The following is a 117214-nucleotide window of genomic DNA, read 5'->3' as shown; positions in this document are numbered from 1 at the left end:
CACACAGTTCAGAAGAAAATAGAAAAGTGTTGCCATGGCAATGGTCAGACTTCAGCTGACTTGCAAGGCAGAGAGCACAAAACCGAACATACACCTAGTAAACGGCCCATATAATGAATATATATCAATACCACACTAATGACATGAAACGCGAGGTCGGATGAATACATTCGGCTAGTGAACTCCTGTCATATACCCTCAGCTTCATCGGATATGTGATGTGTTGTGTGTTTTTTTTTTCTTCTTTTCTTTTTTTTTCCCCATTGGTGTCTATACTTGGTTGAAATTCTTAATACTCCGAGAGGTTAGACATCGGCATAGCTGGGACGTCCGAACGTTGAGCGATTTCAATCGCGATGATATCGGTGGGAGAGTTGAACGATATAACTTCTCGTCACTCGCTCGGTGAATCCAAATATGGCTGATGGCCGATGGGATGTAATCGTGTTGCAGCAAGGAGTTTTTAAAGAGAGTGATTGCTAAAATAGCATCCAGGTTCTCTTATATATTTCACAGTACATTCCGATAGTTCATATCGAATACGGTGTCTCTCAATATTCGGTGGAATGAACATGGCTTTACATGCACTCCGGCAAATCGATCAGCGACAATCTGATCGACGATCTGAAATCTCATCCCGATAATATCGGACTGTTTGACCGTTCGTTCGTTTTTCCTCATGTATCATCGCCTTCACTGGTTCGGCCACGCGATTCGATCGAGAGGGTATCGAGTTAAACACACAGATATCGATTCCATGATATAGAGAGAGAGTTGGATAAATAATGGTTCACGTTGACACGTAGTTGGTCGTCTGAGAGGTCATAGGTCGTCAGTCGGTGACATCTAAAGCCCTGGTGCAAAGTTGACACGAGAGAGGACAATAATGCTTGACGTAGTCCGAGTTGCCACACTGACTGGTGGCCCACGTGCAATGGGGGGACCTGTCTTGGCACTTCACTGTATACGAAATATCAAAACAAAACAAAGCACAAAGTAAATACTGTTAATATCGTCTGCTGAGCGAAGGGAGGGTGATGTGGCACAGGAGAGCGAGTCCCCAATAGTGTCCCTGCTCACGAATTTCAAGACTATCTGGCCGGATGACACGTGAGAGTTCGTGCCAATTCGTCGAAAACAAGCCTAAACAGTGGACTCCCGTTATAACGAAGTCCTCGGGGGCGGCAATTTTCTTTCGTTATACTATGGACTCCCGTTATCACAAAGTCCTTGGGACCAGCAATCTTTTTTCATTGTATCGAAATTTCGGTATAACCGAACAAAAACAATACAAAAACATATAGAGAATAATGTCGTGTCTGAATTTTTATTTCGTTGTAACTGGCATTTCGTTACAACCATGTTCGTAATAACGGGAGTGTACTGCATCGAACTTTCATTGTAACCGAACAAAAAACAATACAAAAACATTGAGAGAATAATGTTGCGGCCTGAATTTTTATTTCGTTGTAACCGGAATTTCGTTTTAACCGTGTTCTTAATAACCGGAATGCACTGTACCACGTTTGCTCCCACGGTTGACACGAGTGACAAAATAATGTCCAATCACACCTCAAAAGGTGACACCACATTTTCTCCTGTGACACTTTTATTGCTCCTGTTTTATTTTCTCCAATGACTTAGGGTTAGGGTTTTGGTGGTGATAGGGTTTTAGGTTTAGTTTTAGGTAAGGATTGGGATGAGGGTTATGGCTACGTATGTGGGAAGAATTTATGCTTGGCTTAGAGTGCAGATATTTCATGGGATTTATTGTCGCAGGAGCTAAATAAAATGTCATTGAATCCCTTGGGATGACCAATCGATACAATCAGAACCACAAAGGGAAGGATCGTGTCAGTAAATGATGAAATTGTACTGTTTTCCAAACAAAAATAAACCCCTAATGGCTTTCGATAGATTTTCCATTGTTACCGACGATACTATCATTTCTGTGTTATATGCATAATGAAATAAAAAGGTCTCGTTTTGAAATTCATGATTTTGCATTTTCATGAAAAGGCACGATATCCATCACAGATAAGAGGGAAGCGCATTTTTTCGTAAATAATGTTCAGTATCCTGACAGATTTTTAAATATAGAAAATATGTATTAGATTTACAGGTTATTACGAATAATAAAACAACATTTATATTTTTCCCAGTGTCAGAAATATCACCGTGTATTTCGAATAAGCATGTATTTCATTGAACATTGCTCCACATTTAAAGAATACTGTTATTTGAAGATGTATTTCTACCGCGATGTGGTAGGTTACTTTGGAATTTATCTATCGAAAGGAATGTTTGAAATTATTCGTCATATTTTTCTTCTTTTTTTCATTCGACTTAATCACAGTATCTGGAAAAACCATGGCTTGTATTCCACGTTTGGCTCAGGAAGTATCGAGAGTGTGAAATAGCCTACTATAATCCTAGTTAATTTGGCCTTTCTCTTATAGACCGTTTAAGGATATAAGAGAAATGCCAAATTAACTTTTGAATGAAAAAGTACAAAAAGCTGAAAAAAAATACTGGAACGGACTTACAAGGACTAATTCATTTTTAGGGACGATTGTGCGTCTCTAGAGAATTAGCTTCACTTATTATAGTGTGGAACAGAGCGGATTTGCACTCTCTAGTTGTGTGAACATACATCATCAATGAGAACGGATACTTCTTGTTACGAAAGAATGAAATACATAACATGTCGACGGCAGGACCGTGATTGTAAAGATATCGGTCTAAAAAAAACCCAATCCCGATTCTCTTGTATAATTGAATTATTCATGTTCATAATGTTTTTCTCTTTGCGAAAAAAAGAGCTCACTTATTTCTTCAGCTAATTTTTCAAACTTCATAGAACATGTCAGGCGGAAGAAATGATTGTGTGTGTGTGTGTGTGTGGGGGGGGGGAACTTGCCCACTATTTACCGGGATAGAAAAGACACACGTGACTTGTCCCGCACGTGGAGACGGTGTAAAAACAACCCCTTCCCCCACATCGAGAAGTCCAAGGCAAACGTTGCAAAATCGTATCATTAACTGTCCATAACTAAATTATACCCACCCACTTTTGCGATTGATATCCTATTTTTCTGTCGTGATTCGCTGCTGGAATATGACGCTAATTTGAACGTACACTCTTAAGCCTCACCCCCAACCCCATCGCGATCGATGGAGTGGGGTTTTTTTTAGAAAAGAAGAAAAAAAAAAGGATGGATAAGTGTCCCTGATCTAAACTGATCTGATATGTGCACATTTTCTGCGTTAGATAATCATCAAAATCAGTCAAGTAACAGTACTTCAATCTCGGGTCTTTTTTCGGACTTTTTTTTTCGGGACATTGCCGACTTGTGAGTCGTAAAATCACAGAACTGCCAAACTGCATAACAAATTGGTCACCTGATGGATGTAAATGAACACCCGAAAGACTTGCATATGGGGCAGTGAAGTGTCTGCGGGTATATACAACATATATATATATATTAATTTGGTTCGAAAATATATCCCAACAGTTCGTGACCTCGGTGCAGAACAACGACACAAATTATAGTTAAAGAAAAGTCCACAAACTATTTCTTTTCTTTTCAATGAAAAGTACGTGCCATTGACTTGTCACACGTCAAGGGTAGTATCTTTTCCCCCGGCTTTCCAAAGAGGTAATTCAATTGCTCTTTCATTACGCTGGAAAAGCGTAATTTTGCGGAATTCTTTCTACCCCCATGTTTTATTTTCTTTACATTGTTTTTCTGCCGCGGTGTCACAAACTGCCGCAGGGTTCTCATCCAGCGATATACAGCGGCACAAACACTTTAACAACTTTTTCCAAACTATTGAAAGGATTGTCCGATTTTCCTAAAACTTTCATTGATGTGTTTTATATATTGCTGCATTCACTCAATCCACATGGATATTCGGAAAAAAAAGTTCCCGCCAAAAGCCTCATTATGTCATGTATACTCACAAGAGCAATCGTCCCCGTAGAATCCCGGCGCGCAGTCGCACTCACACTCCATACCCCGGAGCGTGCCGCCATTATTGCACGTTGTCCGACAGTTTCCTGAGCAAAAAAAGCACGGAGAAACCAATATCGTTAACTGAAAATTCTTACACAGTCTAAACATCCACGTTACGAGTCTTTCTCCTCTTGATTATCTACGTTTACATGGCTGACATCTCATACTACAGAAACAAACAAACATACAAACAGATACGGCAAAAACATTAGACAAACTTAACCTAACAAAGAGTGATCCTTGTGCTGTTGAACGGGATCATTACATTGTCACATTGTGGAAATGCTGACATCACAAAAACAGGTCAATTTGACCACAATCAGATGAATCAACAGACTATTTTAATGACATGCCGACGTCCAGTATCTGATACTACATAGTGTATCTGACAAACGCTTTCCTAAATCAATTGTCAACTGTTATTTGCTACATATGTCAACGACCTAGCGGAATGCCTCAATGAATGTAAGGTGTCCCCGTATGCTGACAACACCTCCAATACACTGCACATAAGAATACTGAATCTGTGGCTGATACTCTCAACAAGGATATGGAAGCAGTAAATTACTGGCTTAAAGAGAATAAACTTGTACTTAATGTAAATAAATGTGAGTGTTTATTGCTTGGAACCCAAAAACGTCTATAAAGTGTATATCATTTTAATGTGCATATTGAATCATATGAAATAAAATGAGTAACACATATTACATATCTTGGCGTTGTTATTGACGAACATTTAAATTGGGATCAGCATATTGGAAAAATATCAAAGGAAATAATAAGTAGAATATATTTATTGAAACGGTTTCGACCTTATATAACACAACAGACAGCATTGATATATCATAAGAGTATCATACAAGGAAGATTTGATTACTGTGATGTAGTGTGGTCAAATTGCAATATATAAAATGTTGATTTATAGATTGCAAAGATTACAAAATCGGGCACTGCGTACCGTTCTGAAAGTTAATTGGAGGTATCTAACATAATTAATATATGATCAATCAAGTACATCTACTATTGAAATAAGACAGAGACATAGAATGTTACATGCCATGCATAAAAATTGCTCATGGGGCTTATCCCCAAAGTCTGTGTGAGTTGTTTTCATTTAAATGTACAAATCTTTTTTTTTTTCAGACGCAATATGTTAAAATTTGAGTCATGTAGACTTTCAACTTATTTTAAACGTAGAAGTTTACAATAAGGGGGATGTAAAGTTTGGAATGATCTTCCAGATGATATCAAGATTATGGGTTTTAATAATTTCAGGTTTCATTTGAAACAGCAGCAGTTGTAGTTTGATATCCACTCCATTATATATCATATTATATCATATCAGTATATCATAAAGTTTCCTACTATGTTAAGCAATGAGTATTATTGACATTTGTTTTCTGTCAAAGTCTTGTCAATGTCTGTATTTTTTTTTCATGTGCTGTTATATGAAGATATACTTTTCCTCTTTCTTTCTTTGTTTTTTTTTCTGTTTTGTTCTTATTTTCAGTCATTGTTATACGCTGTTACTGAATCTATGTTTCGTTCTGTTATATTGTATACATGCACGGACTTCCAGAATAACAACCGATGGCAGAGCAAGTTTCCTTTTTATTACCGTGTTGAAATAAAATGAAAATGAAATGAATGAACTAATGAGTCGAAATTGGGTGAGGTTGAAAAAAAAAAAACCATTAGGAATGACTGGTACCATTATTTAGGACTATGAGTTCTGTCGCCAAAATGATGGGACGCTTCATGCTCTCAATCAAATTTCGGAGTAGATAAACTATTTTATGTACTGATTCATCATGCTCGTGGATAATCAATGTCGACACTGGGATGGGAACGTGTTATAATGGGGGTGTTTAATGACACAATAAAGCTGCAGAGATAGAAAGAAGATGGAGAGGGGGAGGGGAGGGAGAGCGTCTCAGCTCGTTACGCCGCCGACAAGACAGAAAAGAGGCATCCGAATTCCATTAAAGCGCTTAATTAATGCGCCTTGATGACTCGTTGAAGAACAGGTGATTTGGACCGTGAGTCTGATTAGGCTACACATCCACCATCATCAAACTGACTGGCCTGTTTCCAGGCTTTACTTTTATCTATAAAATGAGGAAGTTGTATGACGTAATCTGCTCTTCTTTTCTTCTTCTTTTTTTAAGATAAGAATTAAAGGCAAGCTGAAATTCATTGGTTTTTTTAATTTGCACTATTGTATTTTTTTTTAATTCTCCGTTGCCTAATAAGCATATCTCCAGTCAAACCTGGTAATAAGGCCCAACTGTTCTAGGTCAAATCACGGCAACAGGTGTTGCCAAAGAGCAGCTCTTTGCTTATTCCATCAACCTTCAGCTACAACACATCGTGAAATAATGCGCGTATACAAGATCATGTTTTCGCCTTGTTCTCTACAAATTTCATTTGCAGTCTTTTTTTTTTCAGTACAAAATGAAACGTGATCTCCTTTTATAGGAGTCCTCGATATTTATCAATTCAGATGTAGTCAGATTCATATTCATACATATATATATACATATTCATATTCATACATATCACTATTCACATTGTTTGGAAGGTGCATTTTGATATAGGAGACACGAATGGTATTGTAGGAAGATATATAAAGAGAGAGAGAGAGAGAGATTGACAGAACGAAGGACAGAAGAATAAGGAAGGTGGTGGAGGAGAGAAACGAGATGACTGAACGAGCAAAGGATAAAAGGATGCTGATGTGGAGGATGGGACATAAAACAGAAAATCATTTGCACATGCAGCTGTTCAAAATGTCATTCATGCCGAAGAGTGTAGCCATAACTTTGAAAAAGAAAAATACACTCCGAAACGTCTCTAAATAAAAGATTTTCCATCCACTGACGTATAGGATTGCTTGGAAGATATTTACGGCCTACTGTGTGATATGTAAAAGAATAAGGACGCACCCAAGACTTCGTGTTGAAGGTTTTCCCCTCTTTTTGGAATTAACAAAGTTTAAGGTAGAGATAATCTTTACAACTTAGACAATAAACGTGAAAGACAGGCAAAATTTACTGTAACAAAGATTAAAGCATGCCTACTGTTATTGAAAATTGAAGATGCATTACACTTTATCAGAAGTAGACATTATGTTTTACGCAAGAAACGATATATTACTTACTGCTGAATTGAATTGAATTTATTTGTAAAGCATAAAAGCAACAACAACAAGGAAAGACATTGATTAACAATCATGACAAGCACAGAGTGACGACGTAACTTTGGAATACATAAAGCTGAAGGGAAGCAGCCAACGAGGAATTAAAAGTTTCCTTAAAATCTGGCCGAACCAAATAACCAATTAAAAATGCATCGGTGGTAATCACTTTCATATTTATAAAAAACGAGATGAACAACTATACAGATGTTTAAAAAAAATACAGCATGATACACAAAACCCTACATTTACATTACAAAGACAGTACAAACACAAAGTGAGTTATAATCATTAATTGAAATACTGTAATGCCAGCCAAGCACGTCAAGAACTTAGGAATGATAATTTTGTATAAAATTCCCCTTAAGTTTATGTTTAAATACATTAAAAGAGGTAAATTTACGAATATCACCTGGTATTGAATTTCATATAAGCGGACCTTGATAAAAAACAGATTTCTGAAATAACGATGTTCTTACTTTTGGCATGTGAAAATTCTCAGCGTTTCTGCTATGGTATTGATTGCCATATTCATTTATAATAAATGAATATGGCAATTTAAAGTGAAATAATGCAGCGTAGAATTGGGTAAAAGCTTTCTATGCCATAAAAATATAAGATTACCTAAAATATACTTATATCTATCATACAACGTTAAAATCTTTTAGGTATGAAAACTTGGTGAAGTGTGAGCTAAATAAGTAGAATGGTTGATAACCCTTATTGCACGTTTTTTTAGTTTAAAAAGTCTGTCGAAATATATATTTGCAACACAACCCCAAACAGAAAGGCTATATTCTAAAAAGGGCGCAATAACTGCATTATATATCATTTTGAGTACAACGGTGGTAGAGATTTAAGTCGAAAAAGTATTGCAATATCTTTTTGAAATTTTATTGCATATAATATTTATATGATCTCTCCAAATCAATCTATTATCAATTGTGATTCCTAAAAATTGCAAAGACACCTCATGTTTCATTTCAGATCCCGCTAAATATATAGTTATATCCTTGACATCGACATTTCTGCTGGTGAGGATCGTTAAATGTATTTTACTTGTATTCATATCAAGAGTTAAATGTCGGCATGTTAAGGGACTTTAAGTCAAAAGGAACTTGTGTATACGATCTAGGTTCATAACATGCATGCCTTCACCGCGGAAAAGGCGGTTACATATTGACGGTGGCTGATGGGTTTGGCTGAGTGTCAAGAACACTTCAATCTCTCTTTTCTCATCACCGGGTATTTTTTAAGGCAAAATCTAGATCATATCAAAAGCAGGATAAATTAAGGTGCCAAGTCAAAAAGAAAAAAGAAAATGGTCAAAAATGGAAAAGCAACTGATACTAAGCTATAACACAAGGCCAAATGAATACAAAGCCAGAAAAATTCGCAGCTTGAAACTTTCGCAAATCGCCACTGGCATTCAATGCATCGTGTGGGCAAAACCGTTCGTGTGCATCTTTGCTCCTCGCGAAATTCGCGAAAGTTCCATGCGCGCGGAAGATTTCTGATTTACAATAATTTAATGACGATTATTACCTGCTCTGACTACACCGTTGACGCTGACTTCTGCGGGGGGGAAAAAGACAAAACAAAACGAAATGAGGAAAGAATGACAAATAAAAAATGTGCGAGTTTCAGTTAAAGTGTTTCTAAATGTAATGCGACAGCGATAGTTAAGACGTGTCGACATACATTCAAGTAAAAGAGCACAATAAGAATTGCATACAAGAATAAAAATTAAAAGATATAACAGAACAGAAATGGGCAGAATCCGTCTTCCACTCTTGTCTAACGTGACGTCATCTCGGAAGGTGATATCATTCTGAAACCAGGTTCCGTTATTGAACCTTCTATTATACGCGGTCCAGTTGTTTGCCATCATTATCAACTTGTAGGGTTTATCATGACATATTTAACAGCTATGCTTTTTCACAGAAGTTCGATGGCAACTTACTGTTGCCAGAGATATGATATTGATATCGAATGTTTTGAGTTGCCGGGTTTTCGCAATATCAGCATCATAAGGATATAGAAGAAGTTTAAATTCATCGGTATTCAACTCGTACATGACAAAGCTGCTCTCAGGTAAACTGAAGTACATGTATTTCTTCTACTTCTACTAACATTGTAACTACTACTGCTACTATACTACTATTACTTATTCTTTTATGTACAACACAGACTTCCCTGCACATGGAATCTTATTTGCAGATGATATTCGCAACAGAATAATGAAGTCAATAGCATTACCCATCAGCAAAAAGAGCAAGAAATAATGTAATTGCGTTTTAAGCTGTGGTAAGCTACCCCACCTCTTTGTTTGGCAACGCCTACAGTATTCTACATTTAGCGTCAATTTATTGCATTTAACAGCGTGACTAGGCATTGAAAAATTTACATACAGAGCGTAACAGTTTGAAGTCGCAATAATATGAGGTTAATCATTTTCATGGTCTGTTATATAATGGGTAAATGGGCGCAATACGACCCTGCTAATAATTCCCCCTTTTTTTTTTGCATTTGTTCATTTACATATCTGTTCATTTCTTCATATTGCCAATTCCCTATTCGTTAACTTATACCATTGTGAGAAGCTCGTTGTCATGTTTTTAAATTTAGATATATGTGTTCATGTTGTGTGTTTTTAAATTCAGATATTTGTGGTCATTCTTGCAAGAACGCGACTGAACAGACTTTCACTATTATAGACTTTAGCTTATCATGGTGCCATCATCGTAACCAACTTTGATGCAGTGACAGAGGTACATTATCTGTTTGGCAAGTTGGGGTGATGAAGCGTAAAGAAGCTCGACTTAATCAAAAAAGGAAATCCGAGATTACATCTGTGTTTAAGATGGTCTCGGCCGGGATTCCGCCCCCTCTCTCATGCATCGCAGCAGCGGAAACTCTGCGAGGGAAAAACAGCTACGCGCAGGAGGGGAAAAATCAGCGAAGGGAAGGAGGGGCTAAAAGCCAATTTGTCAGTAGATCGCTCGAGTTATAGGTGAAGCTTTGAAGATAATAATCGAAGAAGCCTTTTGACTTTAATTGCAGCTATGGCCTCCAGCCAGAAGGTCATGGAGAAGGCATCCATTCCTTGATGTAACATTTTTGTGCTATTCATTTACAGCCATGCAAATTAAACCAGATACCCCTCTTTAATATAAGTGGGCTACTTTGTTTCTTAATCAGTGTCTCCATGGGCCATGAATATTTGTCTTGGTATTAATAGATGATCTGGGAACTAATCTGGCACTATAACCCACTCAAAAACAAATAAAACAAACTTTGATTAGAATAACAACAACAAAACAACCTTAAAAAATCGATAAATACTCAATCCAATCAGTTCATGAATGGACGTTCTTCTGCTTGACTAGAAAGATGGATGAAAATAAATATGAAGTGACTACTGGTCAGTTGGAATACTGGTCAGTTGGACTTACTGCAGAGTCCACACATGGCTGGGCAGTTGTCCAGGACATACGGGTACTCCTCAGTACACCACGGACTGAACCATCCCTTGTTGCAGAGGTCGTGTTTGTCTTCGCAAGTTTCTGGATGTGACAAAGAAAAACAAAACAGAACAGCGTTCGTCACGATATGAATGGTCTAAAATAGTGATCACCAATCGCTGATACACGATTATTAGGCAGTATGGAAGGGAAAGAATTAACTGTAGATCTTGTCATTTCCTATTCAAGTTTCAATATCAAGTTTCCATTGTATCTTCCCGTGCACGTATCTTCATCAAATACTTTTCATAATATGAAACAGATAAAAGAAATCAATCTGTATTATCTGCATGAAATCATGATAGAGTTGGATAAAAACAAGTATTGACGTGTTTCACAGAATCATATGGATGGGTTGTGGTTGCTTAATCGAACAAGAAGGATGATCTTGATAAAGAGTGTGCACCCCTATAACTTTCCAATGATAATTTTTTGTGTCAATTTAGCACACACAAAAAATGCGTTTTTTATGACAGCGCAAAATGCCACCTCCAATTTGATTAGGAGGGTTTCAGTATCTAGTTTTGATGACAGGCATTGCACGATGATACACGTTGTTGTTGATGATTGTCTTTAAACTTTCTATTTTCCGTCGGAAACACATGTCAGCGATCAGACTTCAATTTGTAACGTTTCCCCGGCCGTCTGGGCGCCATATGACACAAGTCTAAACCCCCAAACTCCAGCTGGGATTTGGCAAGCACGACCCCTATCAGTTTCCACCGCTCTGTAATGTTTGTTTGGAAGCTTTCCATTGGATTCCTGCCGCGAACTGACTAATTCCTTCTTCCACACCACATCAGGGATAACTTTAACTTCGGCATGATGGAGCGACTGAGTTCAGGTTTAATCAGAACGCCCGGAGCTTGTTAGTTCACCACAATGCTAGGGAACGCTACTTCCATTTCAGCATCGGCGGAGCCGATCCTTCCAGATGATTAAAAGGAACGTGGGCCGAGGTCTCAAACGCAAATTAAGGATTACTCGGACTGATTATGTAAGTTCATTTCATTAATTAACGCGGGTGATTTGAAAGATGAGCAACGGAACATCGGGGATTAGCCTTAGACAGATTCCGACAGCATCAGGATATTTATTTAAATGCGATGCCAAATTGATCTAGGAACTGTGTTGAATCCTAGCTATACCTCCCTCCATTCGATGCCAGTTATATAATTAAGACTTGCAATCATTTACCTAGGCACCTGGTTGTCCGTTGTATTAAATTTTGCCTAGGTACCTGGCTGTTCATTTTATTTTCAGTGCTTGTGCTAAACTTGTAGTTAGTAGATTTCATCATGGAAATCTCGAAGACTCGTCATTTAATTTCTCAACGCTATGAATTACGAATCAGCTCGTTTGCTCTTTCTGCTGCTTTCAGTAATCAACATAATTTGAAGATAAGAGAAGGATAACAAGGGATAACAAATACACTATATAAGAGATGAATAACTTCTCATGGCTCCATGCTATACTCACAACCCACTGGCGTCATGCCACGAAGACATGTTAACCTGGCACACATAATATACTTTCTATCTTTGAAGCTGGAGTTTACACAAAACCAGGCTGAATGAAAAACAAAGACCAAAATCAGCGAACGGCCCCCAAATAAAACACTATATAGGGAAAAATAATAGTGGAACCTGTATTTTATAATTATGAGCTAGTAATGTTGATTTATTTCCTATATATTGGTGAAGTTTTCGTGGAATTCCAAATTATCTTGTCAAGGTTCAAGGCGTGCTCCAATCACTCAGCTGATGTTTACTCCAAGATGCGACCAGCCATTTCCCGTCCATCGAGCGATGGAATGGAGAGCTTAAATACACGGCAACAAACTGCATGGTAGTCAGTACCAAGCTAGCCTTTAAACAAGGCGACTCGCTCTGCGTGCCCCCGTATAGCGCGTTTACCCCACAAACCTGTTGGCCGGCGAGTGGAGCGAGCCGCCTTTATCCACTCGTTCAGGGATGTGTACTTTTGTCGTTGTTGTTGCTTTATATTCTGGTGCAGACGTGGGCGTCTGCTCTGCTGCTGGTCGATAAAAGATGCGACCTTATAGCGTGGCTACAAATCACGCAAAGTGTGACAGTTCGAAATCATCAAGATTATTATGTGTACCACTGTTGAGCCGAGGTTCAAGTTCGCTCCGCAGGAATGCGAGATGGGTCCTATCAGTTTAACCCGTGGCGCTACCACGCGTGGCTGGAGGTGTGTGGCAGCACGTCCCTGACCTACATTACACCCGAGTATGGAACAATCATGGAAAAAAAAAAAACGCGCGTAAATAATCATACGGCGACAGAATTATTAAGAGAAAAGGGTAAGGTCTTAGATTGAATGTTTAGCACAACATCCAAATCTAAAACTAATAGATTTCACGGAACATACGTTTTCACTGAATGTGAACTCGGAATATCGATAAACGGAATCACGATTTGCTACACCAACAATGAGCGCGCTTAGATGAATTATTGTTTTCAGTCTCCAACGAAGAAGAATATTTGGCGCTTGTTTTATGCATCGGAGCCCTCATGATTAGCGGCCTTGATGAGCCCTGTATGTCAGGAAATGAGACCTGACAGCTTTGATGACTCCGGTTCTTAACGTTTTCGAGATGAATTGAAACTTGCTGAGAGGTAGAGCGGGGAATCGTCAGTGCAGGTATCAAAATGACACAGTATTCCTTGTCAATGTCTTGGTTGAAGAAAGAAAGGAACTATGAAATAAAAGCGCTGTGTGTTACGCATTTAACAAGAACAATAAGCATGCAACAGGCGGTGACGTTAATAACATCATGCTATTTTGTAATATGAACTCATTTTGTTTGCATTATTAACACAATCACAATAGTTGCCAAGGCGTCCACATGTAAAGGGGATACAGGTAGGTAGCAGGGTGGACGCACGTACATCATTGAGTTTGGTTGAGTGTCGGTAAAAGCTGAGTGTGGTTTTCATTTCTGTTGCTTGCGATTGTTTTATTGACGAAAAAGACAAAGTGTTACTTTGAACACAAAAATCATTGACAGTCGCTTTGAATATATATCTTCACGCCAAAAGATCCATCTCAGATCTCAATAAACTGAGGCCTCTCCCGTATATGTAAATATATAATTCATTAAGCGATTTCTTAAAGGGAAGAACGGCAACATTTAGTCACTACAACTCGATAAGCATCTAGTCAACAGTACCTGACCTCTATCTTTGCAAGTCCTCAACCCATGACTGTTTGGAATTCAGGACTTTTTCTTAACAAGACTTCCCTGTGGATATCAATGCCAGTAACTGTGGATGCCTCCTGCAGATCATGCTGCGTTGAAGAAGGAAAAATGTGCCCTAAAAAGTTCTCCTTTTCTTCGCCAAAAGTAAATGCCAAATTTTGTTTGAAATTCTCACTGGCAGGAGAAGAAATGAAGGACTGTAGGACCCATACGTGCTTAGCCCTTTTCAGGTGGCAAACATACACACACAAACAAACAAATAAACACAGAGACATACAGACAGACGGACAGACAGACAGACAGACATACACACACACACATGATAGAACCATACACATACATTACATACGAGTAATAATAATAAGTAAGGTCTGATCTTTTGAAACTCCTGCATCTGTCCGAGACGATCAGTCCATGTTTTGGAGACAGACTCTAAGTCCTTGACATTTCACCTGCCCAGATTCATTACTGTTTCAAGCCACCTCACAGTGACTCCTATCCTGCTACGTACTTCCTATAGCTTTCCAATCCATCTGCTCGGGTTTCCACGGATGCGCACGCATTTTACGGATTCCGATTATTGGCGTATGTGAAAGGGACATATCTGTCCCGCAGCTACTACAGTGGCAAGTGGTAGTATATTATTATTTTTTTTTGAAAAATACAAAGGCTGCTCTTTCTGGTGAGAAAATCCACGAATCTGGCATCCATGCTTTTAAGCTCTCCGAAGAGGTAAATCTTAAGAGTAATGGTCTGGAATAGAATGCGTATAAGATCTGTAAGCCGTCAAAATGTTGAATCAAAATCAGCACGTTAGAAAAAAAAAATCACTCATATAAACATAAGCATTAGGTCTTGGAATAATTTATTACATTTAATTAGAAAACCCGTTCTTTTTATTCTGTCGATTCTATACTGCGAGTTACCTCACTAACAGACCAGTCAAAGACTTAGGACCTACGACTTTACTTCTTTATGTAAGTGATGGAACATTTTATTCCATTAAGTGCTCTCATCATAACTATATCTTAAATTATTTTGTCAAGCAACTGACGCAGCTAGATAAGCCCCGGCACACCATGTCATAATATGTGTTCAAACGGCGGGTCATCCTACGAGCTCGGCACCCGCGAGTCATACAGCCCACGAGCTTCACACGAGGGAAGGCCCACCAGTTCGACACTAGGCAAAGAAGACACATGAGATCGACACTACGCAAATAAGGCCCACGAGACCGACACTACGTACATTAAGCTTCGTAATGTAATGTCGGTCTCACGGGCCTTTTTTGCCTACTGTATATTGCCTATTTTGCTGTGTGACTCGTGGGTATCGAACACGTGACGTGCATCCGTTCAAGCAAACCCATCTCACTGATAAAGCAGAGGGGTAGATTCCACCTCCATGGATATAGTGTGGCAGTTAACCGTATTTTTTTTTTTTTTTTGTGGTGTGTACGGTTTTCACCACAAGCAAACGTTCCGAGATGCATCAAACATACATTGTCATAGCAAGTAGGCATACACTTTCATTGACATTAAAGGGGCTGTACAGTACTGGTTGAGGTGGGGATTCATGTTTTTTACATTCCTAAGTGAGATAATGACTAACCTCTTATGAAATATGAAAGAGCATGTAATTTTAGGGAGGATTCAACGTTTATTTGATGAAAATTGGTTTTCAAATGGCTGAGATATCCAAAAAAGTGATAATAATAGAAGACTACAGGCCACACCTCTATTAGGATCTCTTTTTTTCACCTTGTTTTTGGATATCTCGGCCACTTCAAAACCGATTTTCATCAAATAAACTTTTGATACCCCTTAGAATTACATGCTCTTTGATATCTCATAGAGTGGTTTCTGAATATCTCGCAAAATGTTAAAAGCTAAATCCTCACCTCGACCAGAACTGTACACACCCTTTAAAGAAAACTTTTTTTTTTCCAGGAGGATGCAATTAAGCGAAAGGGAAAGGGTAGAAATCATCTCACGAGACCGAGACCCATGGTTTCATACAGCCCATGAGTTCGACATTGAAAAGACGGTCCATGAGTCATAAAGCCCACGAGTCATACAACTCATGAGTTCGACACTAGGCAAATAAGGCCCATGAGTTTGACACTATAGGTAGAACAGTCCACGAGTTCGACATCACAGCACGGGGATTCATGTATCGGTCTCGTGGGCCTTCTTTGTTTAGTGTCAAACTCATGACTGTATGACTTGTTGGTTGTATGACTGGTGGGCTGCACGATTCGTGGGTGTCGAACTTGTGACGCGCACCCGAAATCACCACCTCTGAATAACAGCACATTTTACGAGGTATGAAAAGAAAAGAAAAGTCAAAACTTCATCAAATCTGAACAACATAAGAACGAAATCTAACAAAGGGTTAAAATGAAAGGGATTTTCCTCTATATATACCTTATATGAAACTGTAGCAATGAACAAAATATCGTGAGATAGAGCAGCAAACAACAGAAATGAAATTTCTGGCACGTGATAGATTTTGTAACCAATCATCTTACCTGAACATGTCATGCCCGTCCAACCGTCATCACACGTACACGAGCAGGTTTCGTCATCCATCGTGCCATGAACGCATTTAATGCTGCAAGCTAGATGGGGAAGGAAACGAGGCGTTAATCATGACAGCAGTGTCACAAGTGATACCACTCAACGCAAGATACAGACCATAAATCACAACAAATCTCTGAGACTCTAGTTGCAATTCATCATTACGCTCAATAATTTCCTTTGAACATGTTGAATGGCAGCTGACGTTGACATCGGTGCACATCCTGTACTCTGATCAACTGTAGTGACACCACGTAGATGAAATTCTGATCTCTTCTTCGCCTTTTCTTCCAGTGTTACAGTGAGTATAAAACAGTGTTACCATTTTTTTTGTCTTTTTCATTTTAAAACAAAGGACTGAACTAGCGTTCAACTGTAGTGTAAAGCAATAAACAATCTATATTGCATTCATGCAAGATGCGTATAGATTGCGTGTAGCAGGACTCAGTTATACAATCATGTATAATACTGTTCCTTTAAATTGTGAATTGACATCATCGAAACATGAATCTCTCTTCACTTACTACCCATCACTGTGAAAGAAACGTACGTAGAGCACAAAAGCGAAAAAAAAGAATGATGTGGTTTCTTATCATAGAAACACGGGTTGCCAATCTGAAATGACCTCTCGACAGAAATACACTCGTTGTAACTTATGATATCTTATACTGGAAACGCATCGTAACCATGGTAACATTGTATCGATGCTCACCAGGATAACAGAGAAATTTAACAGTCAAACAGAATGTTCGGTCATATTCTTTCAGTAAAAGAAGTTATTGATAAAACTGTGTGATGAATCCTTGACACACGTCTAAAGAGCTCACGACCACGTCCCGTTCGTTACGTTTGGACATATGGACTTCTTCAAAATTGTTTTAACTACATAACCTTTGACACTGTATGGAGACTTGATGTTTATGCGACATCTTAAGCATCTAAGCCCTCGAGACAGCGCAAAGTATGAGCTCTTTCATCGCTTTGATTTCTTTAATCGTCTAGTAATTCATCTTCTTACTGAAACAAACATTTATTTAGTTTTAACACATTTTTCATTTATTCTGTTTACATTTGGGAAGAGACATCTTCGTCTTTAAACAAACATAGGCAGTTTCCATTCATTTCGTTTATATTCGGGTCTAAGGACTGACTCACGGGCAGCAATTTGTCCATGAGCGTTGTCCTCGTCCTTAACCGTCAAATTAAGCTAAATTGCTTCATCTGCCATGTTAGCCTGCCTTCTGTTCTTCACAGATTTATGATTTTTGTCTCGTCGAAGCCTTCTGGCATGGCCAAACTCCGCAGTGTGCGACTCTTCAAGGTATAGCAGAAGTCGGAAATTCACCTCAATCAACCATTTTTTGAGTCATGTTCGCCTACGATGCGCGCGGGATAAATCATAGGCATAATAGCAAGCGGGCAGGACGAACCTCGTCCCGGTTGAAAAGGTTTGAGAACCGGGAACGACTGCCAAGAACAAAACGTCATTCATTGCAGGCCTAGGATGACGATCGAGAACGTAGATATTCACGGGTTCTGTTTCTTCAAAGGTAGCTTGACTTGATGCCAATCGAAAAGACTAGTAACGAGGTTTATGCAGGATGGAACTGACTCTGTACAGAAATTTTTAAAAATTTACAACTTAGCACGATGATGCTATAATTTCGATGAACACCCCAATATCAACTTCATATCGCTCAAGTACAACCTGATCGAACCAAACTTTGCAAGATCCTGTGCATTTAAACTGGGAGCGTCGCTTCTCTGCGAAACCAGCTCGTACGTCCAACAAATACTGTCGGTATCGTGATCGTCGTGACACGTGTGCCTTTGTTTATAAACGGGTTAGGTCTTGTAAAGTGCTTTATTTCAATCTTCCTGGAAGAAGAATGACCCAGATCATAACCTCCTGCGGCCTCGACCACGACAGCTGCAGCTTGTCTGATACTAGGGCTGTCCTCATTACTGGGTATGTGCTTGGGCTTTCCCGACGCTGCAGAGATGAGGAGACATAATGCTATATCAAGGCGGTACAGTAATAAGCGATCATGGAGCTACTAGATCGCAACTATACCTTTAAGTTATCGTAAGTCCTCGCATCTGGGAGGTGGAGGTCAATCACCGCGTAATTGACTAGGAGCTGTCGAGCCGTCGAAAGGGGCGCTTTGTCTTATATCTCGAACGACACCAGACTTGTAAGGCAACGGTTAGACGGCGCTATCGAAGGAAGGAACGCGCGCTATGTGCGTTTGAAGACGGCATCCTGCCGCACGATATGCGCCAGGCATCCGATGAATGTCACATCTTGATTGCAGGGGGGCGGGGTCACTTCGGTCTCCGATAGAGAACGGGGACGCGTAGCGTCGTACAGCTTGACGTGAATCATGCTAAGTCTGTGTTGTCGGCTGTATGATGAAACGATCCGTATGGTTACTGTCCAAACCATAGCGATTAGAGGCAGCTGAAATTAACTATGTTAACATTTTTTAAAGAACATAATTTAAGCCCTTTTTTCAATATGTGATCGCAGCAGAGAACATTGTGAATGAATGAATACTGTACGGGAAACTTTGTTTTTAGGGTCTATAAGCCTAAGTTGGTAAATCACAGGGAATATTCAGAGCGAAAATGAGCAAAAAAACGAGCCCCTCTACTGAGACAATGATTATCAATATGAACCCTCTCGTGGTTAATTAGCATGGTTTTGAAAATGATATCGCTTGATTTGTTTATGGTATCGTTTGATTTGATATCAGCACTGGCTGGGGCAAATATTTTCAATAGCTATAGGGCCCATTTCCCCATTTTCCATTAAAAACAACAACACAGAGTTGGTTAATCAGATCACCCTCTGTGACGTCATGACGAAGAACATGATCGAGGTCGGGTCGTGCGAAGACAGCGACCTCACCGACGGAAGCGGAGGAGAAGGAGTTCGATGGAGATCTCGTAAGGTAGTGTAAGGGCGTCATCGCTGTGGCCTAAAATCATCCCGGAGCCGGAGTAGAACCGTTCCAGAGGTGCACTAAACGAAATGAGTGGATGTGATCGGAAGCCCCCTTGTTGTGCCACGTTTTTTCCCCTTATTTCAACTTATGTCAGAATCATCTATATAGTTGGATCCAAATTAGGGGGATGTGAAAGAAAGTACTCTATCTCATAGGAACAAAGGAAAAAAAAACTGATGCCGTTTAATGTACATTTAACAAACAAGATGTTTTCTTCTTTTCAACACCTTGGTTGTTAAAAAAATGAGTTATTTAATAGGGCAAATGTGTCAGGGTTTTGATTTCTATCATTCAAAAGGCTGTAATTGGCATTTTTAAGATCCGATTTTATCACTTGTCACTAATCCGCAATTTTCTCCTAGTTGGTGTTAATAAAAACCAGTTTAACAGGCAATAAAACACTTAACTTGTTGATGATAACATTGAACATAATACAGCCAGTCAGTGAAACACGATAATACATGGGAGACAAAATCCGTAAAAGAGTGCTCTCTGTATTCGCAGGTAGTTTCGCTGGTGCCGAAGTCATTTGCTTTCAGATCTGATTTCCACGACTATCAATTCCTCGACTGCTAGCTGCGACACCGTCACACTGCGCAAATCGACCCCTCTTCCACATGACCGTGACACCAGCGAAATACGTCATAAATCATGAGTTTCGCTGCTGCGCGTGAACCATCTCCTCACTGTACATTGATGGATCAGACACGAACAAGTTAATAACGATCTCTCGAACCGAGAACCTCTGCTGTTTTGCAATCAAACGTGGATCAGTATCTATCTATGAAGTATGAAATACATAACGCACTGGACGATGCTCTGAGAGAGAAAAAACCCGACAAAACCCCTCCAAATCCCCCAAACCACAAAACAAAGCAAAACAAAATAAAAACGAAAGCAAAAACTGAAGGTTTACCCAATACGATAAGACGCAAGAGTCCCGCCCAAAGTGTTTAACTTTATACAAAATATATCAGTTCAGCCATGCTGTCATAGATGACGATATATCAGAAGAAACCAGCATAACGAATGGCATAGATATAGTCAAGTTCCAATAATAGATAGACTACATGCTGGCTTTCAATCTATGAGTACACCGTAAAGAGAGAAAGAAAAGAATAAGAACAAAGATATAACATAACATGATGATCAGACATGAAGAAGTAAATAAGTAATGAAACATTATGTATAAAACACATAGATAAAAATAAATAAAACGCATTCGGAGATAATGAAAGACGCACGAAATTTTCCCTTAAATGCGGCGCTATCTCTTTCTCTCATTTTTTTTTTCTTTAAGATGAAACGGTTAGATCAATATCCTTTATTCTACTTGGAGGCAAAAAAGTGATCTTTCACTTAAACATACAGAAATTTGCAGGCATTCATTTCGTTACCTCGCTCTCCGGTACAAAGCGTCGTCTGTCTTTGAGTCTGATCATGTGACCATATTTCATCACGTGGTTTATTCGCAGCTGCTATAGCAGACACCCACAGCTATAATGTCATTGCAACAACGCTATATGGGGATCCCTATAGTGCCTCTATTAAATTTTGCCAATTACAAGGTCTAGTTCTTATTTGCGTCTGTGACCGTGGACCATTTGGGCTAACGTAATGTGGCTGGATGCATTATGTATGCAACGAAGAGGGCGGATCAGACTTCTCATTCACTTGTGCATTTCTTGCGCTTTCTTGCGCTCTCTTATATATACACTGTAAAAACATCGGTGTTAGATTTAACACCACGGGTGTTAAATCTAACACCGATCAAACTTCAATAAGGGACCACACCCACAGGTGTTAAAAATGCACTGTGATGGTGTTGAAAAGTGTTCACCTGACACTTCGTGGTGTTAATTTGACACTGTACCTGGTATTATTTTGACACTGTACTGGTGTTAATTCAAAAATGACACCACATGGTGTTGATTTGATATTTGTTGGTGTTAATATCAATGGTTTAACACCCGTCCAGCTTCAATAAGAGACCACACCAGCTGGTGTTACTTTGGTGTAGATTTATTTTCACCTTTTTTCAAAAATCTAGTATTTTAATGTAAAATTCTTGATCGTCTTGTTTAAATCAAAAATCAACAAGAAGTGCAGTTACTAAGAAACTCTTCAAAAAACAGCTTAAAATTTGGTAATGACACCCGGAGGTGTTAATTTAACACCATAAATGAGCACCGAAAATTTAACACCAGCTCGGTGTTCACTATTTAACACCGGACTTTTTGCAGTGTACGTTAATAAGTTCAGTGGGTTTATTTCATTTACACAATGTATCATTTAGATTAATGACACAGTTCATTTTTTATTGATATCGTACTTTGTATATTTCATATTTCTCTAAAATTTCGTGTTTCTCTTTTCTTGGTAATGTATCATACTGTGATTTTTATCTATGTACGCAAGACTCCTTAAAATTGAAAGAAATTGAAATTGAAAGTTGATAAACTCTGAAAGGGCTATCACTTGCTCAAAGAAGACAGAACAGAATAATGAACAAATAGATATAAAATACACACTCAAAAAAATTGTATCCCGTCGCCCTCAGAACAATTCCTTACATAATATAGCGTAATCAATTACAATTTGACCATGGTTTTCCATGAAGACGAAATTGTCGAAAATATACGGACAACGCACAACGTATAGAATGCAATCGCACAGCGCCCTCGAGAACTTGGATCAGGCAAACTATTGCTCATTTGCTTTTCAATGTATACCAGTACTAATTGTATACTCGTATATAAGTAACCTATAGCTGAACGACAGATCGTGCATGCATCAAGTACTGTTAGAGCTGGTCCTATTTATCATGCTTTATACATTCTTGTCGTTCAGAGAAGAGAATAAAACAGGTTGAAAAGTAGGTGCTCATAGTGAATGTCATGCAATTTGATAAACTGTCTCGAACTGTATCGAAAGTGAGTCAGAGAAGGTATTTTCAGAAAAATTGTAGCGGGGGAAGATAATCAGTTACCTGCGGTACTGCGGCTTTGCTTTACTAGAGATCAGGCACAAAAAAGTATGAATTTAATTTACATGGCCACTTTCAGCAGACAAGCAAGAGATCAACGGCATTTGGCACCTTTCGAAAGATTCTTCGATTCTATTCAACTATTATTATTGACATCAAAGACTTTCAGTTTATCAACATAATTCGAGTGACATTCTTCGAACTTGTAATGATGTGCTATACCTTAGCTTATAATTTTTGTCTAATAATATACATAAAATCACATGAAATCCAGAGGAATAATAACAATGATGGGATGAGTAGTTTTAGAGATGACAATTATGACTGCTACTGTTAGTCATGTTAGTATCTGTGTGTGCTTAAGTAGAAAGTTTATCATCGTGTATGGCGAAACGGTCTATCTAGCAGATAAGACAGTTTAATAATTATCTGGCGCAAAGAAAAAAAAATAGATGAAAACTAGCGTGGAAGGGAACATATGGAATGATCCATTCGTTTGCAATATTATTGAGGAAGGTTATACTTCCAGATAGGCGCCAAAGGACTTCAAACCTTTCAGAAATGACATCTCTATACAAACACACAAGGTAATATTCTAGACACTTCTCCAGATGAAAAAATGTAAGTTAAGATAACAGGACAGCAAACGATGGCTAGTATGAAAGCAAGAAAGGCGCTATATACCTGAACAGTCGTCACCTCCCCATGGGGCTGGGCAGTCACACTGGCACGTTATATCGGATTTAGTGCCCCCATTCTGACACGCCGGACCTCCACACTCTGTGGAGAAAGATCAGACATTTACGAGAATTAGAGTTATCCAAGTTGCAATGATTTCTTTGTAACTTGACGTTACACAATGCGTTTTTCATCATCTCTCTCTTCAATTGACCGCTAGATATGCATACAGAGAGACTTGATAATAAATTTGTAAGACAGGCGTCACTCTATCCCGAAATTGAGCAAAGATGGACACACGATAAAGTAAATCTTCAAATTTGGCTCTGAGCGTATTAAAATCGGGATATTCATGAGGGCATCTGTATTCATCGGGCATCGTACTTCCTTCGACTGTTGATTGGCTTTTGGCCATGTTCGGTGCCAACTTCGCCCGAAATGGAAAATTCAATATACATGTACGTACTGCCGTCAATAATGGCCGTCTTGGGTCGATTTCGGGGACAGTGTGACGAAAGAGACAACTTTATGCGATTTATAGATATGCGATTTGTAATTTTCCCTCAAAAACAAAAACAAACACAAACACAAAGAGTCCCTTTAAAGTCAGTTCGGACTTTATGATGTCACGATGACGTCATAATCACGGGGTAGAATACAACAGGGAACGAGCGCTTACCACAAACCCCGCACATCGCTGGGCAGAGGTCTTCGACGGCGTTGGAGTCGCTGTCATCGAAGCACCACGACTTGGGCCAGCCGTTGCCACACCATTCGTGAGTGTTGTTGCACACGCCTATGACCATGACAAGAATGAAACAAGAAGAAATTTAGAAGTAAGCCCTTACATAACTGAAATGATGGGTTGACAATTATAGCGGCATTTCATGAATGATCTCATGGTGGAAGTAAACTTTAAGATTTAACAATGACAGAAAAGGAAAAAGGTCGGTTGGCGTTAGCAAACAACGCTATGAAATGGTCGACGACGATGAAGATATGTTAACACTACTACCACTACTATACTGCTGCTGCTGCTGCTGCTACTATGACTACTACTACTAGCAGTAGTAGTAGGAGGAGGAGTAATGTTTATGATAATGAATAATAATTATGATCATAACAAAAATAATGATAGTAAATATAATAATGATCAATGATGAATGTAATGAAAAGATGATAATTTTAATAATGGCAGTCTTTATCAATAATATCAATCACATTGAAAGTACAAATGATAACAATGGTACTAGAAATGATAATGGCAAAAACGGGTGCTGTTCGATATTCCGAAGGTTCGCTATTCCGAAGGTTCGTTATTCCGAAGGGTCGTTAATCCGAAACACACAAATTCCCTATACCTAGAGGTTCGTTAATCCGAAAATGAAAAAGGGTTCGTTAATCCGAACATTTGTGTCGTTATTCCGAAGGTTCGTTATTCCGGAGATTCGTTAATCCGAAAATGAAATTCGGAATTATGAACCTTCGGAATATCGAATCTTCGGACTAAGGAGACTTTGGAATAACGAGCCTTCGGAATAACGAGCTGTAACCGGCAAAAACTGATGGGAAATTACTACAAATTCTACATGCGAACGTCAATAATGCAACCTCGATGCCTTGAATTACAAAAGCTATAGCGTATAACGTGAACTTGCAAAAGTTTTGCTCAAGACAAATCATGGCATGTTAAAACAACACCGAGAGATTTCACTAGTAACGGACATTTTCATCGATGACAGGCATACGACAAGTTGTATATCATATAAAAAAGACTAAACTAACTTACTTTCACACGACTGTCCCCTCCAACCAGGGGGACAAGTGCACCGACAGTTTGCCTCATCCAGGGTACCGCCATTTTGACAATCCAGAGCGCATTCTGCCAAAAAAAAATTGGATATCATAACGTGTGAGAGAAGAAATGAGAAGAAATAAGAGAGGGAACGTCAAAGGAGAGCATTGAGGAATGGGTGAGGATATACTTAGGCGCCTTTGCATTCTGTGCTAACTCGAATTCAGTTTCCAAATCTTTAGGCTGCTCCGACACTTTTGTTCCACTAGACTTGGCCAAAGCATCAGTTCATGGTGAACGAAGGCCATTAATTAATTAACATCCACTCTACCCAGGTAATCTTTTAATTGGGGCACCAAAAATGTAATCGCTCTCAAAGTATGAATGCATAACCCATTCGAATACACCATGATTTATATCTGATGTGATATGATAATACTTAGATGTGAATTTCCGATTTAATGCAATCCGATAGTTTAAAAAGAATACCGGACAACATAATTTTACAAAGTAGGTATACAGTAGGATACATATCTTAGTATTGTTCGTCACTATGTCAAAAGATTACGAGCGACTGGGTTCCTTCTTCCTGGGCCCTCAAATGAGTCCATAGAAGTCCATACTTTGAGAGGTCATTCCAACACGCATACATTTTTCTCGGTACTTGTATAAATTGTATTTCAGCACGTGATATGTAACGCGTGAACCGACCAAGTTTTCACGGTAGGTGCGATTCCCTTTTCGACGCGGGCTGGCGTATAATTCGCAGGATTTTAATGCTCTCCCAGCTTGACGCTTCTATTGAATTAGACAGGATTTACGTGAGGGGAAACAGCCCACATCTTGGAAAGCAGGCTAAGTCTTCTCTTCCAGTGATGAAAAAGAAATACAACAGCTAGCTTTCAAAGATCGAATAGAGAGAGAAATAGAGTGAGAGATAGATGGAGAGATTTTCATTTTTAAGTGAAATTGAAATTGAAAGGGTATTTTATTGAGTAATGTCCATTGCAGCCCGCAGGCTGGATGGCAGACATTTGACAGAAATAAGCACGATACTATAAAATATGTACACGATTGTATAAAATACATAGAATGAAAAATGAATATCAATCATATTCGTCACACAATATGACATTCAAAACAAAAACACAATTCCCATTATACATATACAATTTCTAACATCACTATTCCCATTACCATAAATAATCACGATTACTTTAAAAATATCTGTAGATTCAACTTCTTTCTCATCTTCTTCTGTTTTCCTTTTTCTCTTCTTTTTGTTCTTCTTATTCTTAATTTTCTCTCTTTTCCTTTTTTTCCGCTTTACATTATCCAACTTTCACTTTTTTATACTTCTACCTCATTTTCTTCACTAACAATATCCAAAATTGATTATCATTATCATAACCACACACTTGATATCATTACAACAAAACCACCGTTTACAAACGTATTACTCTTACAACAATCAATGTCACATTCACCCCCACCCCCCCCCCCAAAAAAAAAAACCTTATATATTATCATTGTTACCTAAAACATTGATTTCAAATTTTAAAACAATTGGTAAAACATAAAAAATAAAAAAAAATCTTCATATATCACAGATCACATAACACAGAACATAAGAAGGCAGGAAAGTGGTGAATATATACCACCATTGTCACCATCATCATGATCATAATGAACGAAAAGAGAGAGAAAATAGACAGGTAGAGATAATTCATGAGCAACTAACTATACATTTCGTTTAAGTTTTATTATCAAGCGTTGTATATTATGCTGCCACCACTGCTATGGATGTTCGTGAAACCGAATTTAGGGTGCCTTCCGAATAGATGAAAAAACTTTTATAGATGCAGACCTTTCTTTTAATCGTGCATAACATTGATGGTGGCCCTCGTCAGTGAAATCATCAGTGGATTTTTTTTTTCATATTTCGATGTATGCCCACCGATAAAGGGGGATACAAAGATGAAATAGAATATTTGTAATTGTCTGGAAAGTATTATATTTTTGCGGCAAGCATAAAATGGACTGTATCTATATACGGTGTAAGTTATTTCCTTTTCTGTTTGTATCAGTTATGTGTTAAGCATGATTGAACGCTCCTTTAAAATGTATAGTGTTGTTAAACCTTGAATATTTACGAATACTACACAAAGGCTGCCGAAGTAACTCTTTAAGTCATATCAACTATCTTTGTGCTACTAAGTGGTAGGGTAAACACATTTGTCAAAGCACACTCCCCGGGCGCTATATGATTTCACCCTGATTAAAAGCAATCGATCCAATCTTGAATGACGTTTCTTTCACGCCATTTAAAACGCCAGAAGTCAGAATGTCAAGGTCAGAGCGGTCGCTTTCAAAATCAAATTAATCGCCTTGTGCAGCTAAGTTCCGTCACGGATCTGCCAAGTGCACTGTACTCAGAGAAAACTGCTGGCGTACCAGACGCATTCCACCTACACCTACTCCTAGAAACTTCATTATACGTAATCACTCCTTTATACGTAAGATCGTGGCCTTGCAATATTATTACGATGTGCTTGTTGACGTCACCTCATACACAACGCTATATATAAATATGAGCTGTGAAAACAAAGTCATTTACACCCACGAAAATATCTTGACTACCAAACAGTGAAATGTAAAATATAAAACACATCACGAATACAGAGACGAAGTGCAAGAAATAAAAGTTATAACCACCTGATTTATACGCAGAAAGTCATTCGCTATAAGAGCCCCAGAGATTGCGTTTGTAATCAAAGTGTTTTTGTCGAAACACTAAATTTGTTTCGTAAACAAAGTATCTACTGATATGATTCTTTTGTAATATATCGGAAGGGATGGACTAGATAGAACGTGTAGAAAAATGTAAGATCCCTGACAAATCATAACTATGTACAGGAAGGAGAGAAGAAGTCAGCTCCTTCCAGAAAACTGCATTTAGATCACAGACGCTGCATGTTCCAAACAAGACAGACACTAAAATGGCATTTTGTGTCACAATATTATCAAGTGGCAATTATATCATGTCAGATACCGCGCCGCGCTCATCCGTTCACGGTTATCAATTTCTTCATTTGAATGTTCTTTTTATTCAGATTCACCATAATTCTTAAAACCCAACTTCCCTGGTAAGCAAATTAATCTTTTAACGTAAGCAGTACATTTCTATAAAAGTCAAAATGGCGATAGTATTATAACGTCTAGGAAAAATGTAAAAGCCATAAAAAAAACTCGGCCACCCTCGTGAACTCACCGCATGTTGATTCGCTGAGGTCACAGTCGCCTGCGGGTAAAACAAAAGAGAAAGGTCAAAGGTCACCAAGACATGTCTCACACGAGTCCAAGGCGCTTGTATTGTACCAATAATCTCAAGACACTTGGCGTATGAACGATAGAAGACTTCCAAAATAAAACGATTCCAGGCCTTCAGAAACATTACACACTACCTTAAACTATCAAGACTTTTATTCTAAAACGATGACTTCAATAAAAGTCTACACGCGGGTGGTACAACAGAGAGAGAGAGAGGGGGGGGGGGGGGAGGGAGGTATATTCATTTCGAGGACAACTAAAAATGATCTTGATTAACGAATGAACAGCTCATCGGGCTAACTTAACGGGAAAAAAAATGTATGAGTTCTAATAAAGTTCTAATAAAAACAGTATCACAGTTCAAAGTTCTAATAAAGACAGTATCACAATAATTTAACCAAAAAAAAAAAAAAAGCAAAGTCCTGTACACATGTCGGAAAAGCTGTTTCGGGAAAGGTCGTAGTAATACAGAACAAACCAACAGATAACACCAAACCAGAGAAGAAAGAAAGAAAGTGGGCAAGGAACAAGTCTTGGTATCAGGTTATACATTCTCCTAATTTCCTGATTCAGTCATTTTTTCCCTTTCATTTTCCGTTGTTTGTTTGTTTATTTGTTTCTTTACTTGTTTATAAAGATTCACACACTCAGCCTATTAATGGGATCTCGAAGAATTATGATAGCACGGAAATAAAAGGAAGGGAGTGCACGGCGGACGGTCAAGTTCGCACGTCGAACCCACGCGCACTCGGCTGGGCGATATGCGTGCATTTTGACCTGTAATTGGTCTGCGCTCTGGGACCGCGAGCTTTATCGTGTGCATCGCCCCGAGGTAGTGCCTGCCATTAAGGGGGTCAGAGTGGGTACAACCGGAGTATGATTGAGGGGAAAAATCGTTTGACTGCATTTCAATTTGAACTTAACACTATCTAGGGGGGGGGGGGGGGGGTGCATGGATAAGGAGAGTTATTAGTAGATTAATGCAATGGGGGAATTGTAGGAAACACAAGTGACCCAGAAGAGGGGGACGCTCGGTTCGTCTGGAAGGTCGCCTCGCCATTTTCCTTTCCTGCCACAGCTATACTTGAACTGCTTTTAACTGCGCGGCTTTAAGTTTTTCAAACGTGCAATCATCAAGTGAGCTTACAATCTTTATACCGCTCGGATGTGAGAGAAATTTTCGGTGACTCTTTGAAGCCGAAATAAGTGTCTGCCCAAATCGCGGTAATATAGATTGGTCAGACTGATCCCAAGCCCTCGTGGATCCTGTCATGCTGTCTCAGAACCAAAGACTGAATAATATCCGAAATCAACTGTTTCTCTAGCAATTACGTATTGTCAGAGCCAATTTCAAGTTTTAGAATACCACCGAAAGAGTTACCAAATAGTATTATCCGCGATCCATACATCAATGACCTTCATCAACCAATCATTATTGTCTTCCACTGTTCGCTGATCCATGACTTATGTGTCTTCTCTCTATTAAAAATATCTTCAGCACTCAATCGAGACGGATCAGCAACTGTCTTGCTAGACTCTTGCCATTCTTGACGCGGCATGAAAAACAAACAAATGAACATACAAACAAACAAACAAACAAACTATCAACGCCAGATTACCGATCCAAACCACTGTGAAAAAGAGCGCTCTCAGAGCCTCATTAGAGATTTGGAAAGCCGCGTTGTAAAACATCTTCTATTTCGATACTGCTGTCTTCATACACGTTTACCCTCACTTTTTTTTTGTTGTTTCTGCTGATAAGCAGCAGATTCACATTTCTTCTTGCTCATGCAAGATCCTTCTCAGGATTAATTCTTCTTCAGTTGTCTCAAATGGAGACGGATTAATTAATTACCCTGACTCATACTCGAGACTTAACGACCAGAATTCAGAAACCGTCACCGTTGACGCCGACTGAAACACCGCGAAGAGTACTATAGTATCCGCGCGCGCCAAATGAACTGCCTCCCCCTATAGCTATTATGATAGAAAATATACCCAAACCCTCTTGGGAAACCACCGAAAGCGTTGAGAAATATCCTCCACTTAAACTTGGTTCATCGTCAGCCTTCACGTGCCCTAATTTCTCCCTCTCTTTCTGAGCCGTAATTTATACCTTTTTCCCCATTTTTTTTTTTTATGTAGGTCTTTCTTCAGGGTCAATTCTCGTTCTGTGGGTGCCAATCGATACAGATTAAGTGGTGAATATAGCTAGTAGCGAGGGGTTGGAGTGAAGATGAGTTTTGATCAGTATTTTTATCGTCGTAGCTTTGGCATCCGTGTGGTTCGAATACCATCAATGTCTCAATGCAGAATGCTTAGTAATGTGTTGATGTTTCTTGAATGTCAGAAGATGTCGAGAAAAAAAAGATGAAGAGTAAAAAGGAATTCGTTAGTTAGCTTGCTTGTTTGTTTTTTGTTCACAGAAGACGACGTGGATTACCCTCGCTAAAAGTACAAGTTCATAGTTGGAAATGTGGCAGGCAACATTTACACTCTCTTAAAAACTTTACTCCTCAGCCAAACGTTTTAGATGTGGTCTAAAATAAAAAAAATGTCTTCAATTCAGAGCTATGGATGGGGTAATCAATGTAGCTTTCCTCGTCAAATCAGGAATACAATGGGGCTGAAGAGAAGGATACGGTGAGTCATTTGCATAATTATGCGCACTTTTGGGGGAAAACATTCCGTTTCGAGGTGTTCTGGAGGGGGGATTATAACAATCTTGATTAGGACAAGCTTGATTTCATGACTATTGATACATTCATCAATGACTTAACCACGACTGATGTGCTTGGTACCCTGAGAGTCACATCAATTTCCTATCCAACTGACTGCTATTTCATTTCTTCGCTCATTATTTCATGACTCTTTTTCTTCATTGTGATATTCAGTGGGTAAGTCCATTTTTTTTTGCACATTGCTTACTGTGTCCTTCACGTTGGTCCCTTCAGTATTCATTACAATGCATCAATACTATCAATTTTTACTTTTGTTGTACATTCTGTTCATTTCACATTGTCTCGATTACCTTATTCATGTTACATAAAGAGAGTGATATGTATGTTTTTGTCTAAAGAAAGAAAATTAATTTCAATTGAATGGAGAAATATAGGGGCAGTCCTTTACATGGATTGTATAGATTTGGTTGAGATTGGGGCTTCAGGTTTCCAACTTTTTTATGAGATAATGAGAAACCTCTTGTGAAATATGAAAGAGCATGTAATTCTAAGAGGAATTTGGTGTTTATTTTATGAAAATTGGTTTTGAAATTGCTGAGATATCCAAAACAAAGAGATCCTGATAAAAAGTGGGGTCCACCTTTGATGAGGATCGCTTTGCTTTACTTTGTTTTTAGATATCTCAGTTGAATCCTCATCTCAACCAATACCATACTATACCATCCCTTTAACGCACTGTCACTCGATGTTGCTACTGACAGCTGCTTCCAAACGAAGACGGTAAAAAAAGTGGAAAGGAGAATTTGAGAAGAGGAGACTCTCTCGCTCATTAGGATTAGATGAGATGAGACATCACCGACCAAACTCTCGGCTTCCTCCGAGGAGTTTCCACGGGAGAAGCACCCCGCTTGGCTAAAGGTCATCCCAGTTTACGTTTGCCGAAACACGTCATAAACAATCGCTTTTTTTCGAGACAGGTAAAAAAAAAAAGAAAACTCTCTAAGATGAAAACTAAAAAAGCACGTGATTGCTCATTTCCATCGGAAGAAAGAAACAAATGTTTTGTTTGACTTCACACACAAGAAAAACCATAAGAGGACCCCAATTACTCTCCTGGATTCCTTCCGTTGACGACTTGGGTATATCCCAGAGAGTGGGTGACGCGTGTTTACAGATGGCTTTTTTTTTGTCACAGTAAAATATGGCGACGAGGTCGCTTTAAGTGACGTATAAAAAATTGCTCACTCTTCTGTTGATTTACAACTGTTTCAAGTCCCGCGCTCATTATTGAGACGATGATCTTCAGCATGTTTTAAAACGACAAAACACAGGCTGCTGGTATGACACAAGAAAGAGAGAACGAGAGCATTATTTGTCAGGCGACGAATTTCAAATGTCAAGAGAATGATTTTTCATGATTGGGGAAAAATACGCTCTGCCTTAAATGAAGTCGTTGGCGTGGTATCAGAAGCAAGTCACGCATATTCTTGTATACCATTTTCTTTACGTGAAATTCATGCCCTTATTAAGCTTATTGGTGTAAATTTTTAGAAACTAAAAGTTAAAACGCGAACTATATCATACCTTTCACGGTAGTATTACGGATTCAGTTACGCCGCCAGACACTGATAACATTTTGTTGTTACAACCTACCAAAGCACCCTGAAAGCCCCGATTGCCGTTTAATTAGCTACGATAGGACTTGCAGTCAATTAAAGTATGTGGTCCTATAAGAATTGGCACTGCAGAGGTGTCTCCTATAAAAGACATGTTCAAATAGTTTTGAACTTTCGCACCCAGACGTGAGCTCCTGCTTGTTCAAGTTCAAGTTCAAGTTCGAATTGTCACCCAAAGGGGTGGGCAACTCGTGGTTCATAATGCTCTGATGGCTAATATTGATGTAGTATCTCTCTACTTCTATCTCTCACTCTAATATGAAAACATGCGTACTCTCATCTATCTGTCTGTCTATCTATCTATCTATCTATCTATGTATGTATCTATCTATCTATCTGTCTCTCAATTTATCTATCTATTCACCTATCCATCGATTTATCTATCAATCTTTCTACCTATCTATCGATTTATCTATTCATCCATCTATCTATCGATTTATCTATCTACCATGTCATGTTGTTGTGTCTCTGTTGTTTGTTCCATTCTGTCTTAATTACTTACGTGTTATGTATTTGTAATTACAGTAAGTATTTTTGAAGAAACTCTTGAGTGGTCCACAATCTACAAGCATTGCTTTTTGGTGGACCCCTAAGTTCTCCTTTTCCCCTATAAACATAACTTAGTATTTTCCGGTATGCATGCATATCATTATTAGTTTGTTGACTATCGTTTATTTTTCGTACTTTGTAATGTATATATGCTTATGAAATGATTTACTTTGTGTTATGTTTTGTTGGAAGAAAAATGAATATTTGAAATTAATAACTTAAATTGAATTGTACTGTTTACTTATATACAATTCTTTCTGTCTATATATAATCTACCTATGTCTGTTTCCATCTGTTATCCTCTCCTTTTCTTTCTTTCACTCTCTTTCTCCCCACCCCCTCCCCCCCCCCTCCACTTCTTTCCCTCTCCATCCCTCTTCTGGAGGACACTAAAGTTGAGGTGCCTGCTACCCCGCAGGGACAATAATGGCAACCTTGGTCACATGATATGACAGGGGTCACGTGTTGGGAGCATCCCAAGATCTATCTATTCTCTCTTCTGCTTCTTTATGATAAACTCCTCTATACGATGAAGAGGACATGGGGTAGAAAAAAAATATGGGAGCCGATTGACCTTAACCATGTTAATGCTCGACACTTTGGCTCCAAAGATATTTTTGTGACAAGTATGTAGAGTCAGACGGTGTCTCGCCCTCGCGCAAAATCAAAACGAAAATGCCTGATACAATAATTTTTGAGATGGAGAACCAAAGTTGTTGTTGTTTTTTTTTACATCTCAGTGCAGAAAGGTTCATGCGCCAGCAGGTATTCATCGTGATGGATGCCGCCAAAATGCGGCGATAAAAATGTTGCGTATAACAACGACAACGAGCTACTAAGTTGTGACAGAAAAACACAACTGTATGGGATCTTCAAGACAGCACATGCAGCCTCTTGAAGGCCTCTCCGTAGCAGCTGATAAATGTCATGAAAGGAAAGTTTATACATCAGAGTTCCTGGAATACTTCGTGAAAGTGTCGTTCTATTACATTTACACGCGTAAATTGGGGTCCCGGTTACGATCCGTTACTCCGAATGTTCGTAATAGTATGCATCTTTTCCACATTTTCGGATTTAACAAACCTTATCTCAATTTCGGATTAACGAACCTTAGGAATAACGCCACAAATGTTCTGACTAACGAACACGTTTTCATTTTCGGATTAACGAACCTCTAGGAATACGGAATTTGTGTGTTTCGGAATAGCGAAGCTTCGGAATAGCGAAACCTGTTTCATTTTAGGGTCAACGAACCTTCGGAATAACGAACATCACCCGTATAATAGACACTGATAGATATAACGCATAATGTCATACATCCTGAGTGGTCCCTGATTGACGTCATTAGTGTTGGACTTCCATTTAGTCGTACACTGTAATTATCAAAAATTCGAACAACAAATATGCACACGCACGCTCACACACACGCTCAAACGTGCGTGAGTGCATAATAATCGTCAGTGTGTGTGGGGGGGGGGGCTGTCGTGCATGTTTAAGAAATGATCAATATTTTCTCCTTGGAAGTTAGTGTAAACACGTATACATCATGTAATTAGTGCTGCTAAATCTTTCACAAAGTTTCGACCAATTTAACCTGCTTTTCGAGAAAAAGTGAAGTTATTGAAAATGGTACATTGTATATTAATGTGTTTAAGAATAGGATAGCAGCGTTAGTGACCCTTCTGAGGTGAGCACAGAGAGACAGATGACTTCCAATAATTATTTTTATCATTATTATTATTACTATTATTTATACTGTGCTTTTCCCACAAGGCCCAAAACGCTTATACAATTATACAAGTGTGGTTCTATTTATCCAGGGTATAGCCTCTTCAGTGTCAACACAGATCTTCCAGTGTGCAGTGCTATTTCTTCTACCCCAGCTTTTTTCCAGATATACCTATTTTTTACACCTGGACAAAACATCTTGTCCAAAGATGAACGCAGTGAGCAGGATTCGAACCCCAGACCTTCTGTTCACAAATCCTCGTTCTCAGCCACTGTGACCATGATGCTCCCATAATATCAATTGGTTGTATATGATAATCTTAATATTCTATCCCAGTTTGATGAAATTTTCATTAATTCTAGCTGTTGCTCCTGTCAGCAGTGAGTATAGTTTTCTTGGAAGAGTGTTTGTTACGGATCGATACAATACTGTTCAACCGAATAGATACTTACTGCACAGTCCATCGTTGCATTTTCCCGATCCCGAAGCGCATCGCGTGCACGGTTTCCCGATTTCGTAGGGCTTGCGACCGACAAAATTCCCGCTGTGAAAACAAGTGGGAGAAAGGAATAATTGTGCACGATTATCACGGCGGTGTTGCAAATAAACAAACAAACAAACACATGGATACGTGTCATGTTCGAGCACTTGATCACAAGCATGCTGCGATCTGACATTTGATTTTCCACCGCATTTGCAGTTCTTGGAAGGGGTGTACGAGGTGCGTGTATCATCATTCTCTTTCACTTTAACTCTAACTTCTAACTAGCATTTTCTGATGACAGAGTGCACCTGGCAGCACAACAGCATAAAACCTTTATTTTCTGCTCATACTTCTGAGTCTGTAGTGTTAAAAATGCCAGTAGTCACTGGATTCTCAGGGTTAGGGTTATGACTGTCGGTAGCTTTTATATCTGGCTTTGCGAGCAGATATTATCAATCATTGCAGCAATTGTCACATTGAAGCATTGGAGCAATTGTCATGAAACCCATTTTTTTTTTTTTTTTTTTTTTAGCTGGAAAACGTAACAGTGGGAACATGACACAAAACAAATCCAGTATAAAGGGAGAACGGTTTATATGTATATTGTATCATCTCAATGTTTTTGTTTTGTTTGTTTGTTTGTTTGTTTTTTTTTGTGTGTGTGTGTGACCGCAAATTCTTACGAAAGCATAACAGACAATCTTAATTACTATTATGAGGGCTCCATTTAATTCTGTTGACATAGCATTCGACGAAAAATTTGTTTAGAATAATGTTCCAAGTAATTACTAACGAACAAACAAACAAACAAGCAAACAACCAAGAGGTTGACAAACAATATGATTGGTTCTTGCTTCTACTTCTTTTTTAAAGAAGAAATTTAATTATTGCGCCAGGGGAATTTGTTTTGAGAAGGGGCGGGCGGGCTTTGCCCTCCAAATGAGTTATTCTTTGACACGTCTCTCGTGGAACGTCACTTTTTTAGTTTTCCAGCGGGATTTTGATTGGAAATAAGCGGTACTAGGAAGTCATTAAGGCACGTGCGCAGGTAATAGCGCTATCCGAGCACACAGGGGAAAATACAGGTATTATTTAGAAACATTGTAATCATTTAAATCATTTCAAAATAGAACACGGGTCACTATAACCAGTTTCTCGAAAGAAAACGCATATATAACGCATTGTAGCATAATCTCATGTTCACATTGTAAAATCATTAGACCATTATTAATTCCATGTTTAGGGAGGCAAGGAAGTATTTACGTTCAAGACTCCCCCCCCCCCCCTCCCCTTAAAAAAAAAGACATCAGGGCAAACGGAGTGTTGGTCATACCAAGGGGGTATACCTCCTTGGTCATACAGCGATGCATTGATACAGAGTTGGAAATGTGAAACATATAATGTTAGTACCTTCATTAAAGGGATGGTATATAGTTCTGGTTGAGACCTTATTTCAGGTTTCTAGCTTCTTCTTCTTTTGTGAGAGATAATGAGAAACTTCATATGAAATGTGAAAGAGGATGTAATTCCAAGGGGAATTCAACGTTTATTTGATGAAAATTGGTTTTTGAAAGTGGCTGAGATATCCAAAAACAGAGCGATTCTAATAAAAAGTGGGAACCACCTTTTATTAGGATCGCTTTGTTTTACTTTGTTTGTTTGTTTGTTTTTTATTGATGTCCCAGCCATTCAAAAACCGATTTTCATCATAATATAAACTTTGAATTCCTTTTACAATGGCTTGCTCCGTACTAAGGATTGATAAGTGGTTTCTGTATACCTTGCAAAAAGTTAAAAGCCCAATCCTCATCTCCACCAATAGTATGTCATCCCTTTAAAGTTCACGTCTGTCTGTTGATGTTTTTTTTTTTCTTTTAAATGACATTGTTTTTTCATTTTTCTTACCCGGGTCCGTAGTTGCAGATGAGGAGGAGTGCGTTTTCAATTGTCATTGTGCTGTGTGGGAGTATGAGCTCGCTGCACATTTGCGTCGCGCATCCGACGCGATTCGTGTCGGACCAAACCATCTGTGATGCGGGGAAGAGAGAAAAAAAATGCAGTGAAAGGAAGGTCGGTCTAATTTCTCAGCAGTACAGAACATATACATATACATATCATATACAATATTGATGTTATTTTGTATTGAAATGTAAGAAAAATACTATTCATGATGTTATTTTGAATCGAAATGATGAAAAACGCTGAAATAACACCAAACAACCAAACAAACAAAATATGAATCCTCATTCCCACCTTACAGTAGTATTTACAGTAATATCAATACAGATATATAGGTTTAAAAAAACCACCTAAATCGTAATTTACGCTCACTAAATAATGATATTGATTATAAAAGGAAACGTGACAGACATATCAATACATCAGGCAGGCGAAAAAGAAATAGAGTCGCAATCACAGTCACATGCTCGATGTCTTATGCTAGAGTCACACACGGCCGGATTTCGTACCGAATCCATAAGGAATTAAAGCCGCATCGACCCGGTTCGAGCCGTAGAGACCCGCATTGACCCGCATCGACCCGCATCGTAACCCGTGTCAATTTCTGATGGATTCCAGGGGCTACGATACGGCGGTGAAAATTTTTTGGTCATGTTCAAAATTTCCTCACGGATTTCAATTCCGTATTGATATCTGAATTGACCCGGTTTGAACCGCGTTGACTCGTGTCGACCCACTGCAACCCGCAGCGTTAAAACCGTATGGACCCTTGCCGTATACCGCATTGCCTTCAATGCAACGGATGACGACATGGTTTACATCCGGGTCGGTACGAGTCGAAGCGGGTTGACACGAGTCGATAGGGGTCGAAATGGATTCAGTTAAGGATTTAAAAAGCGGATTTTTATGCGGTTCGATACGGGTAAATATGGGTTTCTTCGGCTCGAACCGGGTCGATACGATTATAATTCCTTATGGACCCAGTTCGAAATCCGGCCGTGTGTGACTGTAGCATAAATTACCCTCCATTCCGGGACAATTCCGGCTCATTTTCACCCGGATCAAATCCGTTTTGTGACCCGGCCGTGTGTGACTCTATATATAGCATTAATAAAGTATCATATTTGATATCTTTCCATCTGTTGCTCTCTTGCATACGATAACTGAAATCTCAGAACAAAATACTGAAGGTTTTCTTGTACTTTGCTTCCTCTCTTTTCAACTAGCAGCAATTCTCCATTTTACAATACGGATGCAACTGTCTGGATTTGATATTGAATTCAAAGACGGGAAGAATGTACGAACGAAACTTTCGAAAAGTCATAGGGGTGTTGTTATATCATTTTCCGATATGTTTTAGTTGTTCCGATGTGTTTTTCCCCCGATCTTTTTTTCCACATACAACAAGGTTGGCAGGGGGAGCTGCAGCCCCCAGCCCCCCCCCCCCCCCCGTTCTACCACCCTGTGCTTGTTATATTAGTCAAAGTTACATCGAAATTAGACACCTTTACGTTTCTCCGTATCTATTGGCCTTAGAAATCAGAACTTTCTTTTCATTGAAATCTGTACTTTTTTGATATACAGTTACAAACAACTTTGCATGTTTTTAATCATCATATTAATCAGGTATCACGAGCGTGCGGGTTACAGAACACATTGCCTATAACCACACGTGTTGTCATAACCATGTGCTGAACGTAGTCGTTCCTAATTTGAAGATTTTTACTGAAGATCTCTTGAAAAATGAAACCTTTAAAAAACAAAGCACAGAGCAAAACAAAGCAACTCTGTTTCTACACGTTTCAGCATCTCTCATGCCCTCACATAATACTCGATCCGTAAATAACGGGGTGGAACCGAAATTAGCCATGTCGAATTCATTCCCCTCCACTGAAACTGTATTCCCTGAAGTCTACATGCTCTCTCCCCCACACTCAGTCAGACAAAAATCTCAATCACACCTCGTTTCCGCAAATAAAATCCAGGGGAGCTGTGGGACTTAAACTTGAGCAAACACAAATATCTCCTTCCCGCCCACTTCTCTCCCTATCTCTTCCCGTGTATTTCATCGCGACTTTTCTCTATTTCACTTTAATAACAGTGAATCAATTTCTACTTATACCTGTGTGTTTAATAGCGACTTTTCTCTATTTTACTTTAATAGCAGTGTTTCGATTTCTACGTGCTACAAAATGTATAAGATCTATGAATGATCTATATGGCACGCTGTTGATGCAGTCGAGTCGTGTTGCGTTCAGTAACCCGGCAACTCGTCAATGATTTGACTCGTCAAGTAGCTGCAATATTGCTGTTGGTTGTCGTTAATTTCAAGCGATTTAACTTAAAGGGATTGTACAGTTTTTGGCTGAGATGGGAATTCGCGTTTCAAACTTTTATTGTATGACATAATGAGAAACCTCCTATATGAAATATGAAAGAGCGTATTATTCTGCGAGGAATTCAAAGTTTAATTGATGAACATTAGTTTTGAAAAAAAAGGAGGTCCTAATAAAAGGTTTGTAAGGACCCATTTTTTCAGGACCACTTTGTTTTACTTTGCTTTTGAATATCTCAAATTTTATATTCATACACATATGAACAGATAGAGAGAGAGACAATTCGCTAGACAGAAAAGAAAAAGGTAGTATCAATTATTAGAAAGAATGGAAATCAAGAAGGTTCAACAGACTTACACTATGATAAATGATAAAGACATTTGAAGTTCAAGCTTGAAATAAGATATCACTAAACTTCTCTCCAGAAACACTGACGTTGCTGAGGAATGATTTTCGTGGAGTAGGATATATCTTGTTCTGTAACAACCATCTAAACATCCAAATGTTCGGACCGTTTCTATTAAAACTTCAACAATAAAATGAATAACCGCAAACACTTGTACTTTGTAATGATACACAAGTAAACATTTAGATAAAAGCAAAGCGCTATATATAAAACTAGAGTAATGTCAGTGATAAGAAAGAAAAAGAATTCCGGAGGTGAAACAGACTTTATCGACAGGAAAAAGAAGAAAAAAAAAATGTTTTCATTGGGTCCGGTACGTCTTCAATATTGGTTTAAATACGTCATGAATATTCATGCATGTCTATGAATATTCAAGTAAGAAAATCTAAAATCTGAAAACTATTGGAAATTGATAAAAGGCATTAAAATCTGAAGTATTTATGCTGGGTTCAAACTTTCTAACTGTGCTATTGACAATTGTACTTACGGTATTGTTCAGTTATTCACAATTTTAAATTTTGTTATGAAGATGTATTTTCATATTCTTCAGACACGGTCGACTTAATTTTAGTAACCATGTCTTCACGCATAACAACATTTTGCCGGTATATGAAAGAATGTGATGCATACATCACTTGGGAATAGGATGCAGTGGATAAAGGTCAAAGGACATTAGGAATAGGTTAGGATAGAATTATATACACTGTTAAAACATCGGTGTTAGATTTAACACAACGGGTGTTAAATCTAACACCGATCAAACTTCAATAAAGAACCACACCCACAGGTGTTGAAAATGCACTGTGATGGTGTTGAAAAGTGTTCACCTGACACTTCGTGGTGTTAATTTGACACTGTACCTGGTGTTATTTTGACACTGTACTGGTGTTAATTCAAAAATGACACCACATGGTGTTGATTTGATATTTGTTGGTGTTGATATCAATGGTTTAACACTCGTCGAGCTTCAATAAGAGACCACACCAGCTGGTGTTACTGTGGTGTAAATTTATTTTCACATTTTTTCAAAAATCTAGTATTTTAATGTAAAATTCTTGATCGTCTTGTTTAAATTAAAAATCAACAAGAAGTGCAGTTACTAAGAAACTCTTCAAAAAACAGTTTAAAATTTGGAAATGACACCCGGAGGTGTTGATTTAACACCAGAAATGAGCACCGAAAATTTAACACCAGAAATGAGCACCGAAAATTTAACACCAGCTCGGTGTTCACTATTTAACACCGGACTTTTTGCAGTGTAGGATTCGGAGTAGGGTACCTTATTCCCAGGCCCGTAACCATGCTAACGACAATGCCAATGGGTTCATCTCAACCTTACTGTTGTTTACCTGAGTGTAGTGCCCACACATTGTATTTGGTTTGCACTTGTTGGTGGTGATGTTATAGTTCTCGTTCTCCTTGTACCAGAGCGTGGTGAGGTAGAACGGTGTCATGACGGCCCGGGAGTGGGCCCCGAAGGCCATGTTCTGGCCCACATGCTTGAAGGTGGTCGATTCCATGGCCTGGCCGTGCTCCCAGGTACACTTCTTGGCGTACTTCTTGGCCATCAACCTCAGTTCGTCGTCCCAAACCTTCACGTAAAGATGAAAAACACAAGACAAAACATGTATGGAATTAAAAAACAACAGCAAACAGAGCTAGAAAGCCTAGTACATTGTTCTCCATGATCATAATGGTGTTGTAAAAGTTGGTAATGACAAAATGAAACGAAAATTTAACCATTTTTTTCTATCTTTCTATGATATTATTTGATGCTATTGTACATGAAATTTACCATTATTTTGACATCATTTTGTAATATTCATGGATATTGTTTGGAAATTAAAATAACAAAAGGAACTAGTGACTGAAAATCTGCACAATCAAAACGAGAAGATATAAAGTTTGCGTCTTCGCGAACTTGTCAAGCAAATTTGTTTCAAGATACCCAATGAACTCTACAGTTCGACAGAATGTAATCATTAAAATAATGTCAGGTTAAAGTCATTGCCTATCTTGAAGTATACACACCGAGGTCTCCCCTTCATCCTTCATCATAATCAGAATTATATGTATATACAGCTGCACACGTGGTACAAGCACATTATTCTTTGAAAACGGTTCTTATCATGTAACCTATAATGTGTTCAACCACCAGAACATTCTTTCTGTTTCTCCTTTCCAAAATTGAAACCGTCACGTTATTGCCACACTGGTTCATCATCACTGATCATTATGGCGTCAATTTTTACCAATCACGTGACCTACAAATTTATAACAAAAACAAATACAGATAATGAAAAAAATGATGATACTTTAACTACTGATAATAATGATAACAATAATAGCAATAGCACTATAGAAGTGGTATAACGATTGCATATTATACACGACTTCATTGAATATGTGTTTACATGGAGAAGATTCTAAATTTGTGTGGGAATGATCACTGGAATTCGAATAACCAAAACATGCTGTCATAAAAGGGAGCAGTGTCCTTCTAAAAGTTTGTTTGCTTTTCTTGCACAATCACGCATCTTATGATGGTATTTGTAGTTCAGAAAATATATATTTTTATGTCATTGATCATTGTTATTATACGGACCAGTAACTACCGGCAACTAAAAAAATATTGCTATTAAACGAGCATTGAAAAACACGCATGTATCATTAAAGCTAGGAAAGAAAACATTACTTGCACTTAAAATTGCGGTGACTGTGGAGTCTCTTCATAACAAAAGTGGAAGAAAAACGAGTTCTGTATTCGAATAGCGTGCTGTAGCTGACATATATTGTGTTATAATGGATATATGCGGATCACAGGGTAATCTCGGTACACAAAAAGTGGGCGGCTGTTTTTCGCAGGACGCGACAATGTTGTTATACATTACAACAATGGGATAATGAACAAGGTCATTCGCAGATAAACGTAAGCTAATCACGCGCTGTGTAAATTGGCAATGATTTGGCATAAGGGAAGCTTTCACGGTAACCTGAACACACAGTAACTCTTATCCGTAGGGACTGCAATGTACTTTTTTAAAGTCATCATTTCATACGTGCATTGCATCAGTTTAGATGAAATATTCAACTAACAATATATTGGACAATGCATGAGGTCACTCACGGATAAATGCAATCTAATCATGTGGTGTAGGCCTACTTCGTATTATTCATGATAACCTATATACAGCGACACGAACATAGCTAAAGGGTGATGTCGGAGATTTCAATGCACTTTTCAGTGAAAACATCACACGTGCATAGCATCCATGCTAATGATAACATCAGGTGAGGTATGCGTCTTGACGATGGCTCTGTCTCAACGAAAAAAGGAGTTATCAACGAAATGCATTATTTCGGGCTCAAAATAAACACTGCCGCCAGAATTCTCAAAGGATTAGTGCTACGATTTATAGGCAAATCGGTAAATGCGTATGATATTATTACGCAAACACACATCCGATAATGAACGCAGCCTGATCATGTGATTCGCATATTGTCAAGGCACGTGTATTTTGCGATTGTTTTTCGCCTATGATGGACTGCATTTCAACCTGCATGGATTAACTTTACAAGACAGTGAACTACCCATGTGAATTCGGACCTAAGGGTCATTAATGAATATTGCACAGATTTAAGAAAGAAGATGGGGAATCAGTGCATTTACTGTATACTATGCAAGGAACACAAGAATGGTGATTCTTATCAACAATTTGACAAACTGGGTGTCCAATGGCTATGAATTCCAGCATTTGTTTACGACCAACACAAATAGGACTGTTGCAGAAAATTGCAGGTTAAATGAATGTTTGTTACAATTGTATAACAAAATAAAAAAAAAACACACCAAACCCAGTAGCAAATAGGAGAATGAGGCAAAACAGAAACAAACACGCGTTCAATCTGTATAACAGTAGTTAAAAATAAGGCGAAACACTAAGAAATGGCCCTACGTAGGCCATTCCGATTCCTCGGTCTCGCCAATCCTGTCTTTTTATCTTGCCGATCCGAAAGACACGGCGACCAAGAGAGACTAATTTCCGAAATTCTCAATATTTGACGTAATTTGTTTAATGATTTTGTAATCTCTTGTCAACAGGATTACAACCCTAAGGGCAGGGCTACACACTAACCCATTTTTTTCCTACTGGTCCGACCAGTCTGTCAGACCAGTATAGGTACCCAGTTTTTCCATTTTTTGCTAGTTCATTCCTGAAATACTAGTAGTTACTGGTCCGACAGTGATTTTTACTGGTCCTGGACCATCCGACAAATTTTAGTGCGCAGCCTTGCCTAAAGAGATCCTTGTGGGGGGATTCTGTATCATAACAGCAGTTTTATCCGATGAGATGCTCTCTTCAGTAACGGGAACGACCCTGCAGTGTTCCTTCTTTTAAGGGTGACATTGAAGAGACACATCCTGTTTTTACGGCTAAACGCGGATGTAAAGATACAGCTAGACATTCACTGAGATTATTCTCAAATCGGTCTTACCAAGGAGCTATTGCAATAGCTCCTTGGTCTTACATTCAGACGCAATGTTATTAGGATTTTCGAAGGATTGAGGGAGTCTATACCTGTAGACTTAACGGCACAACAACCGACAGACGTGAATCCCTTGGTGACAGCACATACTCCATTGTAACAACTGACGATAACATAGACTACACCAGGACTGTAAGGTGAACTCATTGGCAATTGCTGTGGTAAATTATAGTCTCTGATACGCCATGGCCGATGCTAAGTTAACATTTTGATTCGTCTATAGCATACTGTCTGATAGGGGCCACCAATTCTGTGATTCGAACCCTTGGCCGGAACATTGCAAAATGTTCTGCTTGTAAACATGAACCTGTGCAGGTGTATGTTGAAACCAGGAGACCATTCAGCTGCACTCAATCTGGAGACAGAGGAAGATGAGAAGTAGGAAGACAGTGTTGCCAAGAGACCCTGGCTGCCCTTACGTCCCCTTTAGCTAACCTTCCCAGGTAGGGAGGGAGGAATCTTCACCGGGACGACCTTCTGTCTCAAAACACACCGGGCTGACTCTCCGTTCCCCTGCACCTAAAAATAGACCCTATACCCTGACTCATCGCGTGCCCGCTCTGGATCTCGTACAGAGAGTTATCCATCAACACCCGGCTCGCTATTGGGCTCGTTTCGGTGAAACTGTGCCACTACAAGAGCCAACCAGGACGGATAGAACACACACACACACACACACACACTCACACACACAACACAGAAAATATGAAAAAAAAAATATGGAGAGAGCAATGACGACAGAAAAGAGAGAAAGCAAGCACGTAAATGCTGCATTTGATACACAATCAAAGGAAAACTGCAACCCAGGACTTATGATTCTTCTCTTGCAGGATATTACAAGAATAGCGTTCGTGTTTACAAATGGCTTCCTTCTGGACCATATCTGGACAGACAAGGATAACCATCCTCCGAAGCGACCCTTCCATGGAATGGGGGTCAAACAGTGTCAAGGGATCGTTCGTCCATGGTCAGTAACAGCGCATACGCGTCTCAAGCTTGTATTCAAATCCCAATTGGCGACTCAAAATCAGAAGTTCATTGACTTCTTAATTACTGTTCATACACTGTCTTGTATAATCGCATATCAGTGTGACTTTTAGAATGCTTTGGACCAGTACTTAAAGAGACTGTACAGTATTGGTTGAGGTAGGAATTCATGTTTTGAACATTCCTAAGTGAGATAATGAAAAGCCTCTTATGAAATATGAAAGAGCATGTAATTTTAAGAAGGAATCAATGTTTATTTGATGAAAATTGGTTTTCAAATGGCTGAGATACCCCAAAAAGTGCTAATAATAAAAGGCGACATGCCACAAGTTTATTAGGATCTCTTTGTTTCACCTTGTTTTTGGATATCTCAGCCATTTCGAAACTGATTTTCATCGAATAAACTTTTGATGCCCCTTAGAACTGCATGCTCTTTGACATCTCATAGAGTGGTGTCTGAATATCTCGCAAAATGTTAAAAGCTAAATCTACACCTCGACCAGAACTGTACACACCCTTTAACTCCCTATTCTGTCTCTTCTCTTCACAGAGGCTAACGCTGAAAACTTGCGATGATTTGGAAGAAGGCTCTCAAGAGTTTGAAGATTCGTACTCATCTCTTTCTGGAAGTCAAGACTACATGATAGCATCACACGCCAACCTCCGCCCCGGATTGAGATGAGCGTGACGAAGGTAAGATGGAAATCGCTGTCTCAGGGGATAACACCCAACAGATTACCAAACCACTGCCAATGATACCGAGGCAACAGTGAATCTCTTGTTCTGCAGCTGTATACACAATACATGTACTTCTACGTCGATGGCTTGCGTCTGGGTCTGATCGAAACCTCATGATTATGTCTGTCTTTTCGAATACGTAAGACAAACTTCCACTCAATTTTGTCCTACAAAGAGCTCTCAGAATTTGTCGTTGCCCTAATTCCTTTCAAATTTAGGATGTCTGAAAATACAATCGGAGCTCTTTGTTTTGAATATCCTTTCGAGAGATGGGTCTAAATACATCTCAAATTGGTGTCCATTCTAATTCCACGCGACAACAACTTCGGATCGAAACGGATGCATCAACGCTCTGAGTGAAGATACCGCTGATGTAGTCACATAATGAGAGCGGTCTAAGATGACACTAAAAAGAGATAGGAGCTTGGGAAATGAGACCACACCGATCTCCTGTGCGACAAGTATTGGTGCCACACAGAGCAGTTGGAAAGCAGAGCAGTGCATGAACCCCTCTGCACCCTCACAGACATCGGAAGTAGGTCAACCGTGCAACTCCGGGGCTTAGTATGGCGTCACGATGTACTTGAAATGATGATGGGTGCTATCACAAAGATGCTCATGACAAATGACTGTCATCAGCTGAAGACTTCGTATAAGACTCGGCAATTCCGAGTTTAGGCTTGATAATGGGGCGGTGGGCCTGGTATCAAAGTGCTGATAATGGGACAATGATGTGCACGAAAAGTTAGAGATGTTCGTTCTCATCGCACCCAGATCCTAAATGACGGAGGACATGACTTCTGTTGGGAATTTCTAAAGTATTCTTACCTGAGGGTTTGAAAATGTTTGAAATGCTATTTCTGGGAGGTTATTACAGTCTCGAAACGAGACTTAAATTGTTCTTCAATAGAATTTCGAACCCTTCGGTTACAACATCTATTCATTCCTACCTACATAAAGCTGTTTATTCATCTATTGTTGGAATGTGATAGTCGTACCGTAAGGTGCGTCAACGGACTTCACATGGTTTCTTTTGGTACATTCCTTCCCAGCGGGCAAATCCCTGATGTCTCGGCTGTGATTGAAGGTTGAGGTAGATGCTCGCGGACAATGGATATAATTATGGTAATAGCATGGAGCTATAAGTAGCTCCATGGTTACAGCTTGGCGGGGACACCTGTTCCACAAGTCGCCGCAGTAGCGGCCGCCAATGGCGATACTTTCACCGCAGTGTATGCGAAACATAAGCGACTCTTTCCGCCTCTTGAATCTGGGCTGCGTGGATGTGGTCATACTTGCCAGCCACAAAACCAGGTTCAAAGTGATAGGGATTATTATTTCGTTGACAGCGGGACAAGATGATTTCATGGTCGCAGCAATTTCTCCTGCTTGCCTGTCACATCCTATCTACAGGGGGGTTAATATTAGGGAAGTTTTGCTGTACGTTAAGAGGAAAATATAGGATTAATGGATATGACTAAAATAGCAAATGAATGATCATGATTCCGTGACCTTATATACTCTTAGCAAACAGGGCGGTGAGGTCCAAGTTCAGTTCTCCTTTGAACACATGAAGGACATAAAATACCTTCCCAGGATCATCATTCATGACAGTGATTGTACGATGATGTAAGTTAACCTGTAACCTGTGGCAGACTGTTTTGTATAGTGAAATCACTCCTGTGGATGTAAAGATGGCAGTTGGGGCTATCATTTTATCATCACGCCGCCAAATTAACCGCCAATCGTCTCCACGTAAATTTGAAAAGAGGGCGGCTGGGCTTAATTGCGTCCACGGTTGGAGCTCCGCCCTTCGTCTTCAATATGCGACTAATATAATTTTTCACGATAGCATGATAGAGCTTTAAAATTCCACAACAATCTCATTATTCATTGGTTCGAATTCGATGAAACCTATACCAATTTGATTTATATGATTATTTTCATACAGATCAAAAATTCGGAATCAGCATCAAAATCATGAACATGGTAATGAACTCATAAAATCACTCGGTAACAGGACTTATTTTCATTCCTTGATTTCTATTTCAGGACGTCTTTTGAGACACCTTAAATATCATTCCTCCTTCAATGTATAGCTCTGATGTGCACTTTATAAACAGTTAGCATACATTAATATCTAAGGCATAAATGAGCTTAAAAAATACAAAATATCCTTTCATGGACACGAATGGAGAGGGAGAGGAAAGGACCGAAGGACACTAGAGGACTTGGTCAAGTGAAGGTGTTGAAGCTCAATGGACCTACCTCGTATCCACAAACCCCCGCGCGAAAAAAAAAAATCGGGATATATACTTTCTGAACTTCGAGGAGGATTTTAAAGCACACTTTCACAGCGACAAAAGAGACACCATGCTATTAGAATGTCTATGAAGAATAAACAGATTCCTCGTTGCAGAAATGGGAAGAAATGAATTCACACGAAGTCATACAGAAGCAACAAAGGAAGCGATGAGCAATATGCAGCTAGGCTACGTATCAATTGTTGCTATGGCAGGCCAACAGAGAAACTCACGTACACTATCACACAAACACACACATCCTTCAATGGCCGACAAGCCTCCAAGGTTTTCTTGGTCTTAATCCTTCATTAATGGAAGTGTGCAGAAGAATAGTTGATGACCGTCATGATGGCAATGTCCATGACATGCTTGAGCCCTTTCACAGAATGAACTCTTACTTCCTCCACTGATCATTCCAAACAAACAAAAAAAAAACATCAAGAATATCCTCATTAGAAAATAATCCGTGCCCTTCGTCCTTTTCGCGCCCATACACCGCCTCTTTTATTGTTTGACCTCGTCTGCAGGCTGTTGTAGTCATCTTCGTCTTCTTCGTCCAAGGTAGTTATCAAGGCATTTGACTTCTCTCAATTCTCTTGATAACGGAAAGGACGCTCCATAATGTATCCCACAGAGTTCATACAATGGACTTACAACCATAGAAAATCTCTCAATGTGTTTACAAACAGATGGGAGGTTTTCAATTCCTCACGCACAGTGCTTTGGTTGTTTGCTGATACACCTACACCACACGATAGCAAAGTGAGAAAGACATCATCTACGAACGAGACTTGCGTGAAAATATTCACTCCATCCGAATATGTTTATGCTTCTCTAATCTGACTGCTGTCTTAATCCACCGGAATGAAAATTGGTATAATGCCATGTCATAGATGGAATGTTAGGCAAACATTAGGCGCAAGAAATCCTCGGAATGGGCTGCAGACTTTTCAGATGCGGGGGGATTGTGACTGCCAAAACAGAAGCTCTTTTGATCTTGATCGAACTGTTTTGAGCTCCAAAATATTACAATCCCGCCCGAGTTAAGATCAGGAGACCATGGTGAAAGTGCAATTCCACTTCATTTTCAAATAGATTTTGGTTTTAAAAAATGAATGAGCAGAATGGGTAAACGTTTAATCATAATCAGACACAATCTATATGAGAAAGATACTAGTGTGGATTTTAAAAAAAAAGTTTTGATATTGATTTGTGCAAATACATGCAAATTATCTAAGGTATAACTGATGTCATTAACTCACAACTTTCCCATTAGTTGGTGTTCAATATCATCAGAAAAAAAACCCACATATTTTTGATCAAAATTTTAACTATAGCCCTTTCGAGGAAAGTCGGCTTTGCTACATTATTGAAACAAGCACAAACCTGACGAATGGGCTGATGGACACAAGTTTTTATTGATTTTGAATTAAACGTCGAAAAAAAAATAGTGAAGAGTTGCGTTTAGGTCAGTGTGAGACATAGTATCATTATCGTCACCTCATCTTTGATGTAACTACATTGTAATGCATGAAGAATAAAAAAGAACAACAGTGATAGTAATTTTTTCATGAGTTTGTTGTTATTGTTCTTGTTTTGAAGGATTAAAGTACGGTGAACTACTTTTGCAAAACTTACCATTTCTTCCATGTTGGAGGCGGGACCGGGAACCATGCGCCTGAAGGCATTGTGCATGGCGAGCATCCGCTCCTCCTGTTTGTTGCTCAGAGGGGCGTACATGTTGCGATTCCTCTTCTGCTTCTTCGTCTTGTTCTTCGGGAACATCGGGAACGGACATGAAGGAAAAGAGAAAAGATAAACAGGGAACATATCAATTGCAGGTTCCTTCTTAGTGTGTTGTCATTAACTAACGATGGTACTGACTTTTAAAAAATAAATATCCTTGCCAACATTGTCTTGTACCCATCATCTAAGGTTTCAGGGGACAATACAACACTGAGATGAACGATGTACAGGCGCCGGACAAAATTCGACCCCAGGACCTTAAAGATCCCGTCTTAAATACTTTACCATGGCACCGCTGTTAAAAGAAAAATCAAATAAAGAAATACAGACGTTTTCTTTACAACAGAAAAAAAAAACAACCTGCCTTACAATAATGACAATGTTAATAGCCAGTGTCAGGAATGCTATCATAATCATGGACAAGCACGGAAAAGCCACAGAATATTGTAACTGATAAAATGATAAAACCCAAGGAATCAGGAGAAAATGCTATCTTGAGTAATTTTGCAGAAAATACCTGGACAGTTTTAAACACTCGTTACAGGCTGTATTGTTACACTCTGGTGTTTGCTATCTATCTATATTTAGTCATCTTTGAAATGGCTTTGTGTGTATTTTCTGTATACCGTCACTTATTTTGCTTAAACATCTCAAACTTTACAATGAAAGTAATTATGCTTGAATAAGTCAAGACTTCCTTTATGTAAAACATGCATAAAATATCTGCATACACATACACGGCAAACGTGACCATAGATGTTGCCATGAGTGAAAATATTTTGTTTAAAACAAAAATATTGTACACAGAATGGGAGTTGACCCTTGCCAAACTGATCAAAAAGTATACCAATGGTTATTCGAAATACAAGCCGTATTATCATTCTGCAATCCAGAGTAAAATTGATTTGGGTATTTTCGAACTATAATGCGATGACAGCTGAACTTGTTCATTCCCTTCATAAGTCACCAATGTCCACATTAAACATTTTCATCGTTTGTGGTGACACTTTAGGTACTCTGCCCTATTTTATTTGGAACTGCGTACCCTAGGTAATCTTAGACTAGGGTAGGTGGGACAGGAAATGTTTTTTTACTTATTTTGTTTTGAAAATTGTTGGTTTGGGAGCTATTTTTCTCTATTATTGCATCAACTATTTTCCTTGTATGAGACCTTTTGACATACCACGATTAACATGACTTTCGTTGTGGAGATAGATAATTCATCGCATCACCGAAGGAATAAGGGGGCGTGGAGAGGGAAGGGGGAGGGGGAGGGGGCAGATAATGCCAAACTGTTGTCTGGGCAGGAATGTGCACATCCCTGCATGATATTCGGGTTCCTATAGCATGATAATGGCACACGCATCAATATAATTTGATTCTCGGATATCCGATTGCCATCGGGATTTGCTATCCGGAACTGTGATCTGGGTCAAGGAGGAGTCGGCAGCATTCCATGCGTTGGCGGCATAGTTTGCCACATACTCCGAGTGTGTGTGTGTGTGTGTGTGTGTGTGTGTGAGTGTGTGTGTGTGTGTGTGTGTGTGTGCTAGCTACAAGGCCTCCCGACCAGACGAGAGACATCAAAGGGACTCATCATCCATCGTAATACTACCGCTTCCACAGTTGTCTCTGCAAGCTTCTGTAGCTGATCCTGCTAATGTTTGTCGTGGGTGTTGGGTTTTTTGTTTTGTTGTTGTTTTGTTTTTTTTTTTTTTTTGGGGGGGGGGTTGTTGATACTATTATTATCATTATTATCATTATTATTATTATTATTATTACTATTGTTGTTGTTTTCTTTTAGATTGTTCGTTTTGTTGTTTTTATTATTTCTATTTGGTTTTGCTGTTGACTTTTTTTCTGTGTTTCTTGCTGAATTAATGAATAATATACATTATAATAATTTCTGATGTACACGTTTGTATTTCTTTTCCCCTGTATTTTTCTTCCTTTTTTTTTTCTTGTCTTTTTTTTCTGAGTCGTTAGCTCCATCCTCAGACCCACGAACCGCTTTCTCTCACACGTACAACTGCAACTGCTGCTGCTACTATACGACTGCTGCTACTTGTAGGTCTACTTCCGCTATTATGACAACTCAAACTTCTTCTGCTTTTACTGCTTCAACTTTTCGTCCTGATGTATACTATACTGCTATTATGATTACAGCTTCCATACTCCATTTCAATTCTCAATTAACCTGCCCTTCTTCTTCTTCTTTTTTTTAAATTCTTTCTTGGTGCATCTGTTGTCGATCGACCTTCTCTTTCCTCCTCCTTCTTCCCGAATTCGTTTCTGGGCATATTATTAACAACATTTCTCACCAGCGCATCATTTTTTTTTTTTTTTTTGCATGCATTCGCAATTATGGGTTCGACGTGACCAATTATCGCCTTGTATTGTCTTCTCTGTAGGAATGACGTAGCCTTATTTGTCACGCCTCACTTTCACCGGATTCTTATTGTGAAATGAATGCCCCTCAGCGATTTTCTCGACGCACGACAATTAACCTTTAATTTACCCTAACTGAGGAGCAAGGTACGTCCTTGCATGCGACGACCGATTTGATGTCGTCAATGATTACAATAGATATAATTGACAGCTTGAAGTAGTTACCCCCCCCCCCCGCAAAAAAAAAGAATAAAAAAAAGATGTTTAAAGGGAAACTTGATTTCATATTAAGGTAAAATCCTTATGCGACTTAAGAGCGACTGTGAAAGTAGAATGCCCACTGCGCGACCTGAGCCTGCGAGCTGGTGCGAGCTTATGGGGCGCCAAGTGTCGTATGGCCTATTTCGTTACGTAATCAGTCAATTCGTCACGAATTAATTGCAACATTTCGTAAAGAAATAGGCCATGCGACACTTGGCGCCCCATACAGTTCGCACCAGCTCGCAGGATCAGGTGTGTGGGCATTCAGCTTTAAAGAAAAACGTGGAAAACTTTTACAATGTCTTTGATCACATTTTCATCGCTCTGCTACTTTGAGTTGATGTGCTTTAAAACTTTTTATGCCAGTGACTGTGAACAGCGCGTATAACGCTATAGGATTTTCTCAGCCAATTGACGCTAAAAGCACAAAGGGGGTTAATAGAGTCAATTTGAGCATGGATCGTAGACTTTGACCATAATGGATACATTAATCTCAACGTGTCCTTGACAAGCCAGAGCCATGCTCTACATCGTGTATACACAGAATACAAACTTGATAATGAGTGTAGTCCTCAAAAAACTTTTCATCACACGCACAAACACGTGTCCTCAGACCGGACTGAAGCCATTCACATGATCTAGTCTCTTAAAAGCATCTCTAAAATTCTACATCAGTACGAATACGCATTCCGAATGGTTTCCACCTGTTCTATATGTCCATGATGTTACACCAACAACAGTGTTTATCGCCATGGTATCAACACACGTAACGGTTCCATGCATCTTGGTTCTACAACGCTCTACTTCCGCACAGCTGTTTCAGCATTTTTGTAAAGGACATGTTAAACAAATACAAACAATCAGCAAATATCTTCAAGCGCATCGTAAAATAAAAATAATAAAGTGCAATATCAAATTTGACAACGCCATTGTTTGTCGTTGCTTTTGTTGTTATCGTTGTTGTATCTTGTGCGTGTGTGTGCGTGTGTGTGTGTGTGTTTGGGGGAGGGGGAAGGGGTGAGTTTTTCATAATTATACTCAGTGTGTACTGGAAGGCGTCATCAGAGGTGGAAAGACGTGTCTTTCTACCTCCCTGGTATGACCAAGTTTGGCCCAACAAGTTACACAAACTAAGGAGATATCTCCTTGCACAAACTGCGCATTCGACATCTTCATGATTATAGTAGGCCTACATGCGTATATTCGTAAGGATAGGCGAAAATTCGTCGACCTACAGCCTACATGGAAAGAATGCTGATCATTACCTACAGTAGGTGTCATATTTTAGCGCAGGCGGTGTCCAGAGTCCACACAAATAACGTGGGCATAACACTGAGTATCAAAATGAACAGAAAAAAAAAATACACGTGTCTGAATCTCAATGACTAAAAGTATTTCTACCATTTTTGTGTCAAGTGCCCATGTAACCAACTCTGACAGTCTTTTTTTTTTCTTTGTTCACAAACGCAATTACAATCGACCCTGCCTTCCGAAACGAATCCACAAAGGTGCAAATACAACTTCAGCGATTTCTTTCACACACAACACGCTCTGTCAACATTTGGCTTAGGCGCACCGATAACAATGTTTCCCGTTCATGATAGTAAAGAAGTCCGATAGTGGAATAAGGACAGTCAAACTAGGCCATTCTGTATGTACTCACGCATCTGTAAGAATCATAATATTTGAGTAATCCGAGTACGGTCAATACGTTCTTGCCGATAGTAACTTGACAGTTGCACCAACCTATTTTCGTGTCAGTATCATTAGTTTTGTCTGCCTTAAGTATTTTGACTTTATAACTAAAGCTTAGTTGATGCTGCCTGTAAGGGGAAATGTATTGGGTGCCAGTATAGATATCCTCCTGCTGTGTAATTCTCGGCTCATCCAAATACACAACTACGAGTACTCCAGTTACTAGTTATGAGAATTCGAAGCAAATCGCGAGAGAGAATGAAATCTTTGAACGCTGTGCCTTCTACTACATTGTCGATGGCGCCTCACCACCCCCACGCCTCAAGTCGTGCGGGAAAGCGAGACTCCTCGAACGTCAGCCACAAACGCGCTTTATTTCTAGTCACTTTCTTTCCATTTCTGCGCGTCAATGAAAATGTTTAAAAAGGGTTGAAAGTTTTCCCCGTGCATAGGAAAGGCCGTGGGATTATAACTATTGAGATGTCTAGACTGATGTGTATAATTATATGTCAAGTGCATTTCTTCAAAACACATGAGCAGTCTTCGGAATAAGAATAATACAGCTATGCATCAAACCGTGTTCGTGCACACAGTGTGGAAAAAAGTTGCACTAGGTTCACCACACAAAACTTATAATTTGATACGATTACTTAAGCCTTTTTTATATTTGGGGCCTAGATTCAATATCTATGCATCGTGAGTTTCCAAAGATCGACATCAAATACATTTTGCAGGTGTCTCATCGGCTATGTGTTAGTCGGGGTTTACGGACAAAGGAGTAACTGTGACCGTAATCACCAAAAAATATTTATGATCCCCTCCGGCTCCCTCCTCCTTTTTCCATTTAGTTTGAAATCGGATACATCAGCACCGTGAGATGTCGATAAATACCCATGATCAGATACTGGTATTCTTCAAAAATGTTTTCCATCTCGCCATCATGAGTCACTATGCGAACAATAGCGTGCTTCCATGTTGCTGACGACATGCCCCGCGGGGGAGGGGGAGGGGGATGGGGTTGATGCGATGTTAATGAGTGCCATTTGCAGCTATTAAAAGGGAAGTTTCCCCAAATATACATATGTGTGATTTGAGTGAATCCAGCAATATAAGTAGAACACATCAGTGAAGTTAAAGGAAACTCGGACCATCCCTCAAAAGTTATGATTTCAACAAAAGTTTTGATGCCGCCATCACTGGATGAGAACAGTTCGTGAAGTCAATCCAGAACAATAATATACAAAAAATATCAAGAGAATCCCACAATCTTTTTCTAACGAAAAGCACCCACTCCTTTGACTCGTTCCTGACGTTGTGTTAAGGGAAGTATTATCCCCTCTGCTTTCTGAAAGAATCCAGGCAATTTTTCTTATTCATTTAATACGCTAAATGTAAAAAATTCATAACTTTTGAATAGAATGTCTAGTGTGTCCGATTTTCCTCATACTTTCACTGATGTATTCAACTAATCACATTATACTAACTTTTATTCACTGTTGGGGATGGAACAAACTATTCGCTAAACATATAAATCAAAAGTACACATCTGTAAAAAACAAAAACAAAAAGGTCGATTTTCTCCTGTATCTTGTATTCTGATGTCATCACTATATCCGCATTTTGCATAGCGTCTGAAAAAGCAAACAAACGAAAAAAACGACCAGAACCACATAATATTCTCAAATTTCCGGTACTCGTAAGGAAGAAAATAATATTTCCCTACATGAAATAAAATGATCTCAGAGTAAAGGTCCGACGTGTTGTATCCGTTAGCAATCTTCAAAAAGTTATTCTTTTGATAGCGTTCCAACATTGTGATTATCCGGTACTCATTTTTGTCTCTTTCTCCAGTCTGTCTCGACCTATGCAATAACCGTATTCATTCACACTCATCTAGTCGGATAAAAAAAAGAACTATCAACGGAACTATATATACACTCAAACAAAGCAAACCTTTTTTTGTTCGGATTTGAAAGCAATTCATATCATGTTTCCTGCATTGACAAACACTGCGTCACTGTCCGTGTCTGGATGCCCTCGCTCCCGGACTTACAGGTCAGAAATTCAAAGAAAATAAATGAAAAGCTAATAAATTTAATACCTGCTTTAGACACCGCAAGAGGTGGCTTTTCCTAGTATTCCCTTCCGGAAAGTAGAACAAACTATAGTCCAGAACAAGGATTGACAAAATGGTGCTGACTGGCTAGTCCACCCTTACTGATATCATATCCGTATGATGGTTCCATACTCTTTGGTAGATTGCGTGAATTGGTCATGAATGAAAAAAAGTTTGAACCAACAAGGCAACTATCCTATCCAAATAAAATCTATCAATTATTTTGAAGGAATTATGTCTCTCTCTTTCTCTCGCTCTTGTTATATCTCTTAATTTGCGAACTTTAGTCTCGAGGTCTCGCATCTCTATCGTCTCTGACTGAAGTTGAAGAAAACGTCGACACAAACTCTTGAGATACATAACAGCCACAACATCATTCCCAGCGTTATTTCACGCAAGCTGTGTGATTCTGTCTGACTTTTTTCCCCTGACATGTTATACTCCATGTGTTTAAGTTTGTCAAGAACAAGTATTGCTAGACAAAAAAAAAGTAAGAAAAATCAAAACCCCACAAAACCAATCAAATAAGAAGGAGCGGGGTGACTCAAGAGCAATCCATGGAATGTTAATGAGTATGGATTGAAATGGTTGAACAACATGTGTTCTCAAGATGGCGTGGTGGTATAGCGAGTCTCGCGTCTCTACACATAATTGTGTTTTTACCTCGATCGTTCACCTTACTGTTTGTACGAGGAAAGAGAACGGGGTTAAGTCCCGAGAAACGATTTTGACTCGAGAAGTATCTTGATACCCGAGTACTTTATTTTCATACATAAAATCACTTCTTTCTCTGAACCGTCAAAACATATGTGGACCTTCTACGTAAGTTGATGATGGATATGAATCCGAACAAGTTTTCAATACAATCGTGACAAGAGTCACGTGTTGGCTACGCGCGTGGGTGGTACGCGCATGCGTGAAAGAGAATACATCACCCCAGTCTTTATCCTTACGTCGATTATTTTGCTACTGCTCATGTCATTATACTGCTCCTATACAGTTCATCTACCATCCAATGCAGGTGATTTGAAAGCATGCAGGTGCAGCGCTGTGCCCTCCACCAAAGCGCTGTACGCGAAGGCCACATACTTCATCAAGCAAGTAGGCTACAGAATAAGCGCTGTCGAAAGCACTTGACATGCCGTGAATTAATCACATGTACAAGCTGTGAAACCTTGAAACTCTGTCATTGTCTTCTGGTCCCTTACACGTAAAGTACACCAAGGTGATCCACAGAACATCACAGTCTTGCTTCAGTTGTCTTTCTACATTGCTATACAGCAACGTCCAGAGGTGGCGGACGAACATTGCCCTTTGACAAATATGATATTCGATGTTAGCATGGACTTCGAGTGGTGGTTCAACGTGCTCTCTCGCCAAGTCAAAATAATGAGTAACAGCGGGTTTGTGCGTCCCTTGACCCATAAACATGAGTGATATTCGCAGCATGAAGAAACGCTTGTCCACACTGATTTACAGAACTTCGTCCATGGAGAAGTTAGTTTAGATACTCACAATACTATACAGTATAGCGCTGACGAGATGCCGCAGAAATTTAACTATTGCCACGAGCATGTTTTGGATGAAATGATGAAACATGAACGCAACACGACGGCAGTTTTTGAACAAAACTGGATATTCAACAATATTATGATTAAGAACTGCTTGGAGCTTAGAAGAAAAACCATGAAGCGTTCAGAACAATCATAATTGCCACACCATCACATGTTTATTTCAAAATATATCCTTGTTTGTTGTGATGTCATTTGCCCAACCAGTGTAACATCTCGTACAATCTTCAAATTAAATCAGCTTCATACCGAAGAGGGTGTTTACGTATAAACACAACAATTGCCACTTCCTTTTACATCAGACCAATTTATCTGAAATTTCAACTAATTTCCTCGCTTCATTTCACGGAATGTTATGGTTCTCCCTGAACGCAGAAATTATTCCTCTCCCCAGCCTCCTTTCTATCTCTCTCTGAATGAATTCGTTTAGATCATCTGTCGTTGTCTCCCTCTTTTTCAACACGGATTCTTGAGGGGGCAGAATAAATCCAGCAGAGGGATAGGAAGGCACGCCCTTGCCCGGCTGACAAGGCGGATTACCTTGGGATGCTCCGCTCAACTCCGAGTCAGCAGCACTGTATGTTATTATCTGGGTCCATTGTGCAATATATTCGCTCCGGAAAATCATATCCTGTATAGTATGTCTTGAGGATACCTCCGAGCCTTTCATATTATCATCACTTCGAACTTCCAAATTAATATTTTATTTTACTTCTTTCCCTTATTTCTTCTTTGACGTAAAAGAAAAAAAATCCCCTTATTATATTGTTCAGAAAGACAAGCTTCATGAAATGGTAATTTAGGCGAGAATTTCCGAATCTGAACATACTGAACCAACTACTAGTATAAGACTATAAAAAACCTTAAGAGGACCCCAAGCATGATGACTATGAATACAATTTACCTTACTATCTATGTCTATATACATTTATATACAGTATTTATACATAATACAGTTACGTGTATATGGATATATGAGATGAAACGAAAAAGTGTGTTGTGCATCAATCAAGAATACAGCTCAGTATACCCAAATCTGGTTTTCAAACACCAATGTCATGTAATATCAAGAAAGTATCAACCTCCTTGGTAATATATTATGTCATCTTTCTAGTGATTGCCATGTTATGTTTGGTTACGTCTTTTTTCCCTTTGCGTGCCACATTAATTTTTTGTCCATTTTTTGTGTGTGGAATTTGTGCACATTTTGATTCATTGGCGCAGAAAGAGTTAAACAAACGCAAAGCATTTCTCTCCGCTGGTCGCGATTTCGCTAAAGCTTTTTGCCATCCACATTCCGGAAGCGCTTCATTTCCCCGCCATGTTTTCTTTGCTTATCCTTACACATGTTTCAATTGAAATAGTGGGGAAGAAAAATGGGGAGAGATGGAGAGAGAAGGAGAGAACTGGAGAGAGATGGATAGAGAGTGAGAGAGATGGATGGATTTCTTTTTGCTTGGGATGACTGTGGCATTAAAATACCAATGCATAAAAAGAGTTCGTAAAGTCACTGGGCGTTTCCATTACATCACGGGTGCCAGAGACGCAGACATCTTATACAGCTTGCAATGCTGTGACAGCTTTTATGAAATTCTAGACAGAGTTCGAGTTGACTCTTCCTCCCCTCGCTCACACAATGATGATGCGAGCAGACGGGCTGCCGGGCTTATGCCAGTTGAACTTCAAATAAAAAGGGGGATATTTTCAGAAGATAGACTGGGATCGAATGTAGTCTAGGAGATCTTGTGATGTAGTATCCTCCTGTCGAAATATCTCTTGATGTTATAGTCCCCATATAGTATGGCGGATCACAATCCGAATACTAGTACCTGAGAAAAGAGTGATCAACATCTTAAAGCTTCTACTATTCACACCTTGTCCTCTCATTCCAAGACTAGAGCCTGAAACTTTTTTTTTTCTAAACCTCCTTCCATACCCAACCCTTGATGATTAAAGGTTTGCAGAATGAGGTTGCTGCCTCATGTAGAGCGCCTGCCGGTATTTCTTTTTTGCTTCTTTCACATTTGTCTTTAATTATCTTATGTCATGTCGGCCTTTCAGACTGGATCATTCTAATGGTAAGAAATAATTTTGCTACACTTGACTGCTCCCTTGGAAAGCTTGCAGGAGTCTTGCAAGAGGCGAGATGGAGAAGCAATGCATTGTGCACAACAGTATTACCTGTCAAATGGAAGACTGTGAAGTATCGAGGAAGGGAACACAGGTGCACGGGGTTAAGTTTTTAGATATGAAATGGGTGTGGTTGATAGAGAACTCACAGGACCAACGGTGGAGAGATCGAGATCGAGGCAAGGCGCATACTGGTGGGTCAAGTTTTTAGATATGAAATGGGTGAGGTCGACAGAGAACTCACATGACCAACGGAAGAGAGATTGGATCGAGGGAAGGTGCACAGGTGCTGGGGTTAAGTTTTTAGATATGAAATGGGTGAGGTCGATTAAATACTCACAGGACCAACGGAAAAGAGATTGAGATCGAGGGAAGGTGCACACTGGTGGGTTAAGTTTTTAAATATTAAATGGGTGAGGTTGATAGATAGCTCACAGGACCAACGGAAGAGAGATTGAGATTGAGGGAAGGTGTACACTGGTGGGTTAAGTTTTTAGATATGAAATGGGTGAGGTCGATAGCGAGCTCACGGGGCCAACGGCATACAGAGATACTGAGATCGAGAGAGCATGCAACGCGTCTCCATAAAACACGTCGTTCGCACGCTAGCATTTTTTTCCCTTGATTGATCATGTTTATGCTTGACAGTGACCCTTCAGGAACCCTGGGTTGGGTTGAGAGTATAGGCTACATCACCGATTTCTGCAATATCCTTGGATAGCACTCAGCAACTGCACTTCTTGCGTTCAGGAGGTCCCGCTCTTTTGGCTCGCATCCATGTTTATGATCAGAAAATAAGAACGAAAACCTTACAACTTACAACTTACTTGTTGAAGATGACCTCGGTGTTGACGTAATTTCTGAGAAATATCAGAGGGTTCCGAAAATAATACATGCATTTCTGACTGCAAGTCAATGGGTTTGTCAAGTTCGATATGGGGATAGGAGGGAAAGGAAAACCTCCGTGACAACCGCTCCGTTCTGGTCTCCTATCTCCACACTCCCAGTGAACGTTCTTCACTTTTAAAAACCTGCCATTTCCATGGCTACCATAACATTGAGGCCTCAAGACTTTCTACTGGAGTGTTGATCTTTCTGTTCATATCTCTGAGAGTTCAGTATTTCTGAATTATTCTATAATAATATTGATATGATGAAGGATTTGCACGGGGATAGTGTGTAAGGAGTGGCGTGTATAATGACTGCCAGAGGCCCAATGCATCGGAAAGTTGAAAGGGTAAGCCTGGAGTTGAGACCAGGAAGATTGCCCGGCTGTTTTTTAATGGCACATTGAGTGAAAGTTACGCGTGCCTGGACTGCAACAACACGATTGGAGACTGATAATCGCAGGAGGCTACGGGGCTGCGCCTCCGTGGGGCGTAGCGCTTTGACTTGCAGGCACTGGAAAGCCGCATGCAGTGAAAGGCAACTTCTTTTAAAGGCAGAAGTCAGCATTTCAAAGTACATCTTTTGAAGGAACATTACACATAACAACACTCATACTATCAGCCATTCCTCAGAACCGAAACACGCATAGATTGCAACCAAATGTAATACAAGAATTACAATCATTCTGAAATAGTGCGCTTCTGTAAGTTTATTGTCGGAAAATGCATCTTTTCTCATGTTGATAAACAAAGTTCGACTATTAACATGAGGAAAGATTTAATAATAAACCTGACAATAACTCGCATTTGATGCACATTCAATAAACATCAAATCTTCGTTCCTACACCTGCAATGTTGCTTTGGGCTGACACAGGCCTAAATTGGAAATTACATGCTGCAGTTGCAGCAATCCACACGAGAGTTAAGTATAGGAACGCTTTGAATTTTAACATTTTTTTTTTTTTAATCTGGGGATATGCAATATTTCGGAGACCACAGGAAAACAATATATCCTAACCTATTACATAGCTGAGAATTCTGCGTAGATGTTGGTTGATTCTTGTCCGATAAAATGATTGAAGACGTTTGACTGATATCTACAATTTTAAGTACAGCTACCGAACGACTTGCAAGGGTATGGACTGAGGTTCAACATGGGTGCAAAGGGGTGGGGGCAGTGATCTTACATTCTGTGAATTGAGTATACCTCTGTTGACGCCTCACCTATATTCCTGTCAAATGAATTTACGAAAATTCGTCGCGTTGTATAGCAGGGAGGTGAAAGAGAGGTTCAACCTCTCTGGTAGTACACGTATCAAGGGACAAATGAGAACGTCACTTGAACAAAAACAACGACAAAATCAATCACCCTAACTCAATAGAGAAAATGCGCCTCCATTGTCAAGTTGCAGCGGACATGCTCTGCAGGTCTTGATGTTTATTGAATTGCGGTGCAACTGATTGTGACAAAATAAACTTTTAACCAGTTGATATCCCAATCAGATGAATCTTTCCAGCGATCATTCATTCATTGTTTGTTAGTGTTCACATCATAATGTTACGTCAAGACCCAGGATATATCTGACAGCGTTACCATGCGCCGAACAGGAAGAACTGTTCCACCTGAGAAAATCTTGGGCCGGTCCTTGAGATCAAGGGCGCCCGCGTACACTGGGCCACGAGCGAAAAGGTAATGTTCCAGTATATACTCAGATTCTGAATGAATGCGGTTAAACAAAACAAAACAAAATAAACACAAAAAACATACCGAAGTGGTTCATGGGTTGTGCGGCATCTTTATGACATCACAAGAGCTAACAAACGAACGATGCAACACCTCTTCGCGAATGAATGCGACTGTATGCATGCCTAATGGAGCTAATCGAATGAGAAAAAAAAGTGTCATGACAACGAATAAAATATACGATGGCTTGCGACATGCTCGAATAGGGCCGAAAAGCAGCACGAAGGATATACAAAATATTTCCTAAAGTAACAAGGCTGAGACCGCAAACCCAAAACAGAGCAGGACTTTCCTAACTTCCAGAGGACATGGAGGAAGTTGCCAGTAAAGGCAAGGGGGCTATACGGAAGCAAAATGTTGCTTCATCACTGAAAATATGCCTCAATCATTTCAAGCTCGAAGCAGTTTTAACATCTACAGAGTATATCGTGTTGCTGTTGCATATGTTGTATATAGTGCTGTATATCGTGTTGTATCTTACTTTTGAAAGAAACATTTTCCTTGATTCTAAACGGTCTCTATATGTACAGCATTGGTAAATCTTGGTCCTGTTTTATCTTGTGGACCAGGAAACTTTAGGAAAGTCTCACTTTCTGTGGTCTTGAATGATAATTAATTGCACATCAATCAAACTTGGCACATTTTCCGGAATTGAGAGGGAAAGCTGTCATATCCAATATGAGCAAAAAACAAACAAACAAACAGTAACAAAACAATAATTCAATGAAGACCATTATGTATTGTCAGTGAGCATTCCAGTACAATACTCTGTTTGGGGTCTGTTTGTGGTTATTGTCGAAATTTCAAAATGTCATATCTTCCTCATTTCTTATCCGATTTTTTTTTTTCCATTTTTGTATCGTTCTGTAGGGAATATTTTCTCTTTCTTTTCAAGTTTATTTATTTTTTTGGATGGATATTTTCTTCTTTAAGATCACGCTTTCTCTTGACATGAGATATAGGCCTAAATCATTAGGTGATTATCTAGAAAATACCATGCAACCCGGTTTAAACGTGGTAAAAGATCTTCAAAAAGTCAGATCGAGGATGAAGAATGCAAACATGATATAACGTTCGACAGTTCACGAACTTTGACTGCTGAAAAGACATTAACAGAACCGGGGAATTCGATGTCTTTTCAACAATAGATAGAACTAATGAGTATGATGAACACCTTTGTTTGAGTCAAATCATCGAAAGAACGGTTTCTTTCTTTTTAAGGGTGCGTGTTTTGTTTGTTGTTGGGGTGTGGGTGTCCTCACTACCCACACGTTACTCCTACAGCCCTTTGTGTATTTTCGTTATTTACGTCACTATAGTTGAGGAAAAAAAATTAATCCGAGAACGAATTATTCAAAAACAAAAATCAATGTGTGGAGATTAAAGAAATTACTAGACGAGTTATGAAAACATACTGCATGCAGTTCCGCGGACAAAAACAGTATTCTAATCTTACTCGTGTCTTGCCATTTTTACTAAGGGATATATAGAGAAAAAACATAACATTTACGGAGGGAAAATGGCTAGGACTAGGAAAGTAAAATGTCCACAGTATCAAAGTCATGGTCACATTCGTGTATGAAAACAGAGCTTTGGGCAGAGAAGCAGAATGCGAGTAAAGTACGACACAAAAACAAAAATACATTATCAATCCATACTTCCTTTATGAAACTGAAAGTAAATGCTTATATTGGTCATTGGAAAAATGAGAAGCTGTTTAAGGGATGAGTAAAGTTTTGAATGAGACCTGGTTTCAGGTTTCTAACGTATTTTAGATGGGGTAATGAGAAATATCTTATGAAATATTAAAGAGCATGAATTCCAAGAGGAAATTTATTTGATGAAAATTTGTGGTGAAATGACTGAGATGTCCAATATAAAGTGATCCTAATAAAAGAGTGACCCACTTTTTATCAGGATTGCTTTGTTTGACTTTGTTTTTGATCTATCAGCCATTTCAAAAACTGATTTTCATCAAATAAACTTTGAATTCCTCATGGTATGCTTTGTAACATTTCATAAGTGGGTCCGTATAGTATCTCGCAAAAGAGTTAAGAACCCAATTGTCATCTCAACCAATACGTTAAAAATCCCTTATAATCAATCTGGAGTTGTACCAGAGCTGTTGATAAAGTCTCATATCTCCATTTTCAAGCCGACAGCTAATAAGAAAATTCTGGAGGTGTCTAAATGAGTAGTGCAACCTTTAATGTTTTAGAAAGAGCCATCCGACGAAAACTATACCGGAAGTTGGTTCCACATCAACGCTCGGAGCGGTGTCTGGTCCACTGGCATACGACGGGCGCACCCCGGCAGTGGGTGGCGCTCCTAGCGACGCCTGGATGCAGACGTTTTTGCCTTTTCCTGTCGAACAACTACTCCGTCGTGGTTGACTAGCAATTCATGTGTCTGTTTGTTTATTTGTTTGCTTGCTCGCTTGTTTGCTTGCTTTTCGCGTGGTTGCTTGCGACTTTATGAAAGAAAACAACCTTGTTATACTACCGCGATCTCTCGTCACCCGACAAGTCGTATCAAACAGTGGGTGGCCTTGTTGCTAGGTATATGCTAGGCAGAGGCCAAAGTTGTTTTAGTATGAGGTCAAGTTGAATCCAAACTACCACTCCAGGCAGGTCTGCTTGGCCAAAAATAGGTTCCGAACAGAAACGGAGTGATCCTTGAATATGTTATGTGATCATGAGTTGGTTTGCCTACTCTCATCCTGTTTCAAACACATGGGTATTTCAGGCGGATGGTTTGTTTGTATCTATGCCCTTTACGAAATAGTTCTTTGATATCCAGCAAGAGTGTTTTGATGCTGCTGTTACTGTGAGACCTTATTGAAAAATCATTTCTAATAAGCATTTTCTCGTTTTATACCCAAACCAAGATTCGCCTAACGATGGAAACAAAATGAATGTAATGAAGGTAAACCGCGATAGACAAAGTGAGGTAAATACCTCTGATTAACTTATTCAAGGGGAATCAAACTGCTGGATGTGTAAAGAAGGGAATGAGCCAGCGACTTAATAAATGAATTCGGGATGTACACAAGCCCTTAAATCCGCCTGACTAATTACGACTTAAACAACCACGTCTAACCACATCAACCCTATACAGGAGAAAACACTGAATACTTATAAGGAGACGTGAGATATCATATCATCTACATCAAGATGACAAGGTTGTACATCATAATATTTTCTATAACCCGGACAAGACCACGTTTATCATGTTTATCAGTAACATCTCAGTTCGTCCAATAATGTTGCGAGATATGTAATTAATGCATGTCCTAATTCCTTCAAGACAGAGCAGACATATCACCAGTTAATACGTCTCAATAATTACATAAATTACTGCATTTAGTGCAGGAAGTGCCTAAATGGAAATAATACAGATGTAAGTGGTAATAGATGACGACACAATTAGAAGCACAGAAGAAAAAGAAAAGAAATGTCCAAACATGTGCATGTTTCTCTTGCATCAAAACAATGACGTTGTACATATAAGCACCCTATTACGGCATTTACACGGTGTAATAAAGCTGAGACTAACGCGTCCTTTACTGTTTACATTCGATGATGTATTTAAGCAAAGATGAAAGGTGAATGCACAAAATAACCGAATAGCTGTCACACAATGCCTCCCTTGAATTGGAGTCTCAATTGAATTAAGAAAAAACGACAACGTGCGTGTCTCAATGACAAATACATTTCTGCCGAAGAGCTTCAAGTTTGTTTGGCTTTTTTTTTCACAAAACGTGATGTAATTATGTGAAGCCTTTTGAAAAAGCACTATATAGAGTCGAAGACTTTTGAAGAAGAGGTCGAGTCGCGTATACTACAGTTATAGACAGGAGGAAAACATGTGGAGATTCACACCATGCATGATTTTCGTAGAAGTCGGTGTAAAACTCGAGTAGTTTTGCATGTTCTTCAAAAGAACGAAGCAGCTCAAGTGCTCTAGAGACTGGTGGTTCCTTGATAGGTTTTCCAAAGGAGATACCTACTTGGGTTATCCGGTAGAATAACCAAGGAAATGAGTCATCTCCCTGTATTTATCCATGAGGCTATACAAGATTGCAGCTCTAATATGAAAGAGGAGGACGTCGCAAGAACTGTGAAATCGCAAACAAAGCATGCATTACTTTATAGTGCACGACAGAGAAGACTCAATCTATTTCTGTCATCAAAGGTGAGGAATGAATCACACTTTTCTGGATGTCAACATATAACTCTTTCAATCCTTTTCCCCATTTCAGACTTGTGGATTGATACGGATATACGGATACGGATAAAGGATTTTTTTAAACCACAGACGAATGGTAAAACCATACAGTCTTTCAGTAAGGACCTCTGAGCAGAGTTTCAGCAGAACCCCCCCTCCCCCTTACAAATTTCAGGAGTGGAGTGAATTAAGCTGGTCTAGCTAGACGCTGAATCTTTCTCGTGTTTCATATGATTTTGTTTTATTTTTTAACACGTGTATCTATTACATGGATGATCATTCACGGGTGTGAGACCTCTATAGCGTCACGTGCTTCACCATCTAGTCTCAAGAGTTCTGCCTTAGTCCCTTCCACGGAAATTCAAGTCAGATTCTTGTGACGAGAGCGACCTTCGACCAGGGAGGTGACTGCATGCAGTGGACAATCTGCACCCCATTTGCTTCCTGCACTGCACGGCTGTGACAGTCAGTCACGGCTGAACGCCATTTTAGATCCGTTACAAATCGGACACCGTCAGAACAGCCCTGGCAGCTGCACTTTTCTTTTAGAAGACACCCACTTGGTCTTGAATATGTGACCGTTTGTGTAAAGAAGCAAGAAAGTCTGAAGACAAAAGCGAAACAACGACAAAAACAGCAGCAGCATCAACAACAACAGCAATAACAACAAGAAGAGCGCAAGCAATTATGAGTAGTTCAACGCATAAAGGAGTTATCACTCTCTGTCATGTAACTCCTTGGTTTAATGTGTAACGTTTTAGTGATATGAAGAGTTCAAACACAAAACGAGTTAAGTCCATTCTTGTAAATTTGAGATATTTGCGATTAAAGCTGCTAAAGATAAAGAAAATAATTTGAATATATGAGATTTCTTTTTAATCATTACTTAATGAATATTTCCTGTTGCGTTGAAAGTGAAGTATCACTGCGGAAATGTTTGATTTTGCTCGATCTGATGATCGCCTTACCTTAAAAGTGCTTTTTAAAAAGGCGCATACCCAATTTTCTGATCAGACTCTTCGCATATTATGCTGGTGGGTCAATGACGTCTAACCATTTGTTTGTTAATTGGGTTGATATGGGCGTGGCAGTGACCGCGGCATGAACACTAATTAGAGACAAATTCATCGAGAATATGACCTCTCTATATTATCCATTCCCTCCAGTCCTTACACGAATGGCTCTAATGAAAACCATATTTTGAAAAGAAGACTTTACGTGATCTGATGTGACAGCACATAATGCTTTTACTTCTCGAGAGGTCCCTTTAATCGTCGAGCTACAGGTGGTATGTTTCTTTGTTTGTTTTTTGTCGTTCCATATTTCACATTTCAACAAATAAATAAACCATAAACATAACAATACAAAAGCATGGATGAATTGTCTAGTACAGCATTTAAGACGATTTAACGAGAAAGGGTTCATTTAAAGGGTTACTTAAGGTTAAAGGGCTCATAAAGTTTTTGTGAGACCTAATTTCAGATTTGTACGATTTTTTGGTGAGATGGTTGAGAAACCTCTTGTGAAATATGATTAGGAAAGGGCATGTAATTCCAAGAGGTATTCAATGTTTATTTTTATTTTGATGAAAATTGGGTTTGAAATGGCTGAGATGCCCAAAACAGAGCAGTCCTAATAAAATGTGGGACCCTCCTTTTATTAAGCTCGCTTTGTTTTTCTTTGTTATGGCATGTCTCAGCCATTCCATAACCGATTTTAATCTATTAAATACAAATAAACGTTGAATTCCTCTTAGAATGGTATATGGCCTGCATTATATTTCATAATAGGTTTCTTGATATCTCGCAAAATGAACAGCCCGCTCCTCATTTCCACCAATACTGTACTCTCTAAAAAAAAATCGAGTGAAAATATTCACTCTTAAAAGAGTGAATACTAAAAGAAAGTGAATTTCGAGTGAAATTGGAGTGAATTTTGAGTGAAAATGTTCATTTTCACTCATTTTGGAGTGACGTCAGGATCACTCCAAAATCTTCGAGTGATTTAGAGAGTACCTACCCCACCCCCTTTAACATTATGCTGTACGTAGCTCCATGCCTTGGCGTTCGTCGTCAGTCACGCAAAGGCCTTGACTATAGTAAACGAGTACAATCAATCTCAGTTGGAGTCATGGCATCATGAGTCAACTTTGTCAGAGAGAGTCAATAAAGTCAGATCCAAACAGCATGGTATCACGTCATAAGCTTTCGATACTTTTTGTCAACACGTAAAGTAACCGAGACACACTACGAGTATACCACCTTCGAACATTTCTAGAAAGCTAAAACACATGGTACACTGGCATGACGTCATCAAGGAAAAGCCTAAGTTGCTGCAACGACTGGAAATGAAATGAAAAAGTCGTGAATAAAATACCGAAATCCAACAAAAGTACTGAGGACGTGACAATGTCGAGTTTTTTTTTTAATCTATGCAATGTTGTCCCTTGTCACGTGAGTGTGACGTCACATAATTTTTCCACGCGTTCTGTTTCTAAAAGAAGGCCATAACTTTTATTACATCGAACGTTTGGATATAATTCATATGTAAAAACATTAAGTTCCTTTACATTTCAAAAGGTCCTAGTTCAAGTGGGATATACGAACTTCTCGTTTGACTGAATTCTGTTTATATGAGCTGTATGTTTTCTTCTATCATTGTATAAATTTTGACTTAGAATTTGCTTTCACTGAGCAAAAGAAAGGAAAAGAAAAGAAATCAAGCATATAAAATACGGCTATGAACAAACAAGTCAGCAATGTCATGCGCATCACTAGACTATTCTGTGCTGTTGATGCTGCTATTTGTTTGTTTGTTTGTTGTTGTTGTTGATGTTGTTTTGAGAAAGAGAGAGAGGGGGGGGGGGAGGGTTGACTAGTGCGGAATAAGTCTATCTCCTTTTCTATTTTTTTTTTTCATGCCAGAGCATCGGGGGTCATCTTCTTCTTTGATTTTTTTTCTCTTTGGTTGCTTTGATCAATTCTTCTTGTTATTGCCTCCTCCTGCTAATTGTATCCTTCGCTGCGTGCCATCGGCTGGGCTTCCGGCGCGTCATCCCATCACCTTCCCGAAGAGAAAAACCAAAATGAGAGCAGACTTCGAGGACGCAAAATAGGAACATGGGGCATTATTGTGACAATCCGATACATAATTCCCAATTATTGATGAGAAAGTAGCGAGGGAAGGAGCGAGAGATTATTCAGCGGGTGCAAAGGAAGGTCACTTCTTCATGGGCTAATCAGACGTGCAACGCAGGGTGCCCATTATTAGGTTTAGTCCATCGCTAGGTTCAAAGATCATAATTGACCACCTCCGTGTTTAAATGGTCAAGTCAGAAAAAGAAAGACCCCCGCCCCTCCCCGCCCTCCCCAAGAATGATTCAGAAGACTTACAGTTCTGAATAGGACAGCTTAATCTTGCGTACGGAATGAGGTTAAGTATCTCTATTGGAAGCCATTTTACTGATGATTCTTGTCAGGATATTAACTGAAGGAAAATATGATCTATTGTGATGGAAGCACCAAGCTTCCTTAGGTCTCTCCTATATACCCGCCCTAATTAGAAAACATGAAATTTCATTCATAAAAGATATGATTAAACGTTAATACACGGATGCACGTCCGTGATAATAACTTCTAATGTTAGTCCTCTTTCATCTTTAAATTTTGAGATATAAATAGGTTAGCGACTTTAATTTGTGCTTGTGAAACGGCTTTGCAATCGAAAATCATCTATAGTCGGCCAGAGCGTTCTCAGAACGGATGTGTATACTATAAACACCATTTACTTCATAAGCAAGAATTTTGGACAGATAGACCTCTATATCCATTATAACTTTGAAGGTCAGTGAGTCCAAATAATCAACACTGAATGACAGCTATAGGTATAGAGTTCGGGAGAAACAGTGACAAGAAACAAGCATCTTTCCCTAACATTCATGAGAGAAAGCGACTGCAGCAGTCAACACAGGGGTTCTTCTCGAGTGAACATCGTCAGACAGCAAGTGCACGAGAGGATGAAAAATGTAAGAAGGGAAGAATTTGGGAAAAGGCTATATTTAGCTCTAGACAGATCCTAAGGTGAATGAGCCCCCTTTATTTTTGGAAGTGTTTTGGTTATTTTGCGGTACACTGCGTTTTCACCTTTACTTTCCTGCTCGTAGATAGCCCGTTGAGTTATCGTTGCATGCGATGTACAGATAATACAACAGACGCAACATGTGTTCATAACAGACTGTTCAGCCACAACGTACTGTAATACATGTATAATCGTATGACAGTATCTGTCTCAGTCCTCATCACCGTCATATTTCATGAGAAGCTCATGAATGTGCACGACTCTCTCCCTTGCGCAGTACGAACTTCAAGTGCGGGCTTTGCGCACCGTATTTTTGCAAGTTGCGTTGGATTCATTATTGGTAGTTTGCAAACACTCTCACCGTACTTGTACGATGACGTGAAAATTCGATGTCGAATGTCAAAACGATGTTCAAAATATCGTTTAGATAATATGATGTTATTAATTTTCACACGACGTATCAATATATACGGTCATCCAGACACATAAAACATCCCATATCCATACGTCTCATATCCATACGTCGTACTATATCCCTATAGAATAACTCTCTAGTCTGAAAGGGAGTAGAAACCAGACGATATGATAAAATATTCTTTATCAGCGCGCACAGACCCTTGATAATAATCCTCGAGATGTGATGCGGTGTAACGGGGAGAGTGAGGGTAGGGAGAAGCTGGAGTATTGAAGAAAATGTCTTCAAGTATAACTTACTAGACATGACTAATGGTCTTCTTATATGACGAGCCCAGTCACTAGAAGCTGGCTAGGCCCCTGCTTCTAGGGGTTAAGGGCGTTAAGCTGACCATTACCTTAATAACAGGACGCAGCTGAACTCGAGGGACTGTTTACGCCCTCTCGACTGTCCACACCAAAGACCTTGACTGGGGACAGACAACTTCTACGGGGAAATTAGCTGTCGGTGAAGAAAGCGTGAGTTATTTACTTCTATACTGTAGGCCAACGTCAATCAGTAAATTTTCGAGAAAATTGGTTTCTGTGATGCCTGTTATGCTCGCCGCCAAACAACAATGCAACGTTTTTAAATATCCTCCACTTATCTAGACTCTCTTTTTTTTTCACGTAAATTTGGGTATCTCTTATTTTTCAACCAACCGCTAATAATTCCCTGGATTAGTAATACTGTAATCATAATAAAACTGTTTTCAGCTAGTCCTTTTTAATCTGAATGAACAAATTACGTTTAATTAAATTAAATTAAATTATTAAATCCACGCATTTATGTCATGTATTTGAGCGTTATTTTTCTAAGTATCAATCGAAGTAGAGCACTTAATACGGAAGGGATACCTATGCGGATTATGCCAAACTTAGTGAATTGGCCACACACACACACACACACACACACACACACACACACACACACACAAAGTGAAATCAAACAAACACTAAAGATGAAATTGGGCATAATATACAAAGTCCGCACTTTATAGAGGAGAGGGCCTTTAAAGGGATGGTATAGTTGAGGATTCAGCTTTAACTTTTTGCGAGATACTTGCAAATCCCTTTACGAAGTGTTAAAAAACATACAATTATCCTAAGAGGAATTCAAAATTTATTGACATAAAAATAATGGCAGAGAGATCCAAAGATAAAGTAAGATAAAGCGATCCTGATAAAAGGTCGGTCCCACCTTTTATTATAGGATCACTCTGTTTTGGATATCTCAGCTCAGCTATTGCAAAACTAATTTTCATCAAATAAACTTTGGATTCCTCTTAGAATTATATGCTCTTTCATATTTTATGTTTCTCATTATCGTTAAAAAAAAATCATCAAAAAACATTGGAAACCTGAAGTCCAATCTCAACCGAAACTGTACCATCATCCCTTTAAAACCGAGACTGCTCCAGTTAGGAGACGGAGTCGGAGCCGAACATGTCTCGCTGAGGAGTTCACAGCGTGTGTGCGCTCCTTTCTTCCACAGTGATACAGATTCCGCTGGCAGCAAAACGCTGAATTGTTAGATTGAACAACACATGCGTTATATTCTGAGATATAAATCCCCCTTACTTTTGGATTCACAAAAAAAAAGGAACACGTTTAGACACACACGCATACAGCACATAGGACCTACACTTCACAGTCATGTAGACCAAGATGTCATCAACTTGGACTCCTATATTGCCATGAGCGCTACCAGGATTTCGCAAATTTGCGTAAAAATATAAGAGGAAAAAATAACGTGAAGATTTGGCGGGTATCCATTTGCCAGTTGGCGGGCATGTTGTCTGATTCGTCACCATCCCTAGCAATTTAGAAATATGAAATTAGTATATACAGTAGGCAGTAAGCGATGTATCATTTGGGTCGGGCCTCACTGTGTATGAAATTAAAGGCGCATATCACTTCAAGAAACTAGCCACAGTTGCCAACTCTGCTGAAATAATTATGTAGCTCTATGATGAAACCCTGTTTTATCACATACGCGCACTCAACTTTCGGATTATCATAGGGGATTGCTGCAGCTCCGTGCATTTCAACAGCGGTGAGCTGTCTGTAAGTGACTGACGCACCGAGCGCATTGATTGAGCGAGACGAAACTCGCATTCACGCAGATATCCCCCTGGTGGTGGATCCATAATTCAATTGCCTAAATGCGACTTCATCAGAGCATCATAATCGGATAGCCGTCAGCACCCGGGTGGGATGAGAGTGTGATCCCTCGACAATCCAGCGAACGTTCATGACTTACATTTCGTGCAAAATTAGTCACAGCAAGATCATGTTGCTGTCTCGGAGTGTGCCTCTTAAAATCAACATGCAAAACAACACAGCCACCCCGTCAACTACCGTTTGGTATACATGCAAATACAGGAAAAACTTGTTTGTATTTCATATCCTGAAAAAGTTTGCATATCGCACAGTTCATCAATCTACCGAATGCTAGCTCAAGCATGATCAATAAATTGAATAAAAAAAGGATAGGACCTCCAACCCCTCCCCCCCCCCCCCCAAAAAAAAGCACATTTCTAGTTTACGGGCTCCCGAGATGTCACTGTTGGACTGATTTTCCTCACTATTCAACCAAGTAGCGCTTTGGTAATAAAAAGCCTTTAAAAACACAAGATTCGGGGTGTTTTCATATAGGGCTGATCATATCTATTCAACGTCATTCTATTACTTCTTTTGAGACTATCTAAAATATTTCAACGAAATGCGCGAGATAACTAAATTATTCACAAGAAGAACTAACCAACCAAATACAAGCGATTTACAAGAGTCTTCATGTAAACCTAATTGCCAATACATAGAGCTGTTTAAACATTCGATGCAGATTTTTTAATGATGTTTTTCATCAAAGTGATAACCATGGAAATAGAACAATGAATTACCCCCACCCATAGAAGAAGTGCTCTGATCCGGGTTTTGAAATCGACCCCTTCAAGTATAGGCCTACACCATTCCTCAAAATTGCTGCGTAATTCATGTGTGTGTTTTTTGTAATCTTCAGATGGAAATTGACCAAGTTTTTGCTACAGATTGATAAGTGCCACTCCAAATCTTTATGATTTCTCCATGTAGTCATTGTCATGATTAAAACAGACTTTATCATTTTTCACAGGAGTGGTTTGATGTACAATTAAGGCATGCATTTTGTTATATATATATAAGTAATATTGTAGTTCTCCGAATATGTTTTTCTAGGTAATGTTTGTATAAAACCCTGTTCCAAAATAGGAAGAAAACGTTTGGGTTTTTTAAAATCATATTTACGTCGAGACAGCTGTCTTCAAGATAATACGGATCTCCTCACACACACATAATGCACATAATGCAAACTGGAAAATCTCATTTGGTTACCTCTTACAGCACCACTGTTCCAAATCCACATTGTAACTGCATTATGATAGCATTGTATGTGGTCTCATCTGTGGGTGAAGTGATAGCTGACGAGCCTGCGAGAATCGGCGAAGACGTTCACAAGATATTGATTGTGACAAGAGTCACAGGTTGACACACCGCTTCGACGCCCTCCTGGTAACAACAACAGCAACAACACTCCATTCACGTCCGCATCACGACTTACCACTCCTCTCGTCTTGTGAAGAAAAAAAAATGATGGAAATGGGGAGGGAAAACCTCGCCTCTCATCACCGTATCGTCTGCCTCCCTCACACACGATATCTCCGCCTCGTCTTGAGTGAAAGACATAGGAAGGCATAAATCCACATCGTGCTGACGCGAAATGATAACACGAGAACGATAGTATGACCTGTAGCTCCTTGTAACAGCCATACCTAATTTCTTGCATGCCGCCACGAGTCACATCGTGTACAGGCGATCCGATATCCTATTCCTAGGTGGATAGTGATTGATGCACGTCTTCAATGGAAGCCACACCAAGACGTGATTCTTAAAGGAGTCAACCTCTATATATATCGGTGATTTGGGGTTTTGGGGGGTTTTTTTCGTGGGGTTTTCAGGTTATGATTCTACATAATGGATATTTACAAACATTTGTATAAAACTTCACCCTTGCCTTTGGTGTATTAAAAGAGAGAAGCCTCGCGTGATCGTTGTATTATGAAACAATTAGATGTCAAATAGCTTCAAGCACAGTCTTGAATATGGATAAACACTTTCTTTGTAGTTATGACCCGATTTTCTTCCTTTTTTCTGTTCTTTTTAAACCATGTATATTCTGCAATTTGATAACACATATTCATACGACACAAAGTGAAAGAGGGCTCCTCCAGGATCTTAGAAGTTCAGTATGACAGTCTACTTATAGCCTTCTTTCCAGACGATCGAGTGTCCTTTCAACGAATCGAAGCTGCCGAGAGGCTATAATTTAAGCCATCAGCAAAAGCTGCGTCAATGACACCAGGGAGAATGTGTCACTTGCACACCAGTTAGCGCCCAACACTTTGAAAAGACTGGAAAACAGTATTACCTGTGTTTCCTTCATTATGTGATATTTTTCTGAATCAGTGAATCGTTGAATGTTAGTAACTGAGATATCTCAAAGAGTACAGTACGATATGACGAGAGGTCAAATGTCATGAGATGACACTCTTCGTAATGTCAAGCCGTGTCTAGCAAACTTCCGCGGTTTCAGGTTTTTTCATAATGCTTGCGCGTGTGTATGTGCGTGATTGTTAAGCTCACGAGTAATTCAAAACTGCTTAACATGCTTAGAGGGGATGAGGTAAACCAACTCGAGCTACAGCATTAACATGAGTATGAATGAAGGCCTACACAGACAAGATATCTTTACGTCACGAGCTTAGATGGATGAAGGGATACCGAGTGTATACCAAGGCCACTCCAATCTCGAAACCATTTCCACGACATGTAGGCCTATAGGACGATGGAGCTACGTATACAGAAATGCGCAAAACGGTTCATTTTTTCTCCTTTGAATTTGAAGAGGAAAGGAATATAAGACTTTAAAAGAATAGGATGATGATCACATAACTATAAATATCATATTCAATATAATATTAAGTTTTCAGTTTATATGTTGTTTTTGTTAGTATTGTTTCATGTAAGGATTTATCAAACTTTTTCAACACTCATGCTTTCCGATTGCGCTTTACTGAAACCATTCAAAACCCTGCATAATGTAGGCCTATATGGGAGCAATTGCCACGGGATCATGTACCAAGCAAATTGTCTCTTTTTCACTCCATGCATGGTCATGATGGTGTGGTCTCCATTCAAGTTGCTGGAGATATCCGCTTCAACAAAATAGAAACTTTTTTGACAGAGTCTGGTACAACAGAGTGTGGTATACAACAGAGTGTGGTGTATAACAGAGTGTGGTATACAACTTGCTATACAACAGAGTGTGGTAAATGGTATACAACCATGGACCTACATACCTTCTTCCTGGGTGGTGCTTTTCTGGAAGACGGCCTCGACCTGCGTGCTGCCAGAGCGTCTCGGAGAAGATCACCCTCCATCCCCATCTCTTCTAGAGCTTCTTCCTCACTGAGCCGGAGGACGATCTCCTCCAGGCTCGGACTTTGTTCCTCCTCCTCCTCCCTCCTCTGATCGGTCCCGCTCCTGTCGTAGGAGCTACTGAAATTCCACAGCGAGGAATCCTCGGACCCCGCCGACTCCGTGGTACGACCCTGGGTAAATCCCCGAGTTCTGAAGGTGGTCACGTCCGGGTCGACTTCGGCGATCGGCCGCCGAGGTCGCTCCGAAGTCGTCGTCGAAGAGACAACATTGGCTGAGGCTAAAAGGGAGTTGAGTACGACGTAGGTTACCAAGACCGAGAGGTAACTGAAAACGCCGGCGGTGTGACCGCGTAGATTCATGATTCACGCGTGGTGTGAGCTATACGAGTCTGACAAAGTTTCTGGAGCTCCAAATCCACAGAGTGTGGGGAATGATCTCAAATGAACAAATATTTATAGGCCTGAAAGCGTCAACATCAATCCATGAATGAACGAGTATGAAGGAAAAAAAAAAGTATTAGACAAAAGAGCAAATGAGGCAGCGATGAAGATTCACGGCGGACCCAGCGCGTTTAGACAGGTATATTCCGTGCGTCAAACTGATGTAGGTGAGTGTCCATCCTGGCAGTATAAAGAGTTACTGAGGTGAATCGACAAGTTACGCTATGAAGTCAATGTGGGCCTGTCGAGCGACTCGGTCGCCGCCGCGAGCTACCAACCAACGAACCAACCAACTTCGGTTTTTCTTTCTTTTCGATGTTTTTGTTTTTTTCTTCTACGACTAGCCGGACTCTTCCATTGCGCCACGCAGGGGATAGCAGCTCGTCCTCGCGGCTTGAAGTAGTCGTATAGAACCGCTTCTCGTCCACAGTCTGAATATCTTTGTAGGTTGCGCGATCAATACCAGCGTCTGTAATGGCGCGAAGCGTAGAGGTGGAAATCACTTCGGAGTTGCTAATTATTGCCAGCGTATAGATTTGTGAGTAATTAGTGTTAGGGAAATCAATGTGCTTGGAAATCATTGAGAGATTTCTCGCATGATCTGAAATAGTTACACAGCAGGCAGCTGATATTCTACAAACAGAGAGGAATGTTGATTTACTCCTATTATTAGGGAGCCGGAAATAGAAAGAAATTACATGTATCATGGTTAAGTGAAAGTCTGAATTAATTAATGTATGAATAAGACTCTAACTTGCTGTTCACCTATCAGTTGTTACAAAGACTGCTGTACTTCATAAGTAAAGAAAATATAAACTCATCGCTGGTTTCGTTCTACTTTTCATTTGTTCTTGTTTTGTTTTGTTTTTGAGTTTTTGTGTGTTCTGTTGTTGTTGTTGTTGTTGTTGTTGTTTGTTGTTTGTTTTGTTTTGTTTTGCTTTTTTTTTTGGGGGGGGGGGGGGTCAGGTTTTTTTTTAAATATATTGCTGAACTATAACCGAGCCACTCCAACCCTCCTGTGGCATTTAACCCCATCCAACACTTTTCTCCTGCCTCCCTTCGAACGGAATGATCTTCGCAGAAGTAATATGATAAACACATAATCAAGGTTGCTTTCCCCTCCCTTATCTACAAGATTCATTGAAAAGGTATAACCCCTCTTGTAGGTTAATATCATCAAATTCTTTGCTCTTAGACGTTTCCGGAACCATACCCATTCATGGGAAGACAATGCCTTTTCTCACAATCGTCCCGCACTGTGGAATAGTCTCCCCCTCCCCCACCCCGTCGTCACAAACGTAATCATTTCTTTTGTAATTCTTATCTTTATCTTTTAATCTCTGTTTCTTGCTAATTTTCATTATCCTCTTTCACTATCCCCCCCCCCCCCCCCCCCCCCCCGTTCCGCGGCTCCAGTGGCGTGCGTCTGAAACCAAGAAGCTCCTTGCTGAAACCTTGTAGAAGGCTGAAGATGTATCTAAAGCGCGTCCTCTTGTGTTAACTGTACAGACAATGTTAGGTCGCGCTGTCCACTGATCACCTTTGGTTGAGAGCAGTGGGGTTGGTTTATATTTTGTTGTTGTGGTGGTGGTGGTTACCTCATTGATAATGTGAAGGTTTTGTATTGAACGCACCCTCTTGCGTCAGCTTTACAGACAGTACGGCACAACGAATTATCAACCAGCTACACCTATGATATAGGTCTCACATCCAATGTAAAACACGGCCTTGCTGAAAACAAACAAACAAACAAACAGCTGTCCAGCTGAAAGCAGGATACGCTTTCTTTTAGATTTATGGGCACTACATTGGGGTTTGTTTCGGAGACACGAGACATTTTAAATGGTACAACCGAAGTCTTTCTGTATACGGATATCGGAGCGAAATTTGAGCCCCCTCTTGCAAATTTCAGGACTGAGCGGACAAGTGGGTCTAAATTAGGAGTGAAACACAAAAGACACTAAATCTTTCTTTTATACATTATACACATAGCAGGTGTGTCTGTGGAGAATCATTCACAGTTTGAAGACCTTTGAATTAGAATTGTTTGAAATATTTGTCTTCTCATTCTTCTTTTTCTTTATATCTCTTTTTACAAACATTTACTGACACTTTCTCAAACACAAACACAATTCATGCAAGCTCAATAATTCAAAGTGTCTTAATTTTGACAATAATGACGTTTTTGCACGTCATTATCCAAGCAAGCCATTTTAAGAGATAAGCGCCATTTTAAAACATTTGAAAGTATTAGTATTCCATCATCAGACAGAGCAAATAAAACCTTTCCAGTGATACCTCACTCGTCACATAACAAGGAATGTTCTTGAAGTTATGATTAAAAATGTCCTATATTTTCGTTGGTTTCTAGCAGTTTTAACGTTTAATTGCAAATATCTCAAACTTGATACGAATTTAGTCAACTTGTTTCGCAACCAATCTCTTCATAATAAGTATAGAATCATGCTGTAATGTAAAACTTTCATTTCTTCTTTTCAGTTTTCAATAGTCAATGCTTTTGGCTGCCTTTATCTTACTGCTCTTCTTCAATAACTTATTCTTTGGCAAACATTTCTTTTTTCTTTTTAAATTGACAACCCATTCTGGGTATATAAGGGTAGAAGGTGTTTTTCGTGATTTCTCGACAATCTGGACTGGCCGCTTACCATTCCTCCACCCACACAAATATTTCTTACATATCCCCAGTCTCCGGCCATCGACCGACCCGACCCATGGGTTGCGGGGAACATCGATTGTAGACACTCCGACTCACGCGTTCCTCGATAATCGTCTGTTTCTTTTCATCCGTCAGCTTATCAATCAGGCATTGTCCGGACACCAAAAATGGAGGGGAAAAAAATAAAGGAGGGGTGGGGTGACAATGGAAATCGGCACCCATTCAAGTTCGTCGCAATAGTTGGAGGTCATCACTTGCAATCCTTGTAACTGTAGGTGAAATTAGGTGTGAGAGTTCCCGCCAACATTCATTTTTACAAAAAAAAAACCAAAAACAAACAAACAAACAACAACATTAACAATAACAACAACGACAACGTCCGGAACAAGAGATATGTAGAAAAAAAAAACCTGTTTAGATTCTGCACTGACGTTTTACTGACAAAGGGGAAAAAAGAAAAAAAAACATATAGAATCGAAAATTGTGACAAAAACCGTTAACGTATTATGTATTAAAAGAAAACATTCTTAATTGACCTCATGCTTAACTATCTATATGATTTTATTACAGTTTATTTCATCCCCAAAGAAAAGGTGGAAAACCGCACGAGAACGCCATTATGAGCAGAGCCTAACAGGGATTATTCAAAGCAAGATTATAATGGTTTACCAAAAAGTCTTGACTTAAGACAGAAAAAAGATAATAATAAGTAAAGGGTAATTTGACGAAAAATGAAAGATATCATGATAATTATTGACACTCATCACGTAATTGTGACTGTTGTTACTGAATCGTTTAAAAACATGTGATGCTCTGAATTTCCATAAGTTTCTACCCATTTTCCCCTTTTATGTTTCTGAAGAATTATTCAAATTCTTCAGTTGCAATGAAAATATCTCGAAGGACGAATTTCATGAATATGAATAACTACGTAGTACTCGCTGCATGCTATAAGGATTAGAACCAACACTAGGTGTCGGGCGGAAGCTTGGTGGTCTATAGTGGGGATGACGCATGTCCGGAGATCAGGAGGTCGTAGGTTCGAATCCTGCTGGAGTATGTACGCCCATGATTTCTTTTATCATGGCTATGGACCTACTAACGAATGGACTTTCAACGAAACCTGCCACTTTGAAGTACGAGATCCGCCGCCACCTAACTATGCGCATCTCAATGAGTACATACAGGTGACTCAAAAAATGATGATTGCATGATCACGCATCGTCACTGACAAAAGAATTGTTTCCCTAATTCTGGTCTTATTTGGCTGATGCGTGTTTTCAGACTGAAACGTCTTTGAATAAACGTCAATTATGAGAAGCAGCAAACCTCAGAACATGACTGATCTCGTATCATTGGATTGGAAATAATCGATTCGCTCGCTAGCGTTCACACATATGACTTTGCCTATAAGACAGACATATCCTCTTCCCTTGCTATCTGTTTTTACTCTGGAAAAATGTGCGGAAAAGGTGGAAAATGAGATAACAAATCATGATCAATTAGCCACAAACTTAGCTATCTCTTCAAAAGTACCTGCATTTCGCTAATGAAAATGTCTGAGAGGTGATTATACCAATACATACCACAACTGCACATGCATTCTTATTTAAGACAGTTGTTATCTTCTGCGCATTTAGTTTATAGATTTTTCAAAGCTGCGTTGTGTTTTGCCCCGGCTTGCCGGCGGCGGAGATCATTAAGATCAAAGCAGGGAAGAATGTCCAAAATGCTTTTGTGACACTTTTGACATAGACAGTGGCATGCATTAATTAAGGAAATGATTAATGTCCATGTGTAGTAGATCCATGCTACTACTATACAAAAACACTGATCAATTCAGTGCTTATTTACGTTGATGTAGGACAATTTGTAAATCAGTTGCAATTAAAACATCTCGACGGAAGAATTTCATGAATTTGAATAAAAAATCTGAAGTTCAAAGAGTCTGTAACAATTCCACTGTATAAGAAAAGAGCCAAACAAACAAAATTGACACTATAGTGCCATTCAGAGATCCCATAAGCTAAATGTTTGTCAGGCACTATACAATGTAGCATAAATACCTTCCAGTCAAAATAGACACCTGTTTACCTCTGCACTCGAGTGGCGCCCACACAAGTAATATACAGACAACCATTAAGGAAATGCCACTGGATCGTGGGCGAATATTTACGTGTGTGGGCCAATAGCTCAAGGCTCCAATGCACTTCTCGGAAGAGTGCATGGCATGTTGTGCGATTTTAATCTTAGATTTTTTCTTCATTCTTCAGTTATTTCGTGGACCTGCTTCGACACAGAATGTCGTGTAGCATTTGCCGTTGGCTGCTTCTGCTAGATTGCGCTCATTCACACATACAAAACAACGGCAGAGTTTGTTGTATACCACCTCCTTGGTTCTACGGATTCTCCCATTTACAATGATCGCAAAGCCATTAACTTCGTGCATTACAAACACTCTCATAATGGCTACAATGTCACTAACGCCGCAAAACTGTGTAAAGGCCCCGTCACACTACAGCGAATGCCCAACGAATGCCCAACGTATGTCCAATAAATTTGAAAATTTGAAGATAGCCTATGTTAACATCCATTGGTAATACTAGAATAGTTCGTAAAGTGCTTGGCGTTCTTTGTATTCATTATCTATTCGTCGGGATTCGCAGAGATACGCTGGAGCCGATTTTATTCTTTAAACATGTCCAAAATCTCTAGCGTATCTCTGCGGATCCCTATGAATAGCTAATGAAATCAAAGAACGTCAGACATGCAAACTGTCTTCACATTTTCGCATTCGTTGGGCTTCCGCTTGGCATTCGTTGGGCATTCGCTCTAGTGTGACGGGGCCTTAAGCAAAAATCTTGAAAACACCACTATAAGTCAATGGAAAATTATCCTTTATGAAAATTGTGGATCCGAATCATGATTCGGATCACCACTGAAACTATCACTGATCTCGTTCCATTTACCACTGCGGACATATCCTGAAAATGCTGTCAAACTCCGTTCATAACTTTTCGAGAAATATTCCAAACAAACGGACAGACAAACAGACATGCAAACAAAAACAACTAAGTAACAACCAAGCCCCGGCAAAAACATACACTCCTTCATAGCGTGAAAAATGAATTAGAATCTGCAAGATGGTTAAGATCAAAGGTGAATAATAATTCATTTGCCTGTTTCTCAGACAATGAAAAGCTTTAAAGCGTTGATTTTTTGTTGTTGTTGCGACGTGTCGAGTCATGGTGTTGTTCTCTCAAGACACATTTCAAAATCCTTTATAAGCGTGATGATAACAGTAAAGTTATTGCAGCACAGCGAGGATTAGACAAGATAGAATAATGAAGCGTTTAATTTCTTTCACGAAGCAGTATATAACGCAACACACAACACGCGATACAATGCTAGTTGTCACCAACAACATTACAACCATATTTATTCTCTCAGCCTTATGTGAGTACAAAAAACAAACAAACAAACAAACAAAGAATCAAACAACTCCAAAACCAACCATCTATTTTGTTAGCCTTAACGTTGTCTGTATACTCTATCAACAAATACTGGTATATCACCTAATGAGGTAGACAGAAAAATGTAGAGATTTGTTTTTTTTTTCATACTATCCAATAAAAAGATGATAAAACACACATTCCTTGTAAAGTGATTTTAGAAGGTCCTAACTGCGACTAAAACTGTTCAGTAATGCTCTCAGAATGGTTCTAAATGCTATAGAAAAAGGGTCTCGAAAGCCTTGGAAATGGTAATTCGAAAGGCGCTGATGAGGGTTTCAAATATAAGGCCCCAAAATAATGCAAAGAACCCAGAGCTCAAAAATGTGCTCACTTCAGAATTTCTGTTACTCTTCCAACCATCACCTTTAGCCTTTGGTTGCCATTTAGATTTAAAAAAAAACACACCAAATCCCCGCGCTTCGGCTGAAGAAGATAGTCCATGAGCCAAGACCCGAAAAATGGGTTGTTGGTACCATCTGAGGTGGCACAACCTTTTTGGTGTCAGTTTGTTTGTCGGGCATAGATATGCTTATCAAGCTATGATAGCATTTCCAAATGAGTAGCTTAGTCATAATAAATGATTTTTTAACCAATTTGGTCTCGTTTTTATATCTCTATACTTCTGAATCGAAACTAACCGCTATAGAAGGGAGAGCACTGTCTTCCGTATGTCCACAGGTGTTCTGTTGTAAACGCGGTGCGCTTAGTCTTTATTCAAGGCAGCGAAGGTAATATCCAAAGGGTTATGATGTCGACAACTGTCACCCGGTGCGCTTAGTCTTTATCTAGACCAATGTACCATTATCATATCTAAAGTTCCTCATAAAAGGGATTATCTATACTGTTTTTATACTACCCTATCAACGAATACATCAGTTTTAAACAAAAATCACTCTGTTCATTTACAATATTATTCATTATAATGTATCGTAGTGTACCGGTACATTGTTTTTGCATCATCTTATATTGTTGGATGGAAATAAAGCGACATTGACGTGGTATTAGCGTTTTCACCGTAGCGTTTTCGCCGGAAAATGATAAATAATGGAAAAATACGGTAGAATTCACGAGGAATTGCTTTTTTGCTGTTGTCGTTTTTAGATAAAAGGATATACACTGTATCATACGCTTTGGATATTGCCTTCGCCGTCTAGAATAAAGACTAAGCGCTGTGGACATCATAACCTTTGGATATTCCCTTCGCTGCCTTGAATAAAGACTAAGCGCACCGCGTTTACAACAGAACACCTGTGGACATACCATAGAGCTGCATTTTACAGCTCTATGGAACATACAGAAGACAGTGCTCGTCTTTGTATAGCGATTAGTTTCGATTCAGAAGTATAGGGATATAACAACGAGACCAAATTGGTTAAAAATTCATTTATTATGACTAAGCTACTCATTTGGAAATGCTATCATAGCTTGATAAGCATATCTATGCCCGACAAACAAAATGACACCAAAAAGGTTTGGCCACCTCAGATGGTACCAATATCTGGCCTGGCCCATGGACTAAGAGACAAGTTCCCTGAATAAACACTGAAGAGTTATGAGACATTCTGAAGTAAATTGCTGGGCTATTCAACACACAATGCATGAGGATTCTTCGAATACCGAAGAGACAATTCGAATAGATTGTGTGGGCGGTCTACTTCGAATACATCGTAACCAAAAAAAAAAAAAAAAAAAAAAAAAAAAAAATCTGTGCCGATGGGTCAGTTAGATAACGTGACAGGTGTTTTTATACCCTATAATTAAAAAAAAAAAAATCGGATTGCTGTGCTCATACTAAGATGAGAAGGCATCCTCGGACACACAGAAATTGATTCTGCCCGGCCCTGGCCGAAGGAAAACAGGTGGTATTCCTTTCTTCTTCTCCTTCTTCTTCTTTTAATTTAGTTGTCTTTCCCAACTCTAACATTTCTCTTTTGTTGAAATAATTTTCCCCGAAAATCTGTCAATATTATGTGGGTTATGACGAGACGTCAGACACACTTGATGAGGGTAATACGAACATTGTGCTTAATTATTTACGTGAAATTGTTGGCTGACTATCTGTCCGTTCATTCGTACGCAATCAAATGGCAAAAGCAAAAACAAAACAAAACCCACGCTGATATGTGTATACATTATGCATAAAAACAAACACACACACACACACACACACACAGAGATAGTTTCGATTTTTATTGATCATTTGCATGCTTGCACTGCATTACTGTTTGTTTAACATCCAGCAGTGGAGTCAAAATAAAACAACAACAAAGAAAAACTAAACAAAATAGACACTTTCAATGCATTTTCACGTCATTACCTGGAAAATCACTGCTCTAACCGGAAATCGCGAACGTCAAGGGTTACTGTGTGATCTACAGTTAGGTCATCTATTTCTCCTTCCGCTCTCGTTAAGCATTCACAAACAGACAGAAAATGAAAAAAAAAAAAGAGGGATAGGAAAGAAAATGGATTGATATGTGAGAGGGTAAGAGACAGAAAGAGACAGGAGTGTTTAGCATCAAGAGAGAGAGAGAGGGGGGGATAGAGTGACGGGCAGACAGAATGAATGAGCTTCAGATAGAAAGATGAAGAGTGTGTGCGAGTGTGTGTGTGTGTGTGTGTGTGTGTGTGACAGAAATAGAGGAGATTCTCATACATTTCACGCGGTGTTTTGCTTTCCGCGCAGTTGCAGAGAGTAACAGTAAAGATGAGCCTCAGATGGTGTGTGTGTGTGTGTGTGTGTGTTATTTGTGTATGTATACATATAAAAATACATGTGTTTGTGCGTGTGTGTGTGCGTGTGTGTGTGTGTGTGTGTGTGTGTTTGTTTGTGTATGTATATACATATATAAATACAAACACATGTGTTTGTGTGTGGTGTGTGTGTGTGTGTGTGTGTGTGACAGAAAGAGAAGAGATTCCCATACATCTTCATATTACACGCGGTTTTTGCTTTTCCGCGCAGTTGAATGTGGCGCCACCTCTGCGCGGCGCCACGTTCCCTCCGGGGCCAGGCCGCGGTGATGAAGTGTGGAGATTGATTGCCGTCCGCCTCATGTTGCCACGATGTAACGAGTGAAACTCTCCGTAGATTAAACCTGTCCCCGGGATTACATCACGAACCATCACTGGGCCAACACAAGATGAATGACTATTGTCCTCTTTAAGTGAAATTGCAGATGTTCGTGCACCTTGACCATCCCCATTTGAAATTGAGCGACAAACTAAAGCAACAATAACCATGACAGCAATACCTTAGAGAAATTGATAGCTATCACTATGATTTTATTGATGGATGGATGGAACGGATAAAGTACTTCGATACGCCTAAATTCTTCAGAGTAAATATCGCATCTGTCATTCTCAAGGGTTTGGGTATTTTTGCGGGGGGGGGGGATGGAGAAAGGGAACATAAAGTGTTTGAAAAACATGAGACATTGGACTTGACACGTGTCATCTCCTACTTCCTTAGGCCTAATACCTGGATTCTTGGACTTCATTGATATCTAATATCAAAACAATGTGTGCAGGAACAGGAAAAAAACCGCAGATGCTTGTGGAGTTATGTAACTTCCCACACACGCGCGCGCGCGCGCGCACCCGCATACACCCACATATACAGACACGGGCGCGCACGCGCGCACACACACACGCACACACAATAATATTCCAAGAATTGGAAGAATTCCAAAGTTAGAAGACATAATAGATAAGAGTATTACATAATATACGTAATTATTTTGTTTGTGTGGGTGTGTGTGTGTGTGTGTGTGTGGTGCATGTCACTTCTTCTAGTTCAAAACATTGTACTTATGTGTGTTTTGTTATCTTTGGTAGATATAAAAAGACTTTAACAATACGTGTTGGAAGACTTATGGTGGCAGTCCCAATATAAAAATAACTATTGTCATATCAATCATTGTTTGTATCCTTGCTGTATTTACATTATTTGTATTTCGTTTTATTTGAATTGTATTTGTATTATATTAATTTTATTTACAAACCCTGGAGGAAAGAAATGCTAAAGATACAAACAAAACATAGTGGGTGATACTAATTTGGAACTTCATGAATAATAAACAAGCATGTATTACTTCACAGCAATGCTTGCACATGAGCTATCGCTGCATTTTCAGAATACAGAATCTATGTTAAAATATAAATCACTACACTTATTCGAAAATGGGATCGAGGTCACCTGCCAGAATCTACACAGATTATAAAGTAAGCCGATTTCAACTCCAAGTGATTTGAGTGCCTGGAATCTCTTCCCCTCTCTCCCTCTCTCTTATCTCTCGCTCGCTTTTTCTCCTTCTCACTGATCCAGACCCCCCCCCCCCCCAATCAATTTGCGGAAGTAAGAATTCATTAATACAAATCGGATATTTGCACTGACTTGACAAGGACAGGCGTATTTCCAGTCGGTGTTAATGGTTTTATTTACTCTACAGCTGGATCGAACGCTTTCTTTGCCAAATACTCTTGTCTCTAACCTAAAAAGAAGAAGAAGAAGAAGAAGAAGAAGAAGAAGAAGAAGAAGAAGAGAGAAATGGGGGAGGGGGAGAGGAATCGTGGAGACTTCCTAGCTATCTGCGGAGATCATGACATTTCGATATTTTGAGAATGTTAGCAGCTAAAATTGTGATCAATCGCTAGAAAGTTATTTATTTAGCCCTGTGTAAACCTTGTTAATTATATTTCTGCGCACATACTTAGAGGTATATCACATTGTATGAGAAGGGGAGAATGAAAAAAGAAGAAGAGGGGATTGAAAACATTCAGCATAGCATACCTATGCTTGACTTCAATCGTTTCTTCTTCATCTCTTTACTTGTGCAAATATCTCTTTTGCTTATTTCTTATCTGAGAACCCAAATGTATAGTTTTTCTAATTGTTCTAGTCGCATAATCACACTGTATTTTCAACATTGCTATAATAACTGCTAATCCGTCTGAAGCAGGCGGTTTATTGATTGTCCTTATCTGTATAGCACTTTGAGAAGAATGTGCTATATCCCCGAGTATTTTTGTCTTTTCTTTTTGTTTTCTATATCTTGGTCCTATGTTGTATCCGTGCTCCTTATCTCGGTCTTTACAATCTGTTCAATACTGGGACCTACGCTTAAGAAGCTCGCTATTAAGTAGGTTTCTTCATAATTCTTTAGCACATAACCAAGATCCAAATTTTCTTGATTGACCTCCATGTTCTATATGTTTGCAATGATTTATTGTGCATCCTAACCAGATATCATGTATTTTTGTACTTTGTCATACTTCATGTATTTTTTTTTTGTAATTGAGTAATATGAAAATATATTGAAATTGAAATTGAATTGAAATTGAGGCTTGAAACCATGAGGCTTTTCATTTTTGTGCAACAACGCTATTTCTAAGGTACCTTTATGTTCTCAAAGAAGTAGATCAGATGAAGTGCTAACTTTATTCTTTTGAAATAATAGAGAGTTTAAAGGGATGGCATAGGCTTGGTTGAAATGGGGGATTCAGATTTTAACTTTGTGCGTGATGTTGGTATAGAAACCACTGATGAAATATTAAAGAGCATGCGATTCTAAGAGGTATTCAAAGCTTATTCGATGAAAATTGGCTTTGAAAAGGCTGGGATATTCAAAAACAAAGTAAAACAAAGAGGTCGTAATAAAATGTGGGTCCCACCTACCATTAGGACCTCTTTGTTGGTGTTTTTTTATATCTCAGCCATTTCAAAACTAATTTTCATCAAACAAATTTTGAATTCTTCTTAGAATTGTATGCTCTCTCTTATTTCATAAAAAAATTGGAAACCTGAAGACCCATCTCAACCAAAATTATGCAATCCCTTTGATGATTTTGTTTAAAAATGGCATATTTTGTTTAGAAATGGCATATTTTGTTTAGAAATGGCATATGATATTGGTACAGTTCATCCACAATTTGTATTATACCCCGAAGTCTGCACTCGAAAAATTGACGCAAAATTTTGAATGAAATCAAATGAAGACTACCTATTATAGGTAGAATGAATATGCAAATGTTTGGCAACACAAAAATTAGTTTTCATTAGGAATATAATTACCTGAACAGCCGAATGGATGAGTTATACGCCCCGACAGAATCTTTAATTAGCTGAGCGAGCTTTAGGAAAAGGTCGAGATGACGGCTTTTCTTAGATACCTCCCGCTCTCGATCGATATTGCCAGTCTAACTAGATCGTGGCGCCGCGAATTCTTGTACTCGGAATGACGTCATTCGTTTGGGTTTTGTCATTAAGTAAGACTGGGTGACGTGATTTTATGAATTGAATATTGATAGAAGGCCAACGCGCATAGAGCACTTACCAATCAATAGTCGAAACAAGTCTCCCTTCCCTCCATCTGTCTCTCTCTTTCCTTTTCTTTCTCCTTTCATTCTCTCCTTGTCTCTTTCACACACATTCTATTACCACCTTCCTAACATCATCAAAGGATTCACTCCCATATTTATCACTGTCTATCCTTATCCATCGTCGCCCTATCTTGCTTCGTTTCGTTGATTTTTCTTTCTGTTTGAACGCGTATAACTTCTGTGTGGTTCCTTTTCTTCGTCTTCATTTATTATAGTTTTCCCTTAATTCATCAATCTATCTTATTTCACTTTCGCTCAATTCATCAGCTGCAGCAATTATACATTGTACGGCGATATGAGTACCTCGACATGATGGAAAAGCACTATGATAAAATAAAAGAATGAATACAAACGGCGTAGGAGAAAAGACATATAATAGAACTATCATCACTCTTTTTGGAGTTTTCTTTCTCATGAATATGTGTCTATTTCTGCTATCTTGCGTTTTTCACCCAGGTTCTTCAGTGCTTTCTCATAATATGGTTATTTCGTTAGTATATTTGTTTGTTTGTATTTTTTCTTCAAAATATCATTCTCTCTCCCTTCTTCTTTCTTCATACGCCTTTCCTCTACACATTCTTCTTTTTTATTAATTGATGTAGCCCTAAATTGTGTCAGAGGCTTCCTCCGTTTCTTTCATTATTTGAAAGGGGTGATATAGTATTGGTTGAGGGGACGATTTAGCTTATAACGTTTTGCAAAATCCTTAAAAACCATTTTACGAAATGTTAAAAAAACATGCTATTCTACCAAGTTTACCTTATGAAAATTGGTTTTTAAATGGTTGAGATATCCAAAAACAAAGTAAAACAAAGTGATCCTATTAGAAGATGGGTCCCACATTTTGTTTTGGTTATCTCAGCCATTTCAAAGCCAATTTTCATCAAATAAACTTTGAATTCCTCTTAGAATTACATGCTCTTTCATACTTCATAAGAGGTTTCTCATTACTTCGAAGACTCATCATCAAAGACCGCTGGAAACCTGAAGCCCCATCTCAACCGAAACTGTACCATCCCTTTAACCTCTTTCTCTCCCTTCATTTACCATGTCTGATCCTGACTCGTCAACCTCAGTATACACTCCCTCGCTTCTCTCGATGTCTTCGGTGTGATGGGGACGATGGGCGAGGGGGGGGGGGGGGGGGGGGGGGGGTGGAGGAGAAGAATCTTATGGTGATCTTTGGTAGACTCCTGTTTCGATTTTCCACTGACCATCTAGGCAATATCCGGTAGCCTCGCGCCCACGCGTTTATGAACTACAAATATTTGTTTCCATTATGAGAGGGAGAATTATTCCTGACAAAAGCCTGACGAGGGAAATGAGCATTGGGCTGGAAACTATGGCCATACCGAGCTGACTCTTGCCCTATATATCCATAACTAGGTTGGTGGACAGAAGAGGCAAACATGACGAGCTGGATGAAGAGTTTATAGGATGTTTTGTGGCAAATTGTTCTTTCGTTGGTTTCTTAGTGAAATGAAAGGAGAGATTATAACTATGAATAACATTTTGTCAAGGAGGTGATATTACAATATGGAAAATATGGTGCACAAAACAGATGAGAGATGATGGGCATGGCTTGGGTGTAACATAATAATACTATGAAAAATTTGAACTCGAATGTTTCGGACGCTTTATATTCCTCTTTCTCCATTTCTATATTCAAATCCATATATGAATGTGATGAGGCCCTATACCTCAATGCAAAACAAGCCACATAGGACATCTTAAAGATAAGAAAGTCATAATGGTATCTTCTTTTCTTTTGAAATGAACGACAGGTACAATGTATTGTATCAAAGTTTTGTGAATATTAGGCCTTCACAATCTATCAGGTATTCAGAGTGGAACTCTAGGTAATTCAGTGGTCATCAGTTACTGGTTACTTTACGATTGTGGATCTAATCATGCTTATGACAACTTTCATGCAGTGACGATTACACAAAATCCTTTTTAAAGGTATGATTTACTATTTGCAGATGAAACAAAAATCCAGCATTAGTGTTTTAAAACAGGTCTAAAATGTGAGTTAGGGATAGAAACAACCACTGTAAAAATTCGAATCGGTGAAATCGATGTTAAGCATTGTTGAATATACAAAATGTGAACAGTAGTTATGATTAAAATGTTTCCAGACTAAACCGTCTACAGTTACGGTTTATTGAGAAAAATACAGATATCTCCTTTTTTGGGCTTTATCGGGAAGATTTTATATGATAGGATGTCTTGTGTTACAACAGACCATATACACATATGCATTAAATGTCATATCTTGAAAAATTTTAAAAGCACTGTTCCCAAATGTAAACAGGACTTTTAAGACAATGACAATTATGATACTTTCATGCGATATCCCTTTCCCCCAGATTCATACACGGCAGAAAACTGTTGTGATTTTCACTTTTAAGACCAAATGAAAAGGAATTAAGGCTGACACTAATACGGCGGGATTCAAGTCTACAGAGGACAATATCTTTTGTGATTTCATTCGTTTGAAAACAGTAACAATTTGCTGTTGCAGGTTACATTTCCTTTGAGGGAGAATTCACTTTTACATCTACCTTATGTCTTATATCATTGAATCCTATTTTGATGTTTCCTATTTAAGACAAAATATAGATTATACGTCTTTCGATTCCCCCCCCCCCCCCCCACCTTCCCTTCTGGAAGAAAAATCAAACGAGCCGCCACCAAGAAAAATTTACCTATCCATCTTTCACCTAAATGAATTGACCAGTATATCATGACCTTGGTGTTTTGACGAAAATACACTTGGACGGTGTAGCCGATTCTCAATGAAAGCGTCGAAAAAAATCTGAAAGTAATTGAAGTTTATATCACCTGGAGGTGGAAAAAAAATAACCCTGGCTTTCCAATCTGCAATTTATGAGCAGAATTAAACCGGCATAAATACTGAAACAAAGGGGAAAACGAGAAGGATTTATCTGCAAAACGTCTCCTGGGAGCTGTGCGAGATTTCTCGATTTTCTCGCCGAACAGTGATTAGGTTTCTCTGTCTTCCTTTGTCACTGTCTGTCGTGGACATCACCTCATATCAATTTCTAGGAAGTCGATTTCTCCGTTTTGTTGTTGTCGTTGTTGTTGCAAGCTTTTTAAATCCTTCTTTTGGGATCACGACCTGATGATTAAAAGTTTCTGTGTGTTTTTTTTTCTTTTAATAGTCCAAAGGAGTAATACCATCACATCTCAACAAAATATGTATTCGTAAACACGTACAGATGAACGCAAATGTGTAAATGCGTTCGTACATGTATGTGTATGTGCGTGTTAGGGTATGTGTGTCTATAAACATCATACGTATGAATGCATGCTTGCCCCTGCTGGAAAGAATAGACATATCTAAATACAGAAGCACATAGTATACATATAAATTCTTATATTTATATCTACATGTATATCTATATCTATATTTATATTTTTGTATAAGAAGAGATGGCGGGAAGGGGGGGGGGGGACCGCAGTCTAACTGAGGTTATCGACATTAATCAATCCCATCAGTACAGTCCGACAGGCTTCCGCCGGATTCACGTATAAGAATTTGCCAACGCAGTCGCCGACATCATTTTGTTTTTCTTACACATAGAGCAAAAACAAAAAACAAAAAACGAAGAGCTGTCACTGTTTACTTTTGTCCTGAACTGTTCTCTGTCAAACAAATACTAGTAACATTAAGACAACTTCAAAGTCTTCCTTTCTCTTTCGCTGAGAAGCAGTCTATTATTTTGTCTATATTACTTTCATAATATATGCATTTTTTGTCATAATATATTATACGATTTGTTTTCATTGAATTTGTGCAACAACAAACATGTGTTATTGCAAATTAAATTTCATTTGAATTGAATTGAATTGAATTGAATTGAATTGAATTGAATTGAGAATTGAATTGAAATATGATTTATGCATGTCTATGTTCATCTATCAATTATCAATGTTCGTTTTTGATTTCTTCTAACCCTTTGTAATCTCTCTCCATACTATACACTCTTTCATTGGCACATATTCTTCCGGTCTGCTTGATTTTAATAATCAAAATCCATATTTTACAGCGTTACCCTAAGAATAGTTCGAAGTTCTTAAGCCATTTACAATGGATGCCACTCCTTCTTTCCGTGACGTATATTTGTGGCGATTGTTGCGTCATCAACAACGGACGACAGTGAGCAAAAGCGGGTGGGGTCAAATCTTGTTGAATCGACAGCCTTGCAGCCGGAAATTCGGCAGTGTTCTGATTATCACAGCTCTCTCCCCTGCAAATTACAACCCGAGCATAAATCAGACAGTTCTGTAGCTTGGTAAATAGTCACGATAATGACACGTACGGGAAAGCAGCTCTCTGCCTTTGTCGTAATTTATTTCTCCGCTGACGTAATGCGCAGTGTCACGCGAATAGGGAGAAGAAATAGCACGACAAGTCAGGCAATATCAACTAGAAAACACGTCGTGGAGTCAGTGAACTGTTTTTGAATTTGACCTGCAATTTTTCGCCATTCAACAGAGAGGATTCCTGGAAAGAGTACTGATGACAATAATCACAATAATGAGAGAGCAATCCACACTTTTAGCAGTTCAGAGTTGGTATTTATCCAAACATGTGCACAGCATTACAACAACAAGCCCAGGAAGCACATTGAGGAGGGAACCGGAAATGTCGAGCAGTTCAAATTCTGGATGGAGTCACCTCAAAAGTGTGCATGCTTTTCTCTAGAGCTAACTTTACTTGTTGCTTCTTTTTTGATAAATCAATGCAAAAATATGAGATCAAAATAATGAACATTCCAGAACCTGAATATCAATTCATATAATCTAAATTAAATGAAATAAACAAAGAGACAGTTGTTTGTATTTGACAATGGGAAACATTGAAAGAGATAGGCCTACAGGAATTTTGTCCATGATGATAAGACTTTTCACACGGTAACCTCTCTGGTCACTGTTCAGTGTGTAAATGAAGTTTGTAAAAGTAATAGTCATCATGCAATAAGTATAAAGGTATGATACCTCACAAAAATACCACACAGAATTATCGTGAAATGTACTCTAATGGCTCTTATGGTACGACTATATAAAGAGAGTACCATGGTATGCATAACAGTACACATCAGTGAGGGCATGAGTAAGAATGGGCAGCACAAGAACCTTTGGAACAGCCTGACACACCCGAGGCGATAGCCGAGGGCGTTTTGGACGGTTTCAAATGTACCGAATGTGTGCAATTATACGGATGCCCGAACAAAATGATGTGCATTATTTGTTTTATATAATGATGAAGCAGATCCTTGTCGTTTGATAAATCGCAATCATCGCGACGCAATAAAACGATGAAATAAAACGATGAAATCTCGCCCGGTCACCATTACGACAGTAACGACTGGTCATAAGCAAAATTACGAGTTAGGCAAAATAGACATCTGGTCACGTGGTTAGGATCTGCTCCATCATTAAAATGATAGCACATAATCTACACACACCGCACATACTCATGAGGAGGAGTTATATCAACGCTTCTCAACTGTTTCATGAATAGATTGAGCCATAGTGTCGGTGTTTGTATTTCGTAAAGTGATGTCCCGCTGTCGTTGTGATGAATAACTATTCATGAAAGTTTTGCGAAGTTGACTGGTGTAATCATAACGTCTTAATTGAGTCCCAGTAGCAATGTTTGCCATGACAAAAAGATGGAAGCTATTTTATGTTCATGGAAATCGTTCTTTGGCATAGGGAGCTTCAGGTTCCCAGTCCCTTGTGAGAAGAGATGCAATTCACTTTAGTTGACTTATTCCTGTAAAAACAAACAAACAAACAAACAAAAGAAAAGAAAAGAAAAATAGTGAAGTAAGAAATCAACATGAGAAATGACATTACAAACAACGTAGCTCCACTAATGGCGGAACAATTCTTTGCAGGTCTTCGCTGATATGGAACTTATGTTCAGAGTCAGATATAGGAAACATATATACATGCATGTCCTTTGCATGATGTGTTTTCAGTAGTTACTTGAAACCATAATAGTGTTACGCTGTTTCACATTATTCCTTAGTTTTCGATGGCATCGTAATCATTATTATATAATTAACATTGACATGCCATTGTTGTGTTAACAACCAATATGGTCTTCGACGCAAACTTATGAAGCTTTCAAAGCGCACAACTTTCTTATAAACGCCTGTCTTGTGTTTTGTTTTAATGGCACTTATTATACCACTCCGTTTATTTGATTTTACTCTCTTGAACACGATGAGGAATGCATGTATAGTTTTGCACTTTATTCCGATGAACAATAGGCAAGAGTTTGTTTGTTTGCATTTATTCTGCTTCTCAAGTCAAAAAGCATGTATGTTAATTATCCCATTAAAGCATCTACGGAGATGTAAACACTCCTCTGTAAACAAGAATACATCTCACTTGTGTGACGAAACGAGGAGGACGCCGACTACGAGAAGAGTGACGGCAACGACGACTGCCGCCAATGAGCAACCAATGATGACGCCAAGAGATAGTGACGTAGTTGAATCCGTCGCCTCCACTTCCCCTCTGGTTACTGTTGCTATGGTGACGTTGAGGGCGTCCTCGATGGCAGCGATGTTGTCTGTGATTGCACTCAGCAGTGCATCCTGGTCCAAGTACGAGGCTGTTATTGACAACAAAATGAAATCACGAACGGAGGAAAAGAAAGCAGCCCAATGTACAATGACTTGAAGAACATGGCTGTATAGTTCCTAAACACTTATGATTTTGCCATCTTAGCGCAGTCCACTTACCTGTGGAATACTATACCAAAGACCATATTAGGCTACAGTTTTTGCTGAAAAAGGATAACAAAGAAATTATGACAATTTGTACGAATTGGCACAGCGAGGAACGATTTAATTGACATGATTTCTAACAATAAGTTGACAATTCCTGCATGTTGACCATCTGAGTTATGTTTGTGAGCTTAGGGTACAGCCCTGTCTGATATAATCTTACGGATAACTGACGGTGACATCTAGGACCTAATTCCCTCCACGCTTTCCATGATTATTACCATATTGGCCATCTACTCACTGTCATCAGTTGAGCGCCTCCAGCGATGGAGATCGGAGAGTGAATTTTGCCGAACCATCGCTGCGCCACCATGAGGCGCCCACCTTCGTCGTCGGCGAGCAGTCGAACCGGACTGACACAGCTCTGTCGATAGAGGGGGAGATACCACTAACATTACCCAGAAGGACGCAGGATTCGCAGTCCCCGTCGTATCTTCGGCAGGATAACCGTCTGCCACAACTACGTCGGATTCATTGGCGTACGCCAAAGTCTCGTTGCTAGGAGTAAGGAAAAGACAGAAAGAGCAGAAAAGATTAATTTCTTTGATTGAGCAGATTTTGAGGCTACGAGCATTAATGTTAGGAGAGAAAGAAAGCAAAGAGACATAGTAAATATGTGAGAGCGTCAAAAGATCAGAGGAAAAGGAAGAGAAAACAATAAAGAAGAACAGTAAGATAAAAAAAGAGGGTACAAGAGGGTACACAAGTACTAAGAAAACATCCATTGGGACGATTCATGCCAAGCAGAATAGCCATACCTTGTCTTTGACCCCTGGTTGGGGCAGCAGGTGGCAAAGTTCACATTACACCAGCTCGTCACAATCTCGGCTACTATCCTCAAGAGTGTGTTTACAAACGAGGACCACTGTAAAGGAAAAGGTACATTTCAAAATCATCGGTACGCCTGATATGGCTCCTGCTCATGGAGAGTTTTCATCGCATCTGACAGGTCCTTCCTTCTCCCTAAATATTACTTTAGGGAGTCCTTTTGCAAAAGAATCTTACTTTTGAATTTGATCATGAAAAAACTGCAAACGTGATCCTTAGAATTTCGCTTTGGCTGTTTTTCCCACTGATATTATGTCTGATCAAATTGTCTTCTCTTCACCTTATTAAATAAAGATATTGTATATCATGATATTAAAGTCACAGTGTGACCACCTATATGGTGTTTACATTATTGAAATTAATAACCATCATTTGACAACCTCTCTTCCTTGTCCTAGACATAGATCACCGCTATTATTGCCCAAAACTGGATCCAAAGTGTCATAAAAATTTGAATGGCCACATATCAAGATAACAGAGTGAAAGCCATAGGTGACAGAAAGGAATTTGTCTCTAAACATGCTAAAGTTAGTTTTATCCGCAAGTTATTGTTTTTTCACATTTGCATCTCAGCATTTCAGCAGTCTATGTTGGGGAGGACTTACAGCACTGATATCAGCGATGAGTTGAATTTCGACTCCATACTGAACTTGTGATTTGACATCTGATTATATAGATGGAGAAAGAAATAAGGAAATCACATTCAAGACTATACTTACGTAAGTTGTCGACTTTGTTTTTTTTTTTCAAACGTGTTAACGATTGTGCAGCGGATATTTCAGAAATTTCGGGAATCAACATAAATACTTTATCCTTCCTCAAGAGTAAGAATACAAAATAAAATTAATAAAGAATCGGTCATTGATATCGTACAGTATAGCGCTTTGTTTGTTGGCAAGAAACACCAGATATATGGGTCTAGATTGATACAGAATAGAAAGTTGCTTGAGTCTTTTATTGTTTCTATGACAGCGAAATCAACTTCTAACAAGGTTCTAAAACTTTGTGATACCATAATATTAAAAAAGGGGGAAAATAACCCCTTCATTTTAACTCCGTAAAAACACTGTCTTTATTGTCTTCGATTTATGATAATACCTACTTGGCATACAGACACTCACTCTGACACACGCTGCCCTGGTAGTCGTCTGCGCAGGTGCAGGCGCAGGTTGATGTGTCCAACGTCCCGCCATTTAGACAGGCGGCGTCGCAGTCACTACCTGTTACGGCGGTCGTCACTCGAGTGGTGACGCCCGTGGATGTCGAGATCGACTGCAATATCGTAGTGGTCTGAGACGGAACGGTCGAAGAAGACGTCTGTGTTGGCTCGAGAGACGTCAAAGTGGAGGCAGTTGTCGGAGTAGAGGTTGAGCTGTCGGTAGACGCGTACGGAGAAGTCGACCTTGCCGATGACGAAGCATCAGATCCGACGACGACGCTCGACTGGGATGTCGGCACTTCGGTAGACGTGGAAGTTATTCCTTGCTCCGTAGTACTTCCACTTCCAGGTCCCAGAGACGTTTGTTCAGTCGTAGTTATTGATGTTTCTCTCATTGTTGTATCTGTTGCTATGGTAGCAGTCGAGCTGGATGTCGTTCCATTTGTTCCACCTTCCGTGATGAAAAAAGATTTACAAGATGTTTCTACAGCTGTATATATATTACACATCTCGATGTGATAACTTTGTTTGCGCTGGGTTAATCATTATAGTTACATCGACACATAATGCAGGTTGATAAACGATCTGCAGATAAGTCAGAATGTATTTGATACTGGTGAATATTCAATTATTGCCACTTCTCTGCCTTAGACAACTTACAGCACCCTGCTACATAAATCGATACACTACTAGAAAAAAAGAATCGTCAACACGCAGTCATGTCAAGCGAATCACATCTATGAGCAGCATCCCTGCCTTTTCGACAAGTGGCAACTTGATAATATAAGAATCCCTATATCATGGTGATGTCTTCCTATGGTTATGAAATTATAATGAAACTATATTTAGAGTGAAAAAAAAATTTCTTCGAACCGAAATTCCCAGATTCAACTAACTGTATACATAAAATGTTAACGTGCATTTTAGAACATTTTACAAGAAAAAAAAAATCCAAAATAATATTATTCATACTCACCACATACGAAGTTGGGATCAGCTAAATCTGTGAAAAGATGATTTTAACATCATTGTGAGAGAGTAGGACAGGTGAAAGTGACAGATGACTAGCCCAGGACCATGAGCTGTTTCGGGACTCTTAGAAACAGAATGCAATCCATAATTGTGATTCTTTCTTGTGGTTTCCACAACTTTTGCATGTATTCTTATGGATATACTTTCATTAATCAATCACTCTCCACGTGTGACTTACCATAAACATCTGCACGCGGTGGTAGAACGCTCTTTCTAATTCGACCTATACTCTGACTGTTGAGATTAAGTTGCTGTGCAGCAGAATAATATCATGTCAGTCCTGTATATGAATTATTGAAAATCTAAGCAATCCGTAATTTTAATGCTAAACGTATACGTTACCATCTACCTTAGATTTCGTCACAAAATGGAACAGGCTAACTTTCGCATAGAAAATAAGGTAGAATATCTGAAAAATATTGACTGCGTTGGGAGGATTGAATAAATGTTTGTTAAGAAAACAAAAACAAAATCTCATTTCCGAAGCACAAAGTAAATATACATTGTAAGTAGCAATTTTATTTTTAATACGAATTATACTATTTTGTACGACTTCTTTTTTTTTTGGGGGGGGGGGGGGAAGAAGAATATTTTGGTACGATATAACATGTAAATTTGTTAGACCCATTCGAGGACTTTAAGAAATAATTTAATTGAATTCTTTATCTATTCTTTCCGGGCTATTCTTTTGTTTGTTTCAGATAGTCAAAACATTATCAGTTGACTCACTGCATACACCACACATGTAGGGACAGCCTTTTGGAATGGATGCGTGCAGGTCGCACACTTCCGGGCCGTACCAGCCGGGGTTCTGCCAGCAGTTCTGGTGGGTGTCTTCGCACACCGCTGAAAATGACCAAACACGCAAACCATTTAAATTTACTTTAATATGTAAGGTAGAACGAAAACAAAATCAAAACACAAACACAAAAAACACACAAATCTTCATGTCATTTCTTGGAATTATCAATCATTTCTCTCTGCATGCAATGTATGGTCTATCTTACTTGAAAGGAACGTTAAAGGACAAGTTCACCTTCATAAACATAAGGATTGAGAGAATGTAGCAATATTAGTAGAACACATCATTGAAAGTTTGAGGAAAATCAGACAATCCGTTCAAAAGTTATGAATTTTTGAAGTTTTTGTGCAGTACCCGCTGGATAAGAAGACTACTGCAGTGTATGAATAACTTAGATGTCACATGCGTACAACAATAAGGAAAATATAAAGAGAATTTCACAAAATTCCATCTTTTGAAAAAAGTACACATTCCCCTGACTCGTTACCGATAAATGTTATGGGTAATATTATTCCCCCTGCCTTTAGAAAGAGGCAAGTCAATTGCTCTTTTATTATGGGAAAAAAGTGAAAATATGTTGAATTTTCTTTTATATTTTCTTTATACTGTTGTACGCATATGACTCACAAGCTGTAGTAGTCTCCTCATCCAGCGGTTCCAACACAAAAATTTAAAAAATTCATAACTTTTGCATCGATTGTCCAATTTTCCTCAAACTTTCACTGATGTGTTCTACTAATATTGTTGCATTTTCTCAATCCTTATGTTTATGAAGGTGAACTTGTCCTTTAAGATTATTTATGTCGCGTATTGAAATTCCAGAAAAGGGGCCCTACATCAACAAATAACATTATGAGATATTGGGGTAAGAAATTTGGAATGGAAAAAGCTGATATTTCGTAATCGAATATTATTGGTAAAATGCACGAGACCAGATATATCTACGGAATAAACATGAATAGAGAAAAAATAAATTAACATCTTGACCAGATGTATTCACAATATCAAACCATTCTACCCCCATTTTTCCAACTTTTTGCAATAGTCTGATATCGACACGATCTGTGTTTTCAGCGATAAATTTGTGAATGGTGATTAGTAAGTCTGGAAAACATAAACATATGAAACTTATCTTTCAAACATTTGTGTGTGTGTGTGTGTGTGTGTGTGTGTGTGTGTGTGTGTGTGTGTGTGTGTGTGTGTGTCACGTGGTGAGGCGTACTATCACTATCATCGCACGTTTTTTTCTTTCTAGGAAACTTTTACAAAAAGTAATAATATTGGTAGACTCACTCGAGCAATCCGTTCCGTACCATCCGTCCTGACACTCGCATGTACAGTTCTCTGTAAATGTCCCGCAGTTATAGCAGTTCGCGGCACACTCTAAGCACAACCAGAACAGGTGTAAATCTAATGAAAGACAATCTTTAACTACAAAGCAATTTTATAAACATGCGGAATTTCATCATGGGGATGGGCATTTAAGTTGGTCTTTTTTGTCCGATTTTATTGATGTCCTTATTTTGATCAATCGCTGATGAGTCACGTATATTTTCTTATTTTCTCTTTTGAAACATCTTTTGTCTTGCTCTGTCTCGTTGTTTTTTTTTTTTTTTTTTTTTTTTTTTTTTTTTTTTTTTTTTTGGTGCAGCCGGGAAGACGTGGTTGCCCTGGGGACATTTCATGAAACGTTTTGTCAGATATTTTGTTCTGACAAACTGTTATAAGCTGTACTGAAATCCTTGCATCTGATTGGCTGAGAGCAAGTTTGTCCGACAAATTTGCCGGACAAAACGCTTCATGAAATGCCCCCCACCCCTCGAAATACATGACAAGGTGTGTGGGGGGGGGGGGTGCATCCAATATGGGACGGGGGTTGTAAAGTGACCAAAAAGAAGGAACTCCTGCCTAAGATGAAGTATTTCTGGTCCGTTTTCCTATCGCATCAACGTCTGCATGCAACGACAACGGCCCATATATACTCGTCGATGATTGACTTTCTATCCCGCCATATTTTATTTTCGCATGCAATGCATAAAACTTGGTGACTTCTGTTTGTATTTCATTTTCGGAAAAACTTACGAAAATTATTGTCACGTGACATGGCTTACAACCAGTCTTTCTAGTTTTTGTGTGTTTTTCCTTTAAATCATAATTATGACAGGTAAAATCTCACTTATCACTTATCATTTTATCGAAATTCTATGAATACATATTAGATGGATCCATAAATGCAGATAATTGAGACAAGCCTTTGTATATATTCTACTTTACAACAAGCAACATAATTTCGTAAAGCTTCATGACAAAGAAAAGAGTGAGAGAATGAATATCAAGATCAATATGATTATCAAAATGTCTTCTTTTAAACTGTTCTTAAACTCACCACAACCATCTTCTTCTAGAGAACATGTGTCTGTTGAAAAAAAAGATGAAGAAATCAATTCAAATGGTTTATTGTCAAATGATTGCAACCATAACACTTTTTTTTTTCAATTACACTCTCAAGGAATCTTACCTTAATAAAGAAAATTTTAGTCTTATTATGATGGTATGTTGCAAACGTGTTTTACGAGTGAACAACATGACTACCGAACTGAAGGCCCATGAAAACGAAATTGCCAACAAACAACAATGATGCTTCCCACCATCAGATTTTGACACTACCAAAGCCAGTTGTGACGAAATGCCTCCTTAGAGCTAATCTGAAACATGAAAGTCCAGTCAAGGGTGATCCTCGAGCAATGTTAGTTATTACTATTAAGTCATACCAATAATGTGTCTTTTAGGTTTAGCTTTGTGCCTTTTCTTTCATTGTTTCCATTCGCAATAAAGACGACACTTGTATTTTGTTGACAAATTTTGATTTGAGCCAATTATGGCTAGTCTTCGAACTTTTATTTTGGTGTTTCTGATAAAACCGAATTTGAATTGAATTGAATTGACTCGCACGTAACATTCTATTCACAAGCTGGTTTCTCGATTTATATTTCTCAACAAGCATGACTAACGAATCATTGTCAATTTTGATATCTCCCGTTTTATGTTCTCAATGAATATTTACAGGCCTTTCGATATAAAGCACTAGTCTTTTCACTGGAGTTAGTTCATAATTGTTATTTTCTTGTTTTGTGAGATCGTATTGGAAACTGAGCAAAAACAACAACAACAACAAACAAACGAATAAAAACATAATCAAAATGGTAGATTTACCACACAAATTGTTGTAGCAGAGCGCCACACCGGAATCGCACTGGGTACAGCTATCACCTTCCTGGTAAGGCTGTGCCCCTTGGTAGTTTCCTCTACAGGAGTGAAACAGGGGAGACGAATTAAAGATGATATGTGATATAGTGACAACAACAACAACAACAACAACAACAACAACAGGTGAAACTTATCTACTACTTGAAATATATATTCGGCTCCTCTATATGTTGAAGAAAAAAGTATGTTTACCAACTGAACGATATCATCGCTTTCTTTTCATTTAACCAACACTACACAGCTTTTGCGACCAACGAAGCACATTGCACAAGTATCTAAAGGAGCATGCTTTAATTTCTGAGTAACAATTTTCGGGCAAAGTAAAAACGTCAGAGCATCGGAAAAGACGGTTCTCTGCGAAGTCGGGGAATTTTCAAACACGCTGAATTATCCCTGACATGAAAGAATTGCCCTGGACATGGTAAAAAGAAAGAAAATCAGTGCAGATGTGAATCAGGACTCAAGAATCAAGACAAAAATCCACATTTTCTGATAGAAATATACTATTTTCCTTTATTTTTCTTTAGTTTGTGTGCGTCACTCACGCTGGTCCGTAGTTACATGTGATGATGTAGACATTTGTGTAATTTGCCGTGTCTGATGAAGCTGTCGCACACAAAGCTCTACCGCAGCCCAGGGCGTAGGATGATGCCCACACAACCTGTTCGGGAGAAAGGAGGAAGGCAGCCCCAAAATTTGATCAACAGTGATATTGTTCAGTAATTTCTGAAAATACTTGCCAGCTGTTCTAATATAAGACTGTATGTATATCACGACAAGTTGACGGGTAGCATTACCCCAGTGCGAGTGATTTTGGGGCAAATTCCAGCTCCACGCTGCCGGTTTTGCCAGTGTAGCGGGATCATCCCACGAGGCCAACACCCAAGAGTCATAAGGCCCACGAGTTCGACATTGAAAAATAGTCCATGAGTCATACAGCCCATGAGTTCGACACTAGGCAAATAAGGCCCATGAATCTGACACTATAAATAGGCAAACAAGGCCCACGAGACCATATAGATCACCGAGCTTAATGTGTCGGTCTTGTGGACCTTTGTTGTTGTTGTTGTTGTTGTTGTTTCTTTGTTTTTGCTTAGTATCGAACTCGTGCGCATTTTTTTTTTTTTTTGCCAAGTGTCGGGCTCGTGGGCCCTTTTTGCCGTGTGTTGAGCTCATGGTCTGTATGACTCGTTGGCTGCATGACTTTGTGGGTGTCGAACTCGTGACGTGCACCCTTATTAGCTGGGGACACGACGTTAATTCTTTGACGACGGGGAGGCGCAGCCGGGGTTTTCTTCTCCTTTAACAATAAAACCGACACAAAATGATGAAGAAAACTAGAAGTTATATTACAATATCATACCTGAGTGTAATGTCCGCACACGTAGCTACACTCCGTGGTGTCGTAATCGTAGTATTGGACTTCGTTGTACCAAGCCTGGACTGCTCCTATGCCGTCCGGTGGCGTGTTGCCAGCCGTTCCAAGCCACAGATTTTGGCCGAGCGTGCTGAAGGGTGAAATGTTGTCTGGTTGACCGTGTCCGAAGTAACATCCTTCTGACCATTCCTGGGCCATGGTCGCCAGATCGTCATCCCAGCTCTGAGAGAAAAAGAAGAATGTCACGTCTCAAACAAGACATATCTGCTGTTTTCATTGCCAAAGTTAAAAACATGCAGTCTTTGATGTACAAAGATACAAGTAGAGCCTTCAATCAACTTTAAACAAAGTTGTAATTAAAATGATTATTTATATAGAATTGATAAAATTTTCGCTCTTACTTCATGCGTTGTCTTGGAATCGCTCGGTTTCAATTTGTTTTCTATAATTTCTGAAGACCCATTTTGTCAAATTGATTTGGGAGAGTGATACCATATTGCAAATTGTTGTGATATGGTATTGTGTATCGTAAAATGATGGAATCTGTCTGTGTGGGAGAAAAAAAGACCCATAGTTTTCTTGCTATCTAAGACCCTCTAACGTTTATCCTCACAGGATAAGACCCGACAGAGCAGGCCTGAAACCATCATTTGACGACGGCATCACCATCTTTAATCACGAACTTTCACTAGTATGTGACATTTGACAATGAATATTGATAATAGAGCTATCGCCTTGTACTCTTACAAGATTAATCATTCCCTGTCAGAACGCGAACTTTCAAATAAAAAGGGTTGGCAGTAACGGACGGTGATTACAAATCTATTATAGATTTGACACTTTACAGTCATCATGTCATAAAAGGTTTGCCCTCCCCACTTTCTTCCTTCTGTTAATTGTTCCGTGTCACTTTCAAGCGTGTGTAGACAAGAGTCGGATGTATCCTATCCAAACATGGTATGTGCCTGGAGACGGAGGTGAGTTAAGTATTGTTACATTAAGAGGTGTTGGTTGTTTTTCGAGTTGTCCTTGCGATAGCACATTTATCTTTCACTTCTGCTTGTCACTCATCCTCTTCTCATGTAGTTAGTCTTTTCCTGTCTTCCGCCATCGAACTTCCTACACTACGATGTGTTCTGGCCTATCTTTTATTTTCTGGGATCATTATAAAAAGAGAACGTATAGCCCTCACTTCCTTCATTTTATTGTAAAGTAGGCAATCGCTATAGACAGTGTGACGAGACATATATTTAAATCAGTTTCAGGTTTACCCTTGAGGATGGGAATGCTGATGTACAATTAATAAAAATGATGATGATAATGATAATGATGATAATGATGATAATAATAATAATAATAATAATAATAATAATAATAATAATAATAATAATGAGAATACTGCGTATTGACAACAATAATGATGATGATTATAATAAAAAAGATACAGAAGGTGATCCGAGAGGATACTCGGATCACCTAATAATGAGAATAATAATTAGAACAATGAGAATGAGAATGAAATTAATGATGAAAATGACAAGAAGAGGGAAAAAGAAAGCAAAAAAAAAAAAGAAAAAAAGAAAATAGCATTTAAATTGTTTCCATGCTGAGAGTAGGTGCAAAATTATCTTATTTTCAACAAAGATTCTATTTATAATACTGTTATTCTTGCCTGCCTCATGCATGGATCATAATTCTAGGTAACTACACAATTTGCTTCAGACGCGCCATGGTCTGTTGATGGATTTGGAAATTGATTATTTATTCATTGATTTATTGCTGGGAAACATATAATATTTTACAATAGTTGAACGCATACATTACATCATAATGTATGCTAAAAGGAAATTTACAAATTTTCAAAATTGCAAAAAAAGTAATGTAAAACCACAAATGCAAAAGTAGTAAAACTAGTAAAATTGTATGGCCTTCCGTCCATTCTGTTTTATCATGACTGCACAGGAACAATCCTCTTCTAGAGTATTCCAAAATATTTTATACTCCTTTATTGAAGGGATGTCCATACACACAAACCAGTATTACTTCTCGAACCCAATTATATAGGTTTCATAGGGATTATAAAAGACCGTCACTCCGAAAGTGAGAATATTCTTAACGACGTACGACCAAAATATCGGTAGACTACGATTCAATTATACCTTTGATATGCATTGTTGTACTATTTGCTCTGGCAGACAATAGCCACTAAATTTCGAATCGAGACTATGGCACCGTCGTGTCAAAAACTACAGTCTTTACAAACAGCGCTCATGCCTTTTTGTTTGCCCTCTTATAGGAAACAACAGTTCCCCGGCAGCCCAGACAAAACGTGTTCTAATTTTAAAGGCAAACATGAGTCGAAGTTATTTAGACCACCACTTGATTGATTTTTACCCACTTAAATGCGTTAGCTTAAGCAGCTCAAGGTCTAACATTAGAAGAAATGCTCCACGAGCAGCTGGGTATGGGATGGTGCCTAAGGAAAAAAAAAACGAACGCGAAATCGTGTATAGTCTATGAATTTTATTGTCGGCCATTAGAAAGACGCAAGGATATGTGTGCTCTTATTCTATGTGAAAAGTAAAAAATTTCTAGTGATGCTAAGATCTCTGTAATCATAATTCTACTGCAATGTTGAGAAGCTGACATGATAATTTTGTCGGTAGAAAAATCACTGCTTAAGTGAAACAGTATTATAAGTGGTGGGTCGCACGACATACACTGTACTGCCGCGCGGAGAGTCGTATCTTTACTACATTGACACTGCAATTTGGAAACCTTTCCAGTAGTTGTCTAATTAGTACCTTCAGTGAATCTATAGTATTGTTAAGACGAGTGAAATATCAACAATGAAAAGTGATAGGTTGATATTTAATTGTAATAAATGGGATTAAGGATCTCATTACAATGTCCGAATAAGGGAGCACCTTAATCAATCATTTCAATTCGATTCCCAATTTTTTAGAAAGTCTCAGAAATAGACTCTTAGAAGATCTCTCAACATTTCTCATCATTCACACACACACACACACACGCACACACTTACTCACAAAGAGCTCGATGAGTTATTCAATAATTATTTTTATGACAGTTTCCATACCAACCAAAAAAATAAGGCTTCATGCTTGTGCTTGTTTCAGAAAGCGCAGAGTACGACATCGATGAGTTCAGTTGAAAATTTAAGCCTCTCTTACATCCCGTCGTGCGTGTTTAGAGATCGTGCGGACTCGTTGAGTTCCTGTCAGGCGTGGAGTTGTCGCAGGGTGAAAATTAAATCGGAGGGGAAGTATGTAGTAAGTACTTAATGAGTGGGTGTGTCTTGCTCAAAAAGTGAGACCCGCAAGTGGTCTGTACGCCTTTTTGGAAGTATAGGAAGAAGTAAGGAGCACGTAAGATCTCTGCTTCTGTCGCACACAATGAGTGGGATAATTGTACGTGAATTGCAAGTGAAATCGTATTTACGAAGTAAGAGAAACGTAAGAGAAACGGAAGGAGCACGGAAGTGTTTAATAAGCAAGACAATCGTTCGTCAAATTGGAAGAACGCACGGATAATCACAATGATATAAAAGGGTGCTCTGAGTCTCTTCATCATTCAAGTGGACTCACTGCAGAAAATGTCGACGCGGAACTGAAAGCACGCTGTCCGTATTCAGATCAGCTTTTATATAGGAATTAGGAGCACGATGCACCTGAGCATGTCTCGACATAGTACTTCTGACGCACTTTTTATCGTACTGATCACGTTCGTCGTCTGAGTGTGACGTACTTCACAAGTACGGTAGTAGTACTCACCACGCATTTTGGAAGTAGGTAATACGCACGGAGGAAGTGCGCTCACCCCCCCCCCCTTTTTTTTTTTAACACGTACATTGAAAGCAAGTGGAAAGTAAGAGCCTCTTGCGTGGTAAGTACGCCTTCGTGGGAAAATACCCCCCGAAATTGTTGCATGTTTTGCCTGCGTTACACGCACACCTATCGAACTCACTCAGTACTTTTGTCTTGAGTACTCCGAGCGTGCCCCACGCGTGCTTATTGTCGCAGCCAGGTCGTAGCGAAAAACTGGCCGGCCAGTTTTCAGTCTGCGTGCTATGCGTCGTGTTTGCGACCACCAAAAAAAGTACTTTCCACTTGCGTGCATCTCACTACTTGGCCCATTTTTGGCACGCAAACCACTCGTAGGAGCACGCACGACCGGATGTAAGAGAGCCTTTAGCAGATTGAGCGGCAGCGGCTTTGATTTCAGAAACAGAGATGGTCTAGGTCTGTTAGATGTTTTGTTGACTCTAATCCAAGCCGATTTGAACCTCTCGAACAGCAAATTTAACACAATGGGAAAGAAAATCATCGCTAAACGTCATGGCTTTTATTTCGAGTAAGAGCCCTTTTGTAGGACATCTCTTGCAGCTTCAGAACAAATAGAAAAGTCCTGTCCAGCTAAGCTGTTAACCTGAGAATACTATTGTTGATGGTGCGTGTGTTGTGTGTGTGTGTGTGTGCGTGGTGTGTGTGTGTGTGTGTGTGTGTGTGTGTGTGTGTTTCTTTAGTGGAGTGGAAGTAATTTGAAACTCTCATAAGATTCCTTACCAACTGAGAACCAAAAAGGTTTTTGATTCAAAAGAATTTTGATTCAAGTATGAAATGTGATGGAAGAAAAATAAATAAATCAAACAAACTAACAAACGTCAGAATGAGCAAACAGTCGTAAACTTGCCAAACACATTTTCCGTTATACAGACTTTCTTTCGTTTCAAGTCCAAATAAAGATGTCACGGGAACTATAGGGCTATTAAGTCTCGTCATTGCAACCGTGAGGAAATGGTACTTGAAAGTGGCAGAATTTTTTTTTTTTTGGCCTGTTGTTGAGTGCATGTTGACAGACAATGCAGGTAACTTATCAGAGATTCTAACCTATATAGCCCGAGGATTGCAGCAAAGTTGAATTGTTTGTATCACATGTGTTTCTGTTGTCAAAAGGCCCTGCAAAAACAGTCTGTGTTATACAAGTCGGACGTCAAAGAAAGAAAAGGGTGGAGAGAGAGAGAGAGAGAGGGGGGGGGGGAGGGGGGGGGGGGGAGGAGAGGGGGAAGGAACTATAAGAGAGAATGTGTTAATATCAACTGCTAAAAGACCGTTCCAGCTTCCTATCGGCATTGGAGGCTCACCATCAAAGCCTACCAAGCAAGCCGCTCCTTTCTCTCCGTTTTCCCTTTCAGGGACAAAACGTTTCCAGTCCTTGTCTTCTTCCGAAAGCGAATTGTTATACAGAGCTCCTGCCCTTGCTGTGCAGGTTTTTATGGGGCCTGGCCCACATGTGGCAAAGTTGCCCCTTCCATTGAAGGTGTCGAATTCTTTTTAATTCCTCGCATGCAGTCTCTCGAAACCTTTCAAAAATCATCAAAGTAGACCTCTCTCCATAATACATAAGGCCTTTCGGTTTAGATCTGTTTTAGTAGCTCGTTGAAATGTCTGAGGATTCAAGGTGTGAATACGTGACTTATTGAAGTCAGTACGGTCTCACTTTTTTCTGCTAAAGCAAGCGGAAAATACATTTTTTTGTTCTTTTTTAAGCGAGAAAATACTCCGGCGGTAGCATAATGAATAATACGTTTCTACGTCCATATTCACCCCAGATGCAGAGAGAAATTTGGGCTCTGTTAAACGTCAATGGTTGTCCATACAATAAAACATTAAAAATAAATGAATCATATTGTTTAATCATTGTTTGTTGTTATGATATAAGTTTAATGTTATCTAAATGTTTATCCATTTGATAGACAATAAATTCAGATAATGTGTACTTGCATTCATGCCAATCTCATGAACATAACAATCATTGTTTTGAGTACGTTAAGTGATAGAAAATGTACGGCTCTGATCTCGATAAGTATAGACAGACTAATTTGTTTATAATACGCCATGATTTGCACTTTGCAAATTTGCTTACTGCAGAAACAAAGAGGGGAGGGCTTACTGAAATAGTGACGTGAAAATATGTCGTACAATATATTGTTTTGTTTTGTTAAAATCTGCTGATCGATTTTTAGTGATTTGATACTAGCATGATAAGAGTGCGTTTTGACAATACTATAACTTGTACATAATAATGTATCTTCGTTTTGATGCTAAAAACCTGCAAAACCTTCATGTTGGCAGGATGACCATTAATTGATTGCACATTGCCACGAAGAAATACACACATTGCAAAATAAAGAAAATAAATCATTTACAAGCGATCTCACGATTCTAACACCGTGGGACATGACATCATCACGGAGGCATAATGCTGTCCTTCTAAATTTTGCAATGGTCGACAATGTGCGATGAACACTCGAGAAGAGAAAATCAAGAATCATTAAGACAGTGATACTGCTGAGCAAATAATTCTACTCCGGTGGAATCTTTTTTATAATTTTGTTCTCCGAATATATGATAGAATCTCACTCAATAACTTTCATATAGTACATGGAAGGATCAGAGACAGAAGGATATATGATTTTAGAATATGTTCTCAACCACTGCTGCCTTTAACATAATTATTATAGGGATGGTATAGTATTGGTTGAGATGATGATTCATCTATTAGCTTTTGGTAAGATACTTATAGAACTGCTTTATCAATTAATGTTAAAGACCAATACGATTCTAAGGAAATTCAAAATTCATTTGATGAAAATCGGTTTTGAAATGGCTGCGATGTCCAAAACAAAACGATCCTATAATAAAATGTGGGTCCCACCTCATATAGCATTGCTTTATTTTGGCTATATCTCAGCAATTTCGTAACCAATTTTCGTCAAATAAACTCGAATTCCTCTTAGAATCATAAGTTGTATGCTCTATCGTATTTCATATGAGGTTTCTCATTGTCTAAATAATCATCATCAAAAACGTTGGAAACCTGACGCCCCCATTTCAACCGAAACTAGTATACCACTCAAAGTTCATGTTCATCTATATAGGTAATGTCTCCTCAACCCATCATTATGAAATTAATGGAATTAGTAGAACATGATGGCAGCTGATATTGATAAACACCGTAAAAAATGTGAATATATTATCGTCAGTTTCATCATTATGATTGTGAAATGTTATCCTATTACCAAGTAACCTAGATACACTGACATCATTAAGGAACACAACAGCCTCATGAAAGTAAGAAAATCGGCTTTGATAGACCTTCAAAAATTACCTTGAAGACAACCGTCTCGTCCAAACTTCTTCATAAGTCCCCCTCCCCCCAAAAAGAAGTAAAACAAAATAAAAAATAGTGGAGAAGAAGTTTCTGTCTTTGGCCAGCCGACTCTTGACCAGTGCCCTATAGAGCTTACCATTCTTTCCATGTTGGACGCTTGTGGCGACACCTGCCCTCGCAACTCATTATGTTTGTCCAAGATCGCCAGCAGCTCGTCTGAAGAGAAATCGGTAGAACGACGACTACGAGATCGCGCACGGTTTCGTGCTGAAGTCGACGTCCCATAAGTCACGTCATCACGACTCTCACTTCGAATCATTAGTTGGCCTCGTTCGATGATGACCACCCCATCTGTATGATATGAAACTGCACGGCTGTCGAAAACGCTTGCGGTGTAAGACTGACCGATGAAGGCAAATCCCACAAAAATCAGAGTAATTATTATTCGGCTAATGTTCATGTGCTCCATTCTTTTTGTTCTTTCAGCGGTCCTTGATTACTGAAGAGAATAACATTGCATGATACCGCATATCATTACCATCAGAAAATAGTGAGCATCGTTGCTAGCAGCGCTGACTTAGTTGTAACTGTAAAGCTCCTAATAGTCGAAAATATCTAACAAAATTTGCACTGGGGTTTGCACAAGGTTTGGGACGAAAGAAAAAAACCCAAGTCTTCAGAAGTCAGTGGCTATTTCTTATGGGCTATTACCGATTACAGTAGTGAGAAGCCCTACTAATGCCGAGCAGAGTAGAGTACTGGTCTTTGCCTTGCGGAGCTGGATAACCCAATTGCGCTAAACAAAACTGGCACCCCAGGGCGACTCTGTTGGTTGCTAAAGACGCAGTTATCTTTCTTGAAGCATGTCGTTCAATCAAAACCACTCTTCATTGGAGAGACGTTCTGTCACGCATCCGTGCACACGGCACTCTTCAATAGTGCAGAATTCTATGTCAATAAGATTGAGTGAAAACCTGGATATTTCTTGATCTATCTATCCATCCATCTATCTATCTATCTATCTATCTATCTATCTATCTATCTATCTATCTATCTATCTATCTATCTATCTATATCTATGATCTATCTATCTATCTATGGATGTGCATATAATGTATCAATATGTACCTGTATACATATATCTCTCTCAGTACCCCCCCCCCATCTGATTCTTCAAGATAAGAATTCATCTTCCATTACACATTACCAGCTGAGGTCGACCAGTTCCACTCCAGGACTTGTCCTGACAGGGAGGTGGAAGAAAGACTACCTCCCTGGTCCTGCAGATCCTGAGTCATTGCTATCTCAGGGAGGTGGAATCTGAATTACACCTTCCTGGTTCCTATAAAGACCTATACTTGAATTTCGAGGCAATTTTCAGGCACCATGCTTCAAAATAAAGTGAATCAACTGATGATGCCCTCTTGTGACTATAATTTGGGTTGCGATTATTCAGAATGTGATTATTTCATGAGTTCAAGGGGCGAAGTGTCAAGTGTAGCTTTCGTTCATGTATACTTTGCTCATTATGATTGCCAATTAGGAACTGTAATGTATTGTTTATCGGGTCCGTGGGGAATTTGCCGTATCTCGGAGACCTCAGATTAACTCACAATCATCCAATTACTACATTTTGTTACCAGTTGTGCTCGTGTGTTACGCTTTATGTGACAGAAGCTGTCTTCCTTTAAAGTGGGACTTGGACAGAACATTATGAACATGAGCCTAATGAGATGATTTCTTATTATGCAGGCGCGAAAGGAGGGGGTGGGGTGGGGTGGGGGGAGGGGACACTAAACTGTGAGAGCTAACATGGCTCTATCTAATAATTATAGTCCCCTCCGTCCTCGACCTCTCCTCCTCCCTGCTCTTCCTTTATCTTGACCTTTTTTATTCTCCTCCTCCTCCCTTTCATCTTCATCTTCCTCCTCCTCCTTCATCGATCTTCCTCCTAATGTAATAACTCTATTGTTTTAACACACACACACACACACACACACAAGTACACGCACGCATGCACACAACTCCTATTTGCCTTTTAATTGATATGAATCGGCATTTTTTAAAACCTTGAAAAATACCACAATAGTATATTTGCAAGCGCAAGAAAGGACAAATAATCGGCGAAATGACAAGTAAAACATTGCCCTCTCTCACTGAAATTCTGCCAACTTATCACCCGATACCACTCTGGCGCTATCTTGCTTGCTTCATTGATCACCTCTCATAACACACACACAAACGGGTCGGCCGTATGTACGTAGCTAGCGCATCATAAGCATTACACACAAGGAACCCCATGGATATGGCCCATGGGCCAAGCAAGAGACCATACGTATAAATCCCATTGAGCGCAGCGGCGGAGTGCATTGAAACGGCGAAGAGTGTCTGGATCAGCGCCTGTGGATTTTGTGTTTATTTATGTTCACGTAATGCCACTGTTTCCATCTCTATGTAGAACAACTGTGATTGACCAATTCTACATGTGAGTATTTGTCCAATAACTGAAAAAAAAAAATGACGTAGGCCTGCACCGAAAAATATCGTCGTAGTCGTAGACAATTCGACAATCATGACAATCGTCCTTGCTCATGATATGGTTACTGCAGTGCAGACACTGCACAGTTTCAATGTCAGTGACTGGCTATATTGTACTCGTATGTTGTGGCCAGGGTGATTGGAGAATGAACCCACTCCACTCTCCAGTCCATTGGCACTGATACCCTGATCATTGAATCACAATCGAATCACTGCAATGGCACGATCATGCCATCTTTTCTGCATTGCCTAGTGTACATGCATAGGTTGTAACTTGTATACTGTACCTAACCCTGCCTGGACCTGGGGCACTCTAGAGGGCTTTTTACACTTGTAAAATTTTGCTTAGCCCCGGACCAACGGTGGGGCTATGGGGGGGCCTTAGCCCCACCGTTGGTACGGGACTATCCTTAGCCCACTTTCTGTTTACACTCGTTTTTGCCAAAGTGGGCTAGCCCCACCGATAGTACGGTACTATCTGGCCCTGCAAAATAGCAGGGGTTAGCACCGCAATTGCGGTGCCAAGCAAGTGAGTGTAAACAGAACGAAAAAATAATCCTGGGCTAAGCGACGGAGACGAAGCCCGACCCTCACTGACCAATCAGAAACGAGGTAATCAAGTGCTGCCGGTGCGTGAGTGTACGTGTACAGTACACAGCGTAATTATGAATATTCATGTGGTTTGGAAAGTCCGGGGCTAAGAAATACGAGTGTAAAAAGGTCAGTTTTCTCCTTAGCCCCGGACAAGAGATAGTACGGGACTAATTGGCGAGTGTAAAAAGCTGAAAAAATTGGTACGGGACTAACGATAGTCCTGGGTCAGAGAAAGTCCGGGGTTAAGAAACACAAGTGTAAAAAGCCCTCTAGTGGTCCTTGTATTTGTGAGTTGTACACAGACTCACAGTTTACTGTGTGGGAGCTTCGCGTTGGGGCTGGTCGCAGTTGTAACTCATTCCATTGCATGTAGAAGTAACAATGGGGACAGATTAGTAATACTAATAATAGTAGACATCTACTACTGATATAACTATACACAGCCCAGTCGCTACAGCATACTAACAGCGTCATGTCGGGCTGCATCACAGACAATGTTATCACTATAAAGGGAGGTGGAAGAAATCTGGTGCTAGAGAGAGTACTTTCGCACCTGTTCATCAAATGATCTCCAAACATGCACAAACTCACCCTTGTTATTCAGCAACCTAAAATTCGTGCATCTGAGTCTCCAAAGTCGAATAGACATTGTTAAAGTGTCAGGAAATTGGAAAATCTCACTTACTTGAAATGCCGCTCGATGGGTACACAATCTTACGTTCAGCGCATGTTAAGGGTCGATCATTTGGTCGGAATGTAGCTACACAGCAGCTTTTTCTATGTTGTCGTTGAAAAGCTAAAATCTATCTTTCTGGCAAGTCTTGTGTTAGTGGTTTAGCTTCAAAGCGGTTGAGCACGTGCGCGAGTGTGTGCTGCCACTTACATCTTTTTCTTTCTTCTATCTTTTCTTCTTTCATTTTCAGGTAGAATCAATACCTACAGTAAATTTCCATTTCCTTCCTATTAATCATTTCTTTTTGGTTTTCCTCCGTCTAACTTTCTCAATTTCCTATTTTGTGTTTAATAACTGTATTTTCTGCGTAATTGTTCTTTGTTTCTTCGTAGGTTGTT

At 39.2% G+C, this 117214-nt stretch overlaps 2 protein-coding genes across 3 annotated transcripts; both read right to left on the bottom strand.

Moving 5' to 3' along the window:
• Positions 1-247: 247 nt before the first annotated feature.
• Positions 248-78091, bottom strand: LOC139736678 (uncharacterized). Of its 2 annotated transcripts, none has more exons than XM_071647428.1 (14): positions 77427-78091; positions 50373-50507; positions 41508-41750; positions 37363-37484; positions 35426-35517; positions 28280-28309; positions 25003-25095; positions 23893-24009; positions 23220-23315; positions 16493-16582; positions 10668-10778; positions 8758-8787; positions 3965-4060; positions 248-960 (listed from the first exon to the last, which is right to left on the bottom strand). In XM_071647428.1, the coding sequence occupies exons 1-14, from the start codon at positions 77865-77867 to the stop codon at positions 833-835; spliced, it is 1824 nt and encodes a 607-aa protein (XP_071503529.1). In that variant the 5' UTR covers positions 77868-78091; the 3' UTR covers positions 248-832. The 2 variants fall into 2 exon arrangements, with proteins under 2 accessions (XP_071503529.1, XP_071503536.1); XM_071647435.1 differs by lacking the exon at positions 77427-78091 and adding an exon at positions 75629-75781.
• A 26130-nt stretch (positions 78092-104221) lies between these two features.
• LOC139735860 (GLIPR1-like protein 1) lies at positions 104222-113330 on the bottom strand. The gene is made up of 4 exons (XM_071646609.1): positions 113148-113330; positions 105803-106039; positions 104985-105100; positions 104222-104477 (listed from the first exon to the last, which is right to left on the bottom strand). The coding sequence occupies exons 1-4, from the start codon at positions 113328-113330 to the stop codon at positions 104222-104224; spliced, it is 792 nt and encodes a 263-aa protein (XP_071502710.1).
• Positions 113331-117214: the final 3884 nt, after the last annotated feature.

Source organism: Diadema antillarum, unplaced genomic scaffold, assembly GCF_040938485.1.
Source record: "Diadema antillarum isolate AM-2024a unplaced genomic scaffold, OU_Dant_1.0 scf00000028, whole genome shotgun sequence".
Taxonomy (NCBI): domain Eukaryota; kingdom Metazoa; phylum Echinodermata; class Echinoidea; order Diadematoida; family Diadematidae; genus Diadema; species Diadema antillarum.
The sequence above is the reverse complement of the archived record's forward strand: the minus strand, read 5'-3'. Positions and strand labels throughout refer to the sequence as shown.

Excerpts from the sequence above, each read along its gene's own strand:
- LOC139736678 (XM_071647428.1), bottom strand. The coding sequence starts at position 77,867 with ATGAATCTACGCGGTCACACCGCCGGCGTTTTCAGTTACCTCTCGGTC. Across the intron at positions 35,518-37,362 it reads ATCTGCAACTACGGACCCGG|CGGGAATTTTGTCGGTCGCA; the intron begins GTAAGAAAAATG and ends TTGTTTTCACAG. Across the intron at positions 961-3,964 it reads CTACGGGGACGATTGCTCTT|TGAAGTGCCAAGACAGGTCC; the intron begins GTGAGTATACAT and ends TTTCGTATACAG.
- LOC139735860 (XM_071646609.1), bottom strand. The coding sequence starts at position 113,330 with ATGATTCGAAGTGAGAGTCGTGATGACGTGACTTATGGGACGTCGACT. Across the intron at positions 105,101-105,802 it reads TGTGCGGACATTACACTCAG|GTTGTGTGGGCATCATCCTA; the intron begins GTATGATATTGT and ends TCTCCCGAACAG. Across the intron at positions 104,478-104,984 it reads ACATGTAACTACGGACCAGC|AGGAAACTACCAAGGGGCAC; the intron begins GTGAGTGACGCA and ends TCACTCCTGTAG.